Source organism: Sinohyriopsis cumingii, chromosome 2 (genome assembly GCF_028554795.1).
Source record: "Sinohyriopsis cumingii isolate HCF-2022 chromosome 2, ASM2855479v2, whole genome shotgun sequence".
In the NCBI taxonomy this organism is placed as follows: Eukaryota; Metazoa; Mollusca; class Bivalvia; order Unionida; family Unionidae; genus Sinohyriopsis; species Sinohyriopsis cumingii.
Window position 1 is genome coordinate 5,049,331 of NC_142962.1, and position 102,422 is coordinate 5,151,752.

At 36.4% G+C, this 102,422-nt stretch overlaps 1 protein-coding gene across 3 annotated transcripts; it reads left to right on the forward strand.

Annotated features, from left to right (window-relative positions):
- Positions 1-12,818: 12,818 nt before the first annotated feature.
- LOC149804268 (monoacylglycerol lipase ABHD2-like) lies at positions 12,819-92,487 on the forward strand. Of its 3 annotated transcripts, none has more exons than XM_089938211.1 (9): positions 12,819-12,890; positions 40,350-40,545; positions 45,734-45,906; positions 52,106-52,273; positions 64,135-64,318; positions 67,732-67,929; positions 70,424-70,496; positions 75,297-75,381; positions 84,590-92,487. In XM_089938211.1, the coding sequence occupies exons 2-9, from the start codon at positions 40,388-40,390 to the stop codon at positions 84,799-84,801; spliced, it is 1,251 nt and encodes a 416-aa protein (XP_089794337.1). In that variant the 5' UTR covers positions 12,819-12,890; positions 40,350-40,387; the 3' UTR covers positions 84,802-92,487. The 3 variants fall into 3 exon arrangements, with proteins under 3 accessions (XP_089794337.1, XP_089794335.1, XP_089794336.1); XM_089938209.1 differs by lacking the exon at positions 12,819-12,890 and adding an exon at positions 12,920-13,620; XM_089938210.1 differs by lacking the exon at positions 12,819-12,890 and adding an exon at positions 32,643-32,803.
- Positions 92,488-102,422: the final 9,935 nt, after the last annotated feature.

The window sequence follows — 102,422 nt, forward strand, 5'->3', positions numbered from 1 at the left end:
AATCATTACAAAATAACTGAACAACAATTACCAACATTTGTAATACCGGGGATTGATGCTAGAGAACTAGTAAAATTATTAAACGATCTTATCGACGAAAACTTCCCTAAAATACTCGATGCATGGAAAAAACTAGCACCACCGCCAACTGTTCTCAGATATGATAATGATCCACATGGCGGTGGAAGACACGTATCCCCGCGGATCGTTAATATAACACCGACTGTCGCGGTCAATCTGGTTTGTGACGTAATCGATGGCAGCTATCAAATAGATCTCGGAAGATCAAATCAAGCTCAACAAGGATACATCCTATACACGTTCACACCACAAGTTCCCCCTGGAAATTTAATCGTGCAAGAACCAACTAATCCCGTGTATTTACGGTGTCACAATAATATGTTAACACGAATCAATTTTAAACTCACAGACCACCTTAATCGCTTGATTGACATACGTGAAGAAGAGCTTGTAATAAATCTGTATGTAAAGTCGTAAAGACTTCCGTCGTAAGGACTTCCGTCGTAAGGATTTCTGTCTAAGGACTTCCGTCGTAGATCTTCAGAATCAAATTCGATCAACTTAAAAAAATATTTTATTATTACTTGCACAAATTTGTGTTTGGTACAAATTAATCGGCCCAGGCAACTAAAAAAGCTGGTCGATGAAAGTAAAATTAAAATTTCTATCACAAAAAAATAATATTTATTAATTTTCCTGATTTTTACTGAAATTGTACAAATTACTTGATTTTGACTACCAACTACCCCCTCAGAAACATAAAAATGCACGAATTACTCGATTTTGACTACCAACTACCCCGTCAGAAACATAAAAATGCACGAATTACTCGATTTTGACTACCAACTACCCCGTCAAAATCAAGAAAGTTCTAACCTTGTCAAATTGTTCCTAACAAATTTTATTTATTATAAATTAATTTTATTTATTAATAATATTATTTTTACTGAGATTTTTTTTTTTTTTTTTACTAAAATACAACGAAATTGCTCAATTTTCCTGATTTTGACTACCAACTACCCCGTCAAAATCAAGTAGTTCGTGCATTTTTCTTGATTTTAGTAAAAAAAAAATAAATTAATTCAGTAAATAAATAAATTAATTCAGAAATAAATAATTTGTAAAATTAAGAAATTTGTACAATTTTGTTAAATTTCAGTAAAAAAAACAAATCAAATTACTAACCCATCAAATTCAGAAATATTATTTCTGATCAAAGATCTCATCTTCGGAATTACTACTTTGGATCGTTTCACGATCTAACATAATTTTTCTTAATAGTCTTATGCGAGTACTAATCGTTTTCTTTGCCTCATACTCGTGGGATAATAACGACTTAATTCTTTCTACGGCGGTAGAAAGAGGAACGAACTCCTTCACATGATCATCTTCTACGGTAGCTAGCGACTGAAACATTGCCGATTGAATCCGTTTCATGAGCCTGTATTCAGATGATAGTGTGTGTGTCCCCATGGTTTTACGTTCTTGTAAAATCTCAAAGTCAGAAACTATTTTTTCAGGATTAAGTTCATCAGATATATTAATTCCATCTTTTTTTAATTTTTTAATAGCGACAATTACATCATTGATATTTTCATGGTTCATTATATAATATATAAATCTTTAAAATAAAAAAAATATCCCTAGAACACCTATCGAGTGTTTAGCGAGTTCGTCGGGATGTTTCAGGGACAGCACAACCAAGAACTCGTAGCTTGCCACCGCAATCTACCAAGTTCATTAGGCAAATATTCCCTCTACGAGAGCCCTAACCCGCCAAACAACGGTCTAGAGGCCCAAGAGGGAGGACAGCACAACCCTCATTAAACTCGTAGCTTGCCACCGCAATCTACCAAGTTTAGAGGATATACACATAACATATAACTAACTAAGGACAGCACAGTCCTCATTAAACTCGTAGCTTGCCACCGCAATCTACCAAGTTTATCGGACATACATATAACATATATACAATGAATGGTTATATACAATGAATGAAGAGCCCCTATCGAGTGTATTAGCGAGCTCAGATTATGAATGAAACGGTACTAACTAAGGACAGCACAAGGACAGCACAGTCCTCATTAAACTCGTAGCTTGCCACCGCAATCTACCAAGTTTATCGGACATACATATAACATATATACAATGAATGAAGAGCCCCTATCGAGTGTATTAGCGAGCTCAGATTATGAATGAAACGGCACTAACTAAGGACAGTACAAACATGTACGCTCAGCAAAATCACACCCACAATAATTAATCCAGTGGGTGATACGAAAATATGTATCAACCACAAGTCAATATTGTGGTTGTGAATTTGCTGAGCGGGGTGGGTTCTTGCGGTTCCCCCCACTATTATAAAAATCGCAATTATGCGCACCACCGACAAATTGTCAGCCATGGGGATTCGATCCTGGACCGCGAGCGCCACAGTCCAATACCATACTGATCGAGCTATCAAACATTGTTACGAACATATGTTTCGGAAGTTAATATATAGCTAGCTATATAGCTAAGGAACCAATATTTACACTAAACAGCGGTTTCTGAATAATAACAGTTTCTGTATTTAACAGTTTCTGTATTTGTAGCGGTTTCTGGATAATAACAGTTTCTGTATTTATAACAGTTTCTGAATAATAGTTTCTGTATTTGTAGCGGGTTCCTAAGTAGACTGAGAATCAATAATAACAGTTTCTGAATAATAGTTTCTGTATTTGTAGCGGGTTTCCAAAGCAGACCGAAAATCAATAATAACAGTGGCATTAATGCACAACTGCAGGTCGATTACAATGAGTAACGGTTTCTGTTTCACACACAGCTTCCTACGGATCAATAATATTATCATGTGTTGTATGATGGGAAAATATTTAAAAAACATAAATAATACTTCTACGAGTAATTAGTTACGATGTAATTAGTTACGATGTAATTAGTTAAACTGACTAATTACGATCATAAAAAACCAACCATCTACGAAGAAAACTATATATTACAAAGTAATCTCCCTTATGTAATCAAAAATTCAGTAGTGTATGGAGGACCTACTGTGACATAAATTAAAAAATTAATTCAATGTGGTGATGATAGTTAATAATGTGGTGATGATAGTTAATAATGTGGTGATGATAGTTATTGATACTGAAATGTAATTTTCTGCTTATATTTTTTTCGAGAGAGCAGATCTGGTTATATTATCTGTTACTTTTTGTACTGAACGCGAGTTAATATCAAAATATGTCGCAGCCGCGTTCATAGACTGAAACATAATTTCTTTACCGGTTTCTATGTTTGTAGAAATTACCCCCCTCTTTCCGATTGTCTTATATCTTCCTGTATTTCCACGTGTATTATTCTCGCTGTATGTGACAACACGAAGGTTGGATAAATTATTGTTTTGAGTGTCCCCGTCAATATGATCAATAACAAGACCGTCTTTGATCAAACCCTTGTGACACTCGTACGTAAATCTATGACATAGATAATGTTTCTTCCCAACTGTAAATCTAAGATAACCAACATTATTAATACAACCAACTGGTCTCTTCAACTTGCAGTGTCTGATGATACCATTAATATTTGATTCATAGTTTGTTATGACAGGATGTGGGACAAATATATTTTGCTCCATTATAATAATATTATATGTTTAAATCATTGTTTGTCTGAAATCTTGATATATAATCCCTCACGGATTTTATAGCGTTTTCACCGCTATTATTTTTTTTGTCATAATATCTTTTAAGCTCTCTGAACCGTTTCCCGCCACACTTTCCACATAATTCTGTCTTTCCTCGCACTCCAATACCACACCGTAGACATGGTATTGGTCCTAGACTTCCTCGTCGTATGTTTTGTGAGTGCATCCAACAAAATTCCTTTCTACAGGATTTGTTGCATCGATTTACTGAGCCGATCATCAACCATCTACATTGGGACATTGTATATATATATATAATTTTCTTTATTTAAATATTTGTTTTAATTATATGAACGAGTTTGAGAGATTATCCCAAACTAGGCCTGTTAAGTATAAATTCAACCTTGACAGATTATCTTCTGACTTGCCAGTACGAGATCTGGTTGATCCGAAAAATAAAAGTTTGATCTCGAAAATTCACGAAGCCAAGAAGGAATTTTACACGGATGGTGCATCTCATACATGGTCAACCTTCAAGATTATACGCAACACTGTCACGGACGCCACAATGAACGACAAGCGAGCGGCAACTATCATTAACTACATCGCTGAATACGAGGGCAATCAAAAATATTTCTTCAGAGTAAAATTTATTGTATTAACAGAAACAGGTAGTTGGATTATCCGTGACAAATATGATCCTGTCCTTGGCAATAATAAAACTATCATATTAAGTAAAAATTCCAGACCGGGTCTATTGACTGGTATTGATAAACCGTATTATGAACGAGCATATCCTGTAACAGCAGTTATTTATGGAATCTATGAGATAAATAAAAAACCTAACGTTGATAAACTAGCGCCGATGAAATTTTCAAGGTTAAATTGTGTAGCTGAACGAGTAATAGAACACTTTACAAACGCGATGCGTGGAAATGGATTAACTGATTTAAGGCGTGAAAAAATAAACTCGTGGGCTGATTCAGTTAAGGATACCGGTGCTACAATAAAAGATGTTGCTGAGTTAGGAAAAATATTAAAATTTCCAATAACTGTGGCGACAATAACGGGAGAAGTACTGTACCAGTCGAAATATAAATCGAAAGGAGCTCCAATAAATATTATCGATCATAACGCGCACGCATGGACTAACGCGGTAACAATATTTCCACGTGATCGAACTGTTAGATTTTATCCCACAGATATGGGGGCAGATAATTCTGGGGCAGATAGTATGTTTGATTTTATCAACGAAATAAGTAAAACCGATCCTGTATCGGTATGGTTATTTAAAAGTAATGAGGAGGGTGAATTTGATCAGTTTGTCAAACCGAACGGTGAAATATATCGCACAGAATCCCTCCATGACGAGATGAAAAATCTTGCGACGTTTTTACAGTGCAAGCACGCGGAAAATACTGACAAATTACTAACTAATTGTTTTACCGTTCCATCTGTTGCGGCTCATTTCGCCAGAGAACGAAATTCATGGAAACCAACACGATTTGATTTACTCGAGGACGTACGCGCAAGTTGCGTCGAATATGGACATGGCGGATTATGGAATACCAAATACAATTACAATGATGTTATTTCGGTTGATATGGTTGCATGTTATCCAGGAAGTTTTCTGGGATACGGAGATTGTTCTGTGTACTTTGAAAGATTTGGCCACCCTACAAACGAGATGACGCGAGTGGCAATTAATGGACCATTACCTGATTTTGATCTGACTGGATTCGCCTGTATTGAATCGTTCGAGTTTAACGAAAATCTTCACAAGATTTGTTATGTTTGGTTTGGCAGACATTTTTGTGAAAAACGTTGGGCACCTATAGTTTTGTTGCGATATATGCTAGATTGTGCGATACTGACATCGTTGGTGGTCAGTGAGGCAATTATATCATATCATGCACAGACCAAAGTTTGGTTGCCCATGTCAGATTCTGAAGTTATCAGAGAGTTTAAGGATATTTCCGAAGATGATATTCCTAATAAACTCAAAACCGCAAAAGATCTCGGTAGAAAAATTATAGGTAAATTTACTCAAGGTGGTGCATATGATTATAAAAGACATCACGCACGATTAATTTTAGATGATGCCGAGTACGATTTTATAATCGCTGATACAACGGCAAAAAATACGTTTGTAAATCGAGAGAGTGTTTATTTATCCGACGGAACAAAATTAGGTACGATCGTTAGTTACATAAATGACGTATCCCCGCAATATACTCATCTAAGATCTTCCATGTTGGCTTATGTTTCTATAAATTTATTAAAGATGATTAATAGATTTCCTGAGACCGCAGTCAGAGTCGCAACGGACTCGTTTTATATTTCAAGTAAATATTTAGAACCTGTTATGAAATTTACAAGTAATGATGAACGATGGGGTTCGTGGAGAATAAAAAAGGAACTATTACACAATTACACAGAATCAGCAGATGTTCCAATGAGAGATTTTTATCGTGAGGGTAATAAAATATCAGAAATGTCGAAAGCACCATCGTTGAGTGATCCAATAACCAGATATAAGACAGTATATCTCAATGGACCTGGTGGATGCGGCAAAACAACTCGAACGATTAATGTTTTTAGAAATTCAGATATAATCGTGCTGACACCCACACATAGACTTGCACGGGAGATGAAACAGCGGCAAGTACAATCTTGCACGTATCATAGTTTCTTTCGGTGGCGCGGAGATACATGGACTCCTGAACGGATGGGAGAAAAATATATACCTAAAATAATTATTTGGGATGAGATATGCACGGTGTCATTGGATACATTAAAAACGTTTCTTGATTGGTTGTTGACGAAAAATACCGCCATAATAATGTGTGGCGATCATGGTCAACCGCCGCCCTTTGTTGGACCATCTCCACATGATTGGTTAAAAAATTTCGTTGATTATTACGAGGAAATAGATGATGATCATAGAGCTCTTGATGCAAATTTGAAGGAGTTTAAAAAATTAATCAGATTACAATCAAACAAAATTCAGTGTGAAATAATACGTGGAGTGATCTCAGAGACATCAATGAGTGATTTTTTGAACTCATGGAGACCCAACGATTTGATCGTAGCAAGTAGAAAAATAATCAGAGACGCTTTACAACAACAGTTATTTCAACTACATAAAGAACAATATTCAGAACTACCCGTTCCGTTGTGTTATAGACCATCAGATACACGAAAACAGAATATTAATGTTGATATTCCAGGACAGACAGAGTCAAGGAAACAGAATCTCGTATTAAATGATATTGTCGCCGTTGATATCAGTGTGGTCGAAGATGCATTACGCGCTGACAAATCTCCATGGGTGTTGGGATACGCTATGACGATCCACTCGTCTCAGGGATTAACTATTTCTGATACACGAGTCTGGATTGTAGACGATCGCATCGAGTGGTCAAATTTAGTTTATTTGGCGGTATCGAGGGTCAGAAATATATCTCAATTACGTAGAATCATAATTCCTGAAATCGTTGATAAATTTAACATCATCGATGATGATATAATAAGAAAAAAATTAATCGGATACAAACAATCTGACAAAAAAAATAAACGTGACTTTGATCTTGATGTTGAATTTATTATTAAGTTAAAACAGCAGCAGAACAATCATTGCGCATGTTGTAATTGTATAATGTTATGGCGGTATTCGAGTAATGATTCAAGACAATTTACCGTAGATAGAAAAGATAATAGTCGCGGTCATACACGAGAAAATACCATGTTAACCTGTCTTGAGTGTAATCGACGTAGAGGCGCTAGTTAAGTGATCGAAATCACCGGAGTGATCGCGGCGGTAGTTGTGTATCCGCGGCAATTATTTGTAGTTGTTCACGTGTAAATCCACGTTGAGGAGCAGCAGAATCTAATCTGTAGATTGCAGGTCTGGAAACGCCTACATTTCTTCCAGTGGATCTTGTCACGGTAGATATTTTGTGTGTGGTAACACTCCAAATAGGATCAGTTGCTCTCGCTTTACCACCTTCAAGTTCACCAGGCTCATATAAATATCTGACTGTGACATCACCTAATATTTTTTGTTTTCCAGCATCTTTCCGTTGTGTTGGTATATTTTTTTTTGTGACCGCGCTAATGGGTTTCATGTTGGTTGTTCGTGTGATTTCATTATTTAATGCAGCTATCACGTTTGGTAATCTTGCAACCCATTCACGAGATCTTTTATCCTGAATAAATTCCCTCGCGTATTGATATCCAAATAACCGTTCAGCAAGTGTTCGATTAAATCGCTCAACAATTGCTTGATCACGGTGAATTGCAGTATGACCTCGTCGTATTTTGGTATTATGTTGTTTCATCAGCGATGATACTGGACCAAGAAATTCCTTACCAGGATCAACCTGTAGTAGCTGTGGCCATCGTAGACCACCTCGTGGTCCGAGTCCTCGTTGATAAATTCGTTCAAACGCATCGGCTACTTCAGATGATGTTTTTGCTGATAGCGGCTCTGCTTCTTTATATCTACTTGCAACATCAACTACGGTTAGCGCGTATTTGTACGTTTTTCCACGCACAGTATCATGCGGTAAAAACAGAATATCAGCTTGATGAACTTCATTAGGAACACTGACATCGAAATACGAGTACTGAATTTGTTTAGGACGTGGTAGATAAATTTGCCATATTGCTTGTTTAGATAACCACGTTTTAGCAGTAGAATGTTTAACCGATGCTGCATCAGCGAGTTTACCAATTGCTGCTTTGCCTCTCCAGTATCCTCTCGGCGAATAATAAATTGATTCCATTATTAATTACCAGCCCCAATCGCTAATTTACCTTTCATCGAGGATCTTACTAACCAATTAGCTAATGATTCTCTAATATTTTTATTTTTTATAGAATTTAATGAATGAATTAATTTTACATCTGCAATATGCCTGTCTTGTAGATTTTGACTTTTATAAGCTACATCATGAGCATGACAAGCTCGATCAATAGCGTTTATTGGTTCCTCGCCTGGTTTTGGTTGATCTTGATCATCGAACCTGATATCAAGTCTGGTACCAGGACCGCAATAATTATATCCTGGTAGATGTTTTTCCCCACTGTATTTAGCCCATGGAGCACCTGGAAACTTTGACATCAAATTAGCAATATCACCACCACGCTTATTAGGTAAAAACGAAAATTTCTTTCTACCGCATATAGAACATTTTCCACCGTACGCTATTTTTTTATTTTTTGTTATAACCGTAGCTAAATCAACAGTTGGAGTTTTAACTCTACAACGTAAACAATATAAATTCATGTTATAATATATATGGATATAATTGATTTCTCAGCAACTCGGCAGCGAGAGCCAGTTAAGCATCATCCTGCGCTACCGAACTCCATCAGAATGATTATCATAGGACCATCTGGATCGGGTAAGACGCAATTATTACTTAATCTGATAATGAGATGGTTGAAATGGGATAAGTTGTATTTAGTAGCACCATCCGTTGATGATCAACGATGTTATGATGTACTTAAAGATTTCAATGAAAACGCGCGATTACTGGATGAAGATAATGATGTTATAGAGTTTATAACCGATATTGATGAAGCACCATCTGTAGATTCCATAGACGGATTTATTAATAATTTAGTTGTATACGACGATGTGATGCTAGATAAACAATCAAATCCAGCCAGAATATTTTCCCGAGGTAGACACAAAAATACAGACGTGATCTATGTTACTCAACGATATACACAAATACCAAAAGTGATCAGAGACAACTGCAACATTTTAGTTGTGTTTAATGGCGTAGACACACACACGTTGCGAAATATTCATCAAACTTGGTGTGGTGGTGACATGGATATAATTAAATTCAAAAATTTCTTCTCACGAGCGCAAGCTACCCCGCATGGATTTATAACAATAAATTTACATGATCCAAGAACAAGATATCGTGTGGGTATTGATAAAATATTTGGGTAACAAGAGGAGCAGCAGAGAGGGTGCCTACCAACGTTGGTCGTCAAAAAAATAAACAAGAAATAAATAAACACGTAGAGTACTTTATTTTTTCAGATACTATTTCGAACTGAGGTTTTATTAGTACAATCGGTCATTGCAAAAATAAACATCTCAAGGAAAGTTCATTTGTAAAATCTGGACCTTTCTACGAGATGATTTATTTGTTTGTTTTATTTGTTTTTGTCGGAATTCTATGGTCTGTTCACCCTCTCTGCTGCTTAGTGCTATGTCTTACTATCCAAAATGCAGCCTTGTATAGCCTGTTCCGATGTCGTTGACATCGGAACAAGTAGTCAAAGTTTCAGGAATATCTCACACATTTGGCAGCATATATCGACATTCTTGTACTAATTTAGGTGTAATTAACATACTTACTGTGCTGTCTTTGTCGTGGCGAAATGAAAATATGACACTTGCAAATGGACGCATTTTCATGTTCCGTTGACATATATATTTGAATTTGTTGCAGTGCGACGATAGTCGAGGTATGCCGAAGTATGTTTGAGTTGGTTCATGTGGCGGATATGTTTCTTGAACGAAACGAAACGTTGCTTTACAGTTCCAATAGGAATATATATTTTATTCGTTTCGTTAAAGATTAATATTTCAACTTAACCCGATTTCGGCATTCCCGGCATTCATCGCTTTCCAGTCAACTGAAATGTAGGCCAACAAAACTTGAAAACAGGTCCATTTCTTTTGTGAGAATTTAAATTTATTAGAGAAAAGACATCAGAGTAAGTAAAGTCTGACTAAAACATTATGACTTTACTTTGTAGAAAAGCGCCGTTATTTTAGTTGCCAGTTGTGTGAGATATTCCTGAAAATTTGACTTTCGTTACGATGTTAGTCGACATCAAAACACTATACAGCCCTGTTAGTTAGGCTTTAAGACCCTGACTCTCAAAACAAAAATATCAGCGTCAGGGTCTTATATGTAGGACTACAGGACGACCAGTCCTAACGCTAACCTCCTGATGCTGAACGCTAAGCGAGTCAACTGCTAGTACTATTTTTATGTCTTTGGTATGACTTGACCCGGGTTCGAACTATCTCGCATCCGAGGCGGACGCTCTAACCACTTAGACCACCGGAGCGGTCTCGTGACAAGGTTGATGTACACTTTTGCCTTAGGAAAGTCCTATGCAGAATGCGATCCAGAAGAAACAAAATGTAAACATCGTCCAGCGTCAACATAATTGTCGACTTACTTGCAAGGGTTGATTTATGTGGCAAGATAACCCATTGAAACAGGATTAATGGAATTGATTACTACTGGCTTTAATCGTTTCATTCCAAAAGACAATGAGTTGAAATACCAGTGGGAATAGCCATTCATTTGCATAGTTTTCTGTATGATAGCACGCAAGAAATTCCAAATAGGACAACTTTATTTATTTACTGGAAATAGCAGTATAAATAGGTTCCGGCGTTATACATATATAAGAAACAACTGAGTGTCAAGTAAACATTAAATACGAAACAAATAGGTTACTTACATTTTAATAGTTTCGTAAAGCTCTTATGAGAATGCTTCCATAAAACTTCTGTACACGGTATGAGTAAAGTGTACACGGTATGATTAAACTGTACACGGTATGAGTAAATATTGCTCGGTTTACTTTAGTTTTTCAGTACTTGCAACAGATGTACTTTTGAAGGAAAATAATAATAACCGTACTGTACTATATTTATCCATTATGCGAAAACCATCCTAGATCAAATGGCGCCTGCACCAGCCCCATTAATCAATATTTGCACCTCGACGCCCCTGTCCAGAGCTTGTGACATAAGCGTGAAGAACTGCAATCTAAAATGTTAACACAATATTGTACAAATATGCAAATCCTGCAAACATGTATTTCTGTTGTCCACAGTGACAACTGATATTTATTGATATTTCAGTATATGTCAGCGATTATTTATTTGCGAGTTAAAATTTTATACACTATTTTTTTCCCGTACTCTTCCCACAAACATTCAAACTTCTTTCTCTTTTGTCTGGAGGGAGAAACTTTTCCCATTTTTCTGTCCCTAGTTTGAACCTTGGATTCATTTGTTATTGTAAATAACTATAACCGACTAGAAGGATTGATAAGGTTTCGTCAGTGTGACCGGTGATTAGTACTGTCTGATAACTAATGTCCAACAGATGGGCAGGCAGAGGCGTAGCTAAGGGGGGGGGGGCAGATATGTCTCCGGGCGCCAAGGTACAGGGGCGCCAAAATGAGGCTTACAACGTTACATTATAATAAGTAAACAAGGGTAATATTCAAAAATGTGATTAAACGGGGAGGGGGCTGGGGCGCCAATTTTATAGTTCGTCCCCGGGCGCAAAATATCATAGCTACGCCTCTGTGGGCAGGGCCGACAAGAAGGGAGAGAGACAATTGGGGATATATCCCCGGGACCCGGACCCGTAAGGGAACCCGGGCCGAACAACACTTTTTAATTTTATAAAAGAAAAGTTTTGTTTGAACAAGAACTAGGAGAGGCCCGTATGTTTCTTACCCTAGGGCCCGTGATCGCTCTCAACGGCCCAGAGATGGGTAATAATACACAGAAGAACGGCACACTTTTTGGCTAAAAAGACATAAATCTCTTTATTTGTTTTCTAATTATTTAATTTATGCATGTCGTCATATATATCACCGTCAGATGTTGTTACATATGTGATTGATTGATTTGTTGGATTATAGTGGTGTGCGCACGTTGTGCATGTACCACTGTTAATGGTCGCACAACGACCTGATAATTGATCCTGGGGGAAGGAAAAAGAGCATCATCCCCCAGGCGTTTGTGTATACAAGGTACACTGGTAATACAGCCTTCAGCCGCGGGTCCTTTTGGTTCCCATTGCGGTCTGATTGGATTACATATGTGTATTGTCTGACTCGCGATGCGATATGTATTAGGATATTGCAGCAGCAGAATGTATATTATTGCGATTTTTCATGGCCAAATATATCGCTAAATCGTTTCATTTCTAAATACCATGGTCAGTAGAGTTATTAACATTAACATCAATAGTATTTATATCCGCTTTTCACTATTATATACGTAATGGTAATTAGTTTTCTGAAGTGTGAAAACAAGTCTCCAGGGAATATTAGTAATCGGCACACACACGGCAGGTGGAGTTGAATTATTAATTACTCAGGGCTCGACCATTAATACGTGATCATGTTGCATGATATAATTTGTACTAAAGTGTGTAAGGTAAGTCATATACCATTGTATTCATTGTATTTCAGACATAAAATCTCCACGCAGTATCACCTAACTTATTAGGCTAGATCGTAACATCGCCCTTTATTGTCTGGTCAGTTAATTGTGACCAGACAAACCAGGACCAGGAGAATACTGGATTTGGGTGGAATTCGATATACACAGTACAAATATGCAGCAATAAATCTAATATTAACAAAGGATTTTTAAAAAACTATTTTTACCTTAATAAAATCTGTAAAATATTGGACATTTTTCACAATTATTTTCTTCAGGAATTTGAAGAAGAAAAAAATACACGAGTTTTGTAAGGAAACGAGTTACACTGATATGTATCACCCTCAAATAAGAAATGAGAATGTACCATTTGCGTAGCAAGCACTGTTATGTCAAGTCAGAGTGGGAAAGTTTATGTGGCCGCACTTTGGAACGGATATTATTCTGAACTTTACAATATGCAACGGATATTCTGCTGATGGATGCCGTAACAATATGGATTGCGCTCTAGAGATATCATTGAACGTTGATTAAGATACATTTTCACAACTTTATGTTCTCCATGTCAGTTTGGAAAAGAAACAGTATGTGTGAAGTGATGCCTGATGGTTATATGTGATCGAAATTCATCAGTATCTTGGATAAAGGGCTCATTTTTAAGACCTACCACTTAATTCTGCATCGGGTGAATAGAAGAAAGGACGAAAGTCCGACGCTTTACTGAGTAAATATTTCAGTTAACGTTCAAGAAGTGTCGTAGTCGTATGTAAACCTGCTCATTTCAATATATGGTTGATTTTCGTAAGATCCTGCGAAATAAAATTATTTGTATAGAATAGAGAGACAGAACTATTTCACTTTTAGCAGTTATCTTGATGTCTTAACTTCCATTTAGACCGTTTTTGTTACAACTTTTTTTATTGTTACTCTTGGGAAAATGTACTTTCAGTCGAAAAGAATTTGTGTTCGACCAGTCTGATGAAAACCAGACATCCACTACTGGAAGATCCTCACCTAGGACGGTGGAGATATGATTTGAATCTGATCAGTGTTCGACATTTCCGTTTTTGTTGTTGTAGTTGTTGTTTCTATTGCCTCGAGAAAATTGTGTTAATAAAGTTATTTTAACCGGAAATTCAGTACATTCACAGGAGTCGGACGTTTTATCAATAAAGTATGGCGAAATCTCTGACAACATGAAATAACCTTATCGGTGAACATTCATTTATATTACCGATAAGGTGATTTCATGTTGTCAGAGATTTCGTCGTACTTTATTGATAAAACGTCCGACTCCTGTGGTAGATTTAAACCTAAAAGTTTGTAATCCATGTATTAGTCTAAAAAAATTTAAAAATGTATAACTCCGTATAAATTAACAACAGAATAAAAAATAATGTTCTAATTTTAAATCTGTATGGTAGTGATAAAAGAACACGATGTCATTGAGATTTATGTTGTTTCCGATCTTTATGTCCATTTGAGGATGTAATGCCACTTGTTTTGCACATGGTACATAAATGGCAGGCAGTATATTTGTTGGAGGAAGAACCTGGGCAAGCCCCAGGAAGAATCACCAACCCATGGGAACCTAACAAGCAAGGTTTCTCACATACCCATGTTGGGTGCGATTCTCAAACCCATGCAGATAGGTGTAAGATGACAGTCATTGGTAAAAGCAAGTGATTGGACCACTTGTCCACCCAGGATGCCTCTTTGTGTCCCAGGTATCTTTAAGTCTTCTTTTAATGTATAATTTTAATTTAAAAAAAACAACCAATGGTTGGATGCTGTTTAAAATGTGATGAAACGAATTCATTTATTATGAAATCAGTCAAATGTAAAAGAGTACATTCATTAATAACCAATTGAAATAATGCATATCAGTTGGTTTACTTTAAAAGCAGTATTACCCACTCCATAAAATATTCTTGGAGGCACCTGAAAGTTTAAGAGTGCGGCTTATACAAGAGCTCAGAGGTTTTCTGAGCTGAGGAGATCCTGGTACACGCAAAGGTCCCCCCTGTACCGGTTAATTTTTTGTTTTGCTCTTGCAACAAAGATGTTTATTACCTCTACTGACCTCTACTGGTCACATGGATGGATGTTTGATGTGCATTTGTCAAAATCCATCAATTCATTATAATGCACAAGATTGTGCCATGAAACATGCACAGATATTCATTCAAAGGTCTAGTTGGTCCTAAATAAAAATGGTTCTGCTGGGACGTAAGATATGGCCACCACACTGACCATATTCAGAATCCTGTTGCTATTCCTCCAGAGCTGTAGTCTGAACGTCTTTGGCTTTTTCCATCACATGGTAGAGAAAAACTGTGGATGTATGTAATGGCTATTTTGAATTGCTGTGAAGCCTGCAGGTGATTTACATCATAATAACTGTAGATGTTTGTAATGGCCATTTTGAAATGCTGTGAAGCCTGCAGGTGCTTTACATCATAATAACTGTGGATGTTTGTAATGGCTATTTTGAAATGCTGTGAAGCCTGCAGGTGCTTTACATCATAATAACTGTGGATGTTTGTAATGGCTATTTTGAATTGCTGTGAAGCCTGCAGGTGCTTTACATCATAATAACTGTGGATGTTTGTAATGGCTATTTTGAATTGCTGTGAAGCCTGCAGGTGCTTTGCATCATAATAACTGTAGATGTTTGTAATGGCTATTTTGAAATGCTGTGAAGCCTGCAGGTGCTTTACATCATAATAACTGTGGATGTTTGTAATGGCTATTTTGAAATGCTGTGAAGCCTGCAGGTGCTTTACATCATAATAACTGTGGATGTTTGTAATGGCTATTTTGAATTGCTGTGAAGCCTGCAGGTGCTTTACATCATAATAACTGTGGATGTTTGTAATGGCTATTTTGAATTGCTGTGAAGCCTGCAGGTGCTTTACATCATAATAACTGTGGATGTTTGTAATGGCTATTTTGAAATGCTGTGAAGCCTGCAGGTGCTTTACATCATAATAACTGTGGATGTTTGTAATGGCTATTTTGAATTGCTGTGAAGCCTGCAGGTGCTTTACATCATAATAACTGTGGATGTTTGTAATGGCTATTTTGAATTGCTGTGAAGCCTGCAGGTGCTTTACATCATAATAACTGTAGATGTTTGTAATGGCTATTTTGAAATGCTGTGAAGCCTGCAGGTGCTTTACATCATAATAACTGTGGATGTTTGTAATGGCTATTTTGAAATGCTGTGAAGCCTGCAGGTGCTTTACATCATAATAACTGTGGATGTTTGTAATGGCTATTTTGAAATGCTGTGAAGCCTGCAGGTGATTTACATCATAATAACTGTGGATGTATGTAATGGCTGTTTTGAAATGCTGTGAAGCCTGCAGGTGCTTTACATCATAATAACTGTGGATGTTTGTAATGGCTATTTTGAATTGCTGTGAAGCCTGCAGGTGCTTTACATCATAATAACTGGATGTTTGTAATGGCTATTTTGAATTGCTGTGAAGCCTGCAGGTGATTTACATCATAATAACTGTGGATGTATGTAATGGCTATTTTGAATTACTGTGAAGCCTGCAGGTGCTTTACATCATAATAACTGTGGATGTTTGTAATGGCTATTTTGAAATGCTGTGAAGCCTGCAGGTGCTTTACATCATAATAACTGTGGATGTTTGTAATGGCTATTTTGAAATGCTGTGAAGCCTGCAGGTGCTTTACATCATAATAACTGTGGATGTATGTAATGGCTGTTTTGAATTACTGTGAAGCCTGCAGGTGATTTACATCATAATAACTGTGCAACATCAAAATGACTAGACGAGTGTCATCACTTGTAGCAACATAAACAGTCATTTATGGCTACTAAAACAGCATGATTTCATAAATGTGTTCATCCAAAGCTGCATAAATAATATTATAAATTAAAAGTGCACATATCTCAATAATTGTTGAAGTGCCATACAGTTTTATTTTTAACACCAATCATTTTGGACAAATATGTTCTTAGTATTTCTATGAGATGTTTACTGTACCTGCCAAAAACATGCAGAATCGGGAGGTATCATTATGATTAGCCCCCAATTCTCTTTATCTGAGTCAAATGCTATTCGATTCATCGAAAAGAGATGAGGTTGTTCCAAATGCCTGAGCTGATGGTCATATCAACATGGGATTTTCACTAAAGGACTTGTTATGATGTCTGGTTGGTATTAAATGGAAATTTTTACTGATCTGACTTACAATATACCACTGCAGTCATCTTGAAATACCATTATTGGTTCTTCTCCTGAACAGGAAGGCATATTGACATGGGATTTTCACCAGACATCTTATGATGTATAATTTGTCCTAAATGAAAATCTTGCCCAGCTGACATCCACTATGGCTACCACAGCAGCAGTATTGAAAATCTTGGGCACTTTTCACTGAAAGACCTTTTTATGAAGTTGGACCTCAACAAAAGTTTTACTGATCTCATGTTTAATATGACCACAATGGCAGCCAGCTTGAAACTCTTACCAACGCTACTCCCAAAGTGAAAATCATAATGGCATGTGGTTTTTACCGTAAGGTTTCCATTGATATCTGTTTGGTCTGCCACCCGGACATGTCCAGTGGCCATCTTTGAAAATCTTATTATTGCAGCTCCACTTGAATGGAAAGTCATATCAGCATTGGGTTTTCACCAGAAGACTTTTATGGTGTCTACATGGTTGTAAATAAAAATTGTATTGAATTGTTGTTGTGATTTGGGGTTTAGTGGCACATCAACACAAGTAGATTACTTTGTGCCAAGGCAGTTAAGTAGCTGATTCAGGCTGATTTGATGGTAGGATATAAACCTACACTAACCTCCGAACCAAAACACCTCCTGTGCTGATCTGATATCCACTGTGGCCATCATAGTGGCCATATTGAAAATTTTATTGCTCCTTATCCTAGATGGAATTGTGACATGTGGTTGATTCTGAATGACTATTATCTGGATGATCTGACAGCAGATATGGCTGTCACAAGGAATGTAATTATCTGACAGCAGATATGGCTGTCACAAGGAATGTAATGATCTGACAGCAGATATGGCTATCACAAGGAATGTAATGATCTGACAGCAGATATGGCTATCACAAGGAATGTAATGATCTGACAGCAGATGGCTATCACAAGAAATGTAATGATCTGACAGCAGATATGGCTGTCACAAGGAATGTAATGATCTGAGAGCATATATGGCTGTCACAAGGAATGTAATGATCTGAGAGCACATGGCTGTCACAAGGAATGTAATGATCTGACGGCACATGTGGCTGTCACAAGGAATGTAATGATCTGACAGCACTCATGGCTGTCACAAGGAATGTAATGAAAATGTTGTCACTGCTGTTAATTCTCCTAATCGGATGGTCATATTAACATGGAATTGTCACATCAAGTATTCTAATGCCTAGTTTTTCTTTAATGATAATTGTGCAGATCTTGTATTCAATATTGCTTCCATAGTGGCTAACTTGCATTCAGTATTGCTTCCATAGTGGCTAACTTGCATTCAGTATTTCAATACTGCTTCTATTGTGGCTAACTTGTATTCACTATTGCTTCCATAGTGGCTAACTTGCATTCAGTATTGCTTCCATAGTGGCTAACTTGCATTCAATATTGCTTCCATAGTGGCTAACTTGTATTCACTATTGCTTCCATAGTGGCTAACTTGCATTCATTATTGCTTCCATAGTGGCTAACTTGCAAAGCTTATTGCACAAGAATATCAGGGATGGTTTCAACCCTCAGCAGTTAAAGAATGGTTAGTTCTTGAATTCCTAGAAATTCTTTTGAGACAGTCCCATAAAGGGACTCTTCTTCAAGTAATGGGATTGTCATTGTCTTTCATAAAACCATGTTGCTGAGGGATACTGACAAAGTATATTCTCTGGGAAATTAAAAAAAAATGGATTTTGACACTGTGGTTCACTTTCAGTAAATGAATTAGGTTAAATTAGTTTTTAAAAATTTATTTAGACCAACCATGCCAATTTTTCTCCGCATGAAACAGAAAGCTATCATAGTAGACAGTATGGCAACGGAGTGCCTTTTGTTCTTTCCACCCTGTGGTTTCACTGTATGTATGAATTTCTTTTCACAAACTTGCATGTCAGGCCTACTTTGGTCCTCATGTTGAAGAAAAGATTTTGCATTGATAGTAATTGCAAGTAGTTTCTGTCCCTCCCCCAACACACACACACACACACACACACACACACACACAGAGTTTTGTTTTGGAAAAGACTTGTCATCCCAAAGTGATTTAATTTAAATTGTGTTTGACCCTTCATGCATTATTGTATTTGTGCATCAGAGACCCCCCACATTTTTAATTTGACCTACAGTTTTGACACAGTTTTTTAAATAAAAAACTCATTCTGACCCCCAGTTTTAACACAAAGGGGATTTTTTTACTCTCAATCTTGCATTCCTAGGGGATACATTGATAGGCCATGGGAAAAACAAAAGGAATGAAAGATTCCTCTTTCCTTGAATAGTGAATGTTGTTGCTTTCTTATTAGGACAGATAGGTTCTACTCCCATATTTTTACATGGGGTAACAAGGACAAAGTGGTTAAACAAATAAAAATTAGTGCTGTAGTTTAGTGATATGCCACCATACTACTACTACTACTACTACTACTACTACTACTAATGACTTTATTTCAAGAGTGTAAGACATTTAGCTGATGAAGGAACTAATCGACCTTGAGGCCCTCTTACAAAGGAACTTATTTATATAAAAATGCACACTATATACACACACACACACATGCATGTACATGTATAGACAATAATATATTTCCTTTCTTTCCTTTCACTAGATGGATACTCACCCATTCACATTGAACCCACATAGTCAATATACATGCAGTATGCAATGAGTGATAAATAGATGGGTGGTATATTTAATGATGCCCAAGGCATACATGAATACAAATACAGTTGTTTTCATCCTCATTTTAACTCCGTCTCTGAAGCAACAGGATATATTGGGTTTGGAAGAAGGAAATAGATTGGGCATTTCTAATCTTAACTTGAATACTGTCAAAGAGCAAAGTTCCAGAGTATTGGAAACTATTTTTTGAATGATTCTTTATTTGGTTTGGGAGTTTTGTACTGTTTGGTAGACATGGATCACAGGTGGGGTATATTACCAGGTAGACACTACTGGATAGTGACAGGAGCACTGTTATTACACATCTTGTACATCAACTGGATTCAGTCTTTAACATGTAATATTTTTAACTTGCCAGCGAAATTTTCACATCTTTCTATTTGGAGCAGTATTTGCCCAAATTCTCTTTTTTGAAGACATGATAGCTTTGCTATTTTTTTAATCATTTGAATTTCTCCATACTGTAAAACAGTAATCTAACTAGGGTTGTATTACTTGAATTATCCCATACTGTATTACAGTAATCTAAATAGGGTTGTATTACTTGAATTATCCCTTACTATATATTAGTAATCTAAATAGGATTGTATTATTTGAATTACACCATACTGTATTACAGTAATCTAACTAGGGTTGTATTACTTGAATTATCCCATACTGTATTACAGTAATCTAAATAGGGTTGTATTATTTGAATTATCCCTTACTATATATTAGTAATCTAAATAGGATTGTATTATTTGAATTACACCATACTGTATTACAGTAATCTAAATAGGGTTGTTTTATTACAATTGCCCCATGTATAACAGTAATCTAAATAGTGTTGTATTATTTGAATTACCACACACTGTATAACAGTAATCTAAATAGGGTTTTCAATTACCCCATGTATAACAGTAATCTAAATAGGGTTGTATTATTTGAATTACCACATACTGTATAACAGTAATCTAAATAGGGTTGTTTTATTTCAATTACCCCATGTATAACAGTAATCTAAATAGGGTTGTATTATTTCAGTTGCCCCATACTGTATAACAGTAATCTTAATAGTGTTGTATTATTTGAATTACCACATACTGTATAACAGTAATCAAAATAGTGTTGTATTATTTGAATTACCCCATACTGTATAACAGTAATCTAAATAGGGTTGTATTATTTGAATTACCCCATACTGTATTAATTAGTCTAAATAGGGTTGTATGTAACTGATATAAAATAGTTTTCTTTGCCTTTCTGTGAGAAAATGTCTTATCCTACTGAGAAGCTATAAACCAGAATTAATTTTTTGACTGATATATTTTATATGTTCAGTCCATGATTTCACATATCATCAGGGTCAGCCTTAGGCCAATTGGACTGATTTGGCCCAAATGGAGCCCCGTGCTCACAGGGGCCCTGTGCTTAGTAATTTTAAAAAATATATCTATAGAGAGAAAGTAATTTTAAAGCAGTGGAAGAAAATTTTAGTTCAATATCATCTAAAACTTGTTCAAAACTTTATTTCCAATGGCATGCTCAAAGGGGGCCCCCATGCGTACCTCCAGGTGGCCTCACCATGATCCAAATTGGGCCCTGCATTTGCTAATGCTGTTACTGCAGATCATCTGCAAATTTGTATGCTTCCATGTTAGACACAGTTCATCATTATCAATATTTGTTCTTTTTTGCTGTGTTGAGGTAAGTAATATTTTAGTTTCACCAGTAGTACAGCAGGGGTCTCGAACTCTAACCACCCCAAGGGCCGCATGAGGGCATTTTGATGGCCCAAGGCTGCACCACCTTTGTTATTTTTCATAACACCTTGTAATGCCAATCATTTTGCGAGCCACAGGATACGGCTTGGCGCGGGCCACATGTTTGAGACCCCAGCAATACAGGATACAGTACTGTATGCAACTACCAATATTGATGGCTATTTTTTCATGTATTCATGTATAGTATGAAAAGGTTAGAGTGGTCTTCTCTTTTAGACATGTGCAACCTACAGCCCGTGGGACTGGGAAAACTTCTGTTTCATTGAAACACCCCAGGTGGCAGTGGTCTATGGCATGATGACTGACGTCTTGCCTCTGTCCATGTGGGTTTGAGTAGGCTTGGCCAAGATTGGTGTGTGAGATATAGCTTGCCAGTAGCTTCCAGTTGGTTGGTCTGCTTCTTCCCAGGGTGTTACTGGGTTCTTCCTTAACCAAATATACGGGTCGATAGATGTAGTCAGTCATGTACTGAAAATGGCATTAGTGAATGTGAACAAAACAGACATCCTATAATGTTTTGGAATCTTACAAAAATTAACTTTTTTCTTGTGGCAGTTTACTGTTTATGAAATATTTGTCTCTGATTCATAGTATATTTATTTAGGTACTGCTGTCACTCATTTGAATCATCATATGACCCAGCTACATGGTGTACTGACCATAATGGATACATGTGACTGACCCAGTTACATGGTGTACTGACCATAATGGGTACATGTGACTGACCCAGTTACATGGTGTACTGACCATAATTGGTACATGTGACTGACCCAGTTACATGGTGTACTGACCATAATGGGTACATGTGACTGACCCAGTTACATGATGTACTGACCATAATGGGTACATGTGACACTTTAAACAACACTGTTTCTTATATACTCTTTGCCTGAAAGGAGCTTTAAACTGAATCCAAGATGGCGATCATCAAGAAGACAAGGTACAACATTACATGTTATTAAAGTAGAAGTTCCTTTAGAATGTTATTTCTACTACATTTGCTGGCTTTGTACAGACATCATTTACTTTATCAAAGTTCATTGCTCTATCTTATTGAATGTGTGGGCTTGGATTTCTTCTTCTTTTTCTCTTTCATCATGAGCATTCTTTAAAATTAATATGATATATTGAATTATTGCTTGGTTTCTTTAAGGCAGAGTCCTGAGGAATATTTTTTGTTAGCTTATTGGGGCTTGTAAAGGTGTTTTTAAAGAAAATTCCCATTTCCCCCCAAAATAAATTTTAAATGGCATGTCCTTGTGTGTGATACATGTTAGTAACAGTGGAGTAAGCAGGATAAAGCTGAAAAGAACTCATACTGAAACAATGGAAACCTGATTTAGAGAAAGCTGTTAAACAAAAATATTTATTTTATACTTTAGCTGTTAATTCTAATAAGTCATTAACAAATTCTAGCTTCAGGTATTATTTGAAATTTATGTTATTGCCTTTAAATCTAGAAACATAGTTTCTTTTAATTTGGTGAAAACAATCCAGTAAAGAACATCCTTTAAGACCAGAAAAATGCATTTCTGGTCTGACCATCCCTATTTTTCTTTGCTGATCTTAGCACTTTTTTCCTCCAGGTGAAAAAGAAAATTTAAAAAACATTCTGGAAATTTATTTTTTGCATCTAATTGAGCCAGTTTAGCCCAATACTTGAAGTGCTTTGTACATGTTTATTCTAATCATTATAGTTTAATTTAAAAAAAAAAACCTACTGACCCAAATTTTAAAAACTAGTGCAGTAGGAAACACATTTTATTTGGTCTGAATATGTCTGTTTAAACCTTGTTTCTACATGGTGTCGGGTATATCAAGGCCTGGACTACATCATGGAGTCTACAGGTTGCTCAACAAAAGTCAAATTCTGTAACCAGTTACTTATAGAGAAAGGTAATTTATATTATCTTATATTTACATTATATACATTTTTTTGCTGATAACTTGAATATAAAAAAACATGCCTAAGTATCCAGGACAGGTAGAAATTAACTTTTGCCAATGAGTTTTCCTGATGTCCAGCAACTCAAAATTATGATTGTAAAATTATGTTGTTAACAATGAATGAAACTATATATATTTTCCATTTTCCAGCAACAAATATTTGATCCTTAATTTGGCCCTAAGGGTACCAGTAGTGTTGTGCCAAAATTATGTCCACATCCCCCATAGCTAAGTGTTCTTAACACCCAAAGCCAAGTGTCCATATCACACATGGCCAAGTTTCCATATCCATAGCCAAGTGCCCATATCACCCATAGCCAAGTGTCCATATCCATAGCCAAATGTCCATATCACCCTAGCCAAGTGTCCATATCACCCATAGCCAAGTGTCCATATCACCCATGGCCAAGTGTCCATATCCATAGCCAAATGTCCATATCCAAATCCAAATGTCCATATCACCCATAGCCAAGTGTACATATCACCCATAGCCAAGTGTCCATATCCATAGCCAAGTGTCCATATCCATAGCCAAATGTCCATATCACCCATAGCCAAGTGTCCATATCCATAGCCAAGTGCCCATATCACCCATAGCCAAGTGTCCATATCCATAGCCAAGTGTCCATATCACCCATAGCCAAATGTCCATATCACCCGTAGCCAAATGTCCATATCACCCATAGCCAAATGTCCATATCACCCATAGCCAAGTGTCCATATCCATAGCCAAATGTCCATATCACCCATAGCCAAATGTCCATATCACCCATAGCCAAATGTCCATATCACCCATAGCCAAGTGTCCATATCCATAGCCAAGTGCCCATATCCATAGCCAAATGTCTATATCACTCATAGCCAAATGTCCATATCCATAGCCAAGTGTCCATATCACCCATAGCCAAATGTCCATATCTATAGCCAAGTGTCCATATCCATAGCCAAGTGCCCATATCCATAGCCAAATGTCCATATCCATAGCCAAATGTCCATATCACCCATAGCCAAATGTCCATATCACCCATAGCCAAATGTCCATATCCATAGCCAAATGTCCATATCACCCATAGCCAAGTGTCCATATCCATAGCCAAGTGTCCATATCACCCATAGCCAAACGTCCATATCACCCATAGCCAAGTGTCCATATCACCCATAGCCAAGTGTCCATATCCATAGCCAAGTGTCCATATCCATAGCCAAATGTCCATATCACCCATAGCCAAGTGTCCATATCCATAGCCAAGTGTCCATATCCATAGCCAAATGTCCATATCACCCATAGCCAAGTGTCCATATCCATAGCCAAGTGCCCATATCACCCATAGCCAAGTGTCCATATCCATAGCCAAATGTCCATATCACCCATAGCCAAGTGTCCATATCACCCATAGCCAAGTGCCCATATCACCTATAGCCAAGTGTCCATATCCATAGCCAAGTGTCCATGTCCATATCACCCATAGCCATGTATCCATTTCACCCATAGCCAGGTGTCCATATCCATAGCCAAGTGTCCATATCCATAGCCAAATGTCCATATCATCCATAGCCAAGTGCCCATATCCATAGCCAGATGTCCATATCACCCATAGCCAGGTGTCCATATCCATAGCCAAGTGCCCATATCCATAGCCAAATGTCTATATCACCCATAGCCAAATGTCCATATCCATAGCCAAATGTCCATATCACCCATAGCCAAGTGTCCATATCCATAGCCAAGTGTCCATATCACCCATAGCCAAGTGTCCATATCTATAGCCAAATGTCCATATCACCCATAGCCAAATGTCCATATCACCCATAGTCAAGTGTCCATATCCATAGCTAAATGTCCATATCACCCATAGCCAAATGTCCATATCACCCATAGCCAAGTGTCCATATCCATAGCTAAGTGTCCATATCACCCATAGCCAAGTGTCCATATCCATAGCCAAATGTCCATATCACCCATAGCCAAGTGTCCATATCCATAGCCAAATGTCCATATCACCCATAGCCAAATGTCCATATCACCCATAGCCAAGTGTCCATATCCATAGCCAAGTGCCCATATCCATAGCCAAATGTCCATATCACCCATAGCCAAGTGTCCATATCCATAGCCAAATGTCCATATCACCCATAGCCAAATGTCCATATCACCCATAGCCAAGTGTCCATATCCATAGCCAAGTGCCCATATCCATAGCCAAATGTCCGTATCACCCATAGCCAAGTGCCCATATCCATAGCCAAATGTCCATATCACCCATAGCCAAGTGTCCATATCCATAGCCAAGTGTCCATATCACCCATAGCCAAGTGTCCATACCCATAGCCAAATGTCCATATCACCCATAGCCAAGTGTCCATACCCATAGCCAAATGTCCATATCACCCATGGCCAAGTGTCCATACCCATAGCCAAATGTCCATATCACCCATAGCCAAATGTCCATATCACCCATAGCCAAGTGTCCATATCCATAGCCAAATGTCTGTATCACCCATAACCATGTGTCCATATCACCCATAGCCAAGTATTCATATCACCCATAGCCAAGTGTCCATATCACCTGTAATCAGATGTCCATATCACCCATAGTCAAGTGTCCTTATCCATAGCCAGTTGTCCATATCACATGTCACGTGCCCCCTAGGGAACTATTATCAACGCCGGAGAAGGACAGACAATTGAAAGATTAAATAGCTCTGAGCCCCCAGTCAGCAAGGCTGACAGTCTAGGTGTATAAAGTATAAAAAATAAAAAGGTGAACAGTACAAGTTTAATAAATTTAATCATGGCATTCAACAATTACAGGACATATTTTCAATGCAATTTCTTCCAATCAATACAAGACCTATTCAAATTGCCAGTTATTTCATCATACAAAATTAAAGGTGAGAGTGTTTCCTTCCCATGTTCCTTCTATGTTAATCATCTGTAATTTCTGCCTTGTATCCCATTCGGTACTTCCGGTACCGTTTCTGTTTTCTGGCCCTGTGCCTTCACATTATTGCCTATTCTCCTGGCCTTGCACTTTTGCACAACTGCTTATTCTCCCGTGCTCTCCACATCTGCTCTCTTATCTTCGGGTGGCATCTTATCCACCCGGAAAGGTTCCTGTGGATTAGAAGGGATGTACAATTTTGTCTCCTTGCTCAATCACACGAGAATTAACACTCTCACAGACCTTTCATCAGCATAATGACAATTAAATCATTAGGTCAACTCAAAGACTCGTATCAAAATATTCCACACATGCTTGTTCTGTATTAAAGGCTATAAAACAACAATAATATCACAACTTCTGATACATACACACATATCCCAAATTCTCGAAATAGTGAACTATTAACATCAACAATATTCCTACTTATTTCCTACCTTACAAATTATAAAGACACATACAAATATAAAATGCCTAACTATATGTGCACAAGGCCAACAAAGCCTAACTCTGCATAATCCACAACTATATATTCAGATACAACACGTACAAGTTTTTCTAACACTATTCCCTATTAAATTCAATTATGCACCACGATGCAACATCGTAGAAGATTACACCATCCACTTTGATTCTATCCAAACAACTACATACATTAATCTTGAATATTAATAGTTCGCTATACGCTACATTACAACACGTTGATAATTCAGCTATACATAGAAGATTAAATTTCTACTAAGTTAAATGCACATGATAACGTATAAATCTTATGACACCTAGCTAGGAAGTGAGACAGATTTGGGCGACGATATTTTACCTCACAAGCTTTTGTTCCAAATTTCTTCTGAAGTTCCTAGAACTCCTTTTCCCACTCTTTTTTATGAGTGCCCAGTTTGCTCTAGGAGTTCGTGATGTTTCTTTAGTCAAATCCATAACTGTACAGATTTTTCCAAAATGAATATAATAGGATAATGTCTGGCGGCATGAGAAACCCACCCCAAAATTGTACTGTCTTAGTTCTGATTGGATACCGGTGGTGTCTTTGAAAATTGATTAGGGTAGTAGCACCGAAATGTTATAATGTTGGGTTTTCCAGTCTCTAATCCTAAGCCAGCCATTGATGTCCCTGGCTGATTGCGAAACAAACAGTTTCTCACCACCATGGCAAGGTTCTCTTTGAATAAACTGCAAACTTGACTAACACACAATGGCTAAGTCACAGACAGGTAGTTTCTTTGTTTCAGAATCTTGTAAAGTATTATATAATATGTATTTACATTACCCAGAGTACTTTGGATCACGAATTCTATCAGATGACATTTGTAAATGTGAGGCAGGAATTGCTAGCAAATTTTCTCACAATGTGGCATCACCTATAGCCTTACTTCCGTATCACCCTTAACCAAGTGTCCATATCACCCATAGTCAAGTGTCTATATCCATAGTCAAGTGTTGGGTGATTGCTGTTGATAAGAAGCCACATCAATCCAAAGGTGTTAGTTTTCTTGCTGTCTGATAAAGTAATCGCAGTCAGTACTGGTAAGGGGCCAGATCAATCCAAAGGTGTTAGTTTTCTTGTTGTCTGATAAAGTTGTCACAGTCATATACTATGAACCCCTTGTGATGAATCAGAACTTTAGAATCTTTGTCTTTTATCAACACAAAGTAGAGGGATTGATTGTGTAGGCACCCCCTGGCCCCATCTGAGCTCTGTGTATATATGGCTGGTTAGGACTTCGAGATGTCCCCTCGTTTAGTGTAAATAAGTTGTTGTTGTTGTTGTTGTTGTTGTTGTGGGGTTTAACGCCATTTTTCAGCACGATAGGCTATACATGGCGGCCAGTATTAATGGTGGAGGAAGAACCCGGAAAACCCCGGAAAGAACCACTGACCCACGAGAAGCTACTGGCAGGCTTTCTCACATGCCCACATTGGCTGAATCTTAGACTCGAACCGCCGCAGACAGAGGTGAGATGGCAGTGATCCGTAACGAAGAGCGCTTTAGACCACTCGGCCACTCGGGGCCCCCAGTGTAAATAAGAAAATGGTTCCTATGCTTTACTTGTTTTCATTCCCTTTATCATGTTTTTTTTGTTGAGCTAAATAGTGTGATTTCCAAAATTGTTGAAAAAGAATTTTGTACAAGGTTGCTTTGTTATTTGTTCTATCATAGATTTATTGAGTTGTCTGTTACCAGATTTGTATTCCCCACCCCTTAGGCACTTTTAGTCTTGATGGGCTGGTCTCCATGCCCTTTTGTTTTCCTCGGTTTTGTTTTTTTCTGTTTAGAGTGACTTTTGCCAGAGTAATTTTCTTTTGTTCTTTTCTGTGGTGCCTTTGTGCTTGCTGTGTTGCTGGTGTATTACTTTTTTATTTGAAGGCTAGGTCAGCTAGATCATATTGATTGAGATTCTTTCTATTAATAACTTGACCTTAAACAATTTTTTTGAAAAAAATTGAGTTAAAATGGATTATAAATTACAAGAATAAGAATAAGGTGTTTAATTTGCTAATGTTTTGTTTTTGTGTGCATATGTGTTGGTCTTGCTCTCTCCCCCTAAGGATAGCTATATAATACTTTTGTCATAGACTACCACCCAGGGAGTATTGGCCTTTCCTATGTCTAGGACCACCCATGTGGGTGGAGGTGGTAGTCCTAGACATGGCTTGCCTTCCATCCTTGATACTACCATAGTGGTGTCCCTTGTTATATCTGGGGCAATGTTTTAAAACTGTTCAGGCTCTGCGATGCTTCTGCCTTACACTGGTATTTCACATCAACTAACTCTGTTTCAAGTGTGTGAGCTACTGCAGATTTTGTTGGTCATTTTTGATCTTACAAAAATTTTCCATGTGCATGTCTAGGCAGTACCTATGCCTACATTATCAATTTTTTTTCATCAAGTACAGCTCTATAGCTGAACAAGGTCTAATGATAACCCTAAGGATTATTTTACCTACAAGGTCAGATTCAACAAATGATGTTTTGGAAACTGAATCCTGTTATAATAAGAGGAAAAAGACACTGCAAATGAATCAATTGCAAGTTGAGCCAAAGGGACATGCACATTGCCAGTGTCTTCCATATAAATACAGATAAACACCCGTTATAACGTGATTCTTTGTAACTCAGTTCAGCTTACAATGCAGTGGCAGCATGGCTCCCATTTTTTAATTTAAGGTGACCTCTCTTTTTAATATTCTAAATACATGCTCTAGGAAAAGCCAATTATTCATATCCCTAGCAGATTTTTAATCCCAGCACTGTGTTTAATGTTGCCTTAACATCTGAAATTTTCTAAAACATATTGCGATATATGATCAAGAGGTTAGTTAAAACTGATGACATTGAAATTTCAATGCACATTTTCTGTGGGGAAGTTTTTTTCGAAAAATTTGTTAACACGGTCCCGCTGTTATAGTGTTATTCTTTGGACCCTGAGCATCGCGTTATAATGGGTTATACCTGTAGTTGTCAGCTGTAAGCCTGGAATGCTGAATGGGGAAAGGTTGAGTTCTGAATTGGTTCTTTTAAACAACATTTTTTGAATTATTTTATACAATGTATACATTTAGAAATGTGCTGTTAAATATGGCAGTTATTTTGAACAGTATTTTATTGCTGCTATTCTTAAATGGATAGTCATATCAACATGGGGTTCTCATAAATAGAACTTCTTGTGACATCTAGTTTATCCTTCAGTCAGAATAGTGATTGTCTGATACCCAGTAGGGCCACCGTGGCAGTCATCTTGAAAATCTTTTTATCATCTATCCATCCATCTGTATAAATTGAAAAGGGAAATTACTACTGAATATTCAGAAGAATGATGAAAATAAGATTGTTATTTATGTGAAAAAACACAACTATTTTTGAGGAGAAATCAATACATAGTCTGCACTTGATTCATCTTTCAGTTTCAGTATGTATATATCATAATATCGATTTGACCGCATGCAACCACCAATTATTTGAATGTGTTCTATAAAACTATCATCTTCAGATTGTTTTTATTTCTAGTTCGATTGATATGGTTTAGAGAAGAATTAATACCCAAGATACAAACAAGTATTTTGTCTGTTATCAGCTTTCTCAGTCAGGTTTCAATAGCTCTGATTCTGTCTGAATAAGGAATACATCACACTCGGTTGAATATGGTTCATCTGTATTAGATACATCATTTCACTATTTATTGGAACGGTGATTTAACCAAAAGTGTGCTTTATTTGCATGAAAAATACTTTTTATGTTGGAACTAACATTCTAAAATTAGGAATGATTATGAATAATAAAATCTCACTAAATTGAAAACTAGAAGTCGGGTCATCTGTGTTTTACAGATTATTTTGAGCATGCATCATCATTAACCAATATAGAATATAAGCTGGCAACTGGTCCTGTTTAGCCTCCAATTATTAAATTTTCGAATGGGGGGGGTGAGGCTGGGACTTTTTTTACCAGAATTTTTTTCATCTTTTACCTCAGTAATATGATGAGTATCAAGTTCTTTATTCCTACAAATTCAAGCAATATTTTAGCAAAGCTGTTTGGGGGTGGGAAATTTAAAAACAAACTAACCCCTGTCCCTCCTGAAGCCAATTAAAAGTAAGGTTTTAAAGAAGAACTGCTTAAAACTGCAAGGAAGATATGTATGTGGTGGTGTTTAATTTATTCATTTATTGGTGATTATTTTAACACGTTAACCCCTGGAGCTTTTTGTCATTTTCGCCTGAAAATCGAGTAGGAAATACATTTCGAAAGCTATTTCTGAATAGACTCAAAAACACCAAATCCCCAGTCATCTTTCAATAACATACTGCCTAGTTGTGTTAGAAACATCATTTTTCATTGGGTATTTGACTCGTTCATGAGCAGAAGGGTAAAGGTTGGATTTTTGTGTGATTTTTTTTTTCTCCGCTAAACGGAGCCATTATTTTTGTATGGAGACCACTCTTTATTCCGAATGCCCATCTTATCCTACTTTTTGCAAAGGCTCATCTGTCTGTTTGCAGTTCATACCGGTTTGCCTTAGATCTGAGACCAAAAAGTCTAAAATCCGGACGCAAAAGTGGATTCTGACCACGGGCGAATTTTGGGTAAAAAAAAGTTGGGTCCAAAAAATGAAAAATGAGTTTTTTTAATCTGTATTTTGTAGTGCAGCTAGATATTCCAGATAATTTGGTATCATTGTAGAGCTACATCTGTCTACCTTTCTATAATACCACACACTTTAGTGTATTTTGCATGACCATGACGCTACAGAGCTCGGCAGTAGGCTACTACCACCTGCCCCATTAAGTCGTCACTAGGGGTTAATGTGTTAACATCCCCTCAGCACAGTAGGGACAATATGGTGTAAATTGAAGGTGATTATGTACTAGTATGTAGTAATCTTTTACAGCACCTCAGCACAATAATGGCTGTATGTTGCCAACTAAAGGTAAAGTTCAAAGAATGTAAAATTGAATTGTGCTAAAATTTAGGAAGATAATCCATGTAAATTGAATTTTAGCAAGATGAGATAAAAAATGTTTTACAGATCTTAAAAATGTATGTACAATGTAGATATGTCAAATCCTTGAAAGATATGGTCAAAATTTGTTATATTCCCTCAACAAGTCAAACATTTTCTTCAGTACTGGGTATATCCTCACAGTTTCTTCCCAACTTTATGCCAATATACTTGTTTTCCTGTGTGGGAGTCAATTTTACTCTACATACGTAGACACAGATGTAAAATGTTGGTATATAATAATTTCTTCGAAAGTAAGAAAATACATTTTTTGATGTTTTACTCCTTACAATTGCAGGATGGTAAAATCAATTATTTGCAGTTCACTATGGTTGCCAGTTACATCATTATGCAGAAGAAGCTGAAATATTTTTCCTTTGGTTTACAATGACTGGCTTGTTATGCAGTAAAACCTTCAAAATTCCAGACAAGGTATAGATTGTTATTCAGGTTAAGGCTTATGTCAGAGTTATTTGCATTAGACAAAATCAATAATAAATACCCAAGCCATTTCAATGGCCTGTGGGTTCTGGCATGTGTAACCTGTTGTACATATATAGGTTATTGAGCTTTCATGGCTGATGTATCATTCATAATTGGGTTGTTTCAGCTTCATCATTTATCAGATGAGGTGGTTATGTAATTTCAGTTTATTGACACTTGAGAGTGACTTGCTGAACCCAGTTTTCATCGGGGATGAGATTCACATAGAATTTGAAACGGGCAGTTACAATAAGGCAGGTTGTTTACAGAAATGATCATTAAGAAGTGAAATTTGTGAATATAGGATGGATTTTGTGAAGAAATAAAGGTAGGGCTTGAATTAATTTTTACATATTCAGTTTGTTTTCAGCACAGTTTTGTAGAAATAGTATCTTTGTTTAGACAGTCTTGATAAATACAAGCATAATTTCATCTGGACCATTTCAGTTCATTTAGAGGGCAAAGTCTTTGCTGGAAAAACTGAAGATTGTTCTATGTTTATTAAAGTAGTGATGTGTCCTTATATTGGCTTACATATTATTAACTGATGAGAGTGCACTGGGAACCCTTCAATGGATTCCTTTTAGAAAAAAAGGATATTGGTTGTGGAGTACTACAAGATTCAGGGTTCTCAATAGATGCATACCCTTGGGTTTTGAAGCATGGATTTTTAATTTTACCCATTTCTGATGCAAGCAAATTCTAACCTTTGTGTTTTTATGATGCATGTTGATTTGAGCCAGAGGTCAGTGGTCTGAGTGGCTAGATCATCCCTCTTAAATGCAGGAAGTTGTGGGTTCAAACCCCAGCCGAGTCATACCAAAGACTTTTAAATGGTACTAGCAGCTGCCTCTCTAGATGCTCAGAATTAAGAGGTTAGTGTTAGAACTGGATGACCTGGTGTCCGAATAATGTGACTGGGTGGGATATGACGCTTCATATATGTGGCATTATGCCCCAGCGCTATACATCACCATAAACTGCCACACTGCAAACATCACAAAAAAAATGTTAAAGCCAGCCACCTCTGGCATGATTTCCTGTTGCCTATATGCTGTCCATAACAAATGTACTGTATGCACCAGTGATCACATTTGCTAGACTACTATTTACACCTTATCAACCCCTATGTAAAATCAATATGAACTGGGCAAAGCCAACAGTTCACAGGTGTCATGCTTAGGTGGGCACAACTGAATCAAGGTGAAAATAATTCATGTTAATCTTTGATGTTTCTTCATGGCAGTGGAAGAGGGAATCAATTATGACTTGATTGGAGTAACTTTTGAATCAAATATTGGTGCTTGTTTGATTGGCCATCAACAAGCATGTCATTTTACCTGCAATAGGACAAAAACACCAGTTTAAAGGAACATGGCATTTTAAAGTTACAATGTCACTTTTGAAAAATAAAAAAATATTTGTTTTGTTAAGAAAAGAAGAATCAGTGTATTTATGCGTATTCTCTTTAGATTACAGTAACCAGTAGTCGAACACTGGTGGACTAAGTGGTTAGAGTGTCAGCCTTGGGTGCAGAAGTTCATGGGTTCAAACCCCAGTCAAGTCATACCAGAGACTTATGAAAATGGTACTTGCAGCTGCCTCACTTGGCATTCAGCATTATGAGGTTATTGTTAAACTGGTCAGTTTGGTGTCAGGATAATATGACTGGGTGGGACATGATACTGTATATCGGCAGCATAATGGCCTAGTGCTAGACATCATTATAAATTGCCATGCTGTTGACATCGTAGCAATGATGATTGTTAAAGCTATGTTAAAAATCCAAAAACATTTATTCCTTTAATTTTCTGTCCATTAGTGACACAATACAGACTGAGACTTGACTAATACTGCTGGTTTGATCTACAGTAGTCACTATGTTATGTTCAAGCTTAACCAGCAATTCAGTAATATAATTGTTTTTACAAAAATCTTTTGCTAAAGATGAAAGAAATAAGTACACGCAATGATATTTTGTAAATATTGCACATTTCCCACTGTCATTTGAAAAGTTCATTCTCCAGTTGATTTATTTATAAATTTTGCATCAAAATTGATGCGAGTTTATACATGACAGTATTAATTTTGCTAGGTACAGTATTAAGATGAAAATATCAGTCCTTTTATGCAATTACCAAGCTTTCTCAATGTGGCCATTTTTAGATCATGTGACAATATGTCAGCAGCTTTCACCTGACTTTATATAGCAGAGTGCAACATTGGTAGCATATGAAGCAGGGAACCAGACAAAGTAACTTGTGGGTATCAGTCAAGTGGAAACTGGATATGTTATACCAAGTGCAATTATGTGTGGTAATCAGGTTATGAAGCAGGGAACCAGATAAAGTAACCAATGGGAATCAGTCAAGTGGAAACTGGAAATGTTATACCAGTGCAGTGTGTGGTAATCAGGTTAGCAAGGCTGACATGTATGCAATAAACTGTTAATTTGATTATTTTATTGTTGTAATCTGGAGAGTTTAAGGCCAAATGTAGGATCTTTTATGATGTGTGATAAGTAATAAAGGGATCAAAGGTGGTCCATGATGGCTTTCAAGTCTTTTAATAAAAACTGGTGACCTTGATTTGTTTTTTATTGTTTAATTATTCTTGCAATGCTCAGGATGTTTGTAGCTCTTGGAAGTTTAAGGGAAATTTGATATATGTTATAGTTATGTAAAAATGCGGAATCATAGGCTTTCTCCCAATATCAAAATGAACCCCACACTCAGGATCACATCTCATGTCCAACTCTGAAACTTTTGTCTAGGGATGTCAACTTAGCTTAGATGAATAAAATAGAGCATTTGGCAACTTTAAAAACCTAGCCACAGAAAAATTGAAGTTTGATCTTTCTTGCAGGCTGAGAATTTTTTTTGTCATTGCCATATTCTAATGTTGATAGAGAGAAGACATTCTTCATTCTTTACAAAAATAACATTATTCAAGGGGAAATCTGAAGCAGAACAGTACTGAGAACCCTGTTAAGTGTGAAACTTAATAATCACAACTAATATCTCTGATTCTGTGGTCACCATTTAGTATTATTGTGAATGAATCTTAAATGGATGTGGATTTTTTTAAGCACCTCTTCCTTCTTCACTGAATTCTCATACAGTGGCTTGTATTAATTAATCACAATATCTCAAGAAGTACATTTTCTTTACTGTCTCAGTCTCAGAAATCACCTACCAGCGATGATCATTCCGACCCTCAAACACCAAAAAAAATGTCTTTTTTAATCATCAGTTACAAAATGTAGCACAATTGTCTCCCTTTATTTGTCTCCCTTTATTCAGGGCAAGTCAAGAAATCTTGAGCACAAATTTGCTCCATGAAAACAAACAATCCCAGCTACAAGATTTATACCTAAAATCAAATGCCTCTTTTGATTTCAGTTTTGACTTGAGATTATCCTTTTGACCCTTTGAGATTTTTTGCATCAAATGTCAAATGACTTAATTTTGAAATCTATTTAGATCCATGAAATAATGTCTGTGGACCACTTTTATTCATCTTGTTTATAAATGACTTGTCCCTCAAGACAGGAAATTTTATTTCTTCCACAGACCTGTACACAGATGACACTACACTGTCAGATTTCTTTGGAGTAAAAATGTACTCTGCACAGAAATAAATTACAGTATATGTACTTGCTTATAAGGCATGTCAAACTGCAAACAATAAAGATGCTCATCTACCATAGCATAGTGCACCAGCAGACCAGGGTCTATGGTCTTTGTTCTACTGATTACTTCTAACAAACTGCACAGACCCAGATCTCCCAGCACATTATGCAATGACAGATCTGGATCTGTACAGTTCACAAATGGGCATGTCTTGTAAGCGAATATATACAGTATGGTATATGGAAAATTGCAGCTTTCCCAGTAACATTATTATTAGTGTAAAGGCCATGTTTGCTTTCAGTGTTTTATGACACAGCAACACATGCAGGTTATTTAGTACCATCGGGATTGGAAGTGAAGTGTATTGCTCAGGCAAATACTCTATTTGATAGCCAGCCTGAAATTACAGTAGTAGGATTTGAACCTGCACCCTTTCTATCAAAAGTCTGTTATGCTAGCCTTTAAGCTATTTTTCAGTGAATAACTTCTGCCGCCTGCCTGTAGATGGATTATGTTGATTTGGTACATTAAAAATGTATATTAGAAACAAGTTGCTTATCGTTTTTATTGTCATCTCATTAATTTCACACCTGATAAAAATGTGAAAATATTCTAGACAGAAGGCTTCTGCATAAGAATAGTACAAGTACACCTGTTAGCTGTAGCGATGCAGATACTTTCCTAGAATACCATTACTATGAATACATCTGTTAGCTGTAGCCTTGCAGATACTTTCCTAGAATACCATTTCTATGTTCTGTTTATATCAGCTGTTCATGTATCTGACAGAGTTCCAAGAAAACAGATGGATTCCTTCAGTTTGAAAATTTGGTTTGCATAATCATTGTATTAGTGAAGCAAATAAAGACCAGTCTACCTGTACATGTATATTGTAAATACTGGTGTAATATGCTGGGCAAAGCAGGTTTTATCAATGTCTCTTATAGATATTACTTGACTGACAAATGTTCAAGGAATTGGGTCATTTATAACTTCAGAACTTGTTGGATCTGTTAAAGGACAAATCATAGCACTACAAACTTTAAAATAAAAGAAAATGACAATGATCTGATACATCATTTGGTTTGAGCACATGATTGTGTTGATTGCGGGATTTATGGAGCTGACTTTATCGTCACTAGGTAGTGAGTGGATATGTAAACTAGTTAGAGTGTTTACTGTATATAAATATGATTTTTCAGTATGTTTTGTGTACTAATCCACATAGACTGGTACTAATCCACATATACTGGTACTAATCCACATAGACTGGTACTAATCCACATAGACTGGTACTAATCCACATAGACTGGTACTAATCCACATATACTGGTACTAATCTACATAGACTGGTAGTAATCCACATATACTGGTACTAATCCACATAGACTGGTACTAATCCACATAGACTGGTACAAATCCACATAGACTTTTCCCATTTGTGGCAAGAATTTTAATCAGTCCAGGATAGTCACAAAAGTAAATGTACGTTTTGCATGTTTTTTTTGTAATTATGACCCTGTAATAATTTAGATTGCACTTTGTATGCTCCAGTTACACTTTTTGACACTATTTACGAAAGAGAATTTGATAGTACTTGACACCAGAATATATCTGGCAGGTAAAACTGTGAAGTTCTATGTGACCCACTGTTATGCGTTGGGGTGGGATGCTCCCAATATTTATTTGAATTACTGTGGAATTCCCACCCTGGCTCGTTTTTGTAGGAAGTGAAATTAGTGATAGAGAGAGTTAAAGCTCTGAGCCCCCAGTCAGCAATACCGACACATAAATTATTAAGAACACAAAGGTGAAATTCAAAAGAATAACAATTTAATACAAATTAAACGATATTAATTTCTCAACCAATCTTCTTCCTCATGACCATGTAACAACCTATTTCATCACGTGATTATAGTGTGAGATGGTTTTCCCCTGTACTTGGTTTCCCCCGTACTTGGTTTCTACTCATCTGTGCTCTACTCTGCTAATTCCTTTCCTCCTCCCGACATTTTCTGTACTGCGATTCTTCTATCCTCTTCCCCTTTTGCCTCCTTTTCTCCTCCTCCTTCTCTCTCTCTTTCTCCAGCAACTAGGCTTGTTCTCAGCCTACTGCCTTGTTCTATCCTGTCTCTCTGAGACTCGGGACTTGACTACCCGGTAGTTCTGTCCCCAAAAGCTTCCTGCGAAAAACACAAGGACGTTAGCATTTGTGTTAGCCATCTTGCCTCACACTACATCAACAATCAATCATCAGATAAAGGCTATCTACATCTTCGGTCACTTATTCGTGCACATCAAAAACCAGACACGTTCTTATAGAAAACAACATTGCAATAAAGAGCGGTAACCTACTTAACATACAGACATCACTAAATTGTGTCACATCAGTATATGTGTGTGTGTATATGTGTGTGTGTATATATATATATATATATATATATATATATATATATATATATATATATATATATATATTCTTAATCTCATTATTCACAACAATATCACAACAATCAGACGCATTTCTGTACATTACACTCCCACAAGTGTACACAAATATTCAAATATCCATATTATTTAAATTTACACACTGCAGCCATTTCCAAAGTTACAATTTAATTCAACAATTGCAAAATCTAGAATATCACATAAATAAATACACTAGTTTAGCACGAAGTAACTAAATAGCGAATTACAATATTAATTCCGACGAGCGAGCCATCTACACAATCATAGCTCATTTCTCAAGTACGCATGTAAATTAAACAATACAAAGGTAATTCTACATACTAACGATTCTAGTAAGTAAATATACATACTGCACATAATTACAACTACAATGCTGTAACATTCTACAACAATCGAGCAAATAACTCACTGACCTTTCTGAAGCTTTCTGTCCTTGAATGTACCAAGGTTTTTCCCGCCAAATCATGAGTGGCTCCCAGAGTGAGTATATTTCTGCTTGACCATTACGATGGCTTACAATCACTAATTCGTTCCCAGTCCAAGTGACTGTTAAATTCTGGTTCGAATTGATGGCCCCACCCTTTCTCAGTTCTGATTGGATATCAATTCTACCCCAGTTGGTCCAGTTTAACAGACGAGCCTCAGGCCATCTGTCAAAGCGGGGAGATTTACAACAGCATCGAGGGTCCTTTGTTCTAGAACAAAGCTTCTAACGTCTGCATGCGAGTTTTAACACCTAACGGAGTGGCTCTTGTACAAACACAAATCGCCACTGCAGTGCAGGGTCGACAGACTCATGGCGTTAACCCATTCCTTTGTTCCTGACTTACTTAATCGCGGGCAGGCAAACGTGACAGAAACAATCAGCTATATATTGCAAGATAATAAAATAAATTGGGAGGCAAGACGAAGCAGTAATTTTCCTGCTACTATCATTGTCATAAACTGTTTCTTACATTTTAGGTTCAATTTTTTTTTAATTAGCATACATTTCATAAACTCTGTGATAGATTCTCCTCATACTTGGCTTGAAACAGTATGAATCTAAGGTTCGTTCAGCAATATGATTAATTGGATCTTTGACCTTGGGGCCAAGGGCATAGTCATAATATAAGTGTTAAAATTTTGGTTGAGGTTTTCTTTTCATTGTTTATATTTACCAAAGTCTTGATGGATTGTGGTCATAGTTGAAGGGAATCAGTTTGAAGCTTAATAGAAGCTTAATAGAAATTGTAATGCAGTGTGTTCACTCATCTCTTTGATGTGTGGTCAAAGTCTAAAAGAAGATTTGCGTTGAAGTCTTGGTTAAAGGTTTTTTAATTTTATTTTTAATTTCCTAAATGCCTTGATGGATTTTGATCTTAATTGGGATGATTCATTTTGAAGTAAGTAAATTTATTCACTGATATGCTCACTTGGGGTCAGAATCACAGTCATGGAAAGTATGAGCCCTGAAACCATTAATGGTTTTTATTCATGCTTGGGATGAGTCATGTAGCTATAGCAAGTCATTCTGTAATGTGCTCTCTCAACATTTTGACCTTGAGTCTCAAGGTCATGTTTTAGATCAATGCTTGGATCATGGGTTTCACATGCAATCCTTGACCATGTGATAAGATATTATCAACTGATACTTTGTGTTACATAAGTCATCTTTATATATCATAGTTATGCTACAATGATATCATTTTCAGGAAAGGTTTGGCCATGTTGTAATGATAAGGCCTTATACAGCAGTACAAATTCATATTTTATTATTTTCTTATTTTTTAGCAACAAGAAAGGATAATCTGCAATCTGATAGCGTGACCATGATTGATCCACTGACCTTATTGTTGTTGCTGATTTTTTGTTTAGTTTGTCGTTTGCTTCACCTTGCCAGCTCTGCAGAGAAACCACAACATTTCTACAAGGAGAAATCGGCCTTTATCAGTGCCATCCTCAAATCGTGCCCCACATTGACAGAAGTGTAAGTAATATTCTTGACTATATTATTTTGGAATGTATATAAAATGTTACAGCTTTTTACCATATTAGGACCTTCATGATTCACCAATATGATATCATAGCACTACTACAAGGGCAGAGGGGTGGTGCTCAATTAAGCTTTTAAAGTCTGAAATGGAGGCGAGTGCCCAGTATTTCTTACAGTGATTAATTAGTTCACTAAAGAAAAAAAGTTAAGAAGTTTTAATGAATTTAGGCAAACAAAAGAAACATTTTTACCCTTACTGACTCTATGTCATTTTATCGTCTGTGTAAGGATCCCAATAAAAAGTTATAAAATCATGTATAGTGTTACATGTACATGATAGGCCTTTTAAACCGCTTGTTGCCAGGGACTGCTTTGAGTTTTTAAACCGCATGTTGCCAGGGACTGCTTTGAGTTTTTAAACCACATGTTGCCAGTGATTGCTTTGAGTTTTTAAACCACATCATGCCTGGGACTGCTTTGAGTTTTTAAACCACATCTTGCCTGGGATTATTTTGTTCTTTTAAACCATATGTTGCCAGTGATTTCTTTGATCTTTTCAAACCACATAATGCCAGTGACTACTTTGATCTTTTAAACCACATGTTGCCAGGGACTAATTTTTAAACCACATGTTGCCAGGGACTACTTTGACCTTTTTAACCACATGTTGCCAGGGACTGTTTTGAGTTTTTAAACCACATGTTGCCTGGGACTGCTTTGATCTTTTAAACCACATGTTGCCAGTGACTGCTTTGACCTTTTCAAACCACATGTTGCCAGTGACTACTTTGATCTTTTAAACCACATCTTGCCAGGGACTACTTTGAGTTTTTAAACCACATGTTGCCAGTGACTAATTTGATCTTTTAAACCACATGTTGCCAGTGACTACTTTGAGTTTTTAAACCACATGTTGCCATGGACTACTTTGATCTTTTAAACCACATGTTGCCAGGGACTGTTTGATCTTTTTAAACCACATGTTGCCAGGGACTGCTTTGATATTTTAAACCACATGTTGCCAGGGACTATTTGATCTTTGAAATCGCTTGTTGCCAGGGACTACTTCCACTGATGAAACCTATTGCATGTTCAGAAGTATCATTGTTTACTCTTTGACCTGGTCTCTGTATGGTCATCCATTGGGGATGCAGTATGTAGGTAAAGTTTTCCAGATCACCAATGGAACTGCTGTATCTGAAATTTATACGTAGATGACTTTTTATATAGTGGCAACCATTACAGCAAATTTTACTGTATTTCCATTGTCCATGGCTGATCTAGATGGAAAACCAGAAATTTGCCATAATGAACAAAAATAATTTACTTTTTCCATGCTTCTAGCTTACTGTCATTTAAGGGATTTATTTAGGTACTGCAGATGGCACAATCCACAGTTGAATCAGGGTATTGGATGCTCGAAGACTGAGAAAATTAACTGTATTTTATTCAAAATCATAATCTTTTCTTGTTCAAAATAAATTTTAAGTTGCTATGGCTTATTGGTAGTGAAAACTGTAAGTTGCTATGGCTTATTGGTAGTGAAAACTGTAAGTTGCTATGGCTTATTGGTAGTGAAAACTGTAAGTTGCTCTGGCTTATTGGTAGTGAAAACTAAGTTGCTCTGGCTTATTGGTAGTGAAAACTAAGTTGCTATAGCTTATTGGTAGTGAAAACTATAAGTTGCTATGGCTTATTGGTAGTGAAAACTGTAAGTTGCTCTGGCTTATTGGTAGTGAAAACTATAAGTTGCTATGGCTTATTGGTAGTGAAAACTGTAAGTTGCTATGGCTTATTGGTAGTGAAAACTAAGTTGCTCTGGCTTATTGGTAGTGAAAACTAAGTTGCTATGGCTTATTGGTAGTGAAAACTGTAAGTTGCTATGGCTTATTGCAGTGATTCTCAAACTGTGTGCCGCAGCACACTAGTGTGCCGCGGCACACTAGTGTGCCGCCAGAGATTTGCAGGTGTGCCGTGGGAGTTTTGAAAAATATTTCAAATTGCTAGTGTTTTGAAACCTTGAACATATCGAAAAATTAAATGGTAAATCAATGTCGCAAAAGTTAAAAAAGTAACATATATAAAAACGCAATCTCGGTCGTTGTTGTTGTTGTGGGGTTTAATGCCATTTTTCAGCACACGATAGGCTATGTATGGCGGCCAGTATTAATGGTGGAGGAAGAACCAGGGAAAACCCCGGGAAGAACCACCGACCCACGGGAAGCTACTGGCAGGCTTTCTCACATACCCACATTGGCTGAATCCTAGACTTGAACCCATGCAGACAGTGGTGAGATGGCAGTGATCCGTAACGGAGAGCGCTTTAGACCACTCGGCCACTTGGGGCCCCCCAATCTCTGTCAGTCTGTCATTCACTGGTTCCTTTCGTAACGCGAGACTTGTGCAAGATCTCGTGAAAACTCGATCGCTCTAATTATGAAATGCACGCTTGTTTGTCGACTTTTGGAGCCTCGCTTCAATCTGATTTGCTGTAGAAAGCAGGCACGTCCTTCACATTAAATTTAAAATTAAATATATATGTAAAAATAAATAAATTCTTCACCACAAAAATTGTTAAATCTTTTCAGGTGTGCTGTGAAATGTTTTAGATCTTTTTGGTGTGCCGCAGGACAAAAAAGTTTGAGAAACACTGGCTTATTGGTAGTGAAAACTGTAAGTTGCTCTGGCTTATTGGCAGTGAAAACTGTAAGTTGCTCTGGCTTATTGGTAGTGAAAATCCTGTATAATGGCACATCCATTGAAAATCTGGGTGTAAAGAGTTCGTCTGCATTGATCCATATAATTATTGTTTATCAGCTTGAGGAGCATGCCCCTCATGTTTATCTTGCTATATCAATAGTGATACTGTAGATTCCATACCACACATGCACACTTGTTTCATTTAAAAAATGTTCCTTGTAATTTTCTTTTGTAAACAAGTGTTTTTTATTGTTATTGTTTGTGTGTGTATAGTATTTTGGTGTTATATATTCAGTACAGTGATGTCCTATGTCTATATACATGTGGTTTTGTTGTATACATGGTGAGTTAGTAGCATGTGAGTTGCTTGCATTGCACATGCCTAATATCAACCCGCTGAATTCTATTAACAAGTTCCCTGTTTCGTTGTTCACTTCTCCAATGACTCTCCAGGAGTCTACATCGACATTTCTGGGTACAATAAGTTACTCAGTACTTTGTAAATGGTATCAAAGAAAATAATTATTGCACATCAGAATAGTACACGGCACTGGTAAGTTTTTAGGAATTACATTGTGATAGTTTTACAATAATTCTGCTCCTTGTAATTTTTGTGAGTTGTCCGCACGTGATAGATTGGTTTGCTTTTAATTATTTATATATTTCATGTGTATATGTTGTAGGTCTTCTGGTGATTCTTTTTCTTTGTCATTACCACATCTGATTAAATCACAAGAATCTACGGAGGCGTAACTTTATTTCTCCCATATACCCACCCATGGAGGTGTAACATTATTATTTCTCTCTTCTACCCACCAGAGGTATTACACTTTTGTACACTGGCATCTTGAGTATAAAATGTTTGAATGAAATAGAAACATTTCCAGAAGGAGTTCCAGTTTTTGGCAGTCTATTGAGTGCAGTTGTTTGCTCAGACATTTTCTTTTCTGATATTAAAAAATTAAAATAGCATAGTTATTGTAATAGATGCCCCAGGGGTGATGCAATTTCCAATGAGGAGGTGTGTTGTATACCATACAACAATGTTCTTTTTAATATACTGAAAACATTCATAAATTAAGTTGATTTGATTTTTGTAACAGTTGTTGGATTACTCATGTACTGTTTTAATTATTTGGATATACAACAATTGAAACACATACAGACACACACACACACAAACACACACACTCTCTCTCTCTCTCTCTCTCTGTGCTGTCTGGCATTTCTGTGCACGTAAGGTTTCCATCTCCAATATTGAAGCAAAACACGAACCAAATTTGACTGATTGATGGTAAAAAAAATATGCTGCAATGCTTACCATTTGAAAAGAGGCAATTGTCACCAGAATTTTCTTTTCAAAATAATATTAATTTTGGACACAAGGGATACCAACCCCATGTTTTCATGACTCACGATATGTCGGCCTATACTGCACACAGCTTTGAAAAGATATGTTTATCAATCGGGCTATGGAAATGAAATACATTACTTTGGACTGTTTCTGTCAGCAGTTTAGTTGAGTACTTAGGTCAGGTTTATAGCTAGTTTTACAAAATTCAATGTAACAGTGCCAATAAATGGCAAGGGATACTAAGCAAACTAAACCGATCTTATGAAAAAATATTGAAGTTCAACATTTTATAAAAAAATAAACTATTATGTGGAAGAGAAACAACAAGGAATAGGATATAATGTGTTTACAATGTTTTGTTTATGGGGAAAAATTACTAAATAATTTAGAAACAGACTATATGCTGGGAATGCTGTTCTAGCGACAGATTGACACGTTGGGTAGCAGACGATTTTGTACGTGTGTGACAACTTTGTGCAGAATTGGAACTTGGATTAAGATGCAGAATTGTTTTAAGGTATACATTTCCATCTTTTATATAATGTATATATTTGTATGATTCTAAAAGATACATTGTAAATAGGATTTTCTGGGTTACATGTTCAAGAAGGTCATGAAGTGGGTCTTAACTTAATTAAAGTACAATCATTTTTTTCTTGATACAAAATTAATTTTTGACCCCCCCAAAAACATGTGATCCAATGTTTACCGAAATGACATATCATTGCACAGAATTAGCTGACATGGTGATATATAGATATATATATATATATATATATATATATATATATATATATATATATATATATATATATATATATATATATATATATATATATATGGATCTATAAGCCTTGATAAAGTCGGATTTTCTTTTTTGCGGAAACAAAGGGGGGAGGGTGTGTGTGGCATTTATAAGAAGAGGTGGCTGGACTTTGTTTGTTAGAATAACTAGAGTAGGTCAAAGCAGTCACTGTTGGTCAACTGTTAGCTAAAGTTCTTGCTACATTAAGGATTTATTTGGAACAATTTAGATAAATTAGGTGTTAAATAGTATTGGGTATGTAAGGGGAAGGTATTTGGACATTTGTGGCCTTAAAACTGGATTTTATATATCTTTTTTTATAGATATATTCCACCTTTATTATGGGGGAAGAGTGGCCATCTCCAAACAATTATCTATGCCAAACTGGGGCGTGTCAAACCCAAAAAACCTGAGGGAAAGAGGCATTACATTGTGATGCAAGATGGTGCCACCATGAGCTTTGATGTCTTTGATCCACACAAAGCAGGAGAAAAAGGTGCACTTTAAAAAAAAAGATTTATTATCAAATTTTCATTATAAGTTTTTAATTTTAACTCCTATATATTTCACGTCTGTGTAGGATCTAATTTTACTTGTAATGTACACATCACAGATTTCTGTTGGATTCTTAAAAAGAAATACTGGGGTGATTTTTTAGCAAAACCTTGGAGTCTGGTACATAGAAGAAAAAAGCTTGTATACTATACTTTCGAAACTGAGGATGCAGAACCAGCTGCTGGTCCTGGAAGCCGGGACACCCTCTACACCCATCTCTACCTTGCAGTTATTGTGGTGTTTTCTTCATTAAAGCCGTACATTAATTTTTTTATTTTGAGAAGATTATGCTGTTCGGTTTTTTATTTTTATGCCTCTGTGATATCTAAAATGGATCTTGTCTATATTTAAAGCTGTTGAAGAAGCTATTTTCTGTATGTTCCTTTGGATATTTTAATGCATATAAAGAAATATACATGTGTGTTGTTGCAGGGCCGTTCCATATACTGTCCGGACATTCAAAAACACTGGTATCAATTTTTTTGCCTGCCTTTTTCATGAAACTAACATCCAATGGTTTTGAATAACCAACCTTGGTTTCTCCAATACAGTTTTCCTTTAAGGCAAATTTTTAATATGCCAAATCAGATTTAAAATCATTTCAGAATGTGGTAAGTATGAGTAATTTTGCTTTGATTCATCACATGGATTTGGGATTTATACTTGATTTTTTAAATAAAATAGCATGTTGTCTGGGTTGGTAAAAAGTTACTTCCAATCCTATCTTGCCCACATTTTTGTTTGTGCATGTTACACAGATTTTTCATTGTTGGGGGTTTGACACTTTTAACACATTATTGGGCTATATTGTGCCAAGGAAATGGGAGTTAACTGCCTTCTCCAAGGCGGCCTTGAGAGTTATTGCAGCTTCTTTAGCAACTGTTCTATGCATTGAGACAGTTTGGCAAATATTTTACAGTATGTATAGGAAATCTGTTACATCAACAATCGCTAAAATGTTTTAATTTTTTTTAATTTATTATATACTGAAGTGTGAAATATAGAGACTTATTGGCAAAATAATTTTCATATTTTTTTCATTCCTGTAATTTTATATGTGAAAAATATATCTTTATATTTTCACATGTGAAAATATAACATTTCCCACCATGCCATGCGACACTTGATTGTGCATGCCTTCAAAGGTTGTACCTGCAACATCAAAACAAGTACTTTGTGAGCTAGAGCAAATAAATGGAAACCGTTTTATTTTTCAGACATGGAAATTAATCTTGTTAAAGAAATTTGACTAGATGCCATTCATGTCTCGCTGAATTTATTTTTCCATACTCCCTTAATATCATTGACAAATCTGCTGTGATGCATTGCTGAATTGGACACGCATTGTTTTCAGATAGGGACAGAGAGTTTACAAATTGACAAAAATGTAATTTACTACGACAGATTTGGTCAACACAATCCTACTGCTTTTTTAAGTTTTGTATATTTGTAGGATCAGGCTATGAAAGTGAGTTGAATTTACTAAAAGGGGGAGGGGGTGAGCGTATTATGCAGAAGAGTGAGTTTAATCTTCAAAATTTTGATTCTGGAGCAAGTTTGGTATATAATGAAAAGAAAATTTTATTTTTCTACATTAACACAGGATATGTTTCATCTTGTGGTACCAAAAATGATATATTTGAACTCATGGCTTGCCACTCATGAAAATATAATGTGTTTTGTTACCACACAATGAAATATATCCAGTAGTAATGTAGGAAAAGAAAGTATCATCTACTTGTTAAATGAGAATATTTTTTGTCCTAGCTTGTAGATACAATGTCCTTACATCCTTACAATGTATATATTTGTTTCCAGTTTGCAACTACATACACTGTACAACCATTGTGGATTGTAACCAGATTGGCACAAATATTGATACTTTGTATATTCATAATTTCTGGATTGGATGAGGTTAAACTTTTATGTGTCAGTATTTGACAGATTTTTGGGGGTACTATATTTAGTGTCCGCTCCATCTGTGTATAACTCCTGACTGAGGGTGTTGAGATAAAATTCATTGTCCATAGATCTCCTGACTGAGGGTATTGAGATAAAATTCATTGTCCATAGATCTCCTGACTGAGGGTATTGAGATAAAATTCATTGTCTTTGTAACCAAGATATGTAGGTCAGATTTAATTGTGGACATTTGGCATTATAAATGATATTTTAGCGTATTCAGATTGTTGCAAAGGTTAGTAATTGAACTCCAGTATGAGTTAAACAAAATTGGGTGAATTAATGATGAATGAAATGCAGATTACTGGTTTATAAATCAGGTCCAACTGCAAACAACATAGACCCTGATCTGCCATCCCATAATGCACTAGCAACTGAAGATCTGTTTAGTTCTATTGATTATTCCTAACAAGCTGCACAGACCCAGATCTGCCAATGTATTGTGCAGTGGAATGAGGGTATGTGAGATAGCTTACCAGTAGCTTGAGTTGGGGGTTCTGAGAGTTTTGCCAGTTTCTTCATTCACCATATATACTGTTTGCTATGTATAGCCTGAAAAATCATGTTACCCGCCCCCCCCCCCCCCCCCCCCCGCACACACACACACACACAAAACCAACAACAAAACATCAGCATTATGCAGTGGCAGATATCAGAGTATGCAGTTTGCATTTGAGCTCTTTTAGTGTAAATACATCTGATGGGGAAATTTTTTAAAACATCATTGGTATGCATTTATTATATTTAGCTTTCTTATGGAATTCACCTAAATGTGAATTTTTTAAGTGCTTGGTGTGGGATTTACATAAAATGTATTACCTAAAATGATACATTAAAAATAAATCTTGATGTATTCGTAAGGTATTGCCTTTTTCATTTTAGAAATAAATTGTGCTACACATGTTTTCAGTGGGGGCATTTGTCACCTTTTTCATTCATTCTAATGTGGAGCACTGAGTACTGGTAATTCATGCCTTTTTTAATACAGTTCACAAAAAATATTAACACAGCATACTGTTCCAGTCAGATATTTCTTTGTTGTGGAAGCTAAGGACATTTTTTGCTATAAGGGTATATTTTAGTGTCACAGGATATGTGATATTTTTTATCTGATAATAAAAAATTTACATTGTTATTTTTTTATGATTGTAATTTATCATGTCGAACTTGTAGAGAAAAAAAACGGTAGTGTGGATGCTGGTGTGGATGGTAGTTTGGATGCTGTGTGGATGGTAGTGTGGATGCTGGTGTAGATGGTAGTGTGGATGCTGGTGTGGATGGTAGTGTGGATGCTGGTGTGGATGGATTTCAGTATGAAATAAAGAATCAAGATAGAAGAGAGGAAAGTTGACAACTTGTGCAATGTGCAATCAAACCTTTCCCAACAAACAGTCACATGATCACAATGGTCATGCAAATTTCCAGTATAAATGTCCTTTGTGCAACTGTTACTTGCCTTCTGTGGTCATGTGCCAGTTGTTCCTAACCAACAACGGTTTCTCCCTGCCTTAAGTAGTCACTAAAGCATATCAACAGTGGCTGCACTAAGTATGCATATTAGCTGTTTCCAAGTCCTCTGACTTATAGTCTCATGTAAGCTGTCAATCAGATCTGAAAAAAGTGTTTTGGGGTAAATATATTGAAATAGGTGATTCTTTTTAAGTCAGTGGTTATTTAATATATAGGATCAGTTGAAGTGAGCAGGATACTGTGATCTTGTGTGAAACAAATTTGCAAGACAACCATATATAAGTGTATTTGATAATTTTATTGAGTAGTGTGCATAAATAATCCTGATAGCATAATAATAATAATAATAATAATACTTAGAAGAAGAAAAAGAAAATTAATTATGATAATTCTGTTTGGTGTATGGTATTTGTTCAAAAACCAATTTTGCATGCTGAACCTGTGTATAGAGGTCAACTGTGTACAAAGGCAGTTTTGCCTTTTGTCATGGGTGGCCACTGTTGACAGGTTTGGTTGTATTTATTACTAATTATTTACTGCACATTAAAGGATGATATGTCAGTATTTGACACAAGCTGTAGATTCACATGTGATTCACAACTGGCTTTCTATGTGACACTACCAATAATGACTTCATGTCAAATCATTTAATTGTAAAGGTATCACATGACTGAGATTGTGATCATTTAATAATTAAGGTATCACATGACAGATTGTGATAATTTAATAATTAAAGTATCACATGACAGAGATTGTGATCATTTAATAGTAAAGGTATCACTTGGCAAAATGTGACCATTTAATAGCAAAGGTATCACATGACAAAGATTGTGATCATTTAATAGCAGTTGTATCACATGACAGAGATTGTGATAATTTCTAATGGAAGATGCTGAATCTGTGAATACCCAAGTGAGAAAATACTGTAAGTAAATTAATCCAGATGTGCAAACTATAGCCCTAATGACAGATCTGGCCCACAACTTGGTTTTATCTACTTATTTACATCATAGGGTGTGGCTTTTGTCATTTGTATCTGTATTGTTTGCTTAACTTTTATCCATGATTGTAGGTTGTAGTTTAAGTTAGTGGTTATTTGTAAACAAATGTTTAGATAGCTAACTTTTGTCTATGGTACTGGGTTGTACTATAAGAGAATGGTAAATTTGTAAACATATTGACATGACCTTTTGATCTTAGAATGTTCTGGAAGTGAACATGCAATCCACATCTTGGTCATCTTATTGTGTCTTAGGTTTTTAAATAAAGTTTTGATAAACAAAAATATTCATTCCTTTTTTAAATATAGCCTTTGTGGAATCACTTTTTGTTGCATTCAGATATAAATTGAGAGGAATTATTTACTTAAATTATTCATTGGAATTATAAAGTGCTCATTGGCTTTTTGACAAAAATACTACTTTGGTATTATTGAGGACTCATTCAGGGACATTCAGGATAATATTATTGTGATACATTAAGACTGTTAAATCTTCCTAGTACTGACTTAAACAATCAAGACCTGGAATTCATACTTTTGGACATGTGATAGAACATTTAGGATTTTTTGGGATTTAATTCAAAATACTATATATTTCTTTTAAATTTTAACTGTATTCTTGGGAAAAAAATTGCTTGTTGAATTTTACAAAACTTGTTACTTTTGCTTTTTCTGTTATTTAGTTTTAGACTATAGAGTTGCTACACTTTGAACATCCCTTATTGGGTCTGCACCATTGCACATGCCTGGACTAAACACTTTGAAGCTTTTGTAACATGTCTGTAACCAAAATAATTATTTGAAAGGAAGTAGCAAAGAAATATACCTCAATCTGTTGAAACAATTGGTTAATTAAAACAGTTTTGTGAGGATTAAATTAACATACTAGTTAGCAATACAGATTTTCTTGTTGATCATTTGAGGTTAAAGAGACCAGTAGCTCAAGTACTGCTGTACATTGCAGCTGGAACAGCTTTCTTTGAAGTAATAGACCTAGGCTAAATACGTAACGTAGCAACACATTGATGTTTGATTTTTGGCTTAAAAAATGTTATCTCTGCTTTCAAGTTTCTGGACTGCTTGTAATAATGCTTTTGATTTTTTAGGTAATCTGGGGTGAGAAGATAGATGTGCCACTTGGGATAACTCAGGTCCAATTGGTTTGGGCTAAGTTTGGATGAGAAGATAGATTTACCACTTGGGATAACTCAATTCCGATATGGTTTGGGCTAAGTTTGGGTGAGAAGATAGATGTGCCACTTGGGATAACTCAAATCCGATATGGTTTGGGCTCAGTTTGGGTGACAAGATAGATGTGCCACTTGAGATAACTCAATTCCGATTTGGTTTGGACTAAGTTTGGGTGACAAGATAGATGTGCCACTTGGGATAACTCAATTCCAATATGGTTTGGGCTCAGTTAGGCATACAAGCATTTTGACTTGTGGATCATATGGAAAATAAGTTTATAGCATTTATAAAGACTTTAAGAGGGATGAGAGGCGCACTGTAATGAATAATGAGTGACATGCCTCTATATGTCTTTTTAGCTGGAGCACTTGTATAATATTCTTGATTTGTCTGTGAAAAATGAGACCATTTGTCCTGTGAAACATAACTGTCATCACTATAAAATCTTGAAAACGAATGAAGACTATTATTGTGAGAGACTCAACAATCTATTATAAGTAATTCTTTCACCCTGCAGATGAGTATATTATCGTTGTGTGTCCTGGGATAGCTAACAGCAGTGAGGCTGGCTACATCCGAACCTTTGTGAATCATGCACAGACTCATGGATACACTGTTGCTGTCCTGAACCACCTTGGAGCCCTCCGCAGTGAGAAACTAACTTCACCAAGGATGTTCACATATGGTAGGAGGACTTTATCTTACTCTGTATTAGAGTGAATTTCATAATTTGATTAAACTTTGCTGATATTTTTATTAGCCCTGGAGAACAGTGAGGCTGAAATTATTGAACAAGTTGACATGGAATGAATGTGAATGTAATGTTTTTATTTATTGCATGATGAAGTACATATTCTTTTTGAAAACTTCTTAGAAAAATATCATGATTCTACTTTAAAAAATAACTCGATGGCTGTAAAGGTTCAGTAACAGAACAATTATTCCTATCATTACTTTCTTTGTGGTTAATGAATTTCTGCATATACCCAATGTTGATAGTTTGTGGAAACCTTTTGTGTGTGCAAAACCATAGTGTTTAGAAACACACACGCATGCATGCACACACATACACACACGCTGTCTTTTACTGTCATAATTTTGTGATTCAGAAACTAAATTAATGCAGTAATTCGCCCATGTTAAGCAAACACCTTTTGGAGCTTTCATCTTGAACTGTGTAGGCAGACAATTTTAGGAAGTTTATTTTTCTTTATCACAGCAATGTTTAAAAGCAAATAAAGTAAATATATTTGTTTTCATTGGTATAAACTTTACATTTTCATCAGAATTTAATGAATTGATTAGGAAAATGGATTTATTGTTTCTACAGAATGATAACTGTTCATTGGGCTTTTAAATTCATGGTATGTACGGAATCTGTGAAAATTGATACTCCATGATAAATAGTGAACTACAGTATTGTGGGCTTATCAGTTTGTTTCTTCAAATACGTTACCTGATCATAATACTGTAGGAGAACTACTACTGGCTTGCAAGTCTTGCCCTCTCAGGCTAAGATTGTTTAGCTAGAAAGCTAATATTTGTTCTGCCCACTTAGGTGGCAGTTAGATAGATTGATCTCCCCTTGATACAGGGATTGGCACCAACTCCTGTGAATTCAGTTCAAGCCAAGTAGCACTTTCTGTACAGACAGAGGCCTCACAATCCATATTCAAGCATTTAGGAAGTTTTCTACCTGAAAGCAGTTTGGAGGAGTGTTTTCTTGGAAAGTAAGTTTGCTCCTTCTAAAAATTTCCAACTTTTTTGTTCTTTCTTTATTCAGCGACAAAGTTTCTGACTTTTCAGTGTCATCATTTTGATGTCCTCATATGCTTAGTCTCCATTGTTACATACCTGCACAGGTCATGATGGCGTACTCTGACAGTGTTTCAGCTGTATTTAAATACGTGCAGGTCTGGTGTGCAATATAGAAAACTTGTTGTATATTGCTGTATAATTACTGCTATGACCGGTTACATACAGGTGAATTTTCATTATTAATTTTAGTGTGTGCCTTGTAGTTATATGTGTGATGCTCTACTGATTTTACCTGTATGAATGACAGCCTATAGGCCATCATTTGGCCTTTCTAGCAGGTAACATTTTCTTACAGTTTATATTATAGTGTCCTCTTTGTAAGTGTCAATAATGATGCTTCAGTGCCCTTTTATGTGTATGTTTGGTTTGTACTATTGAAAACTCAGTTATATTGCTGTATAGTTTCTGTCACAGTTAGATATGTACTAGTAAGTTTTCTATGCATAGTTAAGTCATAGTATTCACTTCATAGTTACTATAAATGATACTTTGGTGAGTTTTATAGGCAGTCAGATGAATTTTCCAACATTTTTTTATTAGAACTTAAATGTTAGCATCCTTTTAGTAACCTTTATCCAAAGACAACGAAACTTGTTTGTAAGTCTCCATGTTGTTATTAAATATTGCTTAATGTGCGATGTCTAAGCCTTATGGGTGTTGAATAAAGTTTTCCACTTGCTGTTGCCAGAGTTATGTCCTCCTCCCTCTACAACAACTGCCTGATTTCAATTCTGGCATCAATTGATTAAAAAGAAAGAATCTGTTTTCAAATACTTCCGTAGTCTGCCAGATTTACTGACATTCTGGGTTGCTTATGTCATCAAGTACAAGACCCAAGTGTCAATCATTTTGTTTTTCTTCTCACAAAGATGCCTTCACTCAAACATAAGCAGTTCAGCAAGTCGCACACACCAGTTTTCCCATTTGGATACTTTAACATATCAGAGTTTTGAAGATGACAAATCCATCCTCTATATGTATAGATTTGATGTCTTTTAATGACAGCAGTTTGTGAGCAACATCATGGTCATAGGCTCTTTGTTGGATGTAGTATCTATGGCAATTTTTAACAGGCTGAACACTGTGTATCTTCTCCCACCCTGAATCCTACAGGACATACATGGGAGTCTGTTTCCAGAATGGCCTGCATCAAAAACAAAGCTGCCCAACATAATCTGGCCAATGCCACAACAGCAGCTACGAACTATAACTAGTGGAACCAGATACAGAACTCTCTGCCTCCACCTTTCTTAAGACCATCATATGGCCAAGCTACAATTGCAACTTTTGTCATCAAACCTCCCCCTTAATTATCAGGTTGACAAAGTCACCAAGGAGACAAATTTCCCTCCCTTTTTTCTCAGCTACAGTAGAGGGATTTTCAAGGTAATCAACAAAAAGATTGCAGGGATGCCTCCTGGACACAAACCACTGGAAAGCAGTTCGTCCGAATCTAAAAGCGTAGAAAACCACAGTTCTTCTGAGCAAAAGAGGACAAGAGGCAGTGAGAGGATGATCATTTTTGGCATTGTCTCTCTCCATGAGGTCTTCCTGTCTCAAGAAATGAAATGATTTTTTCACGCTGCCCTTGTCACAGATCCCAGTAAGGGGAAGGCTCCAATTCTTCTCTGCCAAATGGGACAAGATATGCCACGATGACTTATGGACCTGACAAGTAGTTTATGAGGGATTTTGTATCACTTTCAGTGCACCTCTTCCTTTGTGCAGGGTTCCCTCCAACTGCAAATTTGACACTTTTAATTCACCCTGTCATCGACCTGAGCATACTCAATTCATTTGCAGTCCAAGGTTCATGATGACAAACAAATGACAGGTTCTGAATGCCATCCAGGAGGGGGACTATGCACCTCCTCATCCCCATTCACACTGTTCTCTATTTAGTGACTCCTTGGAAGTAATGGGATCTAACTCGTAATGTGCTGCAAGTGTAGCGACCCACCATCCTTGACATTCTTCTCAACTAATTCGCAAGTAGCACAAGAGACATCGGCTTCACTACCTTAATACAAAAACTATGAAAACTGGCTCTCAAATTACCTTGCCGTTATTGAAACTCAGCCTTACATGCTTGGACTGAAGAAGTTCTCCACCCACTCCCCATAGTTCTGTCCTCTTTCCTCTACATCACTTGCCGGGTCTAAGGTTCCAACATCAGGTGATCATTGACTACAGAAGAATTGGCCTTCAATTGCTTCCACAATCAGACAGTTCATTAAGCAGAACACATCTTATCTCTCCCACCCCAAATTTCACCGGATATCCGTAGAGAATATTTATAGAATTATCCACATCAAAAACAGAGGCCCAACATATTATGGCCATGGCCATTACAACAACTATGAGCATATAACAGGTGCAATGAGATGCAATGCACTTTACCACGACCTTTCTTAAAGACCATCATAGGCAAAGCTATTTAATCATCCAGTTTCCTCTTTAATGATCAGGTTGATGGAATTTGCAACAAGCCACCAAGGATATGTTCTTTCCATCCCTCACAGTCTCAGCTACAGCAGAGGATTTGCAAGGCAACCAACAAAAGGTTACAGGGACATCCCTAAAGCACAGGCCACTGGGAAGCAGTCCTACCAAATTTACAATTGTCGAAAACAACAGTTCTCCTGAATTTAAAGAAGGAAAGGAAAGTATATCAACACAGACACAGTCATCTTGGATAAAGTGGGCTATTGGTTCTGCATATTGTAAATAACCCAAACCAGTGAATTTGCTTTACATCTCGGCTCACAAAGTTAGGCAGGGATGGTCCTGGCTTTTAAAAAGTTGTCGCCAAAAAGTCGTGAACCTCAGTATATTGTTGCCAATTTTCAAAAACTGTCACCAGAACAAGTATTGAATATTTTCCAAGTCTGTTAATGTAAAAGGCAATGAAAATTGAAAAGATGGGATAATTATTACTTTATTGACAACAAGCAATACAGCCATAATATTACAAAATAATTCATTACATGACTGTTTTGTACAACTTCCATGGTCTTTGCATCCCACGTCACCATTAGTGCATAGGTATGACTGTTGTCACCTGAAATAAATGCATTATCAAATGTAAAATATCTGCTTTCTTGACATTAATAGAAACATCATGTATTAATCAAATCTGTATTATGCATATTATTTTCCAAATAACAGTTTTGTAAGGAACTTTAGTTAATGACATTTTAATACTAAAACCCTATGATCATACTTTGCAATGTAAGATAAGTGACATATAATGCGACTGTTGATTTCATGCATTCAGGAATTAAATGCCTCCCCCCATTCTTTTTTATGGCTAGCTTCACAAAGTACATCTCCGTCAACCAGGAGTTCAGAACTTTATTTTTGCCATGCTTTACATGCTTTGCTTGTAGTGAATTGCTTCCTAAATTCCAAGAATAATCACTGAATGCTGTATATTTTTTCTCGACAAGCAAACTAGGTTCTCCATTCCCACCAATGAAACTTAAACGAGTCAACACCAGGCATTAATGTACCATATATGTAAGCATTAATTACCATCATTAAATTAAAAGAAGGAATGAAGAAAGGTATTACAGAGCATATGTGCCCCCAAAAAACTAATTCGGAATAAATATTTATTTAGTAAGCAGTGTTAAATGCATATAGGAGTTAACAATACGGATATAAGGTGGGATATAAAATAAATAAGGGGCATGTTTCCCACAAAAGTTCTTGGGTTTTATATGCCCCATCACAAAAATTTAGTCAGTCTATGTGTTCCTGCAAGAGGAAAAAAATTGGAGACTCCAAGATTGAATTTAGAAGAAATTCTCTTGGAAAACATTTATCCGAGGGACCAGATGTCTGCAAAGTTGACAGACACAGTTCTGGCAATAGAAGCAAGCAAAGCTTGAAAGCACAAGGGGAAATAACTCCAGTGACGTATCCATGTACCTACTTATCCAAGTATCTCTGTACTTGCGTATCCACCTACCCGCATAAAGTGAGAGGGCCGAAAGAGGCAAGACAATAGAGAGTTTGGAGAAGAAATAATGAAAGGACCAAGAAGAACAGCCATAGTGAAGTTGGAGTGAACTGGAAATAAGCAGGTTATGAAGTTGTACAAGGCAATGACTTCGATTGTTCACTTGATTCTATGATGAACCAATTCTATCTTTTAAAACAGATCGGCTATTTATATAAGTATGTTTGTGTTTGAAATTCGGTGAATGATTTATTTCAAAAGAGAAGTGTATCTTCCTAATGTAACATATTATCACAGTTGTTTATGTAATTGATTGTTGTATTTCATGTGCCGGGGCTCGTGTCATTCTGATCTATATATCTGCTCAGATCTCTATTTATTCCATCTATAATTTTCAGACTTTATATTAATATTTACTCCATCCGGGCAACAACACTGAGGGCAAACACCCTCTAGATAACAATAACCAATAAAGCGGACACCTGATGAGAAGGTGCAAGCCGCCAATCAACCCCGGCCCCCACAGAGTTACTCACTGTAAAACAGGCTGTTTCTTTGAAGTATGTTGAAGAGGCTTGAGTCTAACCTTTGGCTATTGTGCAGTTTGGGCCTAGCTGAAACTCAATATGAAATGGGGGCATGTGTGTGGGGGGGAATAACACACTCCACAGGGAGGAACAGTGTGTCCTTCGAGAATTTCACGTGTATTGGACCAAAAACATTGGCAAATGTTTATTGAAAACGATGCTTAAATATGCCCCCAAAAACTTCCCAATGGTAGGTCCCAATATGCGTGTTTTTGGATTCAATCTCCCAACTTGGTTTTTGAAGAGAAAAATTTTTGGCATGACACGCTAGTTGTTGTTGTTCTAGGGTTTAACGCCATTTTTCAGCATAAGATAGGCTGTACATGGCGGCCAGTATAACTGGTGGAGGAAGAACCCTGGCAAACCCAGGGAAGAACCACTGACCCACGAGAAGCTACTGGCAGGCTTTCCCACGTACCCACGCTAGCCGAGCCTTGCACTCGAACCCATGCAGACAGAGGTGAGATGGCAGTGATCCGGAACAGTGAGCGCTTTAGACCACTCAGCCACTCAGGGCCCCATGACACGCTAGAATAACTGTGCAGTATTAACTAAATTTATTCAACAACTATTTGAATTCTTTGGAAAGCTTTCTGTACATTTGAAACACAGAAGGTGCATTTTTCATTGGATCATATTCGGATTTCTTGGAAATGAAAGGACTTTTAAGAAATAGGAATTTATTCACCATGCTGTAAGTTAGTTTAATTCTTTCACTCCTGTATTTTGAGAAATAAATTATTTTCAATTATGCAAAACTAGTTTGTTTTGCTCTTTCCTATTTCGTAGTCTAAGTCCCTACAGTCATAACATGAGATTGACTGTAAAAGTAAAAGATCAATGAGTAAAACTAACATATATTACTTACCCAGCTGGATTCATGTTTGGTGACACTCTCATTCTTCAAAATGTCACAGCCAGTTGTAAATAAATTGACGACTTGTGCCTTGATACATACATCAGACAATCGGCTTTAACTTTGTATCATATCTTAGCCATGGACACCCAAGTTTCCAGCTGTCGAGAAATTTTCAGGAACTTCTGACCCATTCATCTTGATGTGTTGCACTTGAAGCATTACTACCATCACTACATGTAGATGATGTTGGACTGCCAGGTATAACATCAAGTTCAGTGACTGTGTTGTCTGATGATTTGCACTAAATCCAAATGCAGTTAATTTTGTTAACTTACTCTTAGGATGAGATGATGAACATGCAATGTCTAAGGTTTACCCATGAACATGCAATGTCTAAGGTTTACCCATGAACATGCAATGTCTAAGGTTTACCCATGAACATGCAATGTCTAAGGTTTACCCATGAACATGCAATGTCTAAGGTTTACCCATGAACATGCAATGTCTAAGGTTTACCCATGAACATGCAATGTCTAAGGTTTACCCATGAACATGCAATGTCTAAGGTTTACCCATGAACATGCAATGTCTAAGGTTTACCCATGAACATGCAATGTCTAAGGTTTACCCATGAACATGCAATGTCTAAGGTTTACCCATGAACATGCAATGTCTAAGGTTTACCCATGAACATGCAATGTCTAAGGTTTACCCATGAACATGCAATGTCTAAGGTTTACCCATGAACATGCAATGTCTAAGGTTTACCCATGAACATGCAATGTCTAAGGTTTACCCATGAACATGCAATGTCTAAGGTTTACCCATGAACATGCAATGTCTAAGGTTTACCCATGAACATGCAATGTCTAACGGTTTACCCATGAACATGCAATGTCTAAGGTTTACCCATGAACATGCAATGTCTAAGGTTTACCCATGAACATGCAATGTCTAAGGTTTACCCATGAACATGCAATGTCTAAGGTTTACCCATGAACATGCAATGTCTAACGGTTTACCCATGAACATGCAATGTCTAAGGTTTACCCATGAACATGCAATGTCTAAGGTTTACCCATGAACCTGCAATGTCTAAGGTTTACCCATGAACCTGCAATGTCTAAGGTTTACCCATGAACATGCAATGTCTAAGGTTTACCCATGAACATGCAATGTCTAAGGTTTACCCATGAACATGCAATGTCTAAGGTTTACCCATGAACATGCAATGTCTAACGGTTTACCCATGAACATGCAATGTCTAAGGTTTACCCATGAACATGCAATGTCTAAGGTTTACCCATGAACATGCAATGTCTAAGGTTTACCCATGAACATGCAATGTCTAAGGTTTACCCATGAACATGCAATGTCTAAGGTTTACCCATGAACATGCAATGTCTAAGGTTTACCCATGAACATGCAATGTCTAAGGTTTACCCATGAACATGCAATGTCTAAGGTTTACCCATGATAATGTTGCACTGTTGACAGTATTTAATTCTGATTGAGATTTTTTCCATTTGCTTTGTATTTAAACACAGCAATTGATATGTCATAGATAATCAGTTTTCTTAGAAGTTTCAGCAAAACTATTTTATTGGTATATTTTTTTTTTTAAACACTAGAAGGATTAGCCATTGTTCAGTTAATTGTAGCTGTTTCTGTTCACATCTTCATAAGTCGATTGTAGGTATAGTCCGGTAGCATGACTGAGTGTATCACAGCATACAGTACTCAGGCCAAATGTCAACATAAGTGAATTATGATGTAACAATGCACTGTAAAGATGGGTTTGCCAATACAAATAAAGGATTTGTTTATGTAAACAATAGATTAGAGTGCATTGTGTATCCAAGTTTGAGGCTTCCTTTTGTGGTCCCTTTCTCCACTCCAAATCCATGATTGTATGTTCCAATTAAACAATCAAAAAGGCTGTCGGCCAAAAAAATCACCAGATGGTATATTTTGTCACCAATAAGGAATTTTTATTAGCAATTTGTGACACTGGCAAAGCCCAGGACGATCCCTGGTTAGGACAGCTGCCACAAACAGTGCATATGACTGAAACTGTTCTGTCATTATCCATGCCTTGGGATGGATATCGAGTACATTTCTCCAGTTTGTATCTCAGAGGTCTTTCATCCTAAAAGTCTGAACTCGATCTGGTTGACCTTTACCTATGGTGCAAAATGTTACCTTTCTGGATTGTTCCACAGTTTCATAAAGATGCAGCATTAAGACTACCACTTGATTTGTGGAAGGGAAAGTTTTTCATTTCTGAAGCAACTCCCTTATGTATGGAGTCTATTTACCATTTGGATTATCTTGAAGCTGTCTCACGTACCTTAGGGGACTGGAGATCGTCTCTCCAGGGTAAGGGGATGTATCTCCCTCCACCACTTACCGATTCTCCGAGGGTGTTATGATTGGGTAAGGTATTTGATGAAGAGACAGAAATTTTTTTAGTTAAATATTTTTCACTAATACTTGCATGATCATAATATACAAACACCTTCCTGGCCTATCCAGCAGTTACCTCCATGTAGGGAACATGTCTTCTACTCCAGTGAAGAATTCACAGGATATGGCGCCAATCCCTGTGTCAAGATGAGATCACTCTAACTGCCACCTATGTGTCAGATAACTTTCAGCTTTTTAAGTAAAAGATTTTACACTAGAGGTGCTAGATTTGCAAATTAGTAGTAGTTCTACTAAGGTACTATGATCAGGTGAGTATTATCGAAGAATAAATTGTTTTTTAAGCTTCCACAATTTAGCTTACATGTAATAGCTCAAGTTATGTGACAGTTTATAAAGATAACATAAAATCAGTTTTTTTTAACAAAAAAAAAATAAAGAATTGTTGGGTTTGGTCACTGTAGGAATAGCTCAAGTTATGTGACAGTTTATAAAGATAACAGAAAATCAGTTTTTTTTTTAATAAAAAAAAATAAAGAATTGTTGGGTTTGGTCACTGCAGGGTAATGGATCAGGGTCACTTGTTCATCATAAACCACTTTTAAGTCTGTAACTTGTGTATTCCACCTAAGCTGCTCACAATCTCAACATCCTATGTCAGGGCATTTGGATCACTTAAGGCTTTTGTGCATGTTTTTAAAATGGTAGGATGCAATTTAAAGGAATTTTTTTATGTAATTTTGACCCTAGCAGTTATTTGCGAAAACAACGTGGCACACACAAAAAAACCTACTAAAGTAGTTGCTACTTATTCCAGCTGTTTTTCTTGCCCGGGTGGCTCTGATTTCTTCAAACACTTCAACCAATTGTTGTGATCATTTGAGACATAAAGACGCTGCATGAATCCCAACCCATACCAGATGCTTATAACATAGGGTACTGAGGTTAATTTAACAAGCCTTAGGGTATCCTTTAGTATGAAGAACAGTTTAGAATTTTTTGGTTTTCTGTGAGTAATGAAGTTGCTATTTTCAAAACTGTGAAATTGCTAAAATAAAATGTATGCACTTTGCTTTTAAATTAAGAAAATCTTTGCACCTAAGGCAGAGATCCATAAAGAGTAAATGCTTATGGTTATAGTGATTCTGACATGTCCTGATTCATCAACACTTATCATTCACAGGATATTTTTTACCTTGATGTATTGCATCAGCATCTGAATTACTACTGGGGTATTCCAATGCATTTGAGTTTGATGATACATTGATGTTGTACGTTAAGGTGATGTATCACAATATGCATTAATAAAAATAAAGAAAGAAAATTTAAAAACTTTATTTTGCTTCATTTAAAGTAATAAAGAGTTTGGTACAGTTTATTTTGAGTTATTATCCATCAGCAAGGTTCCGAACAGAATATTTGGAAATATTGTGTATGCTTGACCTGGTTACAATATTATCCATCAGCGATGTTTTGAATATGATATTTGGAAATATTGTGTATGCTTGACCTGGTTACAATATTATCTATCAGTGATGTTCTGAATATGATATTGGAAATATTGTGTATGCTTCACCTGGTTACAATATTGTCCATCAGAGATGTTCTGAATATGATATTTGGAAATATTGTGTATGCTTGACCTGGTTACAGTATTGGTATGAAGGTCTTAATATGAAGACCAAGAGTTATTTTTATATGAGGTTGTGTGGCATGGTTAAGATAACTTGAGGTTGTGTGGCATGGTTAAGATAACTTGAGGTTGTGTGGCATGGTTAAGATAACTTGAGGTTGTGTGGCATGGTTAAGATAACTTGAGGTTGTGTGGCATGGTTAAGATAACTTGAGGTTGTGTGGCATGGTTAAGATAACTTGAGGTTGTGTGGCATGGTTAAGATAACTTGAGGTTGTGTGGTGTGGTTAAGATAACTTGAGGTTGTGTGGCATGGTTAAGATAACTTGAGGTTGTGTGGCATGGTTAAGATGACTTGAGGTTGTGTGGCATGGTTAAGATAACTTGAGGTTGTGTGGCATGGTTAAGATAACTTGAGGTTGTGTGGCATGGTTAAGATAACTTGAGGTTGTGTGGTGTGGTTAAGATAACTTAAGGTTGTATGGTATGGTTAAGATAATTCCAGATAATCTGCAGACTTTTGTAAACTGACAAGCTTTTTTTCCAACAAACTTTTATTTAGGATTAAAAATACAAATTTAATCATAAATAAAAATGTTCCATAGGCACTTACATAATGATGCATTTCAGTGGAAAGTTTCAGACAAATTGTATGGTGCATATTGTGGTATGTATTGCATTGCCATGCAGTATCAATTATTGCATTGCCATGCAATACCTATGGCATGTATTGGATTGCCATGCAATAATTATGGCAGCTATTGCATTGTTATGCAATAATTAGAGCATTTATTGCTTTGCCATACAATAACTTATAACTATGGCATGTATTTCATTGCCTTGCAATAATCATGGCATGTATTACATTGCCATGTATAATTATGGCATGTGATGCAACCAGGCAGGCATTGCAAAGCTTTGTTCTGATTTGAAGGTGAAAACTACTTCACAGAATGGCATAGTAATTGGAATTGTGTACAAGTCATGCTTTTGAAAGAAAGGATTACTTATGGTTTTGGTTTGAACTTTGATGTTTTGCTTACTTTTTAAAATCCCTAAATTTAGGCATTACACTGCTAAATCCATTTGATAAAATTTTGGAGAAAGAGAGACAATGTTTTAAGATTGATGTGAGTAGTCTTTTCAGACAGGTGATCATGTATAGTCTTTAAAATTTCCATGAAATCTGTTTCCGTGACAAGGAGTGACACAGCTATAGTATTCATCAAATTGTTAGTCCACATTTAAATTTTAATTTTAGGAGGTACAGAAGAGTTGGATGCTATGGTGACCAAACTAATGGTCCTTTTCCCCAAGAGAAGGCTGTTGCTGGTGGGTTTCAGCATGGGAGGCAACATTGTCATGAAATACCTTGGGGAGAAGAGGGAGAACCAGAGCAAGTTTCTCTGTGGCATGTCAATTTGCCAAGGATATGACTGTAACACGTAAGTGGCATCTAGATAACAGGCAGCCATGTCACTATGCCAAGGATATGACTGTAATGTAATTGACCTCTAAGAAACAGGCACATCAGTATGCCAAGGTTATAACTAACACGTAAGTGACCACTAAGAAACAGGCATGTCAGTATGCCAGGCATATGACTGTGACGCATAAGTGACCTCAAGGAAACAGGCATGTCAATATGCCAAGGATATGACTGTAACAAATAAGTGACTTCTAGGAAACAGGCATGTCAGTATGCCAAGGATATGACTATAACATGAAAGTGATCTCTAGGAAACAGGCATGTCAGTATGCCAAGGATATGACTTGAATACGTAAGTGACATCTAGGAAACAGATTGTTGTATGACAGTATGCCAGAGATATGAATGTAACATGCACTGCAGTACCATTTATTGTTATGAGGCTCAACTTTCATGGTTTTGTATTAAAAAAGTCATTTTTGAGGGCATTGAAATCGATTTACCTGTCAAAGTTTGCATGTCAGTAGGTATATAATTTTGTTGTTTACCTGTCAAAGTTTGCATGTCAGTAGGTACATAATTTTGTTGTTTACCTGTCAAAGTTTGCATGTCAGTAGGTATATAATTTTGTTGTTTAACATCTACATATACTCAAAATAAATACCAAAGAATAAATCTATGCTGATGAAATGGCAGTCACTTTAATTGGTGAAGTTTGATGATGTCACCAAATTTGAATATTCATTGCGCATTTAATAATTTGTGCATCAACGTTGCAAAAATATTACAAAATTAGCCATTCCTTGACAATTTTTAAGAAATTTCCAAAACCCTTGTTAACTCATTAACTCCTGGCACCATGTTTGTGCATCAGGAGATAGTACCCTACTTCCAAACTCTGAAGCATCAAGGTCACTTAAGATAACCAAAATGGGTGTTATTACAGAAAAGTCGATAGACATAGCTCTACAAAATACCAACTATTCTAGACTTTCTACTCACATTACAAAATACAGGAGGAAGAACATAATATTTGAGACCTGATTTTGTTTACAATAAAAATTCGCCCATCGTCAGAATTGGATTTGTGTCTGGATTTGAGACTTTTTTTGGGCTCATTTCTAAGGCAGATCAGTCTGAACTGCACACAGACAGGTGAATCTCTGCAAAAAGTAGGCTAAGTTGGAGATTGAAGTAAAAAGTCACCAGGACACAAAAATGATGGGTCCAATAAGCAAAAAATAAAAAAAAAGAACTCCCAACATTTACCCTTCTGCACATGCGCGAGTGGAATAAGCAATGAAAAATGATGTTTCTAAAACAACTAGGCACCAGGCCTGGTGGAAATCACTTGGAATTCAGGTGAATATGACAGAAATCTCCAGGGGTTAATGAGTTAATGTTAAAAACAATACTATAACCTGCATGAGTAGAAATCAAAAGATCTCACATGTTCAGTACTTACACGTTCTTTCATCCAGATGACTAACATCAGTTTAAGATTACACCACAGACAACCATTAAACAATACTACCACCTCTAATGAGCACAAATAAACATGTCAGGATCAACCACTTATACTGTGCTCCACATGACAAGAAGCCAACACTGCCAACAACAACAACTAGCCAATTGGTTATTAAAGTACATCTGTATGATCTTATGCTGAAACTACTGTACATAAAGTTGCACAGTCAGTACTGTTTGATGATCATGGTGTTAACACAGCAGCTTAAAAGTGGTAAAATTCAACTTTAAACACCCCCACCAACTCCGTTCCTTGACTTCTGGGCAAAGATATTTCGAGTGCCAAGGCCACCAGCAAAATCAGTAGCAATCTGAGTTGTGTGATCAGTGAGACCACTGTACAGAGAATGCCAAACCAGTACATAAATTTAAAAAAGCAAGTGATCAGTGAGACCACTGTACAGAGTATGCCAAACCAGTACATGAATTTTAATAAGCAAGTGATCAGTGAGACCACAGTACGGAGTGTGCCAAACCAGTACATAAATTTAAAAAAGCAAGTGATCAATGAGACCACTGTACAGGGTATGGCAAACCAGTACATAAATTTAAAAAAGCAATTGATCGGTGAGACCCCTGTACAGAGTATGCCAAACCAGTACATAAATTTAAAAAAGCAAGTGATCAGTGAGACCACTGTACAGAGTATGCCAAGCCAGTACATAAATTTTAAAAAGCAAGATGGGCAAGAACTTTCTACTCCTCCTAAATCGTCCCAGGGCAGGCCTTCGATGCTAGTGAGCACACTTGATACGTTGGTACAAGATTGGGTCAAGAAAGTTAGAATTAATGGTGGAGAGATAAAGTTTAGGATTTTAATGGCTGGGACAGACTGTGATCACCAATCATGCTCGCAGCAGGATGGCACATTACAGAACACATATCGGTATCACCAAGCATATTGTGAGGTCACTACTTCGTTGTATGGGATATGTTTAGTGGAAAATATGTGCCCTGTGACTTTGATGACAGTAAGAAACAGTTCTCATCCACAGCATGTGGAACCTGAGGCTGATAAAAGAGAAGAAAAGGATCCAAAATTCCAAGCCATCTGGTTGATTACCTACAACTGGTTCAGGAAAGAACCAAAAAGGGGGATGCTATGTGTTTTATGTCAAGAGTATAAGAAAGATAATTGATTCACTAACATCAGTGGTTGCACAAGGATAACCTATGATCATCAAAGGCTGCAACATTAGCATACAGCCTTGCAACAAATGTGATCTACAGCACAAATATCCTAAGAACAACATGATCGAGTTGTGGAAAAATATGTTTGAATATATGAAGACCCATTCACTAATTTGCTTTCATTGGCTAAAATTGCACTAGTTCTCCCATTGCAGACAGCAGGTTGTAGAGGGGATTTAGCTCACAAAACAGAATTGACACTGCTCTTAGCATAAGATTAATTGTAGAATCTGATGAGTATTCAGACACAGTTAGGTTATATAAACCATTTCCCATCTTTGGAGGCTTTGAAGAAGCAGAGGGATAAAAAGCAGGGAAGAATATTTACCAGCGCAGCCAACTAAATTCATTATGCAGATTCTTTGTATATTTGTGGTCAAAGAAGTGATATGAAGTCATTAAATGCTCATCTTAAATTAGGTTTGCGTGTACCATATAATAATGTTGTCACTCAAGAGCTCCCATTTTCCACTGTCCCATCCCCATTCCCCTTGTAGAAGTAGGTGTGGGGTAGCTCCCCTGCTTAAGAAAATTTCTGGCAACATCTCTACATGCTTACTCAACCTTTGACCTTGTAAACAAAATCACACGCATTAAAGCATGGGATCATGATCGCACATTTTACTGTAATGATTTGATCATGGACTGAACATATAGGCTTTGGATTTCTTGCCTTGTTTCTTATATCGTTCATCTGTGTTTTATTTTTAGCGCAATGCCACTCTATTTAGAGTGGTCCCACATGAGAAGGGGTTATATGTATGCCATGACAGCTAATCTGAAGTCCTTGATGAGACACCATCGGAATATATTATTTGGAGAGGAAGCTCAGAGAAAATTTGGCCCCTTTGATGAAGAGAAAATTTTTGCTGCAACATCCTTATCCGAGATAGATGGGCTTTACTCTGCGTAGGTATCCTGGTTACTGTATTTATTAGTTCCCAGCATTGAGATGTGGGACTCCTATGGCAGTCGCCTCTCCCATCAACTTGTCATTCCATTTGTCCATTTAAGCATTTTTTCACGTTTTAACTACCCAGGTTCTGCAACCTTTACACTTTAGGATGCTATTCGGTAAGTGGATTGCCTATGAGACATAGTGACTTTTAAAAGTTTCATCTCTTCTATTTTGATAGAGTATTGCCTTTTTTGATATCATTCCTTCTACACATTCTTGTAACCAGTATAGCTCAGCAACCATTCAACATGTTCTCCTGCAAATTGGTGTATGCATTGTCTCGTAAACCTAGATCTGCCTTAATGGCTTTTGTCTCATTTTTTTTGTAAATTGGGGGGTTTGTATTACCCCACTTTGACTTGCAATTTATAGCTCACCAGGCTGTAAGGCCAGGTGAGTCATGGGATTGCCCTGCATCCTTCAGTCATAGCTTTTATCTGTTTTTGATCACATTCATAATGTATGCCTATATTGTTAATATCTTAAATGAGGTATATAATGAGTGAGATCCATGCATTCTGATAAGATCTCACATCTGATTGGCTGAGTTTGTTACCAGTCTTGAGGCCATGTTTGTAATCTGATTGTGATCAGATTTGGAATAAATGCTTATGCCACTAATATCTGAGACAAGTTTTATAATTAGTGAGAGACGTGCATACTAATTATTTGAACATGCATCTCGCTGGCTGCGCTTGTTACATCACTGGAAGCAACATTTCTGATCTTATTTTGATCGTACCACAACTATTGACTTGTATCATCAAGATCTTGGAAGGGTTCAATAATGAGTGAGATCCACACATATTTAATGATGTAACCCTGCATCAGATTGACTGAACTTGTGACAGCTCTTGAGGTCAGATGAATGACTCGTCTGATTTTGATGAAACTTGGAGTATATGCTTAGATCATTATAACCTTGATAGTGAGCAGGATCCATGCATATTAACAAGATGATCTTGCAACTAATTGGCAGAGCATGTTGCCACTCTTGAAGCCATATTTGTGATTTTGATCAAACTTCAAATATAGGCTAAGATTGGCTGAATTTGTTACATTTCTAGTTCAAAGGAATCTATATTACATCAGTTTATATAAGGATTTTGCATATTAATTATGCTGTAATCTTTAGACATTTATTTTTTATCTGGTTGTAGTAAATAGGTAAAATCAGCTGATATTTAGTTTGGGATATAGTTTAAATAGGTTTTGTTGTTACAATGCTACATTAGCCTACTGTGTGAAATGTTCAGCTGTTAAGTAAGCCAGGTGAGTAATATGCCCAAGTGGTTCTCTTGTTGCCCTATGCAATTACATTTGAATGTCAGTGTCATGCAGTTATGTATGGATGTCAGTTTGTAATTGTGGATGTTAGTGTCATGCAATTACAAATGTCATGCAGTTAATTATGGATGTCAGTGTCATGCAATTACAAATGTCAGTGTCATGCGGTTAATTATGGATGTCAGTTTTTAATTGTGAATGTTAGTGTTGTGCAATTACAAAATGTCATGCAGTTAATTATGGATGGCATTGTCATGCAATTACAAATGTCAGTGTCATTCAGTTAATTATGGATGTCAGTGTCATGCAGTTAATTATGGATGCCATGTAATTAATTATGGGTGTAAATGATGCTTGGTAAATGTCATAATTGTCACGTAAAAATTCATTCATTTACTGCAAAGATTTTTGTCAGAGTTATTGTCCGTTTAGGCTTGCAGCAGGAGGCAGCAGGTAGTTGAGTCACTACTATAGATGCATGTACATCATGGGTAGGATGTTGAAGAGATGAGTTATATTTATATGAATGAATTATTCACCATACTTCTTATTGCTTTGTTTAATGGGAATTTGTTGGCCATCTTGTAATGTTTTGAAATAAGGTTTTATTTTTGTTTCTAGATATTGCAGGATTAGTATATGATGTAGCTCCAGTTGTTCAGTTTTATTTTTTTATTTTTTATGAAATATTTTTTTTAAATCATTAACTCTAATAATTGGTCGCCATTAATATCTGTTGCCTTGATTCCTATTTTAGTCAGTAATCAATGTCTTCAGAGTCATAAGATTTGATCAATAAATTGCATGCCAAGATCGCTGCATTACCATATCAAATTCAGGTCACTGCATCGAATATATGTTCCTTTGATCCAAAGTTTTCACATTGTTGACCATTTCCTGCATAGTATGTAAAACTCATAAGCGCTAATATCATGAAAAATTGCAAGCATATTATTCTAATTAGGTCACAATGATAGTTTTTTTTCCTCTGAGGTCTTGGTGCTTCTGTTATATTCACTTTCAGTCTGAATATAAATTTGAATTCCACAGTTGTATAGAACAGTGGAAGGTATGCAACATTAATTTGGTCAGAAAATAAGCTACATCTTCATCATTCATAAAAAAAATTCACCTATCTGTTTTAACTGTATTTGATAGGAGGAGAGCAGGCTATGATAATTTTAGGGATTACTACAGGGACCACAGTTGTAGTATCAACATGAATTCTGTGGTAAGTTTCTGCTCACCTTATTTAAAAAAAAAATTCATTGCCATTTGTAATGATCAGTGGAGAAACTATGTTACCTTTTTCTAAAACACATGTTGTAAAATTATTCTCGTTGTGATAATATATGACTGTTAAAGAGAAATATCACTTTATTATTCTATGCCCAAGACAGTTTTTTGTTCTACTGGTCATAGGCCAGAAGAGCTTATGGGATGGTCTATTGTCCGTATGTTGTCTGCTGTTCATCATCTGTCCATTGATTAGCATGGTTTAGTTGGTGCTAAATGAATACGGTGCTGCTTGCACAGCCAATATGGCCACCATGGTGGCTAATCTTAAAAATACTTCTGAATTCATGGTCATGTCAGCATGGGGTTTTTAATGAAAGGCTTACGACTGGCTGGTTCTATATCAAAATGGTGCCTTTGTGAGTCCAATATGGCTACCACTGCTGCCATCTTGAAAATCTTGTTATTGTTACTTCTTCTGAATGGATGGTCATGTCAACATAGGGTTTTCACTGAAAGACTTCTTGTGAAGCTGAATTGGTCCTAAATGAAAGTGGTGCCAAAAAATCTGACCAGGACAGCCATCTTCAAAATCTTATTATCGCTACTCCTCCTAAACAGATGGTCATCTTGACCTAGGGTTTTCACAAAAAGACCTGTAAATTATGTCTAGTTTGTCCTAAATGAAAATGGTTTCAATCTACCATCCAGTATGGCCACTACAGCAGCCATCATGACAATCTTATTATTGCTACTCCTCCAGAATGAATGGACTTATCAGTATGGTGTTTTTAGTTGAAAGACTTCTTATGCTGTCTAGGTGGTTCTTAATGAAAATGGTGCTGATCTGATGTCCAATATGGTTGCCACAGCAGACATAATGAAAATTTTGATACCGCTACTCCTCCTGACTGACTAGTCTAAGTATCTTCAACGATATTAGAATTTATTGGTTTTGGAGTTCTTCCAAATTGTGTGAAAATGAAAGCCAATACATCTTTTGTTCATGCAGACAGGTCATTTTATTTATTTTGCATCGTGGCAAACATGTACTTTTTTTTAAACCATTGCAATTTAAGTCGGGTTGTCTGGCAGGGCTTTGACTTTAAGACATTTGGTTGGGTTTTTGTATTATATGCAATTAGACATCATGCACTCATAGGGGACAGCTTATTGTGTTTTCCTTGTACCCTTTTTCCTCCAACTACAGCTACAATCTCCTGCATGCACTGTAAAGGGATATGAGATAATTTTATGATTGGAACTTTCACTGATATGCCAGGGGGATATGAAATATGCACAAAACATTTAATCATCCACTTAGAATGGTCAGCTGCATTTTCTTTCATATTTTCAAACTAAAGATTAATTCCACCCATTCAGCACTTTCTTTTGGTATATTTGAAAAGTGATGGAATGATTGATGTATGAAGATGGATGTCGCTTTATAGTTAGACAACTAATATTTCATCTACATTTTATATCCACTTAAGCTAAAGGGTCACACACCATTTTCTTATCATAGCATTTTGTGGTGCAAGAGAGAGATTTGTGGCCACATGAATCGTGGGTCATATTATCAAGTAAGATTGTAATTTGGAAGTAATTTTACATAAAGTTTGAAAAGTTAGTCACAGTGTCCCAGTTTTGGTGTGTGACATATATTCATTCTAGGATGTACCTGCATTGCAATGACAGTACATGTGTGGTAATAAAGGACTTACTGACTGGATGTGGAGTATTGACAACAATTTTAAACAAATTTTGACTATATAATGAAAAGTATATAATGAAAAGAAGGTAACAAAAGTCCTATTCGTGCTTTACACATATTCCCATGATGTACCCACAGTGCAATTTTGATGTCACTAAGTGTAGCACTATAGGAGTTAAATTCAGGACAGGAAGGAATTCTGGACAGATACATGGAGATTTCTAAGTAGTTTTCCTTTATTGATTTCTTTTAGGAATGAATGATTATAGAGATACAAATATTTATTTATTATTTAAAGCTCATTTTTCATATTTTTTTGTAAAAATGCCATGTTTTGATAAGACTTTGTTTGGCATTTTCTTTTCCTTGGTTTTTTTTTTAATTTCTGTTTGTTACACACTGCCTGAAAACAGAGCCACAGAAAGAGAAATTGTCTCACCCATGTAAGCATATTGAGATATATAGAATCTGTGTTGGGGTTTGGACCAAGACAAGAAAATCCCAGTCAATGGGTTACATTATTTGTCTCCCCATGAGGCTTGCCGGGGTTGGGGGAAGACATAATGTAACCCTGAGATTTCCTTGTCTCAGTCCAAACCCCAACGTAGATTCTTTTTCTCACCCAATAATTTCCTTTAAAGTAAAAAAGAACTTCTCACTTCTGCAATATAGTTCACGCATCATTGTTTACATACAGTGCATTAATACAAATAAGTTAATTAGGACTGTGGCATGACCATGTCATCCGAAGTACACAGTTTTTATGCGTGAGCCAAACAAAATAACAAGATAAAATGTTGCATATTTTTTTAGGTATTATCACATTTAATATATGGATGTTATATGAAATTAACAATAAATAGTTAATATTTATTACAAGCAAATGTATCATTTTCATCAGTTCCAATTTAGAAAATTATATTTTAAATGATGAAACGATACTGGACCCACACCTATGATTTAGTGTATAGGTTATTATTATAAGGAAACTTTACATGTAGCATGAGTGTCCGTGCTTGGGTTATTCACAGGTAATTGGTGATCTGTGTCACTATTGTATATAACTCCTTTTCTTTGGAGGAGGTGAAACTGTGACATACTTGTGTTGTCCTTAATATTGATTGTAAAATTACCCCGTGTATAAAAGATCCTCCAAATATGGACCCTGGCAGATAGCCATGTGCTAAACTTTCATGTTCACTGATTCTTTGAAAATGTATTTTTCTGTCTTGGAAATATGGCAAGTGCTACCTTGAAATTTGCTTATGGATTAATGTATTGATGGATAAATGATTCCTTCTGGCTGGTAAATGCATTATTTGTCATTAAATATTGTAGTTATATTTTTGATTCAACTGGGGCAAAATGGAGATGCTTAACAATATTAGATTAAAACATGTTTGACATAACAAATTTTCTGAGTGTTACTATGTTTTCAGTAGTTGTTAAGAGAGTTGAGAGGCTATGAAATGTATAGGTATATACACCTCTCCCTCGATAACTCACGCACAATGGGGTCCACAAACATAGATGGCACTAAAAGCGAATCACGAGTTACCAAGGGACCTCCAAAAACGTGGTAATACAAAGGAGGCCAGCTTTTAATTCAGTGCAACAGTACAACAAATACTTCCAGAAGTCAGTTATCAAAAGACTGTTGGCGCTTAATTAGGTTCTCAGAGAAACACTCGCGACGCCATAGCCATTATTGCGGTTGATTGACACATTTTATGTTTAATTACAAGAGGACACATTGCATTTATGACGATTACCCTTAAAAAGGAACTAAAAGATAGAACTAGAACACAAATTTCAGTTGATAAAAAATTTATTTAATTTGTATTTATTAAAGTACTGCCTCCACTTGGCGTAAGTGACATTTTCATTGATGAGATTTCCTTAAATATCGTTAATTGCAGTGTACTAAGAATGTCATTTGGAAAGAAAATGTAAAAAATTTTATGACCTATTTTTAAATTTGATACTTCAAAGTTTTAAAATTTCCAGGTCCTATCTACTGTTTTCAACGATAAAATGAAGTTTCCATTACCAATTTTGATCACGATTTTCTTCAGGTTCAACAAATAGGGATCAATTTTTAGGGTATTTTTTGGTATAAAAAAATGGGAGCCATGCCTGACCCGGCATTATAAGCGGGTTCACAAGTTATCAGGGCGCAAGTTATCGAGGGAGTGGTGTAGTCTTTGTACATGGATCAGTGTTTACTGTCATATATCATTTCACAATGCATTGAGAATTTTATCTTATCTGTAGCATTTTTCAGGTCAACGTCATTAAATGTAGCTAACATATAATTTGTTTCACACGAAGTATTTAAAACTAGTTACCTAGCTTTAGCTATATTTATTGACGCTGACCTGAAAATGTTGAGTTAGGCCTGCATATTGGATAAAATTGACCATGCTGTGTGGAACGAACTAGCATAATACCAAAAAGCTCGACATTGTATGCATGTGTGCCTTTGTCTTTCTCGAAATGTTTTTTGTATGGTGTGTTCTCAAGGATGGATTTACCTTAAGTTATTATGATTTTATTATATATTTGTTGTTGTTGTTGTTTGATTTTAGAACAACTACTCAAGGCACAGCAGAGGACAACTAGGGTTTCTGTTTTTAAAAGTAGTTCTGAGCGCATGGACACCTTGACTGAGATAACTGGTCTGAGATGACTAGACTGAGATAAGAAAAGTCAGATTTACAGAACAGCTAGATTTTTCTGTCGCATGGGTGAGAAATATCACTTTTCCACTGGTGACAGCAGAGACAATGATTATCAACATTAAGGGTTTGGAAAGTCAGATGGGAATGATACTTCATTCTGTGGTTGCATTGAGACTCCAAATTTATGCAGAATGCATATTGGGGAATAGGTACCCTTCATAAGCAGTCTTTTTATCACTATTTTATTGTTGAAATACAACCATCATATGGACATATATTAACTATAGTTTTTTGCCTATCATAAAAAACAAAACCACAACTGTGGTAGAAACGTTTTTTCTTAAATATTACGTCTGACCTGAATGATGTTGCAAGTTTACACCATTTCTTTGCATTACAGAGGGATATTCCCATATTTATTCTGAGTGCAGAGGATGATCCCTTGGTACCTGAACCCCTTCTGAAATATCCAAAGGAATATATCGGTAAGCTGTGTGAAATTGTGTTGGGAATTTATACAGATACAGTACTCCCTTATTTCTAAGGCCTTTCATTGTAACCTAATTTCCAAACTGTTAATCCTAATTTCCTCTGACCCTTTTTGATATCTGGATATTTATATTGGGGTGTAGGGTTAGAATCAACTGCTTATTGAAAAGTTGGAATTTACCGCCAGATTCATCAAGCAGACGTCAGTGGGGTAGTAACAAGATACAGCATACAATCGCTCTATTTTGGTTGAATCTAACTTTCTTGAAGTTGCTTAGACAGCAACAAGTTTCTAGTCATTGTTATTGGAATAAATATGTTGAGAGTTGAGTGTCCTTTCATTCTTTTACAAACAGTGTGTGACTTTCATTTAATTAGACATTCATAGTCATGGATCCCATTGCAGGAATTGGTAGAAAAATAATATGTATCATATACTAAATTATAAGGCAGTCTCTATATGAGTTGGTATATTGGCAATGTTATACTGAGGGAGTACTATCTTTATCCATGTATAACATGCACCCAGTTGCAAAAAGCATAGATCTAGATCCGTCATCATTTTGTTATGTGATTTTACAGATATCTAGATTTGTTGGAGTATAATGGGTTATGTGGTGGTACATAGAACCAGATCTGTCAGATTATTTTATATTATGTGAAGGTACAGAGATCCAGATTTATCTAAGAGCATCATGTGTTATGGCGGTGGTGTAGAGATCCAGATTTGTCAGAGCATCATGTGTTATGGCGGTGGTGGAGAGATCCAGACTTGTCAGAGCATCATGTGTTATGTGGTGGTATAGAGATCCAGATTTGTCAGAGCATCATGTGTTATGTGGTGGTATAGAGATCCAGATTTGTCAGAGCATAATGTGTTATGTGGTGGTATAGAGATCCAGATTTGTCAGAGCATTATATGCTCTGTGGTGGTATATTCTGCCAGATTGGTCAAAGTATTGTGTGTTATTTGAGGGTATTTATAGATCCAAATCTGTCAGAGTATTATGTACTATGTGATGGTATGTAGACCACATCTGTTAGAGCATTATTACATCATATCATGACAGCCAAAATTTCAACTTAGAAATTCAGCGTTGATTTTTTTAAACCTATATATCTCTAAAAACCAAAAAGAACACTAAAAAGATGACCATTAATCCTTTTGGTTCTAAAGTTGCAGGTAAAACTGTTGTTCATAAAGTGCCATAAATTTCTATAAATTTGTCAAAATTGCATTTTTGGCCAGCTTTAGTAGGTGATATTATTGAAGCTAATTGCAGTCTGGGACTTTCCAGGTCTCTTTTTTTTGTATACACTAATTGTGCTAAATTTTTTGAGGGTGTGGAGATTGAATTCTGTGAAATAACAATGGATCAGACTGGCAAAATTAAAGATTTTCTTCAAAACTGGTCAATGTTAAATCCAGCTGCAAATACAGGCAAGAATATTTTAAAAAAATTATACCTCTGTTATTTATTTAGTGATCTTTTTAATGTAAACTGTTGTTCAGATTGCTGTAATCAGCTAATGTTCTATTTTCTAAGAATTTAAAACATTTTATTTTAATGCCTCATCACCCCCTGGGCAGTACGCACACAGCATCACTATGCAACCACCTAACACAGAAAATTATTCTGTATTTTCCAGAAGAGCACAACCAATAACAATATTTCACTGAAATGTGAAAAGCATTTTATAGCAGAATCAATACCTAAAATTTCCTGTCTGTTTGGAACATCACCATTCAGCATTGCTTACTATCAGACTTCAGTTCCAACATCACAAACAGTTGTAACTCAGGAGAACTTTATTGATTGTTGTTGTTGTTGTTGTAGGGTTTAATGCCATTTTTCAGCACGCGATAGGCTATATATGGCGGCCAGTATTAATGGTGGAGGAAGAAACCGGGAAATCCCCGGAAAGAACCACCGACCCTCGAGAAACTTTATTGAAGAATGTTAGCTAATTTCCAATTACAGGTTACAATTTTATTTATCAGGATAAGAAGTCTTATGTGAATATTAGGTCTTTATTCATGCCATCTGCAGCAGCTCTCAGTGCATGATATATCTCCTTTGGCAAATTTGTGTGCTTAAAAATCATCTTGACATAAACAGACATTTTCAGAATTCTTGAACTTGATCAGAAGTGACAGGAAATTTTCTTATAAGCTGATGGAGCTGGATCAGAAACTTGTAGGTGATGAAATCTTGTTCTCCCTTTTCCCATTTAAATCAGCCACCTGAACATGCTGTTGGAAGCTTTCATTTTCTGTAAAAGTGTACAAAACAGCATTTTAATTCTTAAGATCTGCAACAGTGTAAGAATTTGCGAAGTGAAATATTCATTTTTTTCATCCACAGTTTGAAATTTAATATAGAGTAAAGCCTGTTATAAGAGACCACCCATTCTGCCAACAAAAATGGTCTCTCATGACAGGTGGTCTCTCATAACAGGTTTGTGCAAAAAGACCAGTTCCCAAGGTCCAGTTTCAGAACAATTTAAAGAAAAATAACCACAACCACTGTACATATATTCTAATCTTTATAAATAGTTTTTGCTAAAATATTATATGCATTCAACTGAAAATGAAATTATATAGCAATAAAGATATATTTCTATCATTAAACATGAAATCACATTTACATTTGAAGACCACATGTACGTGTATTAGTATATTAAGTCATTTCTGATTTACTCCTTTTCCTTTATAACACCCTAAATTTGTTTTACCTTCATTTAAACCGCTGTTTTGTGAGTGGTCTGCTCTTTTTCACTTCTTTCAGTTACAGTAATTATTTTCTCCAGTGTTTAAATTTATCTCAGTTTAGATGGAGGTTCTCCCATTATTATTAAGGTACTAGGTGTTAACATTATTAGTGTTCAGTTGTAATATTGACTGTAAAGATGGTTTTGACTGGGCTTTGGAAAAATATGATAAATCTATACATGTGCATTGCATATCTAACAACTAATGAAATGAAAAGAAACAGTTATCTCATCCAGAAACATTATCATTTACTCAGAGACAAAAGTCATTGGCTTAATTCAAAGAAGATTTAAAGAGGTTAACTCTATAAACAAAGTGTGTAACTGTTGCACCAACTTGAATAGATGACAGCTTTGTGATTGGGATGTAATCACTTAACATTGGGGTAAAAACAATGAACATCACGTTTTTAACACTATCAATCGAATCCCGCAAACAATTCTCTCTTGCTAGTTTAATAGACAATGACCTTATTCACCCCAGGCAATATGGTTTAACTCTAAAGACAATATTATGCGACCACTTCATCAATTTTGGTACTACAATAGCAATTTATGATACGTACATTAACCTGGTTTACAGACTGTAGCATCTGTCACTGGTAGCCACAATCCTTTGTTTTCTTTTTACATTTGTTTGTTATCAGAACAATTATTACTAATCAATCAGTCATTGTACAAATGATTACATATAGGTCAGCGGCATCTATGTTCCCACAATGACAGGTGGTTGCTTATAGCAGAGGTGGCTCATAACAGGTTTTACTGTTTATTAATTACACTGTTAAAATAGTTTTACAAATTTGAAGATATTTCTACATTGAGTTCTTCAGGTCTGAAAATGTGTAAACTTTGTGAACACATTGTTTTAATGATTTTTTATAGGAAATAATGTGGGACATCATGCTACATGTCCACAGTGTGATGCCACAATGCTAGACATCACTATAAACTGCCACACCGAAGACGTCATAGCGATATGACTGTAGAATGTTTAAAGCTACATTAAAAATCCAAATCATACATCACACTTATTTTCGTCAACAAACCAAACACAAAGTTAATAAGAGCAAGAAATTAACTTTATTTCATCATCAGTTGTAGATTTGCATTTAGCATGAAGATATGACTTGTAGAAAATTATTGTTTTTATGGGGCTCTGTTGAAAGTGCTGTATGTCCTAAGACAGGCTCCCAGTACATAATTATATCTATGTATTGGTAGTCCTTCAAATCTGAAGAAGATGGGTTCTGTGCAATCATCTGTGAGCATGGAGATGACTCTACAGTCCTAGAAATTATCTTCTATGGGGAAATGGCAAAGAAATCAAGGATGATCACGCAAGCCCTACAAATTCCTTGAAAGACAGCCTAAAGCCTTGAACCATTTGAGCTAGAAAAGAACAGCTCTGAGCCAAACCCACTGGCATGCCCTTGCCTGCATCTGAAGCCAGATGGAGGCAGCCTGGGATCATCGCTGCAAGTCATCATTCATTCCTGTAACTACAATGGATACCCAATGTTCCATCTGTTATTGACTATGCAATTCAGGACTGGGAAGTGGGTGCTATCCATTTCTGATGACATGCCCTAAACAGTGAAGTTGGGCCTCAAGCAGCGTTGCCTCGATAGTTGTTTTGGCTTTAATCATGATTTCGAGGTTGTAACCTTATCTTGCCATTGGATCCCAAGGATAGAACAGAGAGCCAGCATATAAAATTTCTCCAGCTGCTTGATTGCATCTGCAGTATACAGTCCAGGTCTCAACAGCCACAGAGCAGGGAGGGGAGGATCACTGCATTATACACCATCAACTTCGTGAAAAGGGTAAAATTGTGATTGTCGAGTAGTCAATTGAGAACTGTTCCGAGTGAGTGATTTGCTTTACTGATCCTTATGGAGATCTCCTTATCAAGCAAACTTCATACATGCCAACCATTACACTTTTGGCTACGCCTTTTTTTCACCAGATTGCTTTATGCAGGTCTGTACATGGATTGCGCTTTTTTTGATATATTAAAAAATAAAATAAAGCAATAAAATATTATTTTTGTCATGCTTATTATCATCTCTTTAATTCCACTCATAAATTTGAGAATATTCTTATAAAGATGTCTGCTACATAAGAATAACATAGAGTACTAATTTGCTATCTATAGCAACTGTATTTGACCCATTTCCAAGAAATCAGATTGGTTTCTTCAGATATGAACTTTGCCTCACAGATTCATTATATTGATAAGCTTGTTAGTTAGTGGACCATTCTATACTTTTAAAGAAAATGGCTCCAGATGTTAGTCTAAATGCTTTATGGTGTAAGTTGAGGATATTATATGACGGAAAATGTTAGGGCAGCAGGATCATTTCAAACTTCAAAACATGTCAGATCAGAAAAAAATGATCAGGAAAAAAAGGAAAAATCAACAGTGCCTTACAAACTTTAAAAGAAGGATAGGAGAGTAATTTAATACAGCTAACTGAACATGTGATCATTCTCATTAATGAATTTCAGTTCATTATCATTCAGCAAAAGTTGCAGATATAGACTAGTTAAAGTGAGTGCTGAATATAAATAATTTTTCAGTATATTTTGTGTTTGTTTTCTGATTCTAATCCATATAGAATTTGCCCTTTGTGACAAGAATTTTGACTAGCAGCAGAACCAGGTGCTGTAATTATGGCATGTAATATATATATTACACTTTTAATGCCCAAATTAAGATTTTTTACCACTTACACTAGCAATAATTACACATTTACCTCACAGTGAGAGTGGTGTTTGGCATGTGTGGAACCATCATTGGAAATGACACTGCCTAGTTATTTAAAGCTGTCCACAATTTTCATTTGAGTGATATCAATGGTGATTACTGGCTGTGGTGCACTGGTGTTTGGCTTTGCTGGAAAAAAAACTTCAGTCCTGCCAGGGCTGATTGTGAGGCCAAATAGCATAGAAGCTTAGAAAACTTGATGAGCATTATCTGCAGGTCACTTGTCTTGTGTTCACAATGGTCAGCAAACAGTGCTTTCCAGATAAGGACTTCCAGCGTCTTCATTTTTGCAGCGAGTTGTCACAGGTCAAAGAGTAAATCATTAAGCTGGTATCTGATATACACTCCCACTTGGAGATCCTCGATGGTGTGGATGAGGGCACAGGTAAAAAAGATGTTGAAGAGGACAGGGTAGAAACCCTATTTCATCTCTTTCTAGATCCCAAAGGGTTCAGATAGGTCACCACTTTAGAGGAATATCCTTTCATGCCATCATGGAAGAGCTGGAAGAATTTGCACGGGGCAGCAATACCTTGCTAGTACAGACCAGATGACTTCCCTGTTGAATGTATCAAAGGGCTTGGTGAGGTTAATGAAAAGGGAGCATAATTCAAGGCTTGAGGATGCAAAGAAAGGTTACACAGAAAACCTGTGCATGAAAGATTTTAAAGTGGAAATGTCGTTGCACAGGGTTAGTCCAACTTCCTCGGCCTCAGAAGCCTGAATCCAATTGTATGATGAAACATTGTAGCTGGAGACCTCCTTGGATGCAGTGGATGGCCATGATGTCTTCTGTGACTTGTCATGCCCTATGCTCTTCACAAAACAATGCAGTGCAGCCTTTCCAGCCATTGGATCTTCCTGGCGGTCTTATCCGCCTAGTCCACTGGAACTGTCTTTGCATGCTAGGGTAGGCAAGTTCCTAACTCACAGATTTGAGACCCATCAGCTACTCTCCACGCATTTAGCCTACCTGTCAAAGTGGTGTACTGGGGTATGGCCGCTGTTGCATGCTTACAGCTGCTTGGAGCTACAGGTGAGAGCTGTGTGTCAAGTGGGGATTAAAGCAGGCAAACTACTCCTAGGAACATGATATGTTCCCATGTCAGAGGTTCTACCTCTCCCTGGCACCCCATACACCCCAAGCACATTATAATATTAATGTAATGGTATATCAATACAGATCTGTCAGAGTATTATGTATTATATGATGGAACAGATCGAAATCTGTCAGATCATTATGCGTTATGTAATAGTATATAGACCTGGATCTGTCCAAGCATTATGTATTAAATGATGGAAAAGATCGAAATCTGTCATATCATTGTGTTATGTAATAGTACATAGATTCGGATCTGTCCAAGCATTATGTATCCAGATCTGTCAGAGTATTATGTATTATGTGATGGTATATAGGTCAAAATCTGTCAGATCATCATGCATTATGTAATGATAAGTCTGAGCTTATACAGTTAGAAGTTTAGAGTGGGTTATACATTTAGCAGATACGTTATAGAGGATTCATAGATTTGTGTTTTTACAACATCTTGAGAATGGAGAATTTTCATTAACAAGAGAGATATATAATTACATGTCAAGTAAAATTTTGACCAGGCCCAGTATTTTCAAAGCAAGAAACTTAGATTAAGTTCAAGACCTCCAAATCAGATATGATAGGTGGCACTGAGAGTATTTAAATTAAGCTGTGTAGTATATGATGGAGAAATAAGAAATATGTGAAAGGTCTGTGATTCTAGTTTTATCCTAAATAAAGTAGGCTGTCCAAGTTTGTGGGATTTATATCTTAATGTTAAATGTCAGAATTTTATGAGCATTGTACAGTTATTTAAATGTCATTGAAGGATGAGTTTTTTAGTTATTACAGAACACCTACACTGGCCTTTATTATAGTGTTTATCAGTCATTACAGAACACCTACACTGACCTTCATCATATTTTTATGTTATTACAGAACACCTACACTGACTTTCATCATGGTGTTTATCAGTTATTACAGAACACCTACACTGACCTTCATCATAGTGTTTGTTATTACAGAACACCTATACTGACCTTCATCATAGTTTTTGTTATTACAGAACACTTACACTGACCTTCATCATAGTGTTTATCAGTTATTACAGAACACCTACACTGACCTTCTTTATAGTGTTTATCAGTTATTACAGAACACCAACACTGAACTTCATTATAGTGTTTATCAGACATTACAGAACACCTACACTGACTTTCATCATAGTGTTTATCAGTTATTACAGAACACCTACACTGGCCTTCATTATAGTGTTTATCAGTTATTATAGAACACCTACACTGACCTTCATTATAGTGTTTATCAGTCATTACAGAACACCTACACTGGCCTTCATTATGGTGTTTATCAGTTATTATAGAACACATACACTGACCTTCATCAGTGTTTGTCAGTCCTTACAGAACACCTACTCTGACCTTCATTATAGTGTTTATCAGCTATTACATAATACCTACACTGACCTTCATTATAGTGTTTATCAGACATTACAGAACACCTACACTGACCTTCATTATAGTGTTTATCAGTCATTACAGAACACCTACACTAACCTTCATCATAGTGTTTATCAGTTAATACAGAACACCTACAATGATCTTCATTATAGTGTTTATCAGTCATTACAGAACACCTACACTGACCATCATAGTATTTATCAGTCATTACAGAACACCTACACTGACCTTCATCAGTGTTTATCAGTTATTACAGAACACCTACACTGACCTTCATTATAGTGTTTATCAGTTATTATAGAACATCTACACTGACCTTCATCAGTGTTTATCAGTCCTTACAGAACACCTACACTGACCTTCATCATAATGTTTATCAGTTATTACAGAACACCACTGAACTTCATTAAAGTGTTTATGAGTCATTACAGAACGCCTACACTGACCATCATAGTGTTTATCAGTCATTACAGAACACCTACACTGACCTTCATTATAGTGTTTATCAGTTATTACAGAACACCTACACTGACCTTCTTCATAGTGTTTATCAGTTATTACAGAACAACTACACTGACCTTCATTATAATGTTTATCAGTCATTCCAGAACACCTACATTGACCTTCATTATAGTGTTTATCAGTCATTCCAGAACACCTACACTGACCTTCATTATAGTGTTTATCAGTTATTACAGGACACCTACATTGACCTTCATCATAGTATTTATCAGTTATTACAGAACACCTACACTGACCTTCATCAATGTTTATCAGTCATTACAGAACACCTACACTGACCTTCATTAGAGTGTTTATCAATTATTACATAACACCTACACTGATCTTCATTAGTGTTTATCAGTTATTACATAACACCTACACTGACCTTCATTATATTGTTTATCAGTTATTACAGAACACCTACACTGATCTTCATTAGTGTTTATCAGTTATTACATAACACCTACACTGACCTTCATTATAGTGTTTAACAGTCATTACAGAACACCTCCACTGACCTTCATTATAGTGTTTATCAGTCATTACAGAACACCTACATTGACCTTCATCATAGTATTTTTCAGTTTAACATGGTGCTAAAGGTTCACGTTATCTATTTATTATGGCCATCCTTTTCTGAATTACAGAGATAAATCCAAAATGTTTGTTTGTCTTGACCAAGCATGGAGGACATCTAGGATACTTCGAGGGTGGCTACATCATCCCAGCAGAGGTAACATGGTTGGATAGAGCAATAGTTGAATATGCAGATGCTATCGTCAATATAACACAAGAATCTGATTTGTCAGCATCAACATCTGATACTTCTGAGAGAGTTCAAAGTGAACAGAGTCCTTGAGAGTGATGAATATGTATCCAGTTACAAAATCATCAGGGTATAGAGTGATGTGATTTGTTTTGTTTGTTACATTTTTACCTATACTGGTCATAATCCAGAAGAGCTTATGGGATGTTCTTTTGTCTGTGATCAGTAGGTCCATGAGCACAAGTTTTTGTTATCACTACTCCTAAACTACTTGAAAGATTGCCGTGAAATGTTTAATAAAATACATTCTACCCATAATCAAGTTGATAGGTTTATTGTTGTTGCAACCCTAAAAAATAGTTTTTCTAAGCCTCACAACCCTGTTTCCACATTTTTGTAAGTTTTGATAACCTCACAAAAATCCTGACAACCCTGATTTGGGTTGCATCCTGGGGGTTGGGAACCACTGGTCTAGACAATGGTGCCACTCAGACATTTCAGTATGAAATCTAATCACTACTTCAGATGAATGGATGGTAATATCAGCATGAGGTTTCACTAAAAATCTTATGATGTCCAGTGTAGTCACCATGGTAACCATCTTGAAAATCTTTTTATTGTTACTAAAAGAAATGGAAGTCATATCAGCATAGGGTTTTCACCAGAATACTTATTATAATGTCTTGTTAGTCCTAAATTAAAAGAATGCCACTTAATGTCCTATATTGAAAATCTTGTCATTGCTACTCCTCCTAAATGGAAAGCCATTTGCACATGGAGATCTCAGAATAGTAATTTGGTATCTGGTTGGTCCTAAATGAAATTGATGCAAACTGACCTCAAAATGGCCATCTTGAAATTATTATCTCAACTCTATCCAAATAGATGGCCATATGAAGATGAAATTGTCACCAACAGACTTGTGATACCTAATTGGTCCTAAAGGAAAATGATGCAGATTGTACATCCAACATGGCTACTCTGATGGCTATCTTGAAATCTTGCTGTCACTACGCCACATGAATCGATAGTCATATGGACATGATGTTTTCACTGAATGGCTTCTAATGATGTCTCCTTTGTCCAGAATGAAAATGGTATCAATCTGATATCTAATATGTCCATCACAATAATTAATTTGAAACATTTGCTACATCTAAAGAATATCAGAATGATTAAAACATTTCTTGTTCAAATACATTAACTGATCCTAATACCATAGATTTGATGCTACCTCACAAATACAGACCTCTCAGGCTAAAACATTTTAGCTAAGAAGCTAAAAGTTATCATCCCATATAGGTGGCAGTTACATAAAATTATGTTTTTGATACAGGGATTCATACCAAATACCATAAATATTTCAGTTACTACTTATGCTCTTGCAGAGTACTATGCTGTGTACAGAGAGGCCTTGCAGTCCAAATGCAAATATTTGGGAAGTTTGCTATAAAACAAAGTTGGAGGAGAGTTCTCTTTGAAGGAAAGTATACTCCATCTCAATTTTCCAATTTTTCTTGATTCTTTCTTTGATGACAAAGTTCAGTCTTTCCTTAGAATTGTAACTTTGCCATCTTAACACACTTAGGCACCCTTGATATGTACCTGCACAGCCCACTGGTGCATCTCCTCATATTGCTGTAGCTTTATTTTACATACAGGTATTGTGCGTGCTATAAAAACCTCTATTAATTTGCTGTATAGTTTATGCTACAGTCAGATATGTACAGGTAAGTGTTGTATATGTACTCTAATAGTAGTGTCCACTTTGTAAGTACTTTTAAGCAATGCTTAAGTAATTTTACCTGTATAGGCAATTATATAACCTATCCTACAAGTCACTTGTATTAAATTGATATATTAGTGTCCACTTTTTACGTATTAATAGTGATGCTCCATTACTCTATCTGTATCATCTGCAACGTGTGCTCTTTTACACTGAGTTCATAAAGCAGGATATGTGTATTTATTTATTGTCTGCTCTATTTTGTCTTACAGATTTAGACAATGGACAGGACTAAGTGCAGTCTTTGGAAACAGGGGTCTGTGTATGGATAGCCTGCTACTATTGCCAGTCTTTCAATACAGACTTGTACATTGTGGACTGGAAGTCAATGGGCTGCAGTACTGTGGGCAGAAAAAGGGAAGACACAGAAGTGCACTTTGAGAGATAATGATGCCATCCATATGCTGACATCATGGCAGTGAATGACTTAACGACAGGTATCATACTCAACATGGTTCAGCAACCACTAAAGTAATACAAACTATCAAAATCAGCCCCAGCTCCAGTTCCTCGCTCACTGCTGCATCAGGATCACCTTGCCTTGACAGAACCAGTAGGTTGCTTACCACTTTGGTTTGATACCCAATAGCTTTTTTTTTATATCTGCTATTGAGTGAGATTAAAAACAAACCATCTCAGTTACTGTCTCAGATTTACAGACTATTTATGTTAAAATATTCTGTACCCCATCCCAGCTTACTGAACTGTATCCCATCATGCTAACCACCACTGCTATGATCAGATCAGCCATTTGGTTCTGTTTGCATCGAGTCACCACCAGTCAATCATACATTGTGAGACAAAAGACCATTATCCAGTTGCCCCTCAAAAATCAAGGAAATCAGCAAAAGGTTCAAAATGACTCACTTGGAAGACAGTGCACAAACATTCCTATCGATTCTACAACTGTAGACAACCAAAGTTCTCGGTAACAAAAGTAGACAAGAGTCAGAGCAAAGGTGTCACCCTTCTATTCTTTGATGCTAAATGGGGATGTATCTGCCACAACGATCAATAGACCTAGCAGATGGTCTCAGAAAGACTCGTCAGCTTCAATACATTGATTGTCATGATCATTTGAAATTAAATTTTTTCCCCAGAAATTACATCAAGAGAGCAATAAGTCAATGAGCTGCATAGGTTTTGGAACTGAAGTTTGTGCAACTGTGCTGGAGTAAATATAAGGTCTGCATGTACTTTACAAACTTTTCGGTTGAACATGTTTACAATCACTGCATCAGTTTTGAATACCAAACATTACATGTTTTTGAACAATAAAATAGCAGTACATGATATTTTGTTACACTTTGCTGAAAACTGATAAGACCTATGCAAAAAACACCAATGGCCTTTCTGAGATGGTCTTGTTAGGAATGCCAGGTCTGCTGATTGCTCCACTCTAGTGGGAAATATGGATCAGTGACCTTGTCAAAAAAGCATTGGAGCCCCAGGAAAATAGATTTCCTCTTCTGCTCAAGCAGCCATGATGGCAGGCGTTCTGAGTTGATGAATCTACATGTCTTCATAATATCAAACAAGCCCGTAAGAACAAACATATCATGGAAGAGAGGATATCAATATTTTGAAAGTGTATGAGGGAAAATAGAAAATTTTCACTGATTGGCCTCAGTGCAAACAGATTGCGTCACTGAAAGAATCATTACCTCAAATAGCTAATTTCCAACTTGGCTCTATGATGAGAAACATTGAGACCCAATCACAATAAAAGGATACTGTTCCATGATCTCTGACGTGCTGCATTATCATGGAAGAGAGGATATCAGATTGGAAAAAAACCTATCCAATCTTCTGTCAAACTTTGATCTAGCACGTTCAAAGGCGTTTTCTCTGGCCAAGTGGAATCTTTTATAGCTACTTGCCTGGCTGAATAAGATACCATTTAAACCACTCTCATGGGCCTCCCTTTCATACAAGTCCTGTATTCTACTCACACTGATGATGCTGGGCAGAACTGGCTTCCCTTTCATACAAGTCCTGTTTTCTACTCACACTGTTGATGCTGGGCCTCATTGGCTTCCCTTTCATCCTGTTTTCTACTCACACTGTTGATGCTGGGCCTTATTGGCTTCCCTTTGATACAAGTCCTGTTTTCTACTCACACTGATGATGCCAAGCATCATTGGCTTCCCTTTCATACAAGTCCTGTTTTCTACTCACACTGATGATGCTGGGCAGAATTGGCTTCCCTTTCATTCAAGTCCTGTTTTCTACTTGCACTGATGATGCTGGGCAGAATTGGCTTCCCTTTCATCCTGTTTTCTACTCACACTGATGATGCTGGGCCTCATTGGCTTCCCTTTCATACAAGTCCTGTTTTCTAACACTGTTGATGCTGGGCCTCATTGGCTTCCCTTTCACACAAGTCCTGTTTTCTACTCACACTGTTGATGCTGGGCCTCATGGGCTTCCCTTTCATACAAGTCCTGTTTTCTACTCACACTGATGATGCTGGGCCTCATTGGCTTCCCTTTCATACAAGTCCTGTTTTCTACTCACACTGTTGATGCTGGGCCTCATGGGTTTCCCTTTCATACAAGTCCTGTTTTCTACTCACACTGATGATGCTGGGCCTCATTGGCTTCCCTTTCATACAAGTCCTGTTTTCTAACACTGTTGATGCTGGGCCTCATTGACTTCCCTTTCAAACAAGTCCTGTTTTCTACTTACACTGCTGGGCCTCATTGGCTTCCCTTTCATACAAGTCCTGTTTTCTACTTGCACTGATGATGTTGGGCAGAATTGGCTTCCCTTTCATCCTGTTTTCTACTCACACTGATGATGCTGGGCCTCATTGGCTTCCCTTTCATACAAGTCCTGTTTCCTAACACTGTTGATGCTGGGCCTCATTGGCTTCCCTTTCACACAAGTCCTGTTTTCTACTCACACTGTTGATGCTGGGCCTCATGGGCTTCCCTTTCATACAAGTCCTGTTTTCTACTCACACTGATGATGCTGGGCCTCATTGGCTTCCCTTTTACACAAGCCCTGTTTTCTACTCACACTGTTGATGCTGGGCCTCATGGGTTTCCCTTTCATACAAGTCCTGTTTTCTACTCACACTGATGATGCTGGGCCTCATGGGCTTCCCTTTCATACAAGTCCTGTTTTCTAACACTGTTGATACTGGGCCTCATTGACTTCCCTTTCATACAAGTCCTGTTCTCTACTCACACTGCTGGGCCTCATTGGCTTCCCTTTCATACAAGTCCTGTTTTCTACTTGCATTGATGATGCTGGGCAGAATTGGCTTCCCTTTCATCCTGTTTTCTACTCACACTGATGATGCTGGGCCTCATTGGCTTCCCTTTCATACAAGTCCTGTTTCCTAACACTGTTGATGCTGGGCCTCATTGGCTTCCCTTTCACACAAGTCCTGTTTTCTACTCACACTGTTGATGCTGGGCCTCATTGGCTTCCCTTTCACACAAGTCCTGTTTTCTACTTACACTGTTGATGCTGGGCCTCATGGGTTTCCCTTTCATACAAGTCCTGTTTTCTACTCACACTGATGATGCTGGGCCTCATTGGCTTCCCTTTCATACAAGTCCTGTTTTCTAACACTGTTGATGCTGGGCCTCATTGGCTTCCCTTTCATACAAGTCCTGTTTTCTAACACTGTTGATGCTGGGCCTCATGGGTTTCCCTTTCATACAAGTCCTGTTTTCTACTCACACTGATGATGCTGGGCCTCATTGGCTTCCCTTTCATACAAGTCCTGTTTTCTAACACTGTTGATGCTGGGCCTCATGGGTTTCCCTTTCATACAAGTCCTGTTTTCTACTCACACTGATGATGCTGGGCCTCATTGGCTTCCCTTTCATACAAGTCCTGTTTTCTAACACTGTTGATGCTGGGCCTCATGGGTTTCCCTTTCATACAAGTCCTGTTTTCTACTCACACTGATGATGCTGGGCCTCATTGGCTTCCCTTTCATACAAGTCCTGTTTTCTACTCACACTGATGATGCTGGGCCTCATTGGCTTCCCTTTCATACACATCCCATTTTCTGCTCACACTGTTGATGCTGGGCCTCATTGGCTTCCCTTTCATACAAGTCCTGTTTTCTACTGACACTGATGATGCTGGGCAGAATTGGCCAGATGCATGCTTTATTAGTTGACTTGAATTACCTGCAGTTCTGACAGGATGGGTCTGTGTCAGTCATGACAGCCTCTGCTTTCAGTGCTAAGAAAAGGCTCTTGCTCATTGGAAATTGGACACTTTTGATGCAGACCCTCTCTACGCAGAACACCTCATCTCAGGGTCATCTTCAGAACTCAGAGTTCTAAAGTGGTACATGAAAAAAATCTACTGGTGTGTCAAGGAAGACCATGACACTGCTTACCTCTCAAGAAGGACAAGGATGACCTTTCAGAGCAGGCACTCCTGGATAAAATGGTTGACCTTTCAGAGCAGGCACTCTGGATAAAATGGTTGACCTTATAGAGCAGGCATTCCTGGATAAAATGGTTGACCTTACAGAGCAGGCATTCCTGGATAAAATGGTTGACCTTACAGAGCAGGCATTCCTGGATAAAATGGTTTATCTGATCTGCATATCAGGAATTAAGTCCAGATCAAATGAAATTGCTATGCATCTCTGCTCATGAAGTTAGAGCAGTCATAAAAAGCATTGTAATCTAGCAAAATTGTTCCTACTGATATTATACAAGTTTTTGGATGAAGGTTGGAGTCGACATTCTGCAGTTATTACTTCAAAGATCTTTCATCCCAAAAGGCTCAGCTTTCCCTGGTGGGTTCCTATCACCAATGTTCAACAGGTTGCCATTCCAAGTTGCTCAGCAGTTTCCAAAGGACATGTCTTCCTGACTTCCACTAGATTTAAGGGAGGGACAGCTGCTATGCCCCTGCATATTGAGTCTATTCTCGATCAGGGGTTATTATCTAGAAGCTGCCTCACATACTGGAGATGGTCTCTTGTGGGTAACTCCCTCCACCTCTTACCTATCCTAATAAGGTATAATGATCAAGCAACATATTTGAAAAAGAAACCAATTTATTTTGTTGTAAAATATGTTTCTTTGATAAAACTCTTAATCATAATGTACATAGTCTCCCAGCCTTCCCATAGTTACATCCATCTAGAGAGCCTGCAGTCCACTCCAGTAGTAACTGAAGTATTTACAAGATTTAACGCCAATTCTGTATTAAGGGGAAATCACTCTATTTTTAACTGCCACCAATGTGGACAGATAACTTTTAGCTTTTTATCTAAAATGTTTTAGCCTGGGAGAACTGGATTTGTTAGGTAGTAGTAGTTCTCCTAAGGTATTATGATTGGGTAAGTATTATCAAAAAAATTTATTTTACTTGATAAAATTGGATTGTCTTTGCCCAGTAGAGTGTCAGTCCCTTCAAAGGACTCTTGTTGTTCATTGTCAGTCCCTTCCAAGGACTGTTGTTGTTCAGTATTGTGATAGCTCACATTGAAGATTTAGCACAATATTTCTGTGAGAAGAAAGATTTTAGGTACGCCAATGTATATCCATGTCCAAAGTTAAATTTTTGTTCTTTTAATGTTGATGTTTAAATTTTCAAAAGTAACATGTCAAAATTTGAATTTATCTTTAGAAGTGCAACTACTGTAGATTTTCTTTGATACTGCCATAGTTTAACTTGCCACATACATCCCTTGTATGAAAAATCCATTGGTCAGTTATAATGTATTGAGATGTGTTCAGACTGTTGAAGGATGATGGAGATGATGATGTATATACTCGTGCTTAATAAAGTTGATTTTATAAACACAGTAATATATACAGGAGTTTCGTTAATGCGGACACCTTCATTCCCAGTGAATATGTCCGAATTAACGAGTTTTCCAGAGAATTAAGTCGTGCACATTTTTATTTTACAATGTCATCATACTGTATACATGTACATGTACATGTATATGCTAGCTGTAAATGTTATGTATATTCAATAATGGTTGAAATAAATTATTGAATACATCTATTGACTTGTGTTTATTTCAAATTATTATAATATGTGCTTGTACATGTACAGTAAATATAATATATATGTACAGTAAATTTAAGTTTAAACAGTTAACACATCGAACACATCAGATTATGTACATGCATGTATTGTACGTACATTTGTTATGTCAATTTCCTAAAGAAATCTGTAATCTTTGTCAGCCTGGATTCTTTGGCGGATTGATTTGCACTGATTATTGATAGTGTCCATAGAGTCTCAAGGGCTTCACTGGTGAATATTGCTGACATCTGCTCAAAATACAAAATGAGTGTCGCTATGCTGTCCTTGGCTTAGTTGATGGTAATGTCTTTTCCCTCAGGGTCGGTAATGACATCATCATCTTCTTCATTAGCGTTGTCTGGAACCTCATCTCTAGATACCAGGGTCAAAATGTCACCATTGTTGAGTTGTTGCCCTGTCTCTTCCATGTCGTTTAGCTGTACGCATTTCTCGGCAGAAATCTCAGCCTGGGTGGGAAAGCTTCTTATTAGATCTGAGCTCACTTAATGGCATGTCATCTCCATCATCAATATCTTCGACAGTAGTAATTGGTGTTGGTATGATCTGTACATGTTTAAAGCGGTTTGAGATTGTAGTTTGGGTCACTGAACCCTATGCTGTCATTACCATGTATATTGCCTGCCTAATGTCCACAGTTTGAACCTTGCCTTGCTCACCACAGTCAGTGTAATGTCTAACCAGTTGTTTCCTGTAGTGGGCCTTGAATACATGTATTATGCCATCGTCCATTGGCTGAATGTGTGCTGTTGTATTTGGTAGAAGGAAGTGTAGTTTTACATTGTGTAATCGAATGTCCCTTGTGTGTAACTTGCAGCATTGTCTACAAGTAAGATGCTGCTATTTAGCATTTCTCAGCTGTCTACTGAAGTCATTCAACCAGTCGATGAAAAGTTCTGCCATCATCCAAGCTTTGTGGTTGTGTCTGTATCTCACGTATGTGTCTGGGTTATACGTTTTGCCAGAACACCTAGGTCTTTTGACTTTAGTGATGACAAATGGTTTAAATTTGATGGTCCCAGTTGCATTCGCAGTGAGTGCCTTGGTGATCCTATCCTTTGACTGCTTGGTGCCTTTAATGTTGTGGGTTGCTAAACTTTAGTTTGGCCCCAGTCGGAAAAACAATCCAGTTTTGTCAAGGTTGAATATGTCTTGTGGGTCATAGTCTTGCAGTAGTCACTGTAGTTCTCTGTCAGCCTGCACTTTGTTCATGTCGGCACTATCTACTTTTTTCCTGTATTTTTACAACTGTATTTTTACAGCCATCAGTAAACTGTGATTGTTACATACATTTGGTAGACAACAAAGAGGCTTGATGACACACTTAATTTGTTAACCATATGTTACATAAAAAAGCATGGACGATTTGATCCCAGTGTGTTTAATTATTAATACCCACGTTCCGTGACTAGCTAAAACAGACAGTTTATACAATTGGTGGTTACAATATGGTCATGCTACTTAGTTTTTCCACTCACATGATCAGGTGATAAATTGATAACTTGAACATACCACTAGAATTTGACTAATCAGACATTGATACATTGACACACCTCCAGATTTGCTTAGGTGTTATCCGACTGTACGATTTTTTGAATTTTCTTATTTTTGGACACATTATTTCCAGATTATCGAGACAAATTTTATAGTAATTTTACACTTTGGTCCCCAATTTTGATTTCCAGATCTGTAATATGGATTTCTTGATTAACGGAGCAAATTAATGTTTAGGAATTCTGTTCCCATTGAATTATGTCTGGATAGCAAGGTTTCCGGATTAATGAGGCTTCTCTATATACATGCACACAAATGTCAACAGAAATAGGATATTATTAAATCTAACAGTTCAGGATAAAAAAAAAGATAACTTTGCATTGATAAGCAGGTCATGCAATATTTAACAGGGTTCCAAGTGAAAACTAGTCCAGTAATGTATATTCAACTGAAATCATGTCGCCAATGTTTTTTTTTAACTTATGGGCAAAATTTACACAAAGACTTTTTATAAAAAAGGAGATTTTTAAAACTTTATTAACATAAATAATTATTCTTGAACATCAGTGATGAAAAGACTGATTATCACCTTAATGCTTTGTTGGAGGAAACCACCTTCATTATGCTCTACTTTGACAGGGTAATGGAATCTATCTTAAAATGTATTGACCAAGGGAAGAACATTTGTTGAAGGTAAGAAATCAAGTGCTCATCGTTGTAGAAAGTAAATTGGTATAAAGACGTTTTAATTGCTCTCCTGTATTAATGAAAAATTTTCAGCCTTTTTATAATTGCTTTGGAACAATTTTCATGCATAAGGAACTGATCCATTGTTTGTTTACAGTTATAATACTAATGTTACTTCTTTGTCAATTTATCTAACAATCGGCACAAAGATAGCTTAGCTTAAATATCTTGTTGCTTTCTAAATGTTAAAGCCCAAAAATGTTCATAATAACTTTTAAGTTTCTTATTTTTTTGATTTATCAGGATTGTGAATTCTCTTCAGATCCATGGACTTATTCATCCCTAGGGTTATATTTTAGATCGGTATAAATTCAGTAATTTAGACGCTTATTACCAGGTCGAAAAAGACAAATATTCTGTTGCAATTAACCAATCACCAAGCATGTTTTGTAACATTCCACTAATCAAACATTTTGCATTCATCTTTGTGAGAGAAAAAAGAAGCCCAAAATGATGGCAACAGAAGAAATTTCATGTTTTAAAACATTGGAAAAGGAGACTTTTTAATGAAAAATGCGTAATCTAGAGTGAAGGAAATTGACAAAAGGTGTGAGAAATAAATTTTCCTTCAAATGATTTGAATGTTGTGTAGAACAGGTTTAGACAAACCAGTATCAGTTAACCTAGATGACAAATTTGTCATCTTACCGGGACATGCGTTATGCAGTTTGTTTACAAAGCAAATAAATTACACCATTTGTGGCTCAGTTGCTCTTGATGATCACATCAGATCAGCGAAACGTGTCACTTTTTAAACAGAAATGCTCCCACTACAGAATTGACAAATTTATTGAAATAGTTCAGTGGAGAAGTAACTAGTACCAGTACCCGTGTCCCCCTCAACCCTCAGCATACACTTTTCCTCTTTCTTTCATAAGTTCTTTTCACAGCCCTGATTTTCTGCCAGCATTACTAAAGTTTTGAGTACTGGCATGAATAGGAAATTTAATAAGAAAACAAATGGAAACATGACTTTGTTAAGGTAGATTAGTTCTTAGCTAATTGTGTTACCCTCTTTAAATAAGGTCGTTATTATTATTATTATTATTATTATTATTTTGTAATCTGAATTTGTACTGTAATGAAGCATTTAAACAGGGTTTCTGTGCATTTCTATTTGTTGGCTCTAAATTTACTGTATTTTGTTAAGAGATTTGTATGTTATAATTTTAGTTTCCATTTGCATACATGAAATGTTTAGCGTGTTATTTTAGCAATTTCTTGCAGATAATTTATATATATTTTGTTTAATAACTAGAAATGTATGAATTTTATACGTTGTTATATTGTTTTGTATATAAAAGTTGAACTGCTTGCTGTTCACTAAAGAGGTTCATTTGCTTGCTGTTCACTTAAATGCCACTTTTCAAAAAAAATAATATTTATATGATGTACTTGTCACAAATCTTCAGGAAAAAGGAGTTTGAGCTTAAGATTTTGCATCAGCCAGTCATGGAAAATGTAAGATTTTACATCATCCAGTCATGGAAATTGTAAGATTTTACATCATCCAGTCATGGAAAATGTAAGATTTTACATCATCCAGTCATGGAAAGTGTTAGATTTTACAACAGCCAGTCATGGAAAGTGTTAGATTATACATCAGTCAGTCATGGAAAATGTAAGATTTTACATCAGCCAGTCATGGAAAATGTAAGATTTTGCATCATCCAGTCATGGAAAATGTAAGATTTTGCATCATCCAGTCATGGAAAATGTAAGATTTTGCATCAGCCAGTCATGGAAAGTGTTAGATTATACATCAGTCAGTCATGGAAAATGTAAGATTTTGCATCATCCAGTCATGGAAAGTGTAAGATTTTGCATTAGCTGTTATGGTAGATTGACAAATTTTATGTTTAATTACAAGAGGACACATCACACTTACGATGATTACACTTAAAGAGAACTAAAAGATAGAACTAGGACACAAATTTCAGTTAATACAAAAATATTTAATTGGTATTTATTTATTAAAGTACTGCCTCCACTAGGAGCAAGTGATATTTTCATTGATCGAAATTTCTTTGAATATTGTTAAATAAGTGTACTAAGAATGTTATTTGGAAAGAAAGGGTAACAAATTTTATGACTTCTTTTTAAAGTTGATATTTCACAATGTTGATTAAAAGTTGCAGATCCTATCTGCCGTTTTCTATGATAAAACAAGCGATATATCAAAGTTTCCGTTACCAATTTTGATAGTGATTTTCTTCAAGTTCAACAAATAGGGATTGGTTTGGGCGTATTTTCTGATTAAAAAATGGGATCCACACCTGACCCTGCATTATAAGCGGGTTCATGAGTTATCAGAGCGCAAGTTATCAAGGTAGTGGTGCAGATATATTCAGGGCTAAAAAAAAAAACTGTTTTCTCCAACCTGCCCACCAGATAAATACAAATAAATTTTAAATGCCCAGGAACAAAATCAAGTTGCCCAGCAGAATAATTTCTCTCATCTAATGGCTTTTTTCCCCATGCAATACAGGGATCTTTATATTGCCCTATCTTCTAAAATATGCCAGCTTCAGATTTTAGAGTGCCTCTGTAATAAGTTCATTTTTCAAATTTCATTTGAAGGCACCAACTTGATGTGATTTCATTCCAAGATGTTAAAAGTACAAAATAGTTTAGCTGTAATAAACAAGAGAAATATGGATATTACTGTTCTTAACAGTGTGAATAAATGTATTGATGATTATTAACCAATGATTTTGGTCCATTATTGGTTGTTATTATTATTATTATTATTATTAATGTTATTGTAGTTTTAATTTATATATTATCTTGCTACTCATTTTTGTAATTTTGTTTGTGCGACATAAGATGGCACTAGAAACAAGTTTGCTTGCTGTATGATGTATCATGCCGTAAAATTCAGTAAAGGATTTTCTTGGCTTTAAGTGAGAGATCATTCCAACAGTCCTCTTGATCTGCATTCAGGTGTAGCTTGTCAGTATATCTCGGGTGTTTTGCAACTATGTAGCTTGTCAGTATCTCTCAAGGGTATTTTGCAACTATGTAGCTTGTCAATATCTCTCAAGGGTGTTTACTCTCAGTTTGCAACTATGTAGCTTGTCAGTTATAATCTCTCTAGGGTGTTTTGCAACTGTGTAGCTTGCCAATATCTCTCAAGGGTGTTTTGCAACTATGTATCTTGTCAGTATCTCTCAAGGGTGTTTACTCTCAGTTTACAAATATGTACCTTGTCAGCATAGGTGTCAACCCCTTGAGATGAAAACCTGTATGCCAGACCAATAAAAACCTTGCAAAGACAAAAGAAAACCTTACATAAAAAAATGTATTCATACATTATATAAGATCAAGTATAAAACAACAAAAGCTATACACCACTTTGATGTCTTTACTGTGTATTTTACAAAAAGCTTGGGAAGATCCTAACTTGGATACATCTACAATACCAGGAAAGGCTTTAACTTGAAACTTGCAAGGACATCGGTCAGTGTCTTCAAGCTTGCGTTTCTTTAAGTTAGGTTCAGCCATTTGATGGATGGAATATTTCATCTAGATGAAAGAAGAAAAAAATAAAAATTTAGATTTGACATGTGATAGAGGAAGATCTCCCAGTTACAAATGTGTTACAAATTTATATTTTTTCCACATAAACCCCAAGATATATACACCAGGAACTATCCAAACTGAAATCTAAAAATTAAAAAATCAACAAAGTAACAGTCCAGAAGTTTCTAACTTGTAAGCTGTTGATTGTTTCTATTAAAATTGTATATCTGGTGTTTGAAAAGTTTTGAATTAGCTATATGGTGGGCCGATTTTGGTAAAAACAACTCAATATAAATTGGCAGTGTAACATATTTTTGAGCCACAAGAATGATGTCACCACAAGAATGATGTCACTCAGTATCTGTATTACTTCCGGCATGCTGGAAATGCATCTTCCTGTTTGCTTTACGTATCTGACAAACTTAATTCAAAACTATGATAGCACAATAAAATGCCGGTGCTAAATTCAGCAGACTATTTAATTTGTAATTAGTATATTGTGCAAAATTTTAATAAATCGACTTTATCTCCACACAGAATGTCAGACAAATGAAGGTTACACCCACAGGTGCTTGATGCAAGCTTGATGTTGAAAAAAGCAATCACCTGAAGGGAAAAAAATCATTGGATTGACAAAATTGCCTCAGATTTGTAACCCGCATAACCCAACATAGGACCCTGTCTGTCATACTATAAAAGAGACAAGTAACTTCCAAAACTTTGTCCCACCCTTGACCCTTGATTTGCTTCTGCTATTTCTGTCTTTGAAGGCACATGACCATAATCTATGGCATGTTTTACTCCTGAGATATTTTTCTATTCATCAAGTTACGGGCTTCAAAACGTTTGCTTTTTTTAACATTAAGCTTGTGTCAAGCACCTGTGGTTACACCAACATGACTACCACGCTATGTAAAGTATGAAAATTGATGTAAACTTTATGCATTTGATAGTAATAAGTATAAATAATAAAAATAATAATGTATAAAATAAGAAAACATACTTACAACATAGGTAGTTAGTCAGTATTAGAAATCTGAGTGAGCGTCAAACTTCAGAGCACTGAAAGACTAGATCTTCACACACAGGAGTTGGACTGTGAAATGAAACTCGTTTCATTATCAAAGAAAAACATGCTTTTGAGTATGATTTGATTGGTTGTTTTGGGTCACCCTGATCTTGTTGAATTCTCTTTCTAAAGTTATATCCTGTGTCCCAGATGCATACAAAACAAAAAAAAGAAAATTTCACAAAATGTATATGAAAAGAAATGTACAAAACAGTCGTACGGCCATACACTGACAAAAATGGAAATAACTGTTCAAATTAAGGGTAAGCGGTACAAGTTGACACCAATGTGTCAATATCTCTCAAGGGTGTTTTGCAACTATGCAGCTTGTCAATATCTCTCAATGGTGTTTTGCAACTATGTAGCTTGTCAATATCTTTCATGGGTGTTTTGCAACTATGTAGCTTGTCAGTACCTCTCAAGGGTGTTTTGCAACTATGTAGCTTGTCAATGTCTCTCAATGGTGTTTTGCAACTATGTAGGTTGTCAATATCTCTCAAGGGTGTTTTGCAACTATGTAGCTTGTCAGTATCTCTCAAGGGTGTCTACTCTCAGTTTGCAACTATGTAGCTTGTCAGTATCACTCAGGGGCATTTACTTTCAATTTCACCTGTAACTTTTAAGTATCTCTCAGGGTGTTTACTCTCAGTTTGCAACTTTGTACCTTGTCAGTATCTCAATGGTGTTTACTCTGTAGCTATGTACTGTACTTTGACAGAAAGTATGTATTTTGGTCAATCAAAATATTGCTTAAACTAATCAACTGATCCTGTTTTAAGCATTCTTGTAATGAATTCTGTATCAAGTAAACCACTCAATTATTCATATCTAAATATCTTTATATTTAAAAATTTAAAAAGAAAGTACATATTTAATGTTTTTTTCCTTTATAAATGACAGAAATTCTCAATGCAGTAGTTTTTATATTTTATATCTGCAATTAGCATGTAACCAGTTCACTTTCGTAAAACCTCACATTAGGAGAAAGACTTGTTACATGATTAAAATGGATTTTCTAGCAAATAAAAGATCACATCATCAAAAATTCAATTGATGAAAAGTGTTTACAGAATACGTAATACAATGTAAGCAGATATCGAAAAGATTGTCTGTAATAACTATGTGATGAAACATGAAATTTTTGGGTACCCATTTCTCAGTATTTTTAATGAGATACTGAATGAAATTATGGATTGCCCATTTCTCACTATTGCCAATGTGACACTGAATGAAATTTTTGGGTACTCGGTTAAACAAATTGAACTCTGGTAATAAACATGAGCTTGTTGATGTAACAATCACCAAGATTAAAGCAGAGGATTACAATCTCCAGAGTACTGATAGTGACAGATGTTGCCTTGAATGAAAGAAGATATAAATAAAGCTTGCCAGGCTCAGTATGTTTATGGTAAAGTCCACTTGCCTGGCAGATTTTTTAACATGTCCTATGGACACAAGCAGTGGATGATTCTAGTGCTGATTTTGGGGCCCTGAGTGGCCGAGTGGTCTAAAGCACTGTCCGTTACAGATCACTGCTATCTCACCTCTGTCTGTGTGGGTTTGAGTCTCGGATTCGGCCAATGTGAGTATGTGAGAAAGCTTGCCAGTAGCTTCTCGTGGGTCGGTGGTTCTTTCCGGGGTTCTTCCTCCACCATTAATACTGGCAGCCATGTATATCCTATTGTATGCTGAAAATGGTGTTAAACCCTACAACAACAACAACTAGTACTTATTTAAAAATGTATAACCCACTTTGTTAACTAGAATTTTACATGAACATTAGAATTCATGGATCAGTTAAAGCAGACTGGTGCTTTTATCTTGTCATATTAAAGTAATGACGTTGCCTGTTAATTCTTTGAATAGTTATTATGGGTAATTTTAAGTGAATTTTATGTTGTGTTATAAGTTATACATTTCAATAAAGTTGTTTTTCACATATAAAACATTTGGTTTCTTATTTAATTTAGATTTATGATGTTGAAAGATGTAATTTGGTTTAATCCAGTTGCAAATCAAAATGTAGAATTTTCCTTTGTGTCTTCCGGACGTGACTATCAGAAAGAAGCACACACATTTCTCTGGCCTTTAACTATCAGTGACCTTGACCTTTGAGCCTGCTAAACAATCTTAAGTCTGAAAACAATCTGCAAAGCATTGGTAACACTAACAGAACCTGTGTAGGGGTTTGTCCGAGATGAGCAAATTCCATTCATGGTGCCACTTAGGTTTTAATCAGAGAATTGCTTATCTCAATGCCAACTCCTAAAATTATTTTTTATGGATTTGTTATTAGATTATTTCTATAATTAAACAATATTTCATATTTAAGATAAATTGCAACCATCTTGCTCATGATACTAAGGATGTAGGTCACACTTATAGCACATTACTAAGTTGTTTTGGCACACATTTTATCAGGAGCTTAGAAATAATCACAAAGCTGAGAAGGGATTGCAACGCCGTGAGTTTTCTGTCACATGGATGAGAAATATGTCATTTTTCTGCCATAGTTTTAGTAATTGTTTGAGCAATAGCATTAAGCTCAGTTGTTCCATAATTGTTACAGTTAAAAAACTATGGACATACATGTATTGAAGTGTACTAGGACAAAATCAAAGAGAGACTTGCTTTATAGATTATCAGGCCAGCAAGGTTACTGTATGTCCGTGTGTGTGTGTGTGAGAGATTTAATTTTAACGTAGCTTTAATGATATTTCAGTCATATTGCTAAATTGTCTGCAGTTTATAGTTATGTCTAGCAATCGGGCATCATGCTGCAGTTATGTAGCATTATGTTCCACCCAGTCACATTATCCTGACACCAGGCTGACCAGTCCTAACACTAACCTGTTAATGCTGAGTGCCAAGCGAGGCAGCTGTTAGTATAATCTTTTTATAAGTCTTCGGTATAACTCGGCTTGGGTTCTAACTCACATCCAAGGCAGACACTCCAACCACTTAGGCCACCAGAGTGGTCAGTTGTGTCTTTCAATAGTTGCTATTTTCAAAATCTCAAAAATGACAATAAGACATAAAAAAAAATGGTAACCATGA

Coding starts and splice junctions, on each gene's coding strand:
- LOC149804268 (XM_089938211.1), top strand. CDS start 40,388: ATGATTGATCCACTGACCTTATTGTTGTTGCTGATTTTTTGTTTAGTT. Junction 64,319..67,731: donor CAAGGATATGACTGTAACAC/GTAAGTGGCATC, acceptor TTTTATTTTTAG/CGCAATGCCACTCTATTTAG. Junction 75,382..84,589: donor ATATCCAAAGGAATATATCG/GTAAGCTGTGTG, acceptor TCTGAATTACAG/AGATAAATCCAAAATGTTTG.